Raw genomic sequence first — 130,152 nt, forward strand, 5'->3', positions numbered from 1 at the left:
CACGCTTCCACGTTTCCTTGGTAGCGCTCATCCAGTGAACAATGCCTCGTCGCTTTGTGAGGCAGGATTTAGCTAAGCAACAGTCTTTATGTTAACAGCGACGCTGATTGTAAATACACACTTCGTGATGGCGGTGAACGATAAAATGCTACACTGCGTGTTAGCTACCAGCTAGGTAGCTTACATCAATGAAATACAAGTCAGCAATACTAGTTGCTAACGAAAACAGGTTAAGGGTATAAATATAATATATAACGTCTCGTAGTGTAACATAACACATGAATGTCTCGCAGTGCCCGTCTGGTACTGTAGCGGAGCCTTTGGACCAGTCACTGATGTAATGTTTGTCCTCACTGTGAAGATGATAACATAGTTGTGTGTTGCGGATTAAAAGACAGCCTTCAAATTGTGAAACTTAAATCGGTTATGGTCCGGTGACGCGCATCATCCCGCCTGAGTAGGTGTGCACTTTATTATTCTGCAGCCGAGATGCTCAGGAGTCAGCTTGAATATTTTGTGGGAGAAGGGCAGTGTTTGAGCATGTATTATTTACATGCATTCACATACAGCCAGATAGCAGGCAGCAGCACTGGTGTGGGCTCCTTCATTTCTTGTCACCTAGCAAATTGGAATCATATATATATATTTATTCATGTGAATATCTTTTGACTGTGTCCTCATTCTATATTCATTTGTGAGTTTGCTCTGAAGTTGATTATTGGGATTATCATACCTCTCCTCTTTGCCTAGTTTTCCTCCATAGCCTGGTCTGTTCATGCTCCTATTTTCGGGCCCATTCCTCCTTATTCCTCACCCTCCCTCCCCTCCTTCCTCATGACTCAATCACCCACTCTCTCCATCTCTCCAGCTGTTTGGCACAGCCAGTCGGCGACCCAGTTAATACCATTGTTCTGTGTCTGGACTTACGCTACAAGTAACACAAACAGACAACATGTCACGTGTGTGTTACTTAGCATTGTGCTTCTGTGACCCCCCCCCCCCCCCCCCCCCCCCCCTACATTTCTGTCACCAATTTACAAAACCTATGTAAGGGTTGTAGAATATCTCTTCTTTTCACTGGCCTAGTTTTTTTTTTTTTTTTTAAACCCCATTTGCATGTAAGGATATTTCTATTATGCATTTACATTTTGTCTTAAAGTTGATGTTGGTAGAAGGAATAACTGCACCAAGAATGCAGTGGAGCTTTATAATGCTAAAGCTTTTTTTTTTTTTAAATGTAAGGAATTAGGGTTTTCTATTGGCTTAGTTGTAGTAATCTTTTTGAATCACATGTATGCTGGTAAGAATGTTTAAGTGTATCACAGTGCACTGGGTGGGCCACTAAGTTGGTCATAGTTATGTGCATAGCATAGCATTTGTCTTGTTCGATCCTTAAAGCTTTTTTTTTTTTTTTTTGTCATGCAAGTGAGTGTAAATGGTTGAGCTCCCTCAAGCTGTGCTGCACATTTGCAGAGAAGTTGTTAATCCCACGTATGTGTAAGTCGGTGCATTTCTCTTTGTACTTAGGAGCCTAAGCACCAGATATGAAGAGGCCATATAGTTTAAGAGTGAAATGTCTCCAGCTGTACAATTACCAGTCCAGTGGACAGTTCCACACATTGCTTGACATTTTACGACCCTCGTGATATATCTTAGTCTAAATATATGTTATTCACAAGTATGGTGGTGCTACCAGTTAAAAGTATATTTAAAAAATGACATATTTTATTGGCATACTGAAACTGAATAATGAATATGTATTTTATGTTTATGTATTTTGGAAATTTAATTATGGTGGTACACTATGTTTACAGCAGCACCACTCTTCCATTCTTTATGGAAAGGTTTCATATGTGTTGTTATTGTGTGCCAGTTGCTCTTTTGCTGACATGTGCAGGCCACTGATTAATTTCTTTGCTGTTGCTGAGCTTCATCCGCATGTGGGGAAAAAGGCAGAAACTGTAGTTGACCTCCCACACTCTCCACTAGTGAACCCCAGTCAGCTGGTGAACTATCAATCTTTCCTCGCTGTCATAGTTTCCATAGATACCACCCGGCACCTCACTCCCACCGGCTTACATAACCCGGTGTTTCTGCCAGGCAATCACTAGTCCACACTTAAACAGAGACATCAGTGCACATACACACATTCCTAACCATCACACTCCCTGTCTGACTTTGCCTCCGGTGGAGTTTCGTTAAATACTAATGTTTATTTAATGGGCGAACTCTTAATTTTGCTTAGAGATTAGCAGAATACTCTTTTACTTTAAATGATCTGGTAAGACTGTCTGTGCCTTATGTTGATATAATTATTGAGGGTTTGGGTAGGGAATTCATTTATATGTCTTGTTTGTTTGTAGGACTTCATAAAATTGGTCAGGGAATGTTGTTTTACTGCTGTTAGATTTGCTGGAGGTCTGAGGCTGTTTGAGGCTGATGCATTAGTCTGCACATTACAGACCCCAGAGGTGGTGTTACATAACACAACTCTGTAAATGTATGGAAAGGCCGACGGGCATACTGTACTGTGTGTGTATTTGTATGTGCACATCCATGGCTAATATGTGTCCATGACTTAATGAATGTGGTAGCGCATATTCCTTCTCCTTTGCCGAATTCACAATAACTTACAGGTTTTTAATATCTCTTTGAGTTTCTTCAACTAAGGTCCGTCATTTTATACCAACTTAGAAAAAAGCTAACAAAATTTCATCTGAAACCAGAGATGGATCTCTGAGCTGCATTTCCACCTCTCCAAATCCCGGTGAACTGTCAAGTATCAATAAGAAACACAGATTTTAAATGTCTCTGTGAGTACACCTTTTGTTATATAGCACAAAATGATCAGGCTTAGAAGCCTGGTGATTGAGAGAAAGTACACAGAGCTAAAAGCAGTTTTTGCCCATCCAGGAGCAAACACAAAAAACGAGATTCATGAAAGTGTCTTTAAAACTGACTTACTGAATCAGAAACGTGGCTATTTGTAATCAGAATTATTGTTTCTCTGATAGGCTCAAGGGGGCACCATTGTAGAGCCTGTGTGTAGGCTTGTTTACAACAGGAGAAAAAAGCAATGGTGAAGGACATTTGGCTGTTATTGTCAGACTACTGCTACTGCCAATACAACTGATTATAGTAGTTGCAGTTGCACTATGACTACAATCTGTGGTAGCATTTGTGAAGTAACTATTTCAACTTTCTTATGAGATGACATGAAAGACTTAAGATACTTTCAGTTCATTTCAGTATAGATATTGTTTTCACATCACCTGCTCCCAGATCTCTGAATTACTGCCCATGATCATCTCCTCTTTGTTCACAGATTAAAGTGAGGTTAAAAGGAGACAGCAGTTCAGTCTGATAATCAGTCTACTGCTGCCCAGGCACTTGCTAATGATAATCGCACAATCTTAGTTGACCTCTCTAAGCTTCAAAACATGTGAACAGGACTATTACTAAAAACAGTAGAGGAAATCACTGCAAGGAGAACTGAAAGAAAAGTGAAAGTTTTCTCTCACTCTGAGAAGGCGTGTGTGCAGCGCTCTCAGTATAATGCCTGTAAAAACATGCAGTAAAAATAAACATACTATATCAGTTACTGTGCCTGTTAAAACCAGTTTTAGGAATGCACCAGTGCATGTAAAATAACCCAAAAACCAGTGGTGGAAAGTAACTTCAAGTGCTTTTCTTCAGTACAGTTTTGAGATATTTGTACTTTACAGTAGTATTTCCATTTTCTACTACTTTATGTTACTACTTCTGCTATGATGTATTATTACTGTATAGGTTAAGATTAGATGGGACTTCACTGATCCCCAAAGGAAAATTCACAAGCTACCCAGTAGTATATAAAGTAGTTAAAATAAACCCATCCCTTACCATCAACAATTCAATGCACTAAGTAGTGCACACACAATATGAATGTATCAGTAATTAAAATCTAATAATATCATACGGTACATTCCTCTGAAATGGGTGGAGTACCTTTACATTTGGCACTTATCTGTATTATTGCTGCTTTTAGTTAAACAGAAGATCAGTACAGAGTCCAACACTGCCGAGATCAATAATTAATAAGGTCAGAATTGTCAATAATAATATATAACTATTTTTTTAGTTTGCTGTTTCCCCTCTACAAATCCATTGTTGCTTTAATTTGCTTTAACCAACAACGCCACAATATTTCCCTCTAAAAATAATCCTATTTTTTTTATTGCCAATGGTTTTGACAAGTACTCAAAATATGTAGCCTGCTTGATTATACGTGCTCTGAACAGATCTCAGGCTGCAACTGGGAACAAAAATGTTTGTGATGCATTGTCTGAGACAAAGACAATGATTCTTGTGGCGAGGCTCTGCTATCATCAGTTTTACCCTTCATCCCAGTGAGCCCCTGAACTGGAGTCTTGCCTCAGTGCAATAAGCCAAAAGTAAACTTGTTTATGCCCTCAGTTCTCCTGTTAGACCGGGTTGCTGAGCATCTGGGGCGGTCTGGGCAACTGTTAACATGGCAACATATTTGAGTGACAGGAGGAATAAAAGGTTTGCTGTTGTAGCAGAGGTCTTAGAGGGTGCACTTTAAATGATAAGTGGAAGGATGATAATCAGAGAAGAAGTGGTTGGTGGGGCGAGGTTGTCTCCGAGTCAGTTTTAGAGTAAGATAAAAGAAGAAGACACATAGCTGAGAAAGGTGTGTGGTACCCGCTGATAGCTCCTTGTGTAGTATGATTAAAGGAAGAGTTTGTGACAGTTCACAGACACCAAACACATAAACTGCTTTTTTTCTGTCTGTAATTGATGAGAATGGGATCAATAGAGCAAGGGTGATGAAGTAAAAAAGATGAGGAAATGCAGCAAAAGAAACTGTTAATGATTATAGTAGGTGCCAAAAAATGATTGCGACACATTCCTTGCAGCCTCCTTTTGACCTAGACCATGTCTGCATGGGACAGGAAATAGTTTTATAGTGTCAGTATGTGAGGTTAGATGGTACCACTTTCTCTTCTGCATGTGGAGACATGATAGAATGATAAGCTGATGTGATGAGAGGACAAGTTGAACAAGTAGCTAAATTAAAAGGGATAAAAATGAAGGGACGGTGAGGCAGGGGAGGAATCATATTTAAGACGTTGTTGTTTACCCTGTATTTCAAGCTAAAACAGGCCATGACCCTGTGGTTTGTGTGTCTCCTTGGGTGTGTTTGGTTGTCCCAGTCAACCAAAGCATGCCTGAACAGTGGGTGGAAGGTGATGCTTAGCTCATAATTTATGTCTGCTTACTAACTCATGAAAAAATGAAGTTAAGATGGTAAAAAAAAAAGAATGATTGTGACTCTCGGTGATATATGTGGCATTGGAATTGACCTGCAGGGATTTGTCTGTTTATTTGAATAAGAAAATGAATTTATTAGAGGGTGTAAATAAAATTTCTTGATTCAGATTAGGGTATATGTTTGAATCTTGTCAGCTGCTCTGTCTCACATCACTGTCATCAACTATGTACTCATAGACCTTTGAGCCCATGTAAAAATAATGAAAAGACTCATTTACAATACAGAGTTTTAAAAAAATCTAAGAGAACAATAGATGGGATTATTCTGTATGTATGAAGTGTGAGATTGACAGCGTTTGAGTATAAACACAACTGACTAATCAGGTCAAGCAAACAAGAGAGTGACAAACCTGAGTAGCTTGTCAGAGAAACACATTGAAGTCCATTATCATCCATCAGTGGCTGTGTGGCCACATCCAAACTGTAGATGAACATACGCAGTAGGTTGAAATGGAGAAAAATAAAGAGATAATAACTTGCAGTTTTGTTTGGCAACAAATTCCTGTGGGTGATTAGTTGACCTGCGTGTTTTCTTTGATTGGTTGGCCAGAGTTGACAGTTAATGAAAGGACAAAAACAATCTCCTGTTTGTGTCTTCATGTGTGTGTGTGTGTGTGAGAGTGAGTGTCTTAATTCTTGGCTGTTGTACTCCCCTAGGGGATGGCACGCCTCTCTAACTGACTTTGGCACCGTGCCTCCCTCTGCTTGTTTGCCACCCTTAACTATTTCCTTGCCAGATTTAAGGAAACATCATCACTGTGTTTAAACAGACTTTGCCGTTTGCCTTTCTGCTCCACCGAGAAACACTAACCAAGCGAAACAGTGACAAGCTGTGCAAAATGTCGGTTTTAACATCTCACTTAAAATTGCACCTTTCAAAAAAGCAGTGAGAAAAATATGTGCCATCAGTGTGAATTGTCATTATGGTTCTTATCTGTTTTGCTTAATGTGCGTCAAGGAATTCCTCAGTATCAGCAAATTTGTGACGTCTCAAATACGAAGAGTAAAACCATAAACTCATCATGTAATTAGAGCTGATGTCGCCTCAAGCTACTTGACATCACTTGAGGCAATTTATCAGACTTAAGGCAGCTCTCTCTGAAGCCATGAAAAGGCTTTAAACAACTTTTTTTTTTCACACACATTTAGTAGTACTCCACAAAGCCTGCAAACAAACTTTGATGTGTAAAATCGGTGGAGCTCAGTATATTTTTCTGTGCATGTACTGGAGCCCTGGTGTGCAGCCACTGTCAAACACAATTATTTTCATTGCGTTTCATTGTCTTTTCAAAGAGGATATGAAAGTTTTGTTGTTTTCACACATGAGGTCTTGGGTGAGGCACTCAATGGAGCTGTCATGACAATAGTGGCATAAACAGCAGGAAGTCACCTCGGGGTAGGTGTCTCTTGAGAGATACTAACTACCCTACCTACAGAGTAAGGGAAACTAAAATACAGGATGAACAGAGTGGCTGAGAATTGAGTGAGTGATAAAGAAAAGATAAAGATGATTAACAATTTTAAAGACATTCACCTCACATAACTAAAACTGCGTTGTTAGTCTTGTATATTTAAATTTTGGAATAAGGATATGCAGAGGATGTTACAACAGACTTTTGTAACGTTTCTGTTAAGCAATTTTTTGTTTAACAAAATAGCTTTTGCAGTGTTGAGAGAGTTGGTTAATTTTCTGATTTTCCAGCACAACAGGACCACTTATAATTAGTGCTAGAAATCAAAAATCAAAACACTTCCTGTAAGAGTTTTTTTTTTTATATAGATAAGGGGCATGGAGGTGATTTGGGTTTTGATACCCAGGTTAATTCCTGGTCCCTTTTCAGGATTGGATCTTGGAAGTTAGCAACTTACTTGAAGCAATTTATATCATGACATTGAATATGGACAGCAGTTCTGGACATGGAGTTTTTTAAACCAGCTCCTCAGGCAGACGTCAGAGTATTTAAATGTGTATTTGTTTATCTGTGGGGACAGATTTCAAACCAAAACTAACAGATAGCTTTCACAAAAACACATTTTGTCTCTCTCTGTGTTCAGGATTCTTCCTGTTTGTGTTTGGCTTTGTTTCCCCCTTCTGTAAAGGGGTGTGTCTGCCCTCAGTAATCCTACACCGTTAACACATTGAGGTTACTGTAACTGGCTAAACAGCCTCGACCAGTGAGTGCAGGGACTCAAACTCTTACTCACACCCACATGCCATGTGTTGGCTGTTTGAATCAAGCTGATGCCTGTCATTCTACCGGGCTTTACTACGATGTGAGACGGAAAGGATGAAAAGAGAAGAAGGAAACAGGTGTGCGAGAGAGGACACAAGAAAAAAATTATTTTCTCAGTCCTTAGTGGCACGAAGGAGCTAGTTAGAAAAACTCCCGGAGAAAGGAAAAAAGAGAAAAGAAGACGGTGAGAGGGAGAGGGGATAAAAGAACCACCCAAACTTCCCAAACCACCCAATCAAGCTGCTCTCTTGGAATTGGATCCCTCCCTTGTTCACCACCTGAGAGCAGAGAAACACAGCGGTGCCTCAGAGACTCAGAGGAGTGAGAAAGACACAGAAAGAACGAGACAAAGAACAGGTGAGAGCAAAAACAGGACACGTAAGGAGAAGACAGCTGAACTTTTACAGAAAATAAGGTTGCCTCTCAAACAAAAGAAGACACGGAGATCTTTTTTTTTTTTTTTTTAAGCAACAGTAAAAAAGAGACTTGAGAAAGGTGAACCTAAACTCTCAGGAGAGCCTGTGTATTTGTAACAACAAAGCAATGAGCTCACCGCCTCTGGATTGAATGAACTCGACATAAAGAGAGGAAATCCTTGTGAGAAGAAATTGGATACCAAGATGTGGACAAAAAGGTGATGAAGAAAATGAAAACAGGGATTTTAGGATTACCTGAACAGTCTGTTTAAATCTTTTTTTTCAAAGTGTGGTTCTCTGGATGTTTTTTTTCTCCTGAGCCCACTGTCGAAGCATCATGTCCTTGCTAGCTCTGAGGACGGCCAGGTTTTGAAAATAGACTACCAGGAGTGGGTTGACATAGTGGAGACATGTCTCTAGAAGATGTGAGAAGCACTGTCAGTCTCGGTGCTGAAAGTGGTGCCTCAGAGCCCTGTGATGGCCAGTCTCTGAGCCAAAGTCAGGACCCAGATCTGGAGAATCAGAGCCAAAGCCAGGATGGGATAGTTCTGGAGCGTATTGCCTCTCTATCAATGGACATGTTTGACCCTAGTGACTTCACTGGCAGGTTCACTAAGATCCAGTCTAGGTCCAGGAAGCGGACAAGGATCATCAGAGGTAGGTGCAGACAAGCTTGGAATTCTTTGTTTTTGTGTTATAAATGTGGTCATGAATTTGAAAAACCAGGAAAAAAAAATTTGGTTTGGTAATAATTCTGGTTTGTTTGAATGTGAATGGCATGACCTGAGGGTTTTCTCAGGCTGGAATTGGTGATAAGGCTGGTTGAACATCCAGCTGAAATAATGATCCTCAACTCTTAACTCCCCCACTGGAATGTGGGCTGGATTTTCACCCAACCTGGGAACTGAAAAAAAGAAAATTTAGATGACTTAACTTGGCGAGTGTCTTTGTTGAGGCTTTTGTAGAGCCAGTGAAAAGTGATACCTTCTGTGTCTTGAGAAAACAGCACGAGATTACTCCACTAATCCATATTCTACAGAATGGGAAAGAGACATGCCTCACTCTTTCTCAGCTTACCTTAACTTCTGGGAACTTCATGTCCAAACACTTCCAACTGTGCACCAAGACCTTATGTAGTCAGTCAAAGTATAATAGAGCTGAGCATATGGTTAAATTCAGTGATGATGTTGCTGATATTACATTATGTATTTGCAGCATTTTACCAGGCACAACTGTGGGGTCTGTCATTAATAAACTTAGTGTCTTTGGAAATACCATTAAATGATGCCTGCAGGCTTGTGTTTTAAAGTACTTTGAGACAGTACTGTTACAGATTTATGTTTTTTTTTTTCTGTGCCTGAACTTGTCACCTTTAGTTGTAGGATGATTTATTTTTCTGTGAGACTCCCTGTCTTTCCTACTCTGTTAAGAACAACAGATGCACAGTTTCTGTGTAGGTCAAAATCAAAAGGAGGCAGTTTTGACAGAATCATTCAGAATATTCCTTGGTCAACATCAATACAACCAGTGATAGTAGTAAGAAAGACTAAGAAGTTCATGGCTAAGTGTGTCTTTACAATAAACCTGTGACACTAACAGGATCATTTCAGAGAGACGTGTAGGGGATAAGTAAGGATAAGTCAGGAGAGGTTAATTTCAAGATAATCGCTTTTTAAAGCGAGTTGAGCAGAAAAGGTTTTGGGAGTCATTTTGTATCTGAATGTACATTTTTCAGTGGGATTTGGCTGAACTTCAAAAGAAGAGAGAGAAGTGGGCATACAGTGAACGGTGAAAGGGGAAATCTGGAGTGAGGCAGTGCCTGTGTAACAAAGTACCACCTGCACAAACATGTCTTTCAGGGAAAATTAACAGTGACTTCTCAATAAATGAGCACATAGATCACAAAGGTCAAACTGTAGACACAAGAAATGCCATTAAATTAAATATCATGGGGCTTCTATCCTGTGATAATGTGCGTGACTGAGGCTTTGATGTTGGGGAGACAGGTACGCCTGGCATGAAAACTACTGACAAACACATTCTTACGTATTTGATCACCCCAGCTGTGTCAAGGAGATACCACTGTGTGAACTGTGAACCTCAAACACTCCTGTGGTTGTGTGTGGCACCCACAACCACATGCCAGATGAACATATGAGAAAGACAGAGTGGCATGTTTAGTTGTGTGATTATGTAGTTAGGTCAGTAGGATCTATCTCATTTAGTGAATTGACAGAAATTTAATCAGCAGTTGGTGTTTTTTTTTTTTTTACATAACTGAATGATAGTTAACATAATTTTAGGCAAAAAGCATTATTGTGTGTCTCAATCCAACCTGTCCTGTGTGAAGATTTGCCTTTTTTCTTTGTCATACCTGATAGTAAACTGACTATCAAAACTCTCAATATCAGAATAAGTGCTACATGTAAACACCTTGATCTGAATAAACTGGTTCTTTATTGACCAAAGAGGTACCGCCTATCAAAGATGTTGCAGTTAGTTTGCTGTCAGTGTAGTAACTCCAGTTGTGGTACATTTGTATAAATCTGTTTGGTAAGTACAAAAAAACAAATCCTGTGACGCAGGTCCAGCCCTTATTTTACTGTTGTCTGCTTTATTTTGTCCACTTTTGACACACTTTGACACATGGGATGTAATAACCAGATGTCCGGCCAAAATAAAGCTTGGCTGTTGTGGGGTTTGTGTGTTAGAAGGCTAGATCTGTCATTTTAATGTGTCATCATGTGCCCATCTAATAAAAGCTAACAAAAGCCAGCGTTTGATCGAGAGATGCTAGATATGATGTCTTCCTCTATTTGTGTGTTTGTGTGTGAGACCGCATGTGGTCAATAAATTTGAATGCCTTCAAAAGAAAGATTATACTATACTATATTTTGAGGTTAAATTGAATGCAGTGCAGTTTATGTCTGTGTGCATATATGAATGTATCTATGCATGTGTCCATGACTGTGTGTGCTGAGTGCGTGTGTGGAGTCACATTCCAACAGCTGGCATGCTCAGGCCCCTGTGCAGAATGTGTGGAATCCTGGGAGCTCCATAAGGGTTTGTGTGTGGTTTGCGTGTGTGTGTCTTTATATCCATGATTTTTATTTATAAGCTGAATAAATGTGAGTCACTCTGTGGGAAAACATGTCCCTATTTCTATTGTAGGTCACGAATTTGACTAGATTTTCATATCTTGGACGTGAGCGGCTCTCCAACAAACAACTGAACAGCTGCTCCCTCTTCATAAAGGGAAGCAGGGTTGGATACTGGGGGCTGGATATCTTTGCTAATTTTCCGATTACATTTGATTTTGTTTTACAAAGGCCAGTATCGATTCACTTGGTTTTGTTTCAATTACACCAGCTCAGTACTAATGCTGCATAAAGCATTGCTCAGAATTAGAATTAATGAGGTACATTTCTTCTACATTCAACAAGTAAGCAACGCTGTTGTTTCGTTGAATATAAAAGGATGTGAAGTGTCTAAAACATGACACATTCACACACTATCCTGAGTCACGACAGTCCTGTAAACTGCAGCAGGTCTGCTCGGAGAAACAGTAGTACCGTTGAGTTCATCTTATTGATGCACGAGTTAAGTAATTGGAAATTATTCACAGAAATCTTACAAAGGACATTTGGACAGTTTCAGAACAGCACTTTGAAAATCATATTTGATTTACTTTTCAGTGATTGTTGGCTGGATTGGTTGAATTGTCTTGATTCAGTTAGCAGGGTAACACAAAGGCAGAAATTATTGTTTTCTGATACTGTTTGGCCCAGGACTGTAATGGAGTAAGCCAAAGTTGCAGACAGGAATAGGCCTGCAGTGGTTCTCTGCTATATTTCTCCTCCTTTGAGATTAGACTGTAATTGTCTGTTAATGTGAACCAGGCCATCCTGTGCTCGGTAGCTCTCCGGTGAGCTGCAGCTTTGCATGATACTGTATCTTATGCTCTTTCTACTCCTCCCCTCACTCATTTTCTCTCCCACTCCCTCTGTTTTCCGTCCCTCACCCATTCACATGTCCTATGGCACTTCCACAGTTCATCCTGGGATTTACATGATGGCCCTAATTATCCACTTGTACTTCCACTCTTACTCACCCAACCATAGCATCATTGTCATTATGGCCATCATACCTTTCTGCTTGGACAGACACTCGTGAGGACAGAAAAAGAACTGTGTGACTGTTTAGGATGAAGGGAGAGGATTTAGTTTGGCTCACATTTTATGGTTGTCAGGAACTGTCCTTAATCTCTTTAAATGATCTCTCAAAAATGTAACTACCACATTAGGATGGAAGATATCACCTGCAAGCAAAGTTCTGGTAAATGTTGGGTTTGACCTATTTAGGAGGGAAGTAATAAATGAAAAAAAAAAAAACAGTTGGGTAGTAAATCATTGGAAATGTTAGGTGAGGGAGCTTTCATCAAGCAAACCCAGTAACTACATGTTTTTATTCACTAAAATATCTCAAGCTAGAATAAGCTAATGACAGTGCAGCCGAGTGTTTCGCTTCAGTTGGACTTCTTAGGCAACATTTCACACCATGCTTCCTTCTACCCTGTTGCACAACTGAAAACAGCAGCAATGCAATGCTTGGACAGCAATGAATAATGCTTGTTGTAGTTCACTGAAATTAATTTGGCAGCACTGAATATAGATTGTTTGAAGACTAAATTTGCAAGATAAGCCAATGTCATGCATTATGGGATTAATCCTGAAATTAATCCAGAACATGAATTTGCTTGCCAAGCAGTGAATTTAGCTGAACGGGTTGCCAAAACATTGACCTGCAAGTAACATAAACAAGTTAATTGACTGTGCTGCACCACCCTATGCCAGTGGTATCATTTCATCACCTGGCTCATCATCAACTATTGCAGCTGATGGTGTAAAGTAAATGGTTAGAAACAGATCAATAAATTGTCCTATACTGATATTAATTGTCGGCCGATATAAGCTTATTGCAAATTCATCATCAAGTTTTTTAAATTCCCCAATATTGATATTGGAAGTGGCCTCATAAATCCATTATCAGTCTGTATGTAAAGATACATACTTGACTTTTGAAGGCCAAACAGCATGAAGTCCATGTTTTTTATACCTTTACTGACAGTGTTTCTGTTATTTTGTCTATTCCATTTATATGACTGAAAGTAGACTAAATAAAAGCAACTCTTGTCAGCAGAGTGCAATACAGTTCAACAACACCACAAACTATATCCTCTTGAAGGACCATACAGTTAACACTTCTCCAAAACAGTTTCAACAACAAATTGGTATAGTACCGTTTTTACCGACTTAACTGTTTTGTATAAAGAGGAAACGATACAAGATGTGCTTTAAATGATGCACAACAAATTTGGAAACTTTAAAAGTAAGCAAAATGTTTCTCAGCAGATTTAATACTTGGAACTGTGCTAGTGGAGTTATATCAGGGTAATCCACCGTTTGTGTTATTTTGTTCCAGCTATGAGCATGACCAAAAGCACGTGTTATACATACTACATGTGTGTAGTATGCAGGCTGGCATCTTTGAGCTAACTTAGGTTTTGTCATTGTTTCAGTGTGAACACGCACATGCTCAAAATCTGGTTAGAATATTTAACCTTTGATGCTTGATGGCTCCATTTTAGTTCCAGTTCTATGTTCAGGATATGTTCTTACACTAAGGTGATATAATCTGTTGGCATGGCATTGCCTTCCATCTTTATGCTGATGATACACTGCTGTATGTCCTGGTAAAGCCTGAAAGCTCCACTAACTTATCCACCATAAAGTTAAGACGCATCCAGTTTTTAAAGTGTAATAGACTTAAAAGACTTTCAATTTCAGTAAAACTGAGATCTTTATCATTGACCCTGACAGTCTGCATACAGATTTAAAATGCTGTCCCTTGGTCCCTTATCCAACAACACAAAGCTAACCTAGGTGACCTGTTTGATGCCAAGCTTAATTTCTTAATTTTCATGTTAGCAAGTTTGTCCAGTCTTGCTTTTATCATTTAGAAAATTGCTAAAATCTCACCATATCTTGAGTTTCATAGACGCCAACCCCACTTTCCATGTTTTCATTTCCTCACATTTGATTACTGTAATGGTCTCCTAACTGGCATAAAACAGAAAACAATTCATACATTTCAAATTGCACAAAGTGCAGCAGCCAGACTACTAACAAAAAACAAGAAAAAAGATCCTATTACTCCCTTCCTAATGTCTTTATATTGGCTGCCAGTTTATTAGAGAATCGATTTTAAGACCCATTTGCCCATTACTTTTCAAGCACTTCATGACCTGGCCCCAGACCATCTCTCTGAAGTACTGCACCCTTATCAACCTGCACACAGCCTGCAATCCTCAGGAAGGAACAAGTTGGAGGTTCCCATGTTGAGGTGAGGGCACCTCAACTATGGAACTTCCTGCCCAACAAGATCAGACTTGCAAAATTAATACTTTCTTTTAAACTACTTTTGCTTTAATATTGGTTCTAAAAAAGTATTTTAACTATATTTTATAACATTATTAGATTTTGGTTAGCTTGTGTGCATTTATGTGCATATGTACATGAATATTTTTCTGTTTGTTTCAATCTCTTTTGATAAGTGCTGTTTAAATAAACCCTGACAAAGGTGCAGTTGACCAGTTGTTATTTCTGGCTATTTGGCGGTGCAGCCTGTCTGTCACTGCCTCTCTGGGCTCTCATTGGCTGGCGTGAGCTTGTAGCATGCTCACTCAGCACTTATTGTGAGACAGAATGGGACAACACTAATCAGTAAACATTGCACTAGTGTTCTTTGACTCTTCCATCTTGATTATTCCAGTGTCCCTTCTTCTTTTGTCTCCTCATTGTCCTTCACTAAGTAGTTTTCTCCGTCCCGGAATCCCTCCCCCTTTTTTCTGTGATCCTGCTGTGCAGTACTATCTACTGTATGTTCTTCTCTCCCTCCCTCCCTCTCTCCCTCTCTCTCTCTCTTTCTCTGCCTTTCCTCTAAGAGGATTGGCTGCTCGCGTCTACCAACATCTGTGTATCACTGTCCTGAGAGAGCAAAACAGAGAGGGGATGGGGGGTGTTAGCCAACAAGATAGCAACACAGAGCGCAGGCAAGGCTGAGTGCCGCTCTGTTTTTTCTTTCTCTCTGACACACACACACAAACACACAAACACACACACACACACTCGGCAGCAGACAGCCGCAACATCCGCATCGCTGGCTGCCCACCTGCATCCGTCTGTCCTTCTCTCCCAGTCTTTCTCTCTCGGAGCGTACTCCTCTTTCTCTTGCTTGCTCTGTCCGCAACGCCTCATCCTGCCATCCTGTCCCCCCTCTGCTGTCTGTCACCGTGGCGACATAGCCTCTGCAGCCATGGCGACCAGCCAGCAGGATTCAGGCTTCTTTGACATCAGCATCAAGTCTCTGCTCAAATCCTTAGGAGGGAGTGAGTACAGCTAACACATCACAGTTGTTGTCGCTGGCATGCCAAACAAATGCATGATACCCTCTTGTAAGACAGACTAGTCATCAGTGTATCCTGCAGTGTACAGACTGCACTTATTTTATTTGCACTTTATATGTGTCTCAGAAGTGGATGAGACTGAAAATTAGGCAGCATACAGCATGATCCACACTGTCAGTATTTGGCAATGTTACGTAATGGAATAATGGAAGACAAGGGGTGGAGAGAGAGAAAGAGAGAAGTGCTCCAGGGGTTAGCTGAGGGTAAATCTGGCTCCTCAGCAGTTTTCTATATTAATTATACAGCACATTACTCAGCAAAAAAAAGTCAGTGTTTGACTTGGTTACAGTATTTGTTCCCAACTCTAAAGGAATCTTGTTTAAAAACAGAACCAAAATGTAAATAATTATAATTGAATAAGATATAAAATCTATACATTTACACATGTTATCATTCTGTCAAACCTGCTTAATGCTCTGTTTACATTTCAAAAGACTGAAATCATTGAATCAGTTCCTCCGCCAGTGAGTCAGTGTTTACCAAACAGAAGGTAAAGCTACTGTATGCCACTCTGAGGCAGTCTGGGATGAATATACAGCAGTGTCATCCCAGACTGTTGCCAACTGGACACACTGTACTTTCTCCCACTTTCAGCAGTGGGCACATAAAGCTGAGACATTACAGTAAGCAGAAAGCAATACTATCTTACTGCACCACCAGGACTCTAACGTAGTCATCGCCATGCAGCCCATAGTGTACCTTTACTGTAACATCAGTGTTTCCTTGTTGATATAGAGAGTGCAGAGATGAGCATGCAGGCTTTCCTGTTGTTGTTCTTGTGATTACACATACTGACTTGACCCTGCCTGTTCTAGCTTTCAGTTTGTGTATGTTTGCATACGTGTGGGCGCTTTTCTGTGAGTAGTTTAGGACTTATATAGAAGTCTCTGTATATTCTTTGTTCCTAAATGGGCTTCATGTTGTGTGTACCTTTCACTGGACACCAAAAAAAAACATTCTGGCGTGTGTGTGGTTAGCAGGGCAGCTGGATCGAGCTCATATATTAGGTGTGTGGTGAGGGTTACTGTCAGCAGGGGTTATGTTGGTTACAGAGGAATTGCCGGGGGTGTGTTGATGGTTCCCCATCAGCCATTTATAATGGTATAATAAAAAAAGAAATCACAGAGGCCATGATGAGGTTGTGTGTGTGTGTGTGTGTGTGTGTGTGTGTTTTCCTCATGTAAGTTCCAGCTTGTTTCAGCCATAGGACCAAATTCAGTCATGTGAAAGCTTGTCTGCTCCAAGGTCATGATAATGATGGCAGTCAGACTGCTTGAAAGCCAAGACACAGGGCTGATAAGTCTGACTTAGGTTTGTGTTTCAAGCATAAGTTATGTACCAAGTGAAATCATTAGAAAAATAGCTGACCTCATCAATTTGAACTTGCTCCATCTCATACCAGCCATACTGAAATAATCATCCGTAGCCTTATACCAGCTACATCAACACACACACACAGTTGAAACAAGCTAACTCAGATGTTAACACACAGGATTTTTTATTTCCCATTGTTTACTTTTCATTATTATATAGAATTAATGGCTAAAAGGAAAACACTGAATCCAAATGGAAGAAAGGGGTCGCCCCACAGCACAGCATGATAACCTACTAGCTGAACCTAAGTTTTAAAAAATGTTCTGTTTGTTTACATTTGTAATGTGTGTAAGCTGCTTGATGTGCCAGAAGGTGTGCGTCTGCATGCCCAATCAGCCATCCACCAAAAAAAGTGTCAAATCTACAAGGATTTGAGAAAAGGGAATGTTCACTGTTATTGTTTAAAACAGTTATCTGATTTTCTAAATAGTTGCTGATTAATTTCCTGGATTATGACTAATTGACTAATGACTAATTGATTAATCAGTTATTCTAGTAATCATTGTATGGCTACTCGCATCCTCCTCATCTCCTCTGTCTAATTGTGCATCTCGGTCTCTTCCTCAACATATTTTCTTTCTTCTGTCTTTGTCTCAGTCTTGCTTTCATGGTATATTAAGTAAACCTTTTAGGATATACAACGTGCTGTAAACCAGTGTAGGCTTGTATTGACTACACGTGACAGATGTCTGCTGATTCATCTCTTAAAATGCAGAGTCATGCAAATGTCTACAAGGGCCCCTGAAAGTGCTCCGCTGCTCTATATTGACAGTCTCTACATCTTACTACTCTCGTGTCTTCTCCCCACTGTCGTGCATAAGACTCTCACACACATATCATGTACACATTCACATACACCTTTAATTCATGACACTGAGAAGCTGTAATGGATTATCTCTGTTTGGAGTCAACCTTCACTAAATGAGATTAGTGCCATTTGCTTTGTAGTTTAACCATATTACTTAGGTTTCCTGATATATCACGTCTGCCCTGGACAACTGTGTTGCACATATGTGTATGTGTGTGTGTTTGTGTATCTCTATTTGCGTGTGTGTGTGTACTTGTGTATGAGTAGGGGTCAGTGGGAGTGGTGGGTATGTAACAGAGTGACCGCCAGTGGTCTATATATAGCTCCACCCTCCTCCCCTCGCCTCTCTCTCGGGGCAGTGTTGAAATTCCAGCCCAACTCTCCTGGTCAGATCTCCACAAGGAGCAGACTTTACTTAACTGCTACTGACAACTGAAGGACAGCCACAAAACCACTTTTAAAGAAGCACTTTATTTCACTACGACTTTCCAATGGGCTTCAAGGATTCCAAGGTCACGGGAGCTGTCATACAGAGAAGTGACGGCAGGCTGGAGGTGGAGCAGAAGTTTAAGTAGAAACTGATAGTAGGTCTGCAGGCTCATATAGCTTTAAAGCATGGGGCCCTACACAGCCTCTGATCTACCCAGGCCTCTGCTGGAGCAGCACAGTGGAATATTTCTCGATCCCTGTTGGTAGAGTTCACTCGCAACGGAATAAGTCGGTTGTCTCTTCTGTTATTTTGAGAAGACACTTTGACGCCATCTCTTTTTCTGTGATTGCAACACTTGCACCTCTGAAGTGTCAAGTCGTCCTCACTTGGGCAGTTTCACTCTGGCTATGGCTCTTCCGGTCTGTGGTTACAGCATATCTTCCTGTTTCAGTTGGATCGACTGCAGGATACAGCTGTAATGCTGCCGTCATGAGAGTTTTCTTTCTTGCCTCAGTCACGTCATTCATTTACCTGCCTGTCGTTTTCTGAAGCATGGAGCTTCACACTTTTAGCTTCGGTTAAACCCGCCCCGCGGCTAAACCAGGCATTACTGCGATGTCTGTAGTTACTGTCATGGTGGAATAGTTGGGTAATAAAGACAGACTTCTGTGCCTCTTATCTTCTGCGAGGAATTATTTGTATTTGTGAATCATGGGAGCTGTATTTTACACTGTGTAAACTACTCAGTCTCCTACCGTCTCCCAGCGTCCCCAGTCCTCCATCCCACTGGTTCTTCCTATTTCACCCACCTCTACCCACTGTATCCGTGTCTCACTGTCTGGCTGTCTGCACCATGGAAGTGCCAACTAAATGGAGCAGGGCTAGTGTCATCAGCTTCATCAAGGGCCTTGGTAAGCGTGCAGGGGTGTGTGTTCATGTGCGCGCGTGTTTGCGTCGTGTGAGTGCTCAGGTTTCACACAAACAGGTTGCTGTCTGTGAGGCCTGGGGTCCTGCCCTGCCCGGGAATCAGTATCTATGCACACCTCACCTCTCCAGTGACGTCAGGTCACCTGGTCATGGAAGTTAAGTTAGACATAACGGAGTCGTTAACTCACACACACTTGTCTCTTCTGGGAAATGCTTCAGTAAATCATTGCTTTGTTTCTCCTTGTGGGAAAAAAAAGTGTTTTGTTCAGGGAATCAAACCTGCACCAGCCTCCTCTGTGGGCTGTTGTTATACCTGTAGCTAATACTCTTCTCTAACTGTGTGTGAAGGTGTGTGTTTGGGTTTTTTTGTAAACTATCCTGGTTATGATTCACTATCAGTAACAATAGTCCACATTGCAACATACTCAGGTTTTCCTCAAAGTCTTGCTTAAGATCTTATTGTGCCTAGTCACTGAGGAAATGTGTTTCTAAATGTGATGCGTTTTGTTCTATTTTAAGGGCATGTCAATATTCTTAGAGACGCATGGCAGGAAATGCCCCTTCTCTGTCATACCCCTTCCAGACTCCAGCCGCTCCCTGTCTGTCTTCCTCTGTTTTATTTAACATTATGTCTTGCAAAAAAGTAGCGCCCAGTTTCCCTAATGATGTAATCAGACAGCAGAATTGGAAACATGGACTGCAGAGCAAGTGTGTGCCAATGTGTGTGTGTGTGTGCGTGTGTGTGTGTGTGTGTGTGTGTGTGTGTGTGTGTGTGTGTGTGTGTGTCCCTCTGTGTGCCTAGAAAGTCTACCCAGTCAAACCTGGACACTGACTCAGCATAAAATAACATGATTCAAACATGGACAATGACTGTTCCTCAAAGAATGAGGTTTAGACGAGCGCTTGAAGAGAGAGGGTAAGGCTCTGTTTCTCAGCTGTTTCTCTACAGTGCAGGGGGTTTGAAGTTAACACCATGGTCACAGCGCTAGGTGAAGAATTAATAGCTGTATGTCAGACAGGCGTAAGAGGTGTTAGTACATGACCCAGGGGCAGATGTCAGGCAAAGGGTCACGTCTATGCAGGTGTTCTGAAAACAACTGCAGGTTAGTTATTGTAGTGCAGCACACTGATTTAGCTGTTTATTAACACAGTCTTGGAGCTGCAACAGCGGTTGTGACCCATAGAGGAAATTAAGGTACTTTCCACCTCTTAGCACCTGATCGCTGGAATTTGAGTCAAGAATTGTGAAATCCTGAATCCAGAACTTCCCTGAAAATCAATGTTTTTAAGTTTTCTTCCTAACTCCTAACTTCCAACTCTCTCCAGCCTCTCCAGTGGGACTGAAGCCACCACTCCCGCCAGTCAGTGGAACCTTGGGAGAGAGGAAGGGTCCTGTCGTCATGGCGCCTGTCAACGTGGACCCTGAGAGTAAGCCGGGCGAGTTCGTCCTGAAAAGCCTGTTCGCCAACTTCACCTTGCTGTCCGAACGCAAGATCCGCATCATCATGGCCGAACCGCTGGTGAGTGACTTTGCATCGATCTCTCACCTTGTTTTGTCTCTGTTTCTCATGCCATCTCTCTCAGGTTACAACATTTTCGACATGTCATCTGATTATGTTATTCAGAGTGGCTTTTTATTACAGAGTTTGCTGAACCATTTTTTTTCTTAAATACTTTATACTGAGGATCCTAGCTTATTTGTTTCTTAAACAAGAACAGGTTTTACAAATTTCCTTATCAGCGTGTTTTTCTTCAGGGCGGAGGATGTGCCAGCATTCACTAGACAAAAGCCAAGGAAGAGACTATCTAGCAGAGCACATAGGCAAAAACAGTCATACCTGCTGGAGAGATATATTCAGATGCCACATGAAAGGACCAGGTCCACTATTTTAACCCAGGTCTTTTTTCTCTATAATACCAGAGTGCTAACCTGTGAAAGACTCTGCTGCCTCACATTTGAAAACCCATATTTTAGCAAACCTGAATGGTGAATGTTGATGCCTCTGCTTTTTTTGGATGAAACTTGCTCATTTAGTTTGCCTCTCACAGACACACTGTAACTTCTTGGCAGCCATTTGTTGCCGGTGATTCACAGTGACTCACAATGAGCAGCTACAGCCACAAAAAGTTTGTTCTTTCACACACAGACATTTTTGTTCATTAAAAAAATGTGATTTCCACAATAAAATGTGTAGGGGTGTTAAGAAGTTTGGCCTTTTATCTCAGTGTTTTTTTTAATGTTCCATGGCACTTAGGCCTGATAGGTTTCATGAAAGGAACATGAAAAGATAAATCCCTAAGAACCTAGTCTGATCTAATCTAAGGGAAGAACCCAGGTCTGGGCTTCAAACTATGCAACACCAGCATAGGTTTGAAAATCTTCAGTATGTACAGGGGATACAGGTTGAAGTCTTTGAGTAGTTTTGAGTTTTGATTTTGACAACAGCTTTGAGGCTTGTTGCTTGAATTTGAAAGAGAGTTCAGGTTCAAACATCACCATCTTAAAGGAAAGGCAAGATGAAGATTGTTATTTGTTTAGGTTTGTGTTTAAAGGTTTTTCTTCTAACTGTTCCCGTCTCTTCTGACATGAATGTTTTCTGCTCTTATGTCACAGGAGAAGCCACTTAACAAGTCTCTGCAGAGAGGAGAGGACCCACAGTTCGACCAGGTGTGCACATTTGACATGGACACATCATCACCAAGCTGCCTCTATTTTCCTCTACCATATAAATCTGGCCATAAACATGAGCTTATTTTGGGAACGGGATTAACCTCTTGCTTTCTCTTCTCTCTTTGTTCACCTTCACCTGCTCTTCCTCATTCCCTCTGTGCAGCTGATCAGCTCTATGAGTTCTCTAGCTGAGTACTGCCTGCCGTCTATCCTGAGGACTCTGTTTGACTGGTACAAGAGGCAGAACGGCCTGGAAGATGAGTCCCATGAGTATCGACCCAGGGCGAACACCAAGTCAAAAAAGTGAGCACAAAGAGCACAAACACCTGGAATAGATTTGGGAGATTAAATAGTCACATACTCAAGAAAAAAACGCATAGTAATGAAACAAATCACCACTGTATGTCATGACTTCTTCATGATGTGCCTTTAAAAGATTGTATTTATTTATTTATCCTGCTCTTAAAGTTTTTTTTGACAATCTTTAGGCATTACTATCTCTTTTACGCTCTAATGTAATGAGGTCCCTGCAAAACAGGGAAACTGGAAAACTCCAGTCAGAATAACCTGCCACACAAGCAGCAGTAAAAACTAAATATCAGAAAACTACTGTAAAACAATTCGACCATTGAAAACAAACTGCACAGACACTTCAGCTAATGGAAAACAGGAGGTGTTGTCTTCTTTGCAAAAGCTTGTTCTCAAATCTCAAACAAACGGCACATTGAGTACACATGGTTACACAACGGTGCCTACAATGGAAATTCAATAAAAGCAGATTTTCACGTGTGACATATGTGCGTGTTGAGTACATAGGCAAAAACAGGAGTGTTCTCAAACTGGATCAAACCGGATCAGCACCATTACAGCGAATGTGACAAATAACATCTCTGTTTCTCTGTGTGTGTCTGTTTCAGTGATGAGCAACAGAAGGACTACTTATTGGAGAGGAGGGATTTGGCAATAGACTTCATCTTTTCTCTAGTGCTTATAGAAGTTTTAAAGCAGGTGAGTCTCATTCTGCACTTAGCTGTAATGTACTTCTAAAAGCTGTATGTCTCCTCCTTAATGACGTGTGTGGGTTTCACTTTTAAAAGAATCTGCCCTCTGCATACCATAATGCTGTAAACAAGGTTGAAGCAATTTGACACAGGAAACAATTTGAATTTTTGACATGCTCCTTGACATCAGTCGTTCAGATGTGGTATTTCCCAGTCTATTCATGTGAAACTGTAACTGCATTAAAGCAAATACGTTTGCATATTCTTGATCAAGTCATGGATCTAAAAAAATATAATGCACATCAAACTCCCCAGACATGAGTAGAATAGGAAGAAGTAGCACATTTTATTTGGACACAGCACAGGGTTTTAATTAAATGATCATATCCATCAACTGACAGACTGAACTGAAAATAAAGAGCCAACTTCTTCCCTCTATCCAGATCCCCCTCCATCCTCTTTTGGATGGACTCATCCAAGAAGTTATAAACCTAGCCTTCAAGCACTTCAAATACAAGGAAGGGTAAGAATAATAACACCTAGAAACAGCATTGAATAAAGTGTGGTTTTGACTTACAAGTGATAAAACGGTGTGTATTGTTATCAAAGTTCTGCACAGCATTATATCAGGTTTATACTGATCTCTGTGTTTACCTCTTAGGTATCTGGGACCCAACACAGGGAACATGCACATAGTGGCTGACCTCTATGCTGAAGTAGTGGGAGTTGTAGCTCAGTCCAGGTACAGTAGACTTCCACTAACCACACAAATTAATGTTTATACTGCATGTGTGTTTGTATGTGCATGCATATTAAATGTTTGCATATCTACAGGAAGATAGTTGCACTTTCTGACATTAAGTTTTTTTCAGAATATTGTGGATTGTGTATAAATTTGTCGAGGTAATCTTCAATCCGCCACATGATACAAAATCTTTGCATCATCTGAAGTTCATTAAATATCTTAGAGGTGTTAAAGATGCAGTCAGTAAAGAAATCTACAATCTTTCAAACTGCTAAACTTGCCCTTATTTTTGTGCCTTAATGAAAGGCTGGCATGGTAATCCTTTATTTAGTTTTACAGTTTAGAATAAAATTCTTTGTGTCTTTACTCTCAGTAAAGGCAGAATTTGTAATCCAGGTCATGTTCTAGCTGTGGGCTGATTTGTCGGCGTGGAAAATTGAATGTGTAGTTACAGTAGCTACCTGTCCTCCTCTTGACCCCATTTTCGGTAGAAACACCAATTACAAATGCTGTCTGTGTTCTGTGTGCTAGTTGTCTGGTAGTGTGTGTTTGCGTGTGTTGGTAAGTACATTTCTGTGTGTGTGTGTGTGTGGGTGATGGCAACTGAGGATAATGACACTCCAGATGATGGTCCTCCGTCAGCATAATGTTGTGTGTGATGAGAGATGAGCGCTGTTCCCATTTTCCAAGAGGTTATTAGTGTGATGGAGGAGGTGTGGATTCACAGGGCAGCTCAGTCACTACTGTCACACACACACACACACACTAGCTGAACTATCACATCATTTAACACATTCATTGATTTAATAAGGGATCAAAGTCAATACTTTGAGATCTAGCTTAGCAGATGTCTCTGTACATGGTTTTCCACTTGATTAAGCTTCTTAGTTGATTTCTAGCAGCCTTTCCGTGATATTTATTCATTATTTCCACACAGGGCTATGAATATGTTGAGTGCACACACAAACAATCTGACCACATACCTTATTCTTGACATTATCTGTGTGTTTTTCCAGCACGGCGTATGGATCACAGTGTTTATGTGTATCTTATTCAGACACTCAGCACTAAACAGAAGGCTGATGACTTTGAACTTACTTAACTGCTGTGGGAACCCTGGTGAAGCACACAAAAGCATGTGCAAAAACACACAGTCGCCCTAAGAACAAGCGCACACACACACACACACACACACACACACACACACACACATACATACATACTCCCGCCACAGCACCCCCCCCCCCAGATGCCATTCTAAATATAGGCCTGCAGAGCACTGCTGGTAAAATCTATCTGGATGGTTACATACACACACACACACACACACACACATACACACACACACATACACACACACACACACAAGCAAACAAACAGGTGCATTGAGAAGTTGCACAATATTAGCAAATAAACAAATATGAAAAACATGTCGCTGCTTTGTTGTAGTAATTCCACTGACTGTGCCACCGCTCAGCTGAGATCTGGATATGACAACATTTACTAAAACTCAAGAGAATAGAGAGTGACTGTTCACATGTGGTCACCATTTTCTCGACAGGTTCCCAGCAGTGAGGAAGAAGTTTATCTCTGAGCTGAAGGAGCTCAGACAGAAGGAGCAGAGCCCCTACGTCATCCAGTCCACCATCAGCCTCATCATGGGACTCAAGTTCTTCCGCATCAAAATGTACCCGGTGGAAGACTTTGAAGCCTCCTTCCAGTTCATGCAGGTAGACTGAGCTGAGGTCATTTGGTTCCTTACCTGTTATTTACAAGTCAGCAAATTGCAAAGAGGTTTTAGAGGTTTAGGAATCACAGGCAGTACGGGACAGATGTACTCTTTCTTCCATTCATGTCTGGAAGCAGTTTAGTGCTATCATAGAGCTGTCCTGTTGGCTACTGAGAAGTTCCACTTAAGTATGAGTAATTAGGAGTTAAGTGCTATGTTTATTGGCCCTTTGATGGTAATTGCAGTGGAGAGTGTGTGTCTCATTTCCTTCCCCCCATAACAAAAACGGGATTTGAACTGGTGACCTTGCATTGTTTTGTTACATCGATTGTTTCTCTCGTTATCGCTGACTCTGTCTCTCTCTCTGTCTGTAGGAGTGTGCACAGTATTTCTTGGAAGTGAAGGATAAAGACATTAAACACTCATTAGCCGGACTCTTTGTGGAGATACTTGTACCTGTTGCTGCTGTAAGTGCATTTCACCTTGCTGCTCAGAGCACTACTCAGTGCACTTTTGCTTTTTTTTGGGACATATTTTAAGCCAAAGTCAGATCTTATTATTACTGCTTGTCTTTTAAATAAAAAGTCTATCTGTGTTTCAGCTGTACAATATGTCTTCTGCCCCAAATATAAAGTGCTATATCTTGAGAATAATGTAAATCTTAAGCTCATGTTATCTCTTGTCTGTCTGTCTGCATCAAGTAAAACAGAAAAAAGACACTGTTAAGACAGTTTTCCAAAGGAAAATGTGTATGGGTATAACTTCTGTATTGTTTGTCCTCTCTCAGACTGTGAAGAATGAGGTGAACGTGCCGTGTCTACGAAATTTCGTAGAGAGTTTGTACGATACCACACTGGATCTGTCCTCTAGGAAGAAACACTCTCTGGTAAGTTTCACCCCATATTCTGTTTCATCACTGCTCATCTCTCTTCATTTCCTCTCCATTACCAGCAATTGGTGAAAGCACTTACTGTAACTCTCCAACATGTGGGCTTTTATCTTTCCATGGGAAGGAGACAGGAGTGCAGTGTGCGGTACACAGGCTAGTTTTTGAAGCGGTGCCAGATGGGCAGTATTTGCCCACAGCATGAAAGCAAGCAGGGTAATCAGCGAATTAGATGCAGTGCATCTCCCCTGATAAGATGGCGGTCTCACATGAACAAGTTTGCAATAAAAGGGTCTCTGGTTAATTTTCAGGCCTGTTATGAAAATTCCTGTTTCCGTTGTGTAAAAGTTTTAATGATGAATGATAAGACAGTGATAGAACAGGCAACAATTTGTGACATGGGATTATCAAAGTTATCAAAGATGTTTCCTTATCAATCCTTCCCGTAAAGTCATTTTTGTCTGTAATTTAGTACCTAAAAGTCTAAACAAGTGAAAATCCTGCCATTTTAGATTTTTTGTTCAAACTTCTTTCCAGTGTAAATGGACTTGTTTCAAGTATTTTCCAAACTCATCTTGTTTTTCTCAGTTTTAGTGCTGTAACCTGTCTTAATCTCCTCAACACAGAGACACCCATCTCAAGAAAATTCTTAAAACAAGTTGATTTATATTGGTTAAAAAGAATTAGTTTTTTTGAAGGCATTGATTTGATTCCACAACCATTTCATAGACAGATTTGATAACAAAAACACGGCATGGGGCTTGCTGTTGATGTATTATTTGTGATGTGTGCACGGATTCCTCCTGCTGTGGCCTCGGGGCTACAGACACCACACTCAGCCAGTATGTTCGCTTTCTTCGATAGATTCTCCAAATACTCCAAGCAACCCATGCGTTCAAGATGTGACACACCTCTCTGCATGCATACTGAGTATTTTTTCACTTTTTCCAAACAAACAGTGCGCAGGTATGCACACAAACAATAATCTGCTGTGTCAGAACTGAATGGACGAGCATGATAGGAATGGCAGTCATGTGGTGCATTTCCGTAATTGTTATTCTTTTACATTCTGAGTCCCTGAGAGAGAGGAGACACTGAAATGAGAGAAAGACAGGTAACAAATACCGACTTTGATAAGGAGTGACAGGTAAATGATGCACTTCTCAAGCCTAGCATTTCCCAAACCATTCATGACAAGGGCGTACCTGGGTTCACACTGATCATTAGCAAGGCATTCATGTTTAAGAATGATCTGCATGCAGACTTTGATGCCCTTTCCAGATGATTGAACAGACTAGAGACCAAGTTCAAATTCCTGTGAGTGAACTTTGTGTTGAAATTTGGGGTATGTTCGTCTCTTCTATGAAGTTGTAATGGTATTTTTCACACTGCTGTTGCTTTAATTTTGTCCATGAAAAGAATGAAAAAAATCTGTCAACAATTCCAGGTAAGTAAATTAACTAAGTGTCAGACTCACCTATTCTTCTCATGAAACCTGTTTGCAGGATAAAGCACAGAGAAGTGCTTTGTTTTAGTTTTCTCATAGATGATTGAGAGGAAATAGGTAAATTAAGGATTTTTAATGGCCTGAAACAAGTGGAACGTGATTGTGAAAAAATGTTAACCTTAGTCTCAGTTAATGGGTTAGAAATGAGATTTTAGCTTGAATAAGTGATTCTCAGATTTGACTTGATTAAAAGATTGTACATCTATAAAACAGATAACCCAAAAATAAACCAAGTAGTAAGCTGTATAACTATACAGCTTACTACTTGGATGTAGAAAACTGTGAGGACGGACTTTTGAATTTTGAAACCCTGATACTTGACTGTTTGTCGTCTGAAGTGCCTGATGCGAATGGTTCCCATCTGTCTTCTCTCTCCAAACCAGGCTCTGTATCCTCTGGTAACCTGCCTGCTGTGTGTCAGTCAGAAGCAGTTCTTCCTCAGCCGCTGGCACATTTTCCTCAACAACTGCCTCTCAAACCTCAAGGTCAGCCTTTCAATGCCTTTGCAAGGATTTATTTCCAATGGTACTGCAGAGTTATTGTAGCATTGCTTATTTGTATAGATCACAAGCAGAGTTAGGCTCTCATATAAAACTATGCAATAAATTTCTGCCCATGGGGGATGATTTTAACAACCTGACAAACAGTTTATGCACACAACCCTAAACTTCACGCAAGAAACTGCTGCACGAGCGCTACCTAATACCTCTACAGCTATAAAATCAAGCATCAGTATGTATTGCCTCAAGGGAAACACTGCAGGTTAAAAACATTATGACTGACGGAGGCTCATAAACACTTCTTTACAATTTTGATTCATGATCAGACTGTAAAAGTGAAGACAGCGATATCTGTAGTGAATATAGTAAATTATGTCATATCTAGAAGGTACAGTATGTGAGGAATGCCTGTCAGAGAACTATCGCATTTCTTTCGGAAATTTTGTTGGACTTAGAGGAAACCCAGTGAAACATTTTTGTCAGGTGGAGGTATGTGAAATACTCTACTTGATGAAACAATTTATTGTTGTCTGCATGTGTGAATGCAGAATAAAGACCCGAAGATGGCACGAGTGGCTCTAGAATCTCTCTACCGCCTCCTGTGGGTGTACATGATCCGAATAAAGTGCGAGAGCAACACTGGAACACAGAGGTAACAGACACATAGTTATAGTCATAGTTATGTATCTCACCTCTAAAATGTAAGATGTAGTTTGAAACTTGTAATGTTTTGAGTGTTAACTGTTAGCTGATGTATCTTTGAAGAAATGATATTACAGAGAAAACAGGTAGAAAATTATTCTTTCTTCTTAAAATTGAGGTGGAAATGATTTGTTGTCATTGAAAAGAGAAATATCTGTGTTTCCACTTTCTTGTCTCTCCTTCTTCCCTCAGTCGCCTGACGTCCATCACCTCCACTCTGTTCCCCAAAGGGAGTCGTAGCGTTGTGCCCAGAGACATGCCCCTTAATATCTTTGTCAAGATTATCCAGTTTATTGCTCAGGTGTGTATAACACTTGCACACACTATCATGTCCAGACTTGCATGACGTAGGTTGGATATCTCTGCTTTAGGTTGAAAGGCATGCGAAATAACACTGGCAAATTCAAAATTCTCTGTTTGTACAGTTGCAGAAACTGGTCAAAAGCTTAAAAAAATAATGACAATACAGGATTACCAAGAATGTAGGCCATCAATTTTTTTTTTACATGTTACCAGAAACCTTTTTCAAAATTGATTTTATTTAATCTGATGACTGTAAGAGTGGTTGAGGTTTTGCAACTCCACCATCATAACAGTGAATGTATTCATGGCTCAAATGTAGATAAAATGAAAAATATTCCTCTGGTTTTGTCTTTTGTTTAAATTATGATTTATTAATGTAATCAGTTATGTAATAAAAATGTCCCACTGGTGACAGCAGATGTACCTGCTGCCTCACGCCACATTAACTCTGAAATCCTGTAACACCGGTATGTTTGTCCTCTAATCAGGAGAGACTGGATTTCGCCATGAAGGAGATCATATTTGACCTGCTGAGTGTTGGGAAACCTGCCAAAGCCTTCAGTCTCAACCCAGAGGTAAAAAAGAAAGCAGACACAGACATTCAATCATATCCACTCAGTCAACAGTGTATCCCCCACGGCATGTTACAGGGATGAGCAATGCAGTTTTTATTTGCAGTCTTCAGTCAGCGAGGGCGTAAGGAACAGTATGTTCTCCACTGGAGCTTTGAAATTAAATACACCACCAAAATCATTAACCACCGTCTCAGCTGTGTTAAAGAGATGCACTTAGGGTTAATCATAAACAATGTGATTACAGGTCTGTAGTCACATGAACAGAAACAAACCGTGAAAAGCACTGCAGTTTAAAGGGGAACTCCACTGACTTCACACATCAAAGTCTTTGTGGCTCCACAGGGAGCTGCACGAAATCTGATGAACTGCCTCAAGTGATGTCACTTGAATCAGCGTCAGCTGGGGCTGAAGACAACAAGTTTGAAAATGAAAAAAAATCTGGGGGGTGTGGAGTGAGCTTACCAGATCTTTGTAGCCCTCTGTTCATCAGCTTCTCCTAACATAACCCACCCAAATATTGACAATGACAGTACGACACATAGGATTGGAAGATTGCAATATATAAATAATTAATTTTATGTATGTTGTTGTAGATTGTGATTATTGAATTAGAAAAACACACCCCTTATTGAGCAGCGCTGAATTATCAAATATGGTTTCAAAATAAATATAAATAAAAATTATCATGTGGCATGTAATAAGGAGCTTTGTCTGTCTTCCAGCGAATGAACATAGGTCTACGGGCGTTCCTGGTGATAGCAGATGCCCTGCAACAAAAGGACGGAGAGCCCCCTATGCCCAACACAGGAGCCACTCTGCCCTCTGGGAACTCTCTGAAGAAGAAGAAAACTTACCTCAGCAAAACGCTTACTGAAGAGGAAGCCAAACTGATAGGTCTGTCTGTGTCTGTAAGCATTCAAGCTAGTGTAATGTAACTTTAGTCTCTAACTCCACTACTGTCTGTTTCTGTTTCCTGCAGGCATGTCCTTGTACTACTCCCAGGTGCGAAAGGCTCTGGACAACATCCTTAGACACTTGGACAAGGAGGTGGGGCGTTGCATGATGCTCACCAGCGTCCAGATGCTCAACAAAGAACCAGAGGACATGATCACGTATGTTTCTGCATTTCAGTGCTAAGGGTTATTCTATTCAGTCAAAACAATTAAGGCCTGTTTTAAAAAAGAAACACAGAATTGTGAACATAAATTATATTTATATTATGTTGTTCTACCGTCTGAGCTTTTGGTACAGTACCTGACAAATGATGATACATTTGGTTTTCACTCTGACAGTGGTGAAAGGAAGCCTAAAATCGACCTGTTCAGGACATGTGTGGCTGCTATTCCTCGCATCCTTCCTGATGGCATGTCCAAACCTGAGCTCATTGACCTGCTCTCACGGTGAGTTAGAGACAGGAAAACCTTAATGTCTTTATCTCAGGTCAGTCCTGTAGAGTTTTTAAGTGCTGTGTATAAATCACTAATAATTTTATTGATCAACTTCATCGATTTATTTCATTACTATCTTTGTCAGCAAGATCCTGTTTATTCTGCTTTGTTGATATGTGGTCATCTATCCCTCAGACTTACAGTGCACATGGACGATGAGCTGCGTCTTATTTCCCAGAACTCCCTGCAGAGCTTGTTGCTGGATTTCTCAGACTGGAGGGAAGACGTCCTGTTTGGTTACACACATTTCCTTCTGCGCGAGGTATAACGGAACTTGACAGCAACCTTGACAGTACAATAGACAGTGATTATATCTGCATTTGCCTTGTTTAGACATGTATTCTGGCTTGGTTTATCATAACTGATAAACACTATATAACAGAAGACAATAGAAAGACAGATTGACACTATAAGACCAAAGTTGCTCAAAAGAGACATTTTTCTACTCTTGTATCTTAATTGGTCGTTTTACCATTTACAGAGTGATTAGTAATGATAAATGTATATTTAATTCATTCATTCATTCCTGCTGTTAATAACACCAGAAATAATGTTTTCATAATCACACAGAATCCTAAATTCTGAAAATCCAGGTCAAATAGAGAACTAATTTAGCAATAAAAAACTCAAAGTCTCAAAGTAGGTTGCTACAACAGCACTTTTCTGTCTCTTTTTTATGTGTGCTAATTGTTTTAAACCAATACCCATGGAACATTGCCCCTAGTTATCTGTCTCCATGGTTTATGATCTAAGTAGGTTGTTGTAGCTTACCCTTGCAAAATTATCTTCTGCGCCAAAGGAGGCTAACCAGAAGCTACAGGAAAAACACAACTGGAGTGATCCAAAAAGCATTATCCTTTCTGAATTAACCAGCATATGCTAAAAATATAGACACGGGCTGCCCTTTTGTACACGTTCCTCTCTAAACTATTCCAGGTCCAAGACACCCATCAGGGTCTGCAGGATGCATCTGTGAAGCTCCTTCTCCAGCTGCTCACACAGTGGAGGTTAGCTCTGCAGCTTCAGGGGAAGATGCGAGGCGGAGTTGAGGTTTGTACAGCACAGAGCTAATGATATATCTTTCCACTCAGATGTCAATTACTGGTCAAACAATGTAACTTGAAATAGTATTTGTTTCTCTTGCTAACTTCCCCTACCTCTGTGTCTTCCCTCTCCTCTCAGGCCAGCCCCAGACTGCCTGATCGAAGCCCTCATTGCTCAGTGCTGCATGCGGTTGAGGGCCTGGCTCTTCTGCTCCTGTGCTCGTGTCAGATCAGCACAAGGAAGCTGGCGGTCGGTGTGTTAAGAGAAATACGCTGCCTCTTCACAGCTCTGGGACATGCTGAGGTACAGGACAGGACAGTGCATTTAAACGCCTGTATAAGTTGTAAGTGACTGGCAAAATAGACAAATATATCAGACAGCTGGTGGCAAATTGTCACTAAAGAAAGACAAAGGACATGGAAATAGCTGGATGGTAGGAGAGTCATCTGACTGTAGGTGTGATTAGAGATGCAGCACATGGAGCCCATGAATTCTCTCACATTGTATGACTAAGTTTTAAAAATAGCTGATTCTATAAATATCTCCCCCTTCAGGATGATGACAAACCCATGATAGAGGTCATGGACCAGCTGAGCCCAGCTGTAATGGACAGCTTTGTTCATGTGGCTGTCTCTGACTCTGTAAGTGTATTTATCTAAAGAGTGCATCAGTAACATTAGTATATCAGATCAATTATTAATATCACAACCTTTTAAATTACATCTTTTGCTGTTGTGCATCATTCTTAAATTGCTCCCCTCCCCTCCTTTAGTCCACCTTGCCACTCAGCCATCACGTTGACCTCCAGTGGCTTGTGGAGTGGACGGCTCGACTAGTGAGCAGTTCTTATGACGTGAAGAGCCCGAGCCATGTCTGGATCTTTGCTCAGTGTTTGAAGGACCCGTGGGTGCTCTGTCTGCACATCTTCTTGAGACAGGAGCACTTGCCCAAACACTGCCCCATCGCGCTGGGATACGCCTGGCCCTACGCTTTCACACGACTACAGCTGCTACTGCCACTGGTTGACCCCAAGTACTAGAACACACATTAATTACACTGCACTTTTCTGGAATTAAACCAAACCAACAACAAGTACTAAGGAGCGTCCTGCATGTCTGTGGCCATAGAATGATCACATACCTCATACAACAAGTGATATATGTTTATGAAAGATTAAGATATCTGACCGCCTACCTCTTCTTCTTCCTTTTCACCTCTTTCTATAGCAGCCCAGTGAATGCTAAGAAGACCAGCACGGCAGGCTCCAGTGACAGCTACATCTCACTGTGGCGTAACTACCTAATCCTGTGTCTGGGTGTGGCTAAGCCAAGCATCATGTCGCCCGGTCATCTCAGAGCTTCCACACCTGAGATTACTGCCACCACGCCCGACGGCAGCGTCACCTACGACAACAAGGTGTGTGTTTGTGCTAAAAAAAAACAAAAAGATAACCACGGGTCTTCAACGTGATGTCTTCAGATATCTTGTTTTGTACAAACAGCAGTCAGAAATAAAAAGATATTAATTTCAATATTAAACAGAAAAGCAACAGATCCTAACATTAGAGAAGCTGGGACCACATGTGATTGCTATTTTTAGTTGAAAAATGACTTCAATATTTATCGATTATCAAAATGGTTGCAGATTAATTTTATATCTCTTTACTTTGATCTGTGTTTGTGTATTTTATTTTATTGCTCAGGTGATAGGCACTCCCTCAGTTGCCTGGCTTTTAAAACAGCTTGTCCCGCTGATGAGAGCTGAAAGTCTGGAGATCACAGAGTCTCTGGTGCTGGGGTTTGGATGCACAAATGCCCTGGTCTTCAGGTACCGCATAAATACACACTTACAGAAACGCACACTACTTGCATCTTACATGTTTGTTCGTGTAAAACGATTTCTGATTTAATGCTCAGATGACTGTTCAAGAATAATAAAATAGCTGTTTGCTATTGCTATGCAACCCAGGCCTGTTTTTCTCTGGTGTGGGCTTTTGCTTTGACAGTCAGTAAACACACAAAGCTTGAATGCAGGACACTGGATAGATGTAGATTACAAAAGAAAATTCTAGGTATGCTAGATTAGTTTACATCGTACATAAGAATCTATTACCTTTTCCCATCTGTCTGTACATTCTCCTCATAGCTGAGATGACCTGCATACCTCACTGACATTTAGAGAACAAACATCTCTGATCTACAGGGAAATTATTAGAGGGACAGAGACGTATCACATTTTTCCAAGTACAGTGGTTCCATTGTGAAACGGAGGTATTTCATTTTAAAAGAGATCATCTATTTTTAAACTGAAATGTTTTCCAAAAGGGCGTTCATTGTTTTTAAAGAGATTAAGGTTTCCCCAGACAGATTTTTCTAACATTACTGTGTTTGAGGATTAGCAGTTTCAGGGCATGTGACATTTGGGTTGCAGAAGAAGGATATCTGTTACAAACCATTCTCTTCCCTTAAATCAGACCATCCTCTGTGTATAAGGAGGGAAGATTTAATCAGTCTCATTTAGCAACTCAGCAATGAGGCAATCAATTGATTATTGGCCCTTCTGATCCTGTGTGTCTACAGGGAGCTAGTGGAAGAACTCCATCCACTGATGAAGGAAGCACTGGAGCGTAGGCCTGAGGTAAAACACAAACATAGACATACACACAGAGTGAAACACAGACTGGAATCTCAGACTGGAAATTATGAGAATATTCTGTACATGAAGGATAACTTTAATCCAAAGTCAGTCCTCTCTGGAACAGACCAGTTACAAAGAGTGTTATACATAGCGCATGCTCATAGATATTAGAGATGTTTTCCAGAAGTAAATAATTTAGTATTTATGAAAATGGAAGTATGGATTAAAAAAACAGTGGATGTGTATTAACACACATTTTTTAAATTTCAGCTGCAGAATTGGCTTTGTTCGTTTAAGGACTTGAAGATGTGGTGTGCACTGTGTATGGTACAGTAAACTGAAAACCTGCCTGTGCTTTCAGAACAAGAAGCGCAGGGAGAGGAGGGATCTTCTCAGGCTGCAACTGCTGAGGATCTTTGAACTGTTGGCCAGTGCAGGAGTGATCAGTGACAGGTAGCACACACATTTCATCTGCTCAGCATCATTTAATTGTTTGCTTTAGTCTTCCCTTGTGCACATATAACATTCCCCATCAAACAAAATGATGGTCTCTGTGATTACCGAAATTAGATTTCCTTTTCTTCCTCTTTAGCACCAACGGAGCACTGGAGCGTGATTCCCTGGCACTGGGTGCCTTGTTCCTTGAGTATGTGGATTTAACCCGGATGCTTCTGGAGGCTGAGAATGAGAAGGAGCTGGATGTGCTTAAAGACATCAGGGCCCATTTCAGTGGAATGGTGGCCAATCTCATCCAGTGTGTTCCTGGTAAATAATTTTATTCCTCTTTAAGGATGTAATATATAAAAAAAATACATTAGTGTTTCAGTAGTAGTCGATTCAGTAGTTGTGGCTTTAGCAGTTTAAATTTGCAGATGTAAATTTAAATTTGTAGTCTGTCTCCTATTTGACCGTTTAGTGTTCTCTCTCACATCTCGTCAGTCCACCACAGGCGATTCCTCTTCCCTCAGCAGTCTCTGAGACACCATCTCTTCATCCTCTTCAGCCAGTGGGCTGGACCATTCAGTGTCATGTTCACCCCCCTCGACCGTTACAGTGACCGCAACCACCAGATCACACGCTACCAGTACTGCGCTCTCAAGGTAAGTGACTTCCAAACTCCCAAACCCTGCTACACAGCAGGAGTTATGCTGTCTTTTTCTAATCTTTCATTGTACAGTATTTTATAGAAACCTAAGCATTAACTCAACTCAACTTCTGTCACCCAGGCTATGTCAGCAGTTCTGTGTTGCGGTCCAGTGTTTGACAACGTTGGTCTCTCTACCGACGGATATCTCTACAAATGGCTTGACAACATCTTGGCCTGCCACGACCTACGGGTATTTCAGATCTTTCATCTACTCTTTAGCTCAGTTTTCCTGCATACTGTTGCTCATTTTGTGCTATGTCCTGTCTGTGGAATAGTCCCTTTACATGATAACGTGTTTGCCACAGGTGCACCGTCTGGGGTGTGAGGTGGTGATTCTGCTCTTAGAGCTGAACCCAGACCAAATCAATCTGTTCAACTGGGCCGTGGACCGCTGCTTCACTGGATCTTACCAGCTGGCTTCTGGCTGCTTCAAGGCCATCGCCACTGTCTGTGGTAACAGGTAGGGAATCATTCATAGGTTAGAATCTGCCCGGCTTTTCTCTTTCAAGGCACTGAAGATTATTTTGCCTTGTTTTTCCAGGAATTACCCATGTGACCTAGTGACCTTGCTCAATCTGGTTCTGTTCAAAGCCTCAGACACCAGCAGGGAGATATATGAGATATCCATGCAGCTGATGCAGGTACATTCACACATGCATAATACAAAAAAAACAAAGACACACATCCAATGTAAATATCAACTGCACATGAAGATACGGAAAGGAGAACAAAGCAGAAAGCCATAACCTGTCAATGCACTGTGACTGTTAAAGATCAATAAATTTGTCTGCAGGTGTTGGAGTCTAAGCTGTGTGCATACTCTAAGCGCATGGTGGAGCAGAAGCCGGGTAATATTTTGTATGGAACGCATGGCCCCCTGCCTCCCCTTTACAGCGTCAACCTGTCCCAACTGTCCATCCAGCTGGCCAGCATGTACCCAGAGCTCACTCTGCCTCTTTTCTCAGGTAAATACTATCTCTCCACACTATTATGTCTTAACAAGCATTACTTGTGTTACTGAACACCTTTAAAGAAAGCTTAGCTTCCTCAAGGCACTGCAAACATTAATTCCTCTGACATTTTTTTTTTTTGCCTGTACAGAGGTGAGTCAACGTTTCCCAACTACCCACCCAAATGGCAGACAGATCATGCTATCCTACCTGCTTCCCTGGCTTAGTAACATTGAGCTTGTGGACACTGGGCTCCTACCCCCTGCCTCAAGCCCCTGCACACCAGAGGAAGAAACTCGTGGCCAGGCACAGGGCATGGGTCTGTCCCCAAGTCTGAGAGGTAATGGCTGGGGCTCCCTGCAGGCGACCTCGCTGGTGCTCAACAACCTCATGTTCATGACTGCTAAGGTGGGAAGCCATGTTTGTGCTTGTGTGTGCATTTACTCTTTCTTTCCCTGTGACATCTCCTGCCTTTCAACTGGATGTTTTTTTTTTCTTTACATTACCAGTACGGAGACGAGGTTCCTGGCCCGGAAATTGAGAACGCCTGGAACGCACTGGTGTCCAACGAGAGGTGGAGCAACAACTTACGGATCACCCTGCAGTTCCTTATCAGCCTGTGTGGCGTCAGCAGTGACACCACACTGTTGCCTTACGTAAGTTTAGTCTGTACACGCTTGGAGTAACGTTTGAAACTCTTCAAAGTGATTTAGTGGTAAAATAATGTAAAATATAATAAAATGTAAATGATTGCCACAAAGACACTGAGTGCATTACATTTAATGATAACAAATACCTTAAGAAATATGTAGAGATAATGTGGGATAAATCAATTAAAATTGTATATTTGTATCTGCTTTAGATCAAGAAGGTGGTGATCTATTTGTGTCGCAACAACACGATCCAGACTATGGAGGAGCTCCTGTTTGAACTGCAGCAGACTGACCCTGTCAACCCTGTGGTCTTGCACTGTGACAACCCTCCTTTCTACCGTTTTGCTGCCAGCAACAAAGCCTCCACCTCACAGACAGGTGAGAGGAGAAGTTCCTGTCCTATGTCACATGATATTACCACCCCAACACTGACTGTCCATTTGAACTTGACAGCTGAAGATTATCTCCAATGTCTCCTATGTGTAGGCACTACCTCCAGCAGTAACACTGTGGTAGCTGGTCAGGAGAACTTGCCAGACACAGATGAGAACAAGCTGGTCAGAGAGGAAGAGCGGTAAGTATTAAAGCATTTTTATGAAATGGCAAAAAAAATATCTGAATGTATTGTATTATATTAGTCTTTTGGAATATGATTGTACACTGTATAAATATATAAACTCTGAATTTAACTTTTGTTTTCATTAATTTGGTTTCAGCAGGGCGAGGGCTCACAACAGACTAGAGTCTCGCTACAGCAACAGCTCTGGAGGCTCCTACGAGGATGAAAAGAGTAAGCCATCTTGGTTCGCGTGAGAATGAGTGAACAAACTTCCTGGACTTGTACAATTTGTACTTGCACACACACAGCCCAAGGGCACTCACAGTAGTCTGTTACTTGGAAAGAGCTCCAGGATAAGGATTCTTTCTGTCAGTCATTAATGTCCCCCACTGTAACCTAAGAGTTATACAAATTGTCACTAATCCCCTTCATACTTGCATAAAGGTACAGATTGACAGCAGACAGCTCACATGGTGAAACTCACAGGGTTTGTGCTAAAGTGCGAACCCACTGAAGTCAGCATCTCTTTCACTGCAGTTTAATTTTTTTTTAGTTTATACATAGCTGTATATCAGTCATTTACTCTCCCTGTGACACAGATACAACCTCAACTACTGTGCTGGTACTTAGTTAATCTTCAGCAAGCATCTGTGTTGGGATTTTTGTCTGCTGCTGTAGTCCTCATGTGACTAAGAAGGGCTGTAACCTGTGAAGAACAAGCACAGTTCTCATCTAGTGTTAACACTCGACAAGAAAGCGAATCAGGTTTTTGTCACTACCCCGTCAGCATGTGATATATGTTTTAAATATATTTTATTGACTAAATCTTATCTTCTTAGGCGACCCACTCCCACCATACGCTGGGTGGCTCCTGAGTGTTCTGGAGACCAACCATCCTCAGCCGTTACCCATGCCCGTTAACGGAGGCTGCTGGGCTCCTCTGGTTGACTACCTCCCAGAAACCATCACACCAAGAGGGCCGCTGCATAGGTATACACAAACAATCCTAACGTGAGCTCGCACTGTGCAGGCAATTTACTCTGAAAGAAACACAAAATGTGCATATAGAGAAAAGGCTTAGAGTCTGAACAGTGATGTTACTATCAGCAGCGGATCAGCAGAGTCAGCAAAGCAAGGTATTTTCTCACACAGTCGAGTCACACCTACTCACAGATGGTGTGATAAACTCCAGGACAGAATGAAACCTAGCCAGCTCGCTCTGCCTCTGCTATGTAGGGAATGAATATTACAAGGGATCTGCTCATTTATCTTCTCCGTCTCTCTCGACACCTCAGAAACCATTACTTAAAATGAGACGAAAATGAGATTCAGGCTAGATTTATGATGCATGTATTTACCATACATTACAGGAGAGCAGGCTATTATACTGCATTAATTGAGCTTCATATCCAGGCAAATACAGTGTCTGTATCTGGAGTCTGTCATGTTAATTGCCATTCATTTCTAAGATGGATTGTCATTCCTTAACCAATAACGTTTTTCTTTATTGAATTCCTTGAAGAAGGGAATTTGTTTTTTATCGCCATTTTTTATTGCCATTGCTAACTGTCACATCCCCACCCCACAGCTCATCGAAGGGGGAAATATTGTTGATTTGATTTTCTCTCACTGGATTCACGTGTGTTTCGGTCCTCAGGTGTAACATTGCAGTGATCTTTATGACTGAAATGGTGGTGGACCACAGCGTGAGAGAAGACTGGGCTTTACACCTGCCCCTGCTACTACATGCCCTCTTCTTGGGTAGGCATACACAGCACCCACATACACTCTAGATGAAAGAAGACTCACAGATGCACAGCCACAGTGTCATGCATAAACAACAGAACAATTTCCCTTAGGGGATCAGTAAACTATATCTATCTATGTATAAAATCCACACCCTGTCATGTCAGTTTTTGACCAGATGTGTTTTCAGGGTTTCAGGGTTCAGGGTTCAGTGTAATTTCCCCACGGGGATTAATAAAGTATCTCTATCTATCTATCTATCTATTTTGTGGAAAAACTGGACTAGTTGACTGACCAACTGTTTAAAGTCAGAGAAGTTCCATAGCTTGTCTTACTCTTATCTCCCTATGAGTGAATATGAGGTGGATTTAAATGGAACTTGAACTAAAAAGATCAAATCAAAAATCATCATTCACTGTCCAAACATAGTGTTTGCACACCAACACATACACACAAAAATAGCCTTGAGGTGTATGTGTTTTCTATGACGTCCAATAAGCTCATAGCGTGACAGTGTGAGGTTTTATCTCCATCCCACATGGGCATGCGTTTCAGGACAGACAGTTCACTCTTCTCGTCACCACAGACAGAGACACATTCCCCAGGGCCTGCATTTCTCACTTTATTATCTACCATGTGGATACATACCTGGCCTGTCAGATGAGCAGAAATGTGTTATTATGTACTCTGCATATTCAGCATACTAGCCTTCAAGTTCAGACTGTTCATTATCGTCCAATCTGTGTTACTGTGCGCATGAAGTTGTCTAAGAATCCATGTTGTATTGTTTCATGATGATGAACAGGAGATACTAGCGCCTTCGTTGGGAGTTGTCATCGCAACCAAAGAAGCACAACAAACCATCGTGGCCATTTAAGAAACTGTACATCAACATTTCTGGGTTTAGCAACAGCAACAGAGTTATTTTTATTCTGTTGATTATATTATAAAGTAATTAATACCTTCATTACAAATTTGTATCTACAACAAGACATAAACAGACAAATATCTGTGTATTACAATCTGCGTTCTACTTTGTGTGCATTATCCTAATCCTGTTGTGTATTTTATTGGTCAGGTCTGGACCACTACAGACCAGAGGTCTATGAACACAGCAAACGCCTCCTTCTCCACCTCCTCATTGCCCTCTCATGCAACAACAACTTCCAGGTGAGAATGGGATCCTAGTGCTTGTTATTATTTTAGCCTGAATCAACATCACACTGCACATTGTAGCAACGGAAAGGTCATCAACAGGGCGTTGGCCAAATTTCACTAGCAACTGAAGAACCGCTCTTTTTCCAGGTAATAGCCTCAGTTCTGATGCTGACCAGAGAGATCAGTGACAACAAGACTCTCACCATTAAGTCCAGCTACCACACAGAGTACCAGCAGTCACGTAAGAAGATACACACATTTATTAATCCTGTGACATTTACCAGTTTATATAAATTATTGTTCATTCAGTTTTCATGTGACAGAACTAATAGATAATGCTGCGGAGCAATATATTGATTGCACACTTAATTTCCCTTAGATGCACCTGACTTCCTGCGAGAATGGCAGGCGTCTCCAGTGGTGGACTCCGGCCTCAGTTCCACCTCCAACTCGTCCTCTGCCAGTCTAGGTGGCGGCAGCACTGCAGGCAGTGTTGGAAATTTGCCCCTTGTAACACCTGATGACCTGGAGGATCTTGAAGATACACCCAATGAGACAGATGAGAAGACTAACAAACTCATCGAGTTCCTCTCCACCAGGTACACACACCTCCACCGATGTTTTGTGTAGTCCTAGAGGCACCATTGCTGCATTGTCATATAAATGTTCGAGAGGGTGTGTTTGTAAAGTATGTGCGTGTGTGTGTACGTGTGTGGGAAAATCTCACTGTAGTGCACGTTGTGTGCACTGTGCATATATTTAAGTGCTTGTGTAACATGTATGTGGTGCTACTGGTGGTGGGTATACAGTGCCTGGAGTACTGTGTTGTTGTTGCTCAGAGCGTTTGGGCCCCTGTGGGTGCACGAGGACATCACACCAAAGAACCCCAACTCCAAGAGCACGGAGCAGCTCTCCAACTTCCTGCGCCACGTCATCTCTGTCTTCAAGGAGTCCAAGTCTGGTGAGACACCCCTCATGTTAATGCTAGATACCTTTCAGTGAGTAACAAGAAGGCTCACTTAGTACTGATTCACCATTCATCCATTTTTTATTTTCATGTGTTTATACAGACTTCCACCTGGAGCAGGAGCTGAGTGATGTGGCTTTACAGACAGCTCTGTGCAGCTCCTCACGTCACTATGCTGGGCGTTCTTTCCAGATCTTCAGGGCCCTCAAACAGCCAATCAACCACCACGCTGTTTCTGACCTGGTCTCACGACTGGTTGAGGTGGTGGGAGAACATGGAGACGAGGTGCAGGTAAGAGAGATGCAAATGAATATGTATGTGGATGCTAATGTTTGTGCTTGAGTAATTCAATAACACACGTGTTTCAGGGCTATGTGATGGAGATACTGTTGACGCTGGAGTCAGTGGTGGTGAATCTAGCAGAGTGTCTGAAAAACAGTGATTTAATGGCAGCTCTCACCAGGTAGGACTCTGCTCTTTATGAGCCTTATGAGTGAAAAATTAAGAATTGAGCCAGTCTTTACATTGCTAAAGGTGTGTTATTTTGCTAGGGATTTGATACAGGAACACATGTATATACATTTTTCCTGTCCGATGTGCAGGACGTCCTCTCCAGACTTTGTGACTAGTGACAAACTGATGAACAGAAAAAGCACAGGTCAGCTGAACTTCCCTGGCCCGGGATTTGCCGGCCTGTCATCACAACGCCACCAACGCTCCTACTCGGTCCCCAAGAAGTTTGGCGAGTGTTGCAACCAGTTGAGCGATCCCCCTCGCAGCGCCACTCTGGATCGCATACAGGCAAGAAAGGAAGATTCTTGTTTAGTCAGATACTTAACGCAGTACATCTCACTTATTCATGTTGTGTTTTGAACAGTTAAAATATACTGTCCTTGTAACCACAGTTGGTCTGTTCCATATTTTGTATGTAAGATGGAAGACTGGTGTACATCAAACTCTCTGATAATTAATGCTGATGAAACAAAGAAACTTCATACATATACATGAATCATACAGATGTGCTATAATGTCTCACTTTCTGATCCATCTGTAGAAATTGCTGATAGGAAAATACATTGACTATGAACTAAATTGAGTGATAGAGTATTGATGCTACATATAGGAAAGCTAGTCAGAGTTTATTTCTTATAAGGAAATGAAGAGGACTTGGCATCAGGCAAAATGTTTTGGAAAGAATGTATATCAGCTGGATAGAATTCAAGTGTTTAACATCTCAGGCTAACACGGTAACTTGACTACACATAAAAACAAACTGGCTTGGGTTGTAAAAGCAGTTAGGGAAATTGTTGGTCACTAGCAAAGATCATTAGATGCTCTGTGTAATACTGCTGCACATAAGGACGTGCCCTAGATTCTTAATTTAATTTAATTTGAATTTGAATTAAAATTTCATTTATTTTCAATCTACAGGCCTGCAACAGTCACGGTCTGACTCGATCAGGAAGAATCCCTGGCTCCTGCACGTCATCAACCAATCGTATCGATCCCAATGTTCTGTCAGATCCTGCTCATGTTTCCCATCCGTCATCAATACTGGCCACAGTCTTCTGGGTGGCGGTGTCACTCATGGAGTCAGACTTTGAGTTTGAATATCAAATGTCACTTCGCCTTGTCCACAAGCTGCTGTCAAAGGTAGATAAGATGAAACTTACTGATCTTACGGAGAAAGTTATGTAGCTGTAGAAGCAAAAGTTATGGCAAAGATAAAACTAGAAGCAGAAGAGTTTAAACACTTCCTGAAGGTTATGCTGCTCCCTACTGGACCAAGACATCAGACCAACCAATTCATCATAAGATCCTTACACTGTTCCTAGAAATTTTACAATTTATTATATTTTAAAATTAAAGCTTCCTTTAATGTAAACACAAGGGAATGACAAGAACAGCTATCAGCACTCTTGTACCAGCAACGGGCTCCATGCTATTTCACTTGAGCTTACTCAAGTTTAAAATACAAATGCCGCGTAATACATTTCATTCAGACACTAAATGCTGTTACCTGCTTCAGGTAAACCAATAAACTCTTGTTCCCCAGGTGCCCTTAGACCGAGCAGAGAACCGTGAGCGCCTAGAGAAGCTGCAGGCTCAGCTGAGGTGGAGCGGCTTCTCTGGGATTCAGCAGCTTTTGTTGAAGGGTTTTACCTCCCAGGCCACTTCTGACCTCACGTTACAGCTCTTCTGCCAGCTCACACCAGTTTCCCGCGTGCCTGTCGTCGACAGCTCACAGTCTATAGGTAGATGGTGGAGATCATGGTCATTTTCAGCCAGTTTTATTTTCGAATCCTTCAGAGCTTTCTTAGCTGATCAGTGACAAAATCTGTGTTGAAGGTAAACTTCTTCTCTCTGTGCAGGTTTCCCTCTAAATGTGCTGTGTCTGCTGCCTCACCTGGTGCAGCATTTTGGCCACCCAACTCAGTTTTGTAAGGAGAGCGCTGAGAGGATCGCACAGGTACCATGCAATTCTTCACTTCAGCTTAGTCAAGTTTATTTTAGTTTCTTTTTGGTTGCCTCGGTTTATTTTCGGTTTTATTATGGATTAAAGTAGGGTTAAATAAAAAAAAGCGTGAGAAATAAACAAGCACAGAAAAGAAAGATGAAAAGCCTGAGTAGCGCTCTTCCTCTCTCTCTCATGCTCTCTGTCTTTGTCTCTTTCAGGTGTGTTTAGAGGAGAAGAACACAAAGCTGTCCCATTTGGCCCATGTGATGACTCTCTATAAGACACGGTCCTACACACGGGACCCTTTCTCCTGGGTCAGTGTTGTTTGCCGCTACCTCCATGAGGCTTTCTCCGACATCACGCTCAACATGGTCACCTATATGGCGGAGGCAAGTGCTGATAAATGTGCACTGTATACCTTATTTCTTGGTAAAAGATTTCGACACTAGCTAAATGTCTCTCTTCATCTCTTAGCTGTTGGATAAGGGCCTTCCCAGCATGCAGCAGTCTCTCCTCCAGATCATCTACTGTCTGCTCAGCCACATGGACCTGACTGCTGTACAAGTCAAACAGTTCAATGCTGATGTCATGAAGACTATTGAGAAGTTTGTTCAGGTAAGTGTCCCACAGTACTTGTGCTGGCTCCTCTGTGTGTTATTGTGTGCTAAAAAAAACATGCCCTGCTGTCTCTCTTATATTGTGTGTGTTTGACATGCAATTCCACAGACGATACACTGGAAGGATGCTTTGAACATCTTAAAGCTGGTGGTATCGCGCTCTGCCAGCCTTGTTCATCCGGTCTATGGCCATACGCAGGGTGACCTTTCCAACCTAGAGGTCAGCAGGGTGTGGGACGGTTCAGCCAAGGCTCTGCCTGGGAAAACACTGGACTTCACCTTTGACATCTCTGAGGTGAGGAAGAAACAAAGTAGTTGTACATGTACAGCTAAACCCAAAATGTACATGTAAATGTACACTTAATAGTATGCTGCTTTTTTAAACAATTTCTGAGATAAAAGAGGATCACATGCCACCAAATACTTCATACATAAATACTTCATTGTGTTCTTTACAGACTCCGGTGATTGGGCGTCGGTTCGATGAACTCCAGGGTTCAGGGGGCAGAGAGGGGAAGGCCAGAGCCATGGCCGTAACCCGAAGTACCTCCTCCACTTCCTCTGGATCAAACTCCAACACCATCCTAGTGCCCGTCAGCTGGAGGCGACCACAGTCATCTCAGGTAAAGTTAGACTCTACCATTAATATGTTAGCGTGTCCGTTGTAGTTCTGTAATAATTTATGTACATTTCTTTATGTAGCTCTAACTGTCAGTCTTTGGCGTGGCTTCTCAGTGCTGCTTGGTATTTTAACCTTGGTAACACATAGTTAAATTGTAATATTGTGACCAGCATAAATATCAATAGCTACCACTGCTTGATATATCCAGAAACACACTTTTCTCTGCAGGTACTTGCCTTTGTTAATTAGCACAAGAACAAAATATGCTCTGTGTACATGTAAATGCTAATTCATGCAACAAATGAGCTCAACTGATTTATTGGTTATTTAAATATTTGAAGCACATCAAAATGAACAAATCAAGAATGTTCGCTCCATCTTTCTCCTACATCCAGAAAAGAACCAGAGAGAAGCTGGTGAACGTTTTGTCCCTTTGTGGACAGGAAGTTGGACTCACCAAGAACCCATCTGTAAGCTACATCCCATCTCTTGTTTACAATTTTCTACCTGTGCTGCCCACTTGTTTACAGACAACAACAAAAATCTACAAAAGAGAAGTGTCTTTTGTTTTGGGCGAACTGTGTTCACTCTGTTTTTTTTGCAGTTGTTGTTATGAGTGTCTGGTGTCCGTGATGAGTTTAAATACCTTTCTTGCTCCTTCTCGTCAGGTGATCTTCTCATCTTGTGGTGACTTGGACATGATGGAGGTGCGGGAGAGCGGCGTGTCGTCAGAGGAGGGTGGAACCAGAGAGGACACGCTAGACGACACCGCCAGTGAGCAGCAGTTCAGGGTTTTCCGAGACTTTGACTTCCTGGACGTGGAACTGGAGGATGGAGAGGTGAGATTCATATATTACGGTATATCACCCATTGTCACTTGATTTACTGTGGATATAGTGAAATGTCTGTCTCTTTCCTTCCCTTTTACCTTGATTGTGTGTTTCAGTTTTTCTGCCTCTTGCTTTACCATGAATATATTTGAAATGTATTTCTCTGCCCCTCCTCCTTGTCTCTCTCTCTGTCTAACTCTGTGTCTCTCTCTCTTCCCCTCGCTGCCTAGGAGCTCCAGGTAAGGTGTCTCACATTGAGCACTTACATTAGCTTTTATCAGCGCTTTGGTGTTGCTGGCTCCTTTGTTTCCCACTGTAAAAAAAAAACTTGTTGATCGTGCTTCATTTTGCTCTCACAGCTTGGTTGCAAAATTACATTTCTGACAATACTGCTATTTGTCATGATGGAGATAAATGTTATTGTGACGTCTTTCCAGCATATGTTCATGCCATGAATAACAGTTCATTTTGCATCGTGTGCTTGTCATCAGACGCTCTTAGACAGCAACCATTCATTATCCTGAAAGTTAACATGAAAATGTTCCTCCCACTGCAGTGAAAATGACTGCTACCATTGCCTCCGCCCTTGTCTTCCAATGTAAATGTGTGTGTGTTTTATCTAGGGCGAGACGGTCGATAACTTTAATTGGGGCGTGCGTCGGCGATCGCTGGACAGTACAGAGCTGGGTGACCTGTTAGAGGAGAGCCAGCACTCAGGCAGCACCCCCAGCCTGGGTCACGAGGACCCCCATGATTCAGATGAGTCATCAGAGGAAGAGGAGTCTTCAACTAGCCAGAGCCTCTCTCACTCTCAGCTTGTGCGTAGCTTTAACTGTTAAATCCACACGACATAAACATCCGCTGAAACCTGATAAACTTACTTGTCTGTTATTGTAGTGACCCAGTTTGACAGAATGCCTCAAAATGATAGATATTCCTGGTTTGCCTCCCTGTTTCAGACTAACCCTTCTCCATCAGAGGAGACCAATCACACTGATTCTTTATCTACGTCTTACGACACATCTGCCGACCCCCAATCCCTCAATGCCACCACACCGGGCCAAGGAGCCCTCCATGATGACCACAGTGGCCTACATGTGAGGAATAATACACATTAGTAAAATTATGTACCCATTTGTTTTCACAGATACATTTGTTATCCTTAGGAAAATGTAACATCTGTGTTTCCACAGGTGAGGGTGTGTGGTGAGGACGAGGACACTCAGGCCCACGATGACGAACTGTCACTCAGCGCCAATGAGCTCCCTCATGGCTCAGACTGCGGTGAGAGCTTCACCCTGGAGTTGCCGGGGCAGCCTCAGGATCAGCTGCCCAATCTGGACCACCGCCTCAACCCAGACTACTGCCAACCACCCCTGGACTTTCTAGACCCCAACTGTCTGCCCAGGTGAACATGACAGACAGGAGTAACACTCACTGGAATTTTTTAATCAACTAGCAGATTGATGGACATTCGGACTAAACCTCAGTTTAACAGCCATAATGTATGAGTAAACAGCACTGGGACAGATCAGGTCTTTATTCATAATTTATCATTTATAATGAAGTCTGCTGTAAGTACTTTTCTGAGACATCCAATTTTCTGGAACTTTTCTTGTGCATTCTTCATGTATACATTTGCATTTACATTTGCTTCATGAAAATAGCCTTTAAACCTTGTGTATCTAAGTCACATTCACAAGTATCTAAATCACACATAGAATCATTCAACCATGCGGTGTATGATGTTATATCTCAGACATTTTCTCTTGATATATTAAATAATTCTTATTTAATTACTCCTTTTAACCCTGGTCCGTGAGGTGTGTGCATTATATTTTCTGCCCATTTTCCAGAAATCCAATTATTCAGCTCATATAATCCCATGAGAGAGCTGGGTACCTGATTTTGATATAAAACCTTTTTTGGGGTTAAAGGTATCAAAACTTTTTTTTCTTTTTGCCCCCATTTCTTTCCCATTTCCATGGTGGCAGCTTACGTGATGATGTAGATGACTTGGAAGACCTTGGTTTTCCTCCTCCCCCCTCTCCATTTTTCTCCGCCATCTTGGCAGCCTTCCAACCCATAGTGTGTGACGACGCTGAGGAGGCGTGGCGTTGTCATGTCAACCAGCTTGTGACAGACTCAGATGGGTCTTGTGCGGTCTACACTTTTCAAGTCTTCTCATCTCTCTTTAAGGTAAATCACAGGAACTATTAGTTGAAAACATTCGTAACACTGACTTTTTCACTTTATTCATTATTTAAGCACCAAACAAATACTCAGATACAGGAGGATTTATGTGTATGTATGTGCAGACGTACAATAATTCGTCTGTCTTCCTCCCATTCTCAGAACATCCAGGGTAAATTCTGCACGCTGACAACTGATGTTGCCACTTACCTTGGAGAGGGCTTAAGAGGCATTGGATCAAAGTTCCTCAGGTCCTCACAGATGCTAACCACATGCTCGGATTGTCCCACAATCTACATTGATGCCGACACGGTGAGCACTGCTGGCAGACGTAATTGACTCTGCGATGATTACAGCGTGTTGTTTGGACCGGCTCATGGTTGCCTGCAAACAGTGAGAAAGGGGATTTGTGTTGAATTTGTCAGGCAAGTCTAATGCACTCAGCTCATTTTTTATTGGTACTTTCCAGATCATGTCCTATGGTCTCCTTGAAAAGATGAAGTTCAGTGCACTGGAGCTGCAGGAATACCTGGATACCTACAACACCAAAGAGGAGGCTGCTGTATCGGTAACTCAACCTCTACACATTATTGATACATTCGTTTTTTCTTCATGTAAAAGTGTGACTAACAAAATATTCACCAAACCTTCTCTTTCCCACTCCCTTCTGCCATTTTTATTATCTTATATTTTTTTTCCTTCAGTGGCTGAGGAACTGCAAGGACACATTTCCCAGGTGTCCTGGTGACAGTGTGGTTACCTGCCAGCCTGGAGACTCGGAAGAGAAGGTACAGGCAACTTATTTCCATGTTATTTACTGTAACAAGCATATCTAGAGTTTACAGACAGTCTTCCTAGCATATAGGTAACTTCTTCATCTGTGCTTTGTGTTTCTGTTTCTCTTTGCCTCTTTGCTCCTCTGTGATTTTGGCTCTCTGAGATGTTTGCCCTCTTTTCGTGTTTGCCGTGTTATCTTTCTTATCCGCCCAATCTTTTCCCCAAGCCACCAAGAACTAATTGAAATTAAAAGTTGCTGGGTTTTATACACTGTTGACTAATTCTCACTAGCTCGACCGTGAATAGTGGCGGTTTATACTGTGCTGTGCATGTGTTTGATTGACGCTTTGTCTTCCTCTCACCTCACTCTGATGCCCTAACATGCTCTCTCGCTGTGTAGCAAATGGAGTCTCTTGCAGTAAGTTCTCTTACACGTTTCTTCACTTCACTATCTTAGATTTCTCTTAAACAAACTACTTAATTCACTTTGCACAGGACAATCAGCTCATGTTACTGTGTGTGTGTGTGTGTGTGTGTATTCCTTTGCATGTGCGTGCACGTGTGATGTGTGCTCTTGAGAACGTGCAGCTGTGTTATTGTGTCTGAGTGTTCTCTGCTACTGATGAATCTGACTCGTTTCTTCTTTTAATGTCTTTTAGCAACTGGAGCTTTGTCAGAGGCTCTACAAGCTGCACTTCCAGCTTCTCCTACTCTTCCAGTCCTACTGCTCGCTCATTGGTCAAGTCCATGCCATCAGCTCTGTGCCTGAGGTGAGGTGATGAGCCAAACCATAATTCATAGAGATATCACTCAGTCTTAACACAGCAGGCTCTTTTATTGAATGTGAATCTGGAGAATTGAATCAAATGATACAGTTGTCCTTCTGCACACAAACTTAACACACACTTAACCATCATCTGTTTCCCTCCCACCTCGTAGCTACTGAACATGTCTCGAGAGCTCACTGATCTGAGGACCAGCCTGCAGGCAGCAGAGGCGGCTGTGGCCAGTGACCTGGAGCACAAACACTTGGCCCACACCCATGCACACGCCACCCAGCTGGCTGCCTTGGTTGTGCCCAGCTTCCCCACCTCAGAAGCAGCCGTGCAGGCCATACTGGAGTGCCTTAAGAACCATGAGTTCACCAAAGCAGTGCGCTACATCCAGGAGTGCAGGTGAGTAACAAAACATCTATTAGACTGTTTTATATCAAACCTGATTTGAAACTACTCGTCCTTTTTTTTTCTTCTACACATAATGCTTGCTCTCTTTATATCACACCTTCCTTTTTATCTCATTTTCAGGAGGCAGTGGCCCAGTGGAGTGTTTGGTGGCGGCTCAGAGAGCGAGGTCCAGACACTGCTCAATATCTACTTTCGCCACCAGACACTGGGCCAGACGGGCACCATTGCCCTGGTTGGTTCCCGCCAGGATCTCAGCCTGATCTGCTCCAAGCTGTTGGAACTCAACGGGGAGATCCGCGACATGATCCGCCGCGCCCAGGGTTACCGGGTCGTCACAACCTACCTCCCCGACTCCAGCGTCTCCGGGACCAGCCTCTGACAGGACCTCAGGAGCCCCCCACCCCCTCCTTCCCCTCCCTTACCTCCACCATCACTGCAGCCATTGACCCTTCCAAAACCACCGCCACATCCATCGCTGCCATCTCAGCCTGCTCTTACAGAGGAGGCCCAGCACCCACATACCTGGCCATTGCCTCCTCCTGTGTGTCTGCTGCCCCGGCTGCACAGCTCCAGACAAATACCTGCCTACCACCCTGCCCAGCACTAAAACCAGAACCACATTTAGACTGTGACCCGAACCTTTCTCTGCCCTCCTCATCCTCCACTGTAGACACTGATACCTCTTGGCTTGATTTTCCCAAACCCCCAGACCTGTTCTCATCGCCCAGCTGCTCAGACACACCAGGCCGATCAGATTTTACACTGCCGCACACACAAGAGCCAAGAAGGAGTTACCTTGATGAGAACACTAATCTTTATTATCCTTTCAGAGGACATTCATCACACAGTTCGCCTCTGTCACATTCACACAGCAACAAACGGATATCATCTCTTACATCTAACACACTACCGACTGTAGCCTCAGAACCCACGTTGCTTACACACTGTGAAAAGAACACATCACCCACCCCCCCTCGAGGCTCCCATCTCCCCCATTTCCCCCGCTCTCCATACAAACACTCAAGCCCATCCCCAGTTCTACACCCAGGCCATGACACAGTCTTAACCCGTGGCCCTGCCCCGTCTTCATCCCTTCACCCTCCCCCACCTCCCCCTCCCTGTCCCACCGGTCCAGGAGAGGCTGCAGCATGGGGTTGTTGTTGCTCCCTCGGTGGAGCTACAACACCCTTATCTCGCTACCTGGGGAAGGTGGGGCACGCTGCCCTGCCCCTATTGAAAGTAGGGGGGCTCCTGAATGCTGAACCGTCAGACGTCCAGACCTGAGACATCAAACCCACTATGACAGAGGACCTTCAGAGCTTAGATCTCTGTGGATCCGAACACCTGAAACTAACTATTCCTGACCAACCCTCAGATCTTTGCATCTGAAGAGAAGATGACATGACAGAGATACCTGGAGATTTTACACTTTTAAGAACACTGAGACATGTCCCAGACATAATGGGATGTATCATGGAACCCACTGGATACTGTAAATTGCTGTATGCTGATAAAGATGACCTGATGTGATTCTATCTGAGCACGAGCTTCGCTTTGCAGCCACATGTTGTAAAATTGATGTGCTCCTAGTTTAAGTCCTGCTTGATGGTCATCCTTCAGCATTTGATGTGTTCTGCACCTGAGGACCTGTGAAGGCACTTAGCTCAGATTTCTAACTTGCTTCCCAGAGGAACTCAAGACCTGATTGAACTTGATTGACTGTTACTGCCTCCTTCAGGAAGGACTTAGCTTGCCGGTAGTATCGTCAGAGACAGTGAGGAAACTACCTGTGGCACTACGTTATATCACTGGTAGAGTTTTCACTATTGCACTAAATGGAGTTTGGTATTAGTTTTTTAAAAAATTACAGAAAGGCAGTTATGTTACTGTTTGTTTTGCTACTGTGAGAGACGAGGCTGTCACTTCTACTGAGAAGGAAAACCGAAAATCTGGAGTAACTTTTCTCTCCTGTTGTGTCTACTGTTCTGAGGCCTCCCCCTGGAGGAAATTGTGCAATGCATGACCCAGTTGAATGCTTTCTACTGTACACTAGCCTCCCTCTTGCTCCCTGAAAGTCTAACCTCTCCAGACTGACTGAAAAGACTGATTGAGAAAGAGCAGATGCAGAATATTCAAGCGTAATTCCTCATGCTGCCCTTGCTCTGTTTATATTCTGTATCAGTGAACCAGCTCGTCCTCTGACTACTGTTGTAAACATTGGTAGACTAATCATGCCATTATCTGTGCACGGCGCACACTCCTCTGTGGCTAGTTGTAGCATCATTAGTGAGTGTGCACACTGTATATTTCCCACTGTCCTACAATGTAACACTCTGACCTTATGTGTTCACATGCCAAGAGGATGGTGCATGTATACACTCAAATATTTTGTCTTTCTGTCTGTATACTGTTAATAGTTATGGGCACACGGCCATAGTAGCATATGTTTGTGTGTGGTTCGTAGTTACCTTACACGTAAGGGAATGCTGACATTCAGCACTCATTGTTGACGTTCAAAGCAAAACTTGCGCTACTACTGAAGTCGAACACTTCCTGTCGTCAGCCTTTTTTTTTTGTGACTCTCCCTCGTTTCCCCTCTAGCAGTCACTCGCCCCTTTTGCTGTACAAATGTCGTTTTCTTATTTATATCTGTTCAGCTATGATCGACACTCATTTGACTTAGGTTTTATATTGATGTTTGTTCTCTCAAATCAAACTGCCATGCATGCATCTTCTGTGTACTGTATGAAGTGTTGGAAATATTTATTAACAAAAATCATATTTTATCTGAAAGATATGTTTGTATGAGGTACAAAAGGGAGCTTTAAGCTCATGCGGGTATGTTTTTTTTTTCTCTGTGTGTGGGAGAACGTGTGTGTGCATGCCAAACAAGAAATTGCACATTTTTAAAAGCTTTTTAGATGAAGACTGTAGTTGTTTTTTTCACCTTGTAAATACTTTTACAGCCTTTGTGAAGTTGTTTTGAGTTGATGCTCTGTACAAGTCAGTGTCAAAGTAAAGACATATCAGTTATTTCTTTTGTGTTCTACTTAAAACCCTCACATCACACATTTTCAATTTTTTGGTCATATAATGCGGTTTAATGTTTCTTTTTAAGCCATGCTGTGTACTTAAAATTTAGGACCATTCATTTGTTATATCAAGTGTTCAGCATTTGTTTTTTAATTGACATAGCAATGAACAAATATTTCTAGGTAGTGATCAGTGTGTTTTGTTGACTTGGATAATGTGCTAAAAGGTGCATGTGTAAAAGCAGCATGAGTCAAACCAAACTCAGCTGCTAGCAACACATCAAGACCTTAAATTAATGAGTGCAAATTCAATAATCTGCAAGAATTTAACATTTGAGGTGCGATATGTTTATTTCATAAACTTTATTTCTTCTTGCAAAAATTGTTTTCATGTTTAGTTGAGCTCCAGGATTAATGGAGGGAAACAAAGACAGCCCCTTCTGAGATGTTTTCCTCAAACTGCCAGAGATTCAGCTTCTCGCTGGTTGGAGAATAAGTGAATCTTTTCAAGTCCGTTACTGGAGGCAACTTTCATTCATGACATGTACAGGCACTACATGTCGGCCGACACAGTGACGTGGCCTCAACCTTGGTAACAAATGCCATCAGATCTACACAACCAGACGAAAACGAGCACCGCAGGGAGCTCAGACAATGTATTTGAAGCTGTAGGTGGCGTCGCAGGACAGCCTCATGCCCTTGCAGCGACAACACAGGTCCTGACGGTGAGGCCTCTTCATGTTAATGTGCCTCTGCTTCTTCTCACAGGTACAGCAGGTCTGAGAGCAACCCTGAGACACAAGGGAGGAGACAGGAATGTGAATGGAAGAGGCAAGAGAAGAGAAAACAGAATGAGTCAGTCGTGGAATATTTTAAAACTTTAAGAGACTGAAAAAGCCTCAGAAACCTGATGTTGCAACATTTCTTCTCTGAGCAAGAAAAGTAAATGCACCTTGCACAGGATTGGCTCCACTCTGTAGGGGTTAAATCCCACCTGACACTTTCGGCAGAGCTGCTTGTAGTACACCTGTCAAGACAGAAATGACTGAATTAGTATTACGGATGTAAACATGAGGTAGTTTGTCTTAATCATACATTGTGGTAAATAATGGAGGGACCACTTACCTTACTGGTTCCAGAGATGCACCACACGTAAGCACTCTCCCACCGGATGTTGCACTTTTTGCAGTGGAAAAAACCATATCTCTGCTCCAGGAACTGAAATTAACACCAAGAACTGAAATTTTCTGCCAACATTTGTGCAGAGACATAGCACAAGATTATGTTGTGATGAGGGTAGGTCTATCTTTATGGCATAGTTTCTGAAACATTCATACAGGGAACACACAATGGGCCTGAAAGGCAAAAACTTTCATGGTCATAAACAAGACTGGATTACAAAGAATCTCAAAAGCTCCAGGCTTAATGTGTGTTGCAAGATCAATTTTGTATGTATCCATTAATTTTAATTAATTTTCAGTTTTATTCTCTTCAGCTTATTTTGATCATGTCTGTATGACTCCAGATTTAAGACTTTAATTAGTTTTCAGTTTTGTGCTTCTGTATTGCTAAAATAATGTCTTAATCAAATTAGCTCCCAACATCCATATACTGTAATTTTCCAATATATGTAGAGAGAGTGTGAGGAAAGTGGAACTCTATAGGGGCCTAAAGGCTAAGTTTTGCAGGGTAATCATGACTAAGGGCCCAATAAAGATTCACTTTGGGCCAAGCTTTGGTCTTTATTAGGTTTCTAACTGGGAGAGAGAGCTGGTTATCATAGTGCTGCCAGGCAGAGCTTGTTTCTCTATGGGTGGGGGCGGTGATACAGAAACTCACCTGAAAGTTGGAGCCCCTTGAACACTGGCGGAAAGTTGTCTTAAAGTCCTTTACTGTGTCCTCGCTGCTCTGATCCGCCTCAGCATCTTTCTCAGCTTGCGCAGCTTCTCCTTCACTTCCCCCGTCGTCGTCGTCGAGTTGTCTCAGGAAGATCCTGCGGTCAAACACCGGTGAGTAGATGGAGACGGGCCTCAGGAAGCGCAGGTTGCTCAGCGGCGGTGTGTTGTACAGCGGCTTCCCGCCCGGCCTGAACAGATCCGGGCTTTGGGGGGGGACAGGACGGTCGCTTTCCAGGCCGAACAGCGTCTTGGGACCCAGCGAGCACTGGACGATTTTATCCACTTTGGCGTTCACCTGCACGCCATAGTCTCTCGTGTTAGCTTTCTTGAGTGGAGGGGGTAAACTGGGGTTGACTTGGGACAGGATGGCCTTGCAGAGCTCCAGGTAGTTGAGGCCTTGGGGGGTCATGAAGCGGCCTTCTCGCTTTCCCCAGCTGCTGCCCTGAGCCGGGGGAGCGCAGACCGGGTTTCCGCAGACGTTGTATGGTGGAAACGTGGACAGGAACCCCTCCATCCTGGAGCCATGAAACCAGTCCAAGTGCTTCCTGCTGAGATTTATTCACTTGCCTTCTTGCAGCACTAATTGGTTAATTGAGAACAGGGGGTGTGAAGACTCTAATTGAGCTGCCATATACAAAAATACTAAGTATTATTCAGCTACAACAGGTTCAAAATGGTAAGGTCTATGCCCATATAAAATACTGTATGATCATTAAATTTGCTGCAGACCCACAGAGACACAAAGAGCTCCTTCAGGAATAATGAGAAGCATAGAGCCTGTGTATGAAGTGCAATTCACTGTATAACACGGACTATGCTGGGTTTAGTTGTACCATAGCTTTTGGGGGTCATTTTAAAAAAGAAAGATTCCTATTAAATGTTAAATTGTAGTTATATTTAATCACAATTTCATGTAGCCTAACTTTTAATTTAAAATGTTTTTCGTCATTTCCTTTTTATCTTCTTTCTTTCCCCATAAAATATGATTAATCTGAAAATAATTCCTTTAGCAATAAAAGTTCACTGTTGAAACCAGAGCCAATGTGCCCACACATTCCAGCAGCTTTAATAAAATGTGCTTTAACGCTAATCTGTCAAACATGTCACTCTCAGAATGTGCTAAATATGTATGTCTTATTTTTATGCAGTACAGCATACTGTGCGAATCTGAAACATTATATTGGAGCTCCCCCTATAGCTCATGTTGATGAGGGACCCATCATAAAAAGACAAAGCAAGCAGCTAATCTTTGAGGCATCTTTCCCTTTTAGTTTGGGGCTCTATGAACCAGTTTGGCAAGAGGATCTTTTTCTTTAGTTTGTCATGTGGCTTTTTCGGGAAAATCAGTGAAAGCGGAAAAAATAAATGCCCTGATAACATTAAAGAGGAACAGATGTTCTTGCATGGGAAAGTGCCATGTAAATGAATAGGTTGGCAAGGGAAGGAAGGGGAAAATGAATGGCTCCATAGTAGCCTAAAACGTGTCTGAGAAAAAGCTGCATGAATAGAGGCAAAATGACTTGATAAAACATCATTATACCTTTAAAAAATATGAATAGCGCCATTGAGAAGCAGCTAATGGATTGTAAATATAGTTCACACAGAGGAAACATGAATGTCATCCTAATGAGAACATTATGTTTTTGTGACCCTATTTCATTTATGAGATCATTTTCGCACAAAAAAGACCTCATTTCAAACGGCCTCCTGCTGCGTTCATGTGCTGTCGGATTGTTATCTCGGTTTTAGAGCGAAAGCGTAGAACCCAAGAAGGCAGCAGAAGCAAGTGTCAGAATGGCACTTATTAATGCAGTGTGTATTTGTGTTGCTTTTTTGTAAGCACTATTACATATTTAATTCCGTGTCAGCTTAACCCACAGGCCATAGTGTTTACTTGCACATTTTTGTATGAATATGTGTTACTTGAGTCATTTCTTCTCCTTATTTTGCACCACAAGGATTGGACGGCGTTGCTCACTTTACGTAATACAAAGAAACTAATGTTTTAATAGTTTTTTGTTTATTTGTTTTTATTTTTAAGATAGCCTACCAAACCAGTCATAAGTGAAAACATACCTATTATAATCCACATTCTGAGCAGCTCTGGGAAAACAAAATGCGATCGAAATGCTATGGACAACTTTATTTATAGAGTAGGTTAATAACACAATTTTTTTTTACACATAAATATCAGTTCCAGAGTCAAATTATAATCTAAGGACAATATTACAAAATAGATCACATTAGTAAAAATGCCAATAAATTTTAAATTAAATAAAATATGACAGAACAAATCAAAATTTCAATGATATTTTTAAAAAAAAGATGAATTTGTAACTATTAACATGAAGTCCTAGGATGTTACGAGCATCACCTGAAGGCCTCAGTAGACCTACATGTACTCGCTCTATAGGTGGCGCTGTGCCCTCATTGATGATTCGTACCCATGGGCACTGGATCTACACATATTGGCGCCATTTTGGAGCTAGGAGGGGGAAGAGAGCTGCAGAGGAGGACACGATTGATCACAATTCACCGTAACAGGTAAGGAAATGCACAAATAAGCAACTCGTTTTGATTGAAATGTAGCAGTATTTTCAGTCGCGGCTGCGAAAAACAAGGTACAACCCAGGATGTGTCCGCAGAGTAGCCAGGTTTCCAGCGCTAAGACGTGAAGCGCAGCCCGCCTTGCTCGCCTGTGTTCTCGGCAGCCGTGTCCCGATTCTCGGCGCTGGTTGACCTGGTCCTGCGGCGCAAAATGGTTAGCTAGACAAATACGAACCCACTCGCTAGATCCAGCGCCCCAGCAGCATGAGCAAACACTGGCTCGACTCGGTTGTATGGCTGCGATCGGCATATCGACACGTTAACGGCGGTTAACCGGGGTGTTTTGTTCAGTGTAACGTTACTATCCGTCCGCCCTCTGTCACTGAGATTGCTACTGCTGCTGCTGCTGCTAACGTTAGCTCCGTTACGCTAGCGAGACGTGCATACTAGCTAGCTGGCTGGCTAACTGCAGCTAACTAGATTAGCCACGGTCAACATTACAGCAACAAGGAGCCCGGCTACGGCACAGTCCCTGGCCTTGACATGCTGCTGTACCATAACAATAAGACCCCCCATTCATACAGTGTTTTTCTCTGGGGGCTAAACTCACATTAACTCACATAAATTAATCCGCAAACTAATTGTAATCCGGCGGCTGTTCGGGTGCGAAATTATTTCCCTGTGACTCTTAGCGTTGCATTTTTTTTTAATTGCGGAGACATCGTCTCGTAGCGTAAATGGTTTATTTAGTGGTTGATCGGCTGCGTAACTGATGCATTTGCTAGATAGCAGAGGGGTATTTACTCTTTCTAATTAGGGCACTATATTATTGAAAGCAGCACACCTGGTGCCGTGTACAGTTGTTGCTTTATTGTTATTATAACGTTTGCAAACAACAATAGGACTTGAGCGAGGGAGTAGCGCCGGTAGAAACCACAAAGACAGGAGGAGGAATTGCTCGGGCACCGCATGGTATTTTATAGACTGAGTCAGGAGTCAGTGTGTTTGTTTTGACAGCTATCAGTCTGTGATTATTGTGAAATGGTCAGTGGCAAAACAGACTCTAAGAAGTCTCTGAAACATCTGATTTATTTGCTGTGTAATATGGATTTTGGTTATTGTTTGAAATTATTGTGTTTCAGCCTTTTCTTGTCATTTTTTAAATAGCTGTGCACAAAACCACGTCAGGGACTAGTGTTTCATCGGGAACCACTTTGTAGCAGTTCTGTTTGGAGTTAATTTTTTTATTTGGGTAATTTGTTTCTGTCCCTTTGCTTTATGTATAATGCAGTCTGCCGCTCTTGCACTCTTTCCAGTTGAAATAAAACTTAAACTAAAACAAATTTATGTTTGCTCATATTCTTGCTCTGCAAAGCCACACAGAGTTTTTTTTTATGTTTTTTTTTTTCTCTGTGATGGTTTGTTTGTGCTGAATGAATACAGAGGAGAAAATATGTCTGCACACCCTAATAAGCTTAGACATGTGATTCAGCAGTGTTGTCTGTTTGTAGATGACATGTCATATGGCTTTCCTTGCAGTGCAGCTCCTTTGGCGGTTTACTCCAACCTCAGACGGTCATTCTCATAACCTTTGGACTTGTTTCAGTTCCTCATTCCCTGCTTCATTGCCGTTTCTGGCTGGTCTTCAGTGGTTCAGATTTGGCGGAGACATATTCTGTTCAGTAAATTTTGTCTATTTCATTTCATCTGGGGAAAACTGAACTCTTTGCCAGTGCTTCCCTGTTCTGTGGGCTTCCCTCACTTTGTGTTTGTGCGAGTGCCTACATAGAGGTCGTTGAGTTCACCTTTACAACCAGCTGGTGTCCAGTCCTCCCTCTGTTTGCTGCCAGTCTCACTGTTCCCCTCTATCAAGGTTCAGGCTGGGTTAGAAGAACTGCTTCATATTTCTGTTGGCAGCTGTGTTAAAGGGCTGAAGTGGGGAAGCAGTGGACAGATAGAAAACCCTTGCTGAGCTGGAGGGGGGATAAATGTGTTTGACTGTGATAAACCTGTAATGAGTTGAAGGTAGCCCATGTTCAAGAGATTTAGTGTAGTTTAAAGCTTGCCTGTGCGTGTGATTATTTACTGCTTCTTCTTATTCAAAGTGAAAATTTCCCCGATGGATGGTTCCCGGTTAGACCCCCTAAGTCGAGAAATTCTCTGTTCTGATTGGCTTCCAGGGCTCTCTGTGTGTCAGTGTGGTATATGGAGAGAGAGATGGACTCAAATTTGGCAGCAGCTGTGGGGTGGAACAGAAGGTCAGAATCAAGCAATCTGGCAGCCCGCCAGTGTCCAGTGTGTGCATTTGCCCCCTCTTGCATGTGTGTGTGTTTTTTAGAAAAGCTCAAGTACAGCTGCAGAAAATTGTTGGGTTGTGATTAAAAGCTCAGTGTTGCGGTCTAGCCTCTAAATCAAATCCAGAAAGCTCTTTTGACAGACGGCAGACCTACTGACCCAGACTGCTTCACGATAATCAGTTCTCCTTCAGTGATAAGGCAACATGAATTATGAGATGTCACAAATAAAATGGTAGTTACGGAAGCTGAGTCCATCTGTTCATTCATTTAAAGCATTTAGTGTATATGTAAAAATATATTTTTTTGAGAAGTAATATAACCTTGTTTCGATGCGGCCCCTGGGAGAGGTGGATTTTGTGGAGTGTGATATTGGAGCAGGACAGAAAACACCCATTTTTTTGTGCGGCTGCCGCAAATGCTGATGCATTCCACATTTCAGACAGTTTTGGTACTTTACCAGTGAAAGAGGGTAGAGTACCAAAGTTGTCGTGCATAGCAGACAGAGAGAAAATGTGAGAGAATTTGCCTTGGGGCAATTGCTGCGTTTGCCGCATGGTTCTAAAGTTCATACAGAAATCTGGGAAAGGGCTGTGGATCAGTTTAAGTAAAATGTCTTTTCATTTTTCTTAACTGTCACGCAGGGTATGTCAGATGCCACAGACAGATTCCTGAATGTGCTTGCTTGAATAAAATGAGGTGCAGTTTTTTAATTCAGATACTGAGCATGACTGTGTTACAGTAAGATAACAAAAAAAAAGAAATGAAGCAATGCAGGGCTGCAATTAATAATTATTGTCATTATTGATTCATCTGCCAGCTCTTTTCTCAGGTTAATTTTGTCTGTAAAATGTAAGAAAGTTATGAAAGGAAGAAAACTGCTTCTGCATAAGCTGACATCCTAAGGTGTCTTGTTTTTTATGTAACAAACAGTCCAGAACGCAAACATTGTTAATTTACTATCATGCGCGACAAAGAAAACCAGCAAATGCTTTTGTTTTTGCTTAAAATGACCAAAAAAGGTTCTGTTACCAGAGTGGTTGCAGAATAACTTGTCAGTAGAGTAACAGATCAGTCATCAAAGTCTTGCAGATCTAAGGAAAGTTGTATGATGTTTGACAGGTCTGCGCATTGTCTTATGTTTTTTAAGAGAAGAAAACTGGAACTCTAAGATTTGTTTTACAATCTGGAAAAAAGAAAGGCAAGAAATGCAATATCTGTGTTTTTTTTTTTTAACCTACAACCTAATAAAGTCCAGAAATTGGAATTTCTGGACCCACCAAAAGTCATAAATGCATTTCAACACATTCTTTCCACATGTTCACCCAAGAAGAAGTATCCAAATCCGTTATTGTAGACAACACACACTCAGACAGATTTTCTTTGTGCTTCACATTCATCAGCCCCGCAAAGACAAACTAACCATGCAAGCTCAGTTTGGACGAGGTAAACGCCTAACACCTCCGCTAACCAATATGCTGTGTGAAATCTTTGTAGTTCATGTCACATTACGGTTGCTTAGTGCTGACACTTTAATTGTGTGGTTTCAGTGTATGACTCATAAAACATCTTGATGTGCAAAATGATTATTTTATCAGTCATCTGAATTCACCACAGATGATGTGGGGTTCCTGGTGATTTATTTGTTAATTTTTTAAATAATCTGAAAAATGAGAGCACGGTAGAAATTTAATCACACACAATCTTTGGCTAAGTACAGATGTAATGGTCAGACATTAGCTATAATTCCCAAAGGTCTCTTTGTCATAGCTTTAAAGATTTGAGACAAACTACTTGTGTAATATCTTAAAAATCAGACATGCTTCCAATGCACCGACACAATGCGATGATTGTAAGTGTACTGACATTGGATTCACAGATATATTTACCATTACCTCGTTTAGGCCAAATGAGTATAATGCTACATGTTAACGGCTCATTAGCTGCCTGCTACTGACAAGCTATGACGTTAGCTTGCTTTGTGGCTAACTAATTTAGGAAAAGATAAACTGCAAGCATGTGTTTTATAGCCGCTGCTTTCGCTATACCGATAAGGGAGAAAATGATAGAGCCGAACTCTTGCATATTGTTTCACAAATAAACGTAAAATGAAGTTTGTCATCAGGCCGTAGCCCACATGGCTGATACGACTCCTGTCAGGCTTATTTATGTTACACAAAATGGAAAAATGAGGGGGCTGTGGTTTATCATCATTCAGTGTTTTGTACTTGAAAATGAGCATCTGAGCACGAAGACACACATCCAGAAACGTCGACTCTGTTCTGCTCTGCACAGCTGAGCTGTGACACGTTTGCTGACCTCAGTGACTAATTGTTGTCGACGTATCGGCCGGTCGGGCTCTAGTACAAGATAACTGGCAACATCATCAAATCTGACTCGCAACAGTCCTGTGAACTGTGATGTGAATAGTCAAGGAAATTAGCATGAAAGCAGAGCAAGACGGGCACTATATCTGAGGCATGTTTTTAGATTGTAGTCTTCTAATTTATCACGTGCAAAACACCAGACTCTGCTCAGCGAGCTAACTTCCCTCTGTTATACTCAAAACACCTGGGAGAAGCCTGTTGCTGTAATTAAGGCATAGCTGTATTGAATGCTTTAGATATTTTTTTGAAGCCCCACTGCAAGTATCAGATAATGTTTTTATTTTTCATATTACACGCCAGCTTACCATTGCAGGCTCTTCTATATTCACGAACTATGAGTCAGACTTTAGTTTGTCTGACAAAGTGGGATGTAGGTAAGACGTAGGAGGAAAATGAAGTCATATTCCTGGGTGGACATATTTTGTTGTATATTAAGTTGTTCCTTTTTTTAATATTTTTAATGGATAAAAAACAGTGGCAGCATGAGACAGGTCAGTTTAGCCATTGCCAAAGAGCAATGTAAAGTGCATCATAACTTATCTACTCAGGAGCAGTGTACTAAATTGAAAGTCAGAGCACATTTTGCATCATGTGAATGCCCCAAACATGAATTGGGTGTAATCCTTGACGGGCTGCTGGCTGCAGTAATGAAATGTGGAACGTAATAGTAGCAGCAGCTCGCAATTAAAAAGTCAGCCTGCTTTCCGAATACAGCAATTCCATCCTACATTCAGCTTGTAGAAAGCTATTACTGTGCTGTGAATACCTTGCTGAATATTTCAGAGGTTGCTCTATTGCTGACTTCTTCTGAAGTATTTAAGATCTGCCTTGGGTTCCAAGTACTTAACAATGTGCCTTTTCTTGCTTTTTTTTTTTTGTTTGTTTGAGGTTCAGCAGTTCTTCCAAGGTTTTAGGCTTTTAGTCTCTGTTTCTGTTCTGTCTCTCCTTCTTTTCTTGCTGTTAGGTAGTTAATTAGAAACATTATACTCTCTCTCTCCTCAGGCAGTGAAGAGCTAAAGAGGATGGCTCACTCTAAAGCTCGAGCCGCAGACGGGAAGGTGACCTACCCTCCGGGGGTCAAGGAGATCTCTGACAAAATCTCAAAGGAGGAAATGGTCCGCAGGCTCAAGGTCAGTGTCCTTCTCCCATTCTGCTGCATTTATTCGTAGTGATATCGAAGTTTTATTTTGAAATGTTTTTTTTGTTCTGATTGCTCACCAGAGTTGATTATTATTGCTGCATCGTTGAAGAATTTATTATTTAAAGTTTGATTGTTAGCTATTCAGCTAACCCAGCCACTAACCTCTACTCTCACCATTTAATGTCCCTCACCCCTCATCCAGATGGTTGTGAAGACCTTCATGGACATGGACCAGGACTCTGAGGAAGAGAAGGAGCTATACCTGAACCTAGCCCTCCACTTAGCATCAGACTTCTTCCTCAAACACCCAGACAAGGATGTGCGTCTGCTGGTGGCTTGCTGTCTAGCAGACATATTCAGGATTTACGCCCCGGAGGCGCCCTACACCTCCCCAGATAAGCTCAAGGTACAGTGAAGAAGCTTTTGCTCGAGCACATGAAAATAAATACTGCAAAATGACATCACTCCTCTCCATCAGAGTTGCTCACGGTTTTAATTAGATAACCCTGTTGCATATTCTCTGCAGCGTTCACTTAACGCTAACTGATACACTGATTGTATTGTATTTTCATTTGCCAACTTTTGTATGTTGGCCTGAATTTTGAGCAGCATTTGGCTGGGAACCTGTCATGACTCACACCTTTATAGAGCTTCTAAACACAAGCTGTTTGTTAGACAGACACAAATCAGAATTCAGTAACGAGTCCCGCATGCATAATTTCTTCTCTTGGTGTGTTTAAAGTTTCAGCGTTTGTGATGGGATTGGAAGCCCTCTCTTGATAATCATTCTGAATGTTCTGTCTATAAACATTTTTCGGTTTGTGATCTAGCTGTGAACTGTTGTGCTCTTTTTTGTTTTTGTGTAACTTTGTTGTGCTGCCCAAATCACACCTGACTTTGGCTAATGACGACAGTGGTGTTTGTGGAGCATTCACTGTGTTTGTTTGTTTCTTGTCTCCAGGACATTTTCATGTTTATCACCAGACAGCTCAAAGGACTGGAGGACACCAAAAGCGCTCAGTTCAACAGATACTTCTACCTGCTTGAGGTGTGTAACTATGTGTGTGTGGATCAGCGTAGAGCTGAAGTTTGATCGAATTTAATCGAATCAAATCCTGTATTAAATCTGCTTATTGAGTCTGAATCCTTTAGAATCCCTGATCTAATATTTTTAACTGTCAAGTATCAACAGTTGTAAGGGACTAAAACTCAAAGATCTCTATTCACCCTTCGTTGGCTGAGAAGGAAGAAACGTTTTAGGTGGCAGCCTCATTAATGCTCGCAACCTGTAGCCACAGGTTGAAGGCACAAGTGAAAACGAGATGAGAAGCAGAAGGTTTAAAGTGTTGATTAATTGTATCTGACACACTGAAATAACAGTTTGTACACTGCATTTTTCACAAGTGACTAGATCTCAGAGTACTGGAGTTCCTGATTTAGAACTATTGCGTGGATGAGATTTAAATATTGATATGACATTCATTAAAGTTTAACGGAGAGATTTTCCTGAAAATGCTGTGATGTGATCTGATTTCTCTAGAGGAGAGAATTTCACAAACAGCCCACTGATTCTAGCAGAACAATCCTTGGCGAAGTACTCACACCAGCTTGCAGAGGGCACATTAAGTTTCATTTTATCTATTACAGAGTTAGCAGTAATAAATGAAAGCTAACACAGTCTGCCGCCAGTGATATTTGCCATTATACCTGGTGAAACAGTCCGCTGGGTAAAATGAGAAGCCTCCTCAGCTGGAGAGGGAACGTCTGCCTGACTTCCCTTAAATCTAACTTAAGATACGTAGGAGCTGAACTTTGTGACACTGGTCCGATGTGCAACACGCACAGATGTGATTTGAAAACCTTAAGCCTTCAGTGCATACACGCTAAGAAAAAATATAAACCTTTTAGTGCAATAGGACTTGTGTCCAGAAGTTACACTTTTAAAACAAACACTGAGTATTCACTGATTGAAAATAAGGGGGCTGGAATAAATGTAATAAAAAATTTAAATGGAGAGTTGAAATTTACTGTGGGAAAAAAAATATATGAGACACAAACTATATCTCCAAGCAGAGTAATATTCTCTGTCTTAGAACATGTCTCTAGGGGATTTTTAAGCATGAGCTGGTGGTAAGTAAAAATTAAGCATAAGTTCCATGGTAACTTAGGCCAGACTTATTTAAACCTCCTTTTATGAAACAGAATTTCCTGATAAGTAAGCCTAGCTTGACTGCTAATCTTTATGAAATACTCCTGTGGTTGAAGCCACCTGGTTTTGGGGTGAATGCAGTTTGTAACGGTTTTATTTTGGCAAGTAAACACTTCTCAACTTTTGCTTTTCACTGTCTGTACGAAGTCCAACTTGTGCAGTACACCTGGCACTATTGATGAAAATTTTTTTTGGTGGTCTTGAATAATATTGGTCCCCCAGTAGGGTGTTAAAAGTAATCCACTGTACATCAACCAGGAAGGAGAAACCAGTGGTTTCTCCTTTTTGTTTTTTTTTTAATTGATGGACTGATATTTAATACTTTAGAAACAACAGGGGCAGGCAACAGGGTTAATGTGAACAACTTCAGTTGGTGTACGGTTTGTTGTTCTAACGGCTCATTCTGGTCATATAAGCAGCTCTGTCAGTTGTTCTGTTTTATTCCTGTGAATTTTTCATAGTATTTGACCTCTGCGTATTCAAGATCTTATGTAACCATATCGTATTAAATAAATCATGTGGAAGGCGAGTGTAGAGACACACAGGAGGAAACCGTGGTGACAGAGTGACATGCGCTTTCTCTCCTTCTGTGCAACAGAAGCTTATAGGAAACGTGTTTATATCTGCAGTGATCTGGCAGTTTTGTTTTTCATCTCCTTCAGGCTGCAGCAGACTCTCGGCCTGCAAAAAGTCAAAGTCAAAAGTCAAAACAGATCATAAAAAATGTTGCTTGCCTTCAAACATTATTAGCCTAAATCCCTTTTTTGTGTTTTTAGAATCCTTTTTAATAATATATCAGTCTGATGATCGTCATTAATTTGATTTGTTTTTCAGTGTGGTTTAGTTTGCTTGAATCTAGGTACTTTCCACTCATTTGTGGAAAATTTCAAGTTATTTCCTGATGAAATCAAAGGGCAATTTTAGTCTAATTGGAAGTAAATATCTTTTGTTTGCAAGACAATTATTATTAAGATTGTAATTAAAAAGCCAGTGTTATTAACGGGGCATAATTTGAACAATCCGAAGCAATTATGAGATGGAGGAAATCTAACATGCAATTTTAATGATGTTAATTGCTTTACACTCCAGATTATTAACTGTGGTGGGAATGAAGAGGTATATAAGATAAAGTTCTTTCATTTAACATGGAATAGAAACTTCAGTTAACCTCAAATAAAACCAGGCAAACAGTTTTACATCTGTCTGAAACCAGACAGTGCAGTGAATCCAAACGAAGCTTGTTTACTCTACTAATGATATTTTTTTTAAATAACAATGAATCAAATGAATGTCTGTAGTCATTTGATCTCTACCAACTCAACTCATGAGTTGGTAGAGACCAAAGACAATGCTAAAAAGAGGGTGGATATTGGACTTACGTTTTCCAGGTGACTAGAAATATGACTCTGATGAGTCTGAATGATAGTGTTGCTTTGTGACTATTGGATGTGTAAATAAGCCGCTGTTTGCCAACAAGCTCTCCATATCAACTTAAAAGGTGAAATGTCAGTGTTGTGTACTCAGCTTGTCTCTGCTGCCCCCAAGTGGTTAAAAAAAATCAGGTATCGCAGGTTTAAATGGAGATGAGTTTGATTTGGTTTTTGGAAGATTGTTATTGAAAGTCTACCACTAAGACAACATGTCTGCATCTGCATTGTAAATTGTATTGTCACTAACGTCCTGCCTCCTCTCTCATTGTTCAGAACATAGCATGGGTGAAGTCCTACAATATTTGCTTTGAGCTTGAAGACAGCAATGAGATATTCACCCAGCTTTACAGAACACTCTTCCAGGTCATCAAGTAAGTTTGTTTTTGTTTTTTTTTTTAATCAAAGCTCCCCTGTGTGATTGCAAATGTTTGTCTGTCCATATTCACCATGTTGTGTTCAGTGGGCCCAGCTTATATTTTTCCACAGAAATGAGCCCCTCGTCACCCTCTCTTAACACCTCAGTCTGTCTCTGCTGCTACATCATGAAACAGCAGAGTAGCAGTCTGGTTGTTTTGTCTTTGATTGCCCTCCCTCCTTTCCACTTCCCCCCCCCTCTCAAGTTCACTCTGCTCAACACAACCTTGAGGGCTGAATTCTGCAGTACAGCGGTTGGCTTTTTGCCATTGGAACAAAATTGTGGTTGTGTGTGTGTCAAGGTTTTGCCAACACAATGCTTTTTTTATATAGGAAGAATCTGAGGCGCTCTGCTCCCCATTTGAAATGTTGGCAGTGAGCTCGAAGGTGTAGGGGAATGCAGCCCTCGCATTTGTGTGTGCGCAAGTGACACATTCAGTGAATGGGAGGTAATGAGACTAGTAATGCCTGGCAGCATTGAGGACAGCAGTTGCTGAGATACAAATCTAGGTAATAAGCTTTACCTCCCACTGTAGTGCAGATCATTATGTGCAAGTACAGCCCCCCCCCTCTGTGTGTTCAGTGCATCGCAGTCTCGTGGACAGTTTGTGTGCGGCCAGTTTGTTTTCAAAATGGGAAGTCCAGTGAGCGAACAACATGTATCCCTACAAAGCATAGACCGTAAAAGTAAATCTCAGCCACGGAGCACAAATTGCAGATTCTTGTCTCAGAATGGGTGATGTGCACACACACAAATATCTAGGAATGTTTGCCTGAATGGAACCAGTGTTGAATATGACATTTTAAATTATGCAGTGATACCTCAATTGACTTTTGACCCTTCTTGCTTTGTTTCCCATTTCCCTAGCAACGGCCACAACCAGAAGGTGCACATGCATATGGTGGACCTGATGAGCTCCATCATCTGCGAGGGAGACACTGTATCGCAGGAGCTGTTGGACACAGTGTTGGTCAACCTGGTGCCAGCGCACAAGGTATGTGAACAACTTGTGGATGCATGTCCACCCGTGTCCACACAGACACAATCACACAATCAACATTGATGGTGGGACAATGTGTAAGTAGAAGTTTCTCAGTAGGGACCATCTTAAATGAGTTGATATCACCAGTAGACTGAAGCCAATATCATTTTCCATACCCTGTAATTCAATGAGACCCCTGCAGGTGATAAGAGGTAAAGCAGTTTTTGCCTTAACGTCTGTGTCTGCTCCAATCCTGCTAATGAGATTCTTCTGAGTGAAATGATGGACTGCACCCTTATTTTTCACATCAGATGCAGTTTTTATAACCCAGACATCTGTCTGAACATGTTCTCTGACCTGCTGTTTTATTCACCAGTTGTTTTTCTCTGTCTGTCTAGAATTTGAATAAACAAGCTTATGACCTGGCCAAAGCTCTGCTGAAGAGGACCGCTCAGGCTATTGAACCTTACATCACCAATGTAAGATTGAATCTTTGACACACTCCTGTTTATTTTATGTCTTTAGACTTTTCTGTTTATGATTGGATTGAGATTTTTTTTTCCCCCCTGCATTGAACATGTGATACCTTGCAGTTGTGTATATCCTGTGCTGGCTGTAAAATTCAGAAGTGATACTTTTCACAGCTGTAACAGTTATTGATGAAAAGGTGCAAGCTGTAGCCTCGGAGTTGTCTCATGTATCCAAAGTGGAAGAGCGTGAAACTAACTCTGCCGGAGTATTTGAACCGGGGCCAGCCATGCTGGAAATGTCTTGGCACTGCAAGAGGCTCATATCTGAGCAAACGGTGAAGCTAAGTGATACGTAGGACATTAAAATTAGCTGTCGACCGTAAAACTTTTGATGCATCCAAATATTTATGCTCAGGCTCACATTGTATACACGCAACTTCAGTGTCGTAAATTCAGATTTAATCGAGGCTGTGGGAATAGGCTGTAATAGTCCCACAACTGGATGACTCAGGTTCATGCAGAGCAGAGAGGTCTGCTTGAGGAAAACACTGGATCCCGACCAGCTCCAGAGATGCTGTTCTGTATCTGACCTTTGAACTCACCATAAATGAAGTCTGCACCTGTCTCTAAATCTGTTTCCTGCTGAGACATATGCAGGTTCTCACAAAAAAAAGTCACAATTTGACTTGCAAGGCCATATAGGAAATCTTTTCGGATGTGTTATTAATTATTCCTCCTTCTCTGTCTTCTTCATCAGTTCTTCAACCAGGTGCTGATGCTGGGAAAGACCTCAGTCAGTGATCTGTCTGAACACGTTTTTGACCTCATCTTGGAACTTTACAACATCGACAGTCACCTGCTTCTCTCTGTGCTGCCGCAGCTGGAGTTTAAACTCAAGGTAGAATAACACTTTTTTTTTTTTTTTTTTTTTTAGTTAAACAATGAAGCCAAACAGTTGATGTGGAATTTTTTTTTTAGAGCTGTTTGTTTTCTTGCTGAGTATGGAGCCTTTAGCATCTTACACTAGTCAAACCATGTTGTTAGTACAGCTGTTTTGTGTGTCACACCTTACTGCACTCTGTCAGGACATTTGCTAGATTAATGACATTATCATTAATTTTATTGTGTTTTATTGTAATAATAATACAATTTAAAGAAATGGGAGCAGCCGCAGTGCTTGCGGTAATATTTGTATTATGAGTTTATCCACACACAAGAATAAAGACCCAAATTCTCTGACCCATTACACACAGAACTGCACATTTTCTGTTTCTCTGCAGGTTTGTTGATTCATATTAGAAAGATAAAGCAGCCAGCCAGTCAGCATAATGTTGCCTCTGCAGTGTCTCATAAAGGCATCCTGCTGATGGATAACGCTCATTAACTGTTCAGAGGGAGTGTAGATCACTGCTGTCTCCTCAAAATAATAGCTGCGATAAAAATCTCTCCCCCACAGACTACACAATCTCTCCGTCTCTCACCCTCGCTCTTTTCACCTTTATCTCTCCTCACTCCTTTTCCCTCCCTGCTGCTTTTTCTTCCTTTCATCCTCTCTCCTTCCCTCGTCCCGACTCTTGTCCTCCTTTGTCTTTACTTCTCATTGTCTGTTCTGTTTCCTCTTGTGCGTGACTCGTTCTGAAAACACAGATTGATACCAAAGAAACCGCTGCCTTTGTGTGTTATGAAAACAGTTCCAGTGTTTCCAATGAAGTTAATGTAAACGACTTGGCGCGCCTGTCCAGTCGACACAGGCAGTTTCTGTGCATCATTTCTCTCTCTGTCTCTCTCCCTCCCTCTGTCTCTGCAGAGTAATGATAATGATGAGAGGCTGCAGGTGGTGAAGCTGCTGGCTAAGATGTTTGGAGCCAAGGACTCTGAGTTGGCAGCGCAGAACAAACCACTCTGGCAGTGTTACCTGGGCAGGTGGGTTTCAGTGTTTTGGCCGTGGCATCTGCAGATCCACAAAAAAAAAAACCTATTTGCTACTCTCAGAAGGGTGAAAATGTGTACAGATTTTGAACATGCAGTTATTGTTTCTAATTGTTGGGGTTTCGCTGTTACATAATACATTACAGTGTTTGTTGCACAATACCGTGCTTGTTGTAGTCTCACACCATAATCACATTTTCTCTGCTTAATTAATTAGTTTTTGTTCATACTCTTCAACAGTCAATTCCCTTGTTGTAACTTGTCAAACACACACTTCTTGGTAGTTTGAGAAATTATTTTTGTTTAGATTACTTTGGAGTAAGCCTGTTTTTTGAGACTGTCTCTTGTGTTATGATGTTGTTGGATTCCAAAGTCTTAAATTTGGCCTCCTGAGAAGCTGTATATGTATGCAGCAAGTTATTTATGTTTTTTGCCTGGATGATTGTGTGTGTATGCCACCTTTTAGAGCTGCTGACTGTAACATTCATTTCTTTTCCCAAAAGGTTCAATGACATCCATGTGCCTATCAGACTGGAGTGTGTGAAGTTCGCCAGTCACTGTCTCATGAACCACCCAGACCTGGCCAAAGACCTCACAGGTGAATCAGCTGAAATGAACTTGGGAAAACCTGCTCTTGCGTGACGAGAAGTTAATCACTGTAAAACTGCAGCCACTGTTGAGTCTGAGTGTGTAATTTAGATGAAATGAGAAGAAGTTGCTGGGTATTTTCTCTGTTTTAGAGGTGCCAGTTTCTCTCACATCCCACTCAATTGTTCCTGTTTTCTCTCCCAGAATACTTGAGGGTCAGATCACATGACCCAGAGGAAGCCATCCGCCATGATGTCATTGTTTCTATAGTAACTGCTGCCAAGAAAGACTTGTCGCTAGTCAATGATGCATTGCTCAATTTTGTAAAGGAGAGGACCTTGGACAAGAGAGTAAGTGGGCAAATTTTTTTTGTATGGGTTGCAGTGTCAGTATGTTCTCATACAGTTTTCAGTCTACTGTAACTGGGCCTGGGTGGTATGAAAAGAAAAGTTTTCATATCAGTTTATACTGATAATAAAGATTTCCTGGTACATTAAGAACCAAAGAACTGACCAGCAATTGTGTGGGCTGCAAACAGAAAACAAATACCAGTATGTCTGCTGTGTGAAATGTTAAAATCATTCATTTTTGATAATAACTGACAGCACACTATATTTTTCAATTTAAAAAAAAAAAACATCAGAAAGTGTGAGATGTGTGTTTATGGGGAGGAAGCACAGAGTTATATTGCTGGGATGCCTCTCTAAGAACCTCGCCTCTCGTTAAAGAAGGTGGTTCTAATTACAGGCCAATGTAAGTGCTTGCAATCTGCCTTCTTTATAAGATGGTGATGCTTCAAGTGATGCATGTAGGTTGTGGTATTTCCCATTATTGCTGGCACATGTTTTTGGCTTAGAGTACATTATACATCACCACCAATCTGTTTCCCGTGGTACTTAATGTAGCATTAGCCTAGCCGCGTATGGGACTGTTTTATCCACTTTGTGGCCAAATGGGGCTCCATGTAGCCAGAGTATCTCCACACCACCGATGCGTTGTTTCCTCGTTATACATAACAACTCTTGATGTTTTAGGTTGCTGTTGCTTCCTGTGCCAACACATGATGTTTTGTTTAAGGGAGCATTCTGTCTTGTTTATTTATCCAACTTTTGATAACAAAACAACAGCATTTTGTGTGTTTAGCTAAATCAAGCCAACCACACTGTGCTTATCTGGCAAGGACAGCAAGAAACAGCTTTGTTTCTGTGACGTGATAAATTTATAGTACCATGTCAGGCAATGTATCTTATCGACAGTGTTTTGAAATGTCTTTAACTGTCAGTGCCTGTATCGTTTCTCTCATTTCTATTGCCCTGCCCTAGCTGCATGACAGTTTCTCTTTTGGGAACTGCAGCCACTGTATCATCTCAAGTCTCATTTAACCAGTTGTCATGATTGGCAGTGTATCTCCCTTTATCTTTTCCTGTCCTCCTCCATCAGTGGCGTGTACGTAAGGAAGCCATGATGGGCCTGGCATCGATCTACAGGAAGTACTCACTGCAGGGAGAGGGAGGGAGGGAGGCCTCTAAACAGATTTCCTGGATCAAAGACAAGCTGCTCCATATCTACTACCAGAACAGCATTGATGACAGGTTGGTGTGCATGCTTTCCTGTGTCTTATATTAAACATATAGGAAAATCAAAACACCCTCATGAATTTTAATAGTGTTTAATACCTGGGGGCAAATGTTTAAAAGGTAGAGCATTCCAATCTGTTTCTTAAAAGATGATGTGTTGTTGTTTTTCTGTCTACATATGCACAATATGGAGAGTCAGCAGTTCCTCTCTGGGGTTTGTTCAAAGTCATTGTGTGAGACGTCAAGTAGATGAGCTTCAGCGAGGCAAAGTGGGCACCTCTGCAAAAATCCTGCAAAACACACAACAAATCCACGAAGCATGATCGTTGCAGATCCAAATGCAGAAAAGAATTTGAGGGTGTAGTTAATCTTTGAAGCACTCTGCTCCAGGGGAGCTTCACAGCTGCCAACAGGAAAAGTCTGTATTGTAACAAGCAGTTCCTGAGTATGTGAATGTGTGTAACTGTATGAAAGTGAGCCTGGGCCACAGTTGTGCATGCTCAGCAAATTCTCCCTTAAAACTTCTGAAATGTAATGGTTGGTTATTGACTGTCAGGACCCACCAGCTTGGCTAGTTTCTGAGGATATTCTTCGTTTTAATCTGAATTTGTCCTTGTTTTTTTTTCCTTCCGTGTGCACAGGTTGCTGGTAGAGCGAGTCTTTGCCCAGTACATGGTTCCTCACAACCTGGAAACCGCTGAGAGGATGAAGTGTCTTTATTACCTGTATGCCACCTTAGACACAAATGCTGTCAAGTGAGTTTTTCTCCCTCACACACTCATACACTTCACGACAGTGGGAAAATGGAACTTGTCACTTTCAGCCCTGTTTGTTTTGTAAAAATGTGAAGATTTTGAAAAGAAAATGATGGTTTGAGGATCAACTTGTTGGAATTTAATGTTTAGATAACTGTAGGGTAATAATAATCAAAGGAAGGCCTTTATTTCCTGCTGCTACTGTACTGCAACCATACCTCCTCCACATTTGTTTATTTCCATTTCTTCCTGCGACTCTCAGAGCTCTAAATGAGATGTGGAAGTGCCAGAATCTGCTAAGACACCATGTCAAAGACCTGCTGGACTTGGTCAAAAAACCCAAGGTAACAAAGCACATGACAAAAATTTATTTTAAACCAAGCTGATAAGTTAATATACCCTCTCTTCATGTTTCTAAACTTTTGTTGTTGTGTATGTGTTTATTCTAGTCTGAAGCATCCAGCAAAGCTGTGTTTGCCAAAGTCATGGTGATCACAAGTAAGGGATCTCACACACGAAATAAGTTCAACAAGTTGCTTTTGTTTCAGAAAACTTTTATCTAGTAGTTTGAATTACTAATTTTATTACTAATTACTAATCTTCTAATGATCATAGTTTAACCTTACCCTACCAGCCTTTCAAATCTTTTCCTTGTCTATGTGGCTATAGGGAACTTGCCAGACCCGGGCAAAGCACAGGACTTTGTGAAGAAGCTGGCCCAGGTCCTGGATGATGACGAGCGGATCAGGGATCAGTTGGAAACCTTAGTCAGCCCCACCTGCTCCTGCAAGCAAGCTGAAGTCTGTGTGGTGAGTACTGACGTTTCAGTTTGAGATCAGAGTTTAGTGCCCTGTAATTGAAGCGCAGTCATCCATCCACTGGCTTCGCTTTTTATTTCAATTACCCTTAAAGTTTTAGTAGCCTAAAATTTGTTGGAGTCATAAATGGTTTCAGTCTCAAATGGGCATATTGTCCTAAAGCACTAGTATAAAATGGCTCTGAACTTAAATTCCTCCTGTTTCTTTGTAGTAGTTCTGTTTTCATTAGCAGTGCTGAGCATTAGATTAGTATTTTGAGTTAAAAAGAGGTTTTATAGACTACTTTTTTAGTTTCATTGTTCACAAAGCATGGTGTTGGCATGGATTCATGTTGGCCACAGAGGAGTAACTAGTTCTTGATGTGGTGGAAAGTATGAAAACATTAAAATAAACTTTTCAAACCACTTTTGCAGTATATTTAATTCCTCCATTTTCTATTTCTTAGCTCAGTATGTTCCTAGTACTCACATTTTAGGTAAAGCAGGGTATCACTATTAGTGCTTATGGTTCTACATTACTAGTAAAGCCCTCAGTACTTTACCAGGTCTGAAAATTACAAAATAAAACTAAAAAAAAAAAAAAACAGAAAATCTTAATGATGACTTTTTTTTTTTTTTTTTCTTCTTCTTTATCTATTTGTTCATCACCCCTCCAGAGAGACATCACTAAAAAGCTCGGCAGTCCCAAACAGCCCAGCAATCCTTTCCTGGAAATGGTCAAGTTCCTGCTGGAGAGAATTGCTCCTGTACACATCGACACAGAGTCCATCAGGTGCTCGTCACATTAATACAAAGACTGCAAATGCCAGAGACGTTTGATTCGATTGTGCAGTATTTGACCTTTTTCTCTCTCTCATCTCTTCTATCATCCGTCAGTGCTTTGATAAAACAGGTGAACAAATCTATAGATGGAACAGCTGATGATGAGGAGGAAGGCGTTCCCACTGAAGAGGCCATCAGAGCAGGACTGGAACTGCTGAAGGTAAAAGCCAGTGAAAAGCCCAAGTGACAGCTGTATTTATCTCTGTATCTGTGTTACCTATATACAAATTGTGATGATGGATACCAGGTTGTAAGTCACTTTATTATCTCATGTCGGTGCTCCGTTTAACAAAACACTTTAAATTGTAGGCTCCGTGCTCCTATAAGTTCTGCTGCTGAGGTGTCTGTGTGAATTGAGGCGTTCATATATTGTTTTGCTTCGTTCGTGATGAGTGAAATGATTATGAAATGAAAAACAGGGAGAAAAATGAACATTCAGTGATGGATAATGCCCCTCTTGAGGTTTTGCCCTGGAGGTGGGGCTGGCAGCAGCAGTCATTATAGTGAGGCAAATACATTTGTCACATAATGATAGCGTGAAAACTTATCACATCTTTTCAGTGGGTTTGTGTTTCACCACTTTTTAAGATGATTCAATAAAAAGCATTGCCTACATTACATTAGTACATATTATAACATTATTAGATGTTATCCAACTGTTTGACCCTTCATTGTTCGCTCCACACAGGTGCTGTCGTTCACACATCCGGTGTCGTTCCACTCTGCAGAGACGTTTGAGTCTCTGTTGGGATGTCTGAAGATGGATGACGAGAAGGTGGCCGAGGCTGCGCTGCAGATCTTCAAGAACACTGGCAGCAAAATGGAAGAGAGTTTCCCTCACATCAAATCGTACGTTTCATCGCCCGATTGATGCTTTCATTCGTTCTCTATCTTACAGCTGGACGGATGTAGTCACACTCAAGTTTTTTATCATACGTAGAAATCTGTGTGGTTCTTTGTATATCTAGCAGAAACACTTGCCCAGATCATGCTGTGCTCTTTGTAAGTGGCGACAGTACTTTCTGCTGGTTTTTAATCTTGCTCTCCTGCCTGCTCCCCCAAGAGTTTTACTGCCGGTACTGCAGGCCAAAGCCAAGAGAGGCCCCCCTCGTCAGGCCAAGTATGCCATTCACTGCATCAACGCCATGTTCAGCAACAGAGACACACACTTTGCCCAGATCTTCGAGGTCAGTCAGTCCCATCTTTTTGGCTTTATACTGTTATCATATTACAGAAAATATAAAAAGAATCCACCCTGAGGTGAACCCACTTCAGAGCATCAAGTGTATCAGGAAAAAGAACTGATGCAGATCTAATGGTGGACCTTGACCAGTCAGTGAAATGTTATGTGTTTTTATGTTTCTCCAGCCTCTGCACAAAGGCCTGGACCCTGCTAACCTGGAGCAGCTCATCACTCCTTTGACCACCCTGGGTCACCTGGCTCAGCTAGCTCCAGAACAGTTTGCTGCACCGCTCAAATCTCTCGTCGCCAACTTCATTGTGAAGGATCTGCTCATGAATGACAGGGTACACACATCGTCTATAGAAAACAACGATTGTTTATTTATTCGATCAACACTTAACATATTCACTAATAAACATTGTTGGGAAAGCCTAAAACAGTACTGCTCTGAGCTCCCTGTATTTCACAGGTCTAGGATCAGTGTTGTTGCTGTGTGCTTATATCATGTGAAGTAACGTTTTTACATTATTATTTGTGGGTTTTTTTGGTAGATCCCAGGAAAGAAGACAACCAAACTTTGGGTTCCTGATGATGAAGTGTCCCCAGAGACTCTGGCGAAGGTCAGCAGTGAACTCCCTTGTATCTCTTTAAAACTCTGTCCACCTGTTCAGTCTGCAGCTGTGTCTTTTGATCTTTATTTTTTTGTTTTTAATGCAGACAGTGCTCTCAAAGACAGACTTGTCATGTCAATTATCACATCGTCAGTCTCGCTTCCTTTATAACTCCAGTGATGCCACAAAAAATGGTTTCTGATCCTCCCCCCTCCTCTGTTCAGATCCAAGGCATAAAGCTGATGGTGAGGTGGTTACTGGGAGTGAAGAACAACCAGAGCAAATCGGGGAACTCCACCCTGAGGATGCTGACTGCTATTCTACACAGTGATGGAGACCTAACTGAGCAAGGCAGGATGGGGTAAATAAAAAAGCCTACTTTTCTTTATTAGACAACCCTGAGATCCTGTGTGTGTGTGTGTGTGTGTGTGTGTGTGTGTGTGTGTGTGTGTGTGTGTGTGTGTGTGTGTGTGTGTGTGTGTGTGTGTGTGTGTGTGTGTGTGTGTGTGTGTGTGTGTGTCAGCTTCTTGGGCAGCTCAGAGAAAGCTTTGTCTTCAGATTGTAATCATGTCATTTCCAGTGAAGCAGTGGATTTTCATGGGTATTGTGGAGCCTTAGGGATGCCAGGCTTTAATCATAAAAAAACATTGTCGGATATATAAAGAAGTCCTTGTTTACTCTTGTCTCCTCTTCCCCCTTTTCTTCATCCCCCAGTAAACCAGACATGTCAAGGCTGCGGCTGGCAGCGGCATGTGCCCTGCTGAAGTTGGCACAGGAGCCCTGCTATCACGAAATAATCACGCTGGAGCAGTATCAGCTGTGTGCTCTCGTCATCAATGTAAGACCTGCCACATGTCCTGTTTCTATGCTAAACGTGCTCATCTTAAGGTTCTGTATCTTATGTTTTTTTTTGTTTGTTTGTTTTTTTTATTGTTTTGATTTTATGTTATTTTGAAATTATGCACCATCAGGTATACTTTTCTCTCTGACACCCAGCTCTTTTCCTCCTCTTTGTTACATCCTCGTACTTCTCTAAACCATTTAATCGTCTGTCTCCTCCTTCTAGTCTTTGTCAGTGTTTTCTGAGCATCTTTCTCTTTGCTCTGTAGGATGAGTGCTACCAGGTGCGGCAGTGTTTTTCACAGAAGCTCCATCGTGGCCTGTGCCGCCTCCGTCTGCCACTGGAATACATGGCAGTGTTCGCTTTGTGTGCCAAGGACCCCGTTAAGGAGAGGAGGGCTCACGCTCGCCAGTGCCTGGTGAAAAATGTCAACATACGGCGAGAGTACCTCAAACAGCACGCGGCCATCAGCGGTAAATAAATTGAACAAAATCAGAAATTTTTTTTAATGAGACAATTGTTTGTATTTGTAATTTTTTTTTCTGTGAAAGCAGCTGCAAAAAAAAGTATGTGGCATGAAATTTGTAACTTGATGTATGTATGTGCCGTGTATACTCAGGAGTAAACACAGCAAAGTACAGATGTTTTAGGCGGTCTCAGTGTCTTCTGTCTCGTTGTGTAATCCCAGCCGGACTCGATAATGTTAAGATCAGGGCTCTGTGGGGGCCATACCATCTGTTGCAGGATGGGGTAACAGATAGGAATCTTAACATGTAACATGCCTAAAGCTTTTGCACTGTACTGTATCTGAAGTCAGAATATTTGAAAGGTGGGTATAAAAAATAAGACTGTAAAGAGGAAATTAAAAAGAAATTGGTCTGGGGAAAAGGATTTAATAAGATCTTTTGTTTTCCTTGTCATGCAGCTCAGTGCATATGGCAGTAATCATTAGCACTGTTGAGATGAGGTAACGTTGTAATATTCCCCTTGTCTGCATCAACAGACAAGCTGTTCTCTCTGCTGCCGGAGTATGTGGTGCCCTACACCATTCACCTGCTGGCACATGACCCAGACTACGTCAAAGTACAGGACATCGAGCAGCTCAAAGAAATTAAAGAGTAAGTAGTGTATGGGAAAAAGCCGTACACAAGATATATTTTAAAATGCGAAATCTTATGTCTTCTTATCTTATGTAATTTAAAGTCCTGTATGCTGATGTCAAACCTCTCCTCCTTGTCAGGGCTCTGTGGTTTGTTCTTGAGATTATCATGGCCAAGAATGAGAACAACAGCCATGCCTTCATAAGGAAAATGGTGGAAAATATCAAACAGACAAAAGATGCCCAGGCCCCCACCGATCCCAAAACCAACGAGGTACAAATTACACCTGCAAGTTCATGAACACTGAATATGTGTAATAAATGGGCAGTATACATTCATTCACTGCTCTAACTGCCATCCCGAGTACCATCCTTCTCACCAGACTTTTGTGTCTTCCCCGTACAGAAACTCTACACAGTGTGTGATGTGGCCATGCACATTATCATGTCAAAGAGCACCACCTACAGCCTGGAGTCCCCAAAAGACCCCGTGCTGCCTTCACGCTTCTTCACCAAACCCGACAAGGTTGCACACCGAAGCATCTTTTTGTGAAAACAAGGCCTTGTTTCAAGAGGAATTGTCAACATTAGCTGCCACACTTTCTGACAGATCTATCCAAACCAGCTCTCTGACATAAAAATGCTCTCTGTTTCAGAATTTCAGCAATACAAAAAATTATCTCCCGCCAGAGATGAAGGCGTTCTTCACCCCAGGAAAGGTAAGCTTAGTCAAACCTCTGAAATATTATCAGGACTTCTGTGTTTTGTTGGATGGAACATATATCCAACTCAGCTCTCGTCATCTCTCGCTCCTCCCTCCTCAAGCCTAAGTCAGCCAACGTTTTGGGTGCAGTAAACAAGCCACTGTCATCGGCGGGGAAACAGCTTCAAAGCAAAGCTTCTCGTATGGAGACTGCCAGCAACGATGACTCCTCGTCCAACCCAGGCTCCCCACAACGCAGCAAGACCAGGTACAGAACATGAACCGGTCATACACAGTCGTCTGAAGACTCACCAACCAGCAGGCTGGACCAGCAACAAGCCTTTACCATATTGCAGTGCTCTCAAGATGGACACTAAATCCAGTTCTAGGTTTTCAGGTGTTCTGATCTTCAAATCTACACAGAAAGTTCGAGTAATAATTAATAAATTGTTATGTTGCAGGCATGACAGCACAGAAATGGATCACAGTGAAAATGAAGACATCAGCCTAAAGAGAGCAGACAGCACTGACAAGGTATTAAAACCTGTTAATGTACTAATATACAATCGACTGTGATGTGATGCTGGTTATTACAATGCTTCAACACTTTCTTTTCATGGTCCTAAGCTGCATTATCATTAGAAAGTCATTTGAGGGAAAATGAACGCGTGTTGTCGTCACAGCTAAATTTCTAATGAGAGTTTCTTAGACTGGCGTATGTGTAAATATCTTCCAGCAGGCATCCTGAAAATATCCCACTGCGTTATTTGTTCCAAACTACTGGGCTATCACAGGTTGTTAGAGAATCTCCCAGGCATAGTTGTGTTGAAAATGTTCCTACGTAACAGTTAGAAGGATCGCTGGGATTGTTATTGTTATTGTTTTTGCATAACCTTGTTTTTAGGGAGTGAAGCTTGATTTTCTTCTTATTACTGTAATTTACATTTGTTAAAAGTACCCATGACACCAAGAGGAGGAAAAGGCAAAAATAAAATAAACAAAGCTTAAATAAAATGTACAAAAATGACTTTTGTATACAATCTGATCTTAGTGGCTGAAACGAAACACTAGCTCAGGACGAGTAGAAATGGGTGTGTTGCTATGATGCAGTGAAGAGTTGCTGGTCATAAACCGTTGTGTGTCTGTATTCTGATTCTACTGTGCAAACACCAGCTGGATTTTAGTCAAGATGTGATTTGCATGTACGCATTGTGGAAACTGTCATTAATAACAACCTCCAGACCTACTGTATCACCTTTTGTCTGTTTGTTCTGCATCAGTATATTTTAACAATTCTTTCTTGTTCATAAATTTAACAATAAAGGTACTTTATATCTAAAAATATAAATTGTACATACAGAACATTTCAGTTCTGTATGTACAGGAATGTAGTTGTGAGTAAAACAGTTGTTCTGACTTAATAATGAAAAATCAGTCTCACGGGCTGCGGCAGGAAGCTTCTCTGCCCCCACTGACCATTTGTTCTCTCTCTTACAGGATATTGAAAAGCCCCGCGGTCGCAAACGGGGCGTGACCTCCAGCGACGACCAGGACAGCAAGCCAAAGCGTGGACGCAAGAAGGCGGCAGCTAACACGACCGCAGCGACCGAGTCCGAGGACCAGTGGGACGAAGACAATCGGCCAGAGGATGAACAGAACAGCCCGCCGAAAAAAGGACGCAGGGGCCGGCCTCCGAAATCCACTACTGCCGGTCAGGACACACCTTCCAAGGGAAAGAGGGGACGAAAGAAGGCAGCTCCTCCACCAGAAGACGAGGATGAGGAAGAAGAGGAGGAAGAGGACAGGGGCGAGGAGGAAGCAGAGGATGAGGAGGAAGAGGATGACAGGAGCAGTGAAAATATGGAGGTGAAGACTAAGGGAGGAAGGCAAGCCAGGACACCGCGGCGATCACAAGGGTAAGAAACAGGAAATGCCTCCCTGTGTGACGTTGCAGTGCATACAGAGAAGCTTGATCAGCTTTGCTAATAACATTTGCGGTTGGTTGGTGCTGATGACTTCTGTCAGCAAGATTCATATTTGCCTCTGATGTTTGGTTTGCACTTTGCCGTCATTCAACAGCTCAGAGTCAGCAGAATCCACACCACAGAAGAGGAGAGGACGTCCTCCCAAATCAGCTCAGCCACCTGCCAAGAAACCAACGTAAGATGCTCAGTAGCTCTGTGATCTTCGAGGCTTTTTACATAAACTCCAGCACACGTTTCTGCATCACAGTGACGGTTTTAAAAAAAACTGTTTATGTGTCAAGAAATTTACAGTTTTGCTCACCTGCCCCTGTATAGAAAAGTAATTACAGTAGACCAGTCTGGTTTTCTTCTTAGCACAAGGCCCACTTGCTGGAAATTTTCCAGATTAGAAAGCTCCAGAAAATTTTTACTGGAGTGGAGCTTGTGCCAAGATTTCTTTCTCAAAATCACAATTTCATTAGACCAGAGATAAACTTTAAGCCGCATTTTTTTTTTTTTCTTACTCAAAAGACATTTTTTCATGTGCAGCGTATTCTCATGGTGGCTTTCAAGTCGTATTGTAATGACACTGCTGTTGGTCAAATAACTAGAGTAAAGTTAAGGATATAGTTTGTAAGTCTGCACAGTCTAGATCTCTTTTTATATTTATATTTTAGAAGTTATAAACTTCTCCTATCGTGCAAATGATGACAGGTTTGTTGTGATATCTAGCTCAAATATATGTTGCCATACCTGCACAGAATGTAATTGTGTGATAGACGACACTGATGGATTTGGTTCATCACAAAGTGCAACAGAATCTAGATTACAGGTTTAAAAGCACTAATGCATCTTGCTAACCAGTGTGGTGTTTGTGTGACTTACTGTTTTATGTGTTGAAGATGCTTCTTACAAGCACTTGCCACCTGGTGGGGGATATTATGAGACACTTTAAGCCAAAAAAAAAAAAAAAAAATTTAAATAAGTCTGAGAAAATCTGTGTTGAGGCTGCAGCTGTGTGCCCATGTGTTGTTGTCATGTTTCCACATTTTACATTTGCTGATGTGTCTGTGTTAAATGTGGTATCCAGCCGTGGTGGGCGATCGAAGGCAGCTGCTGCTAAAGATGACTCTGAGGAAGAAGATGAAGAAGAGGAGGAGGAGCAGGAGGACGAGCCAACACCGAAGGTACAGTAAAGGGTTACATGAATGACTTCTGGGCCGTAGACTGATTTAAGTAGTAGAGAGCAGCTTAGAAGCTCGGTTTTCACTCTGTTTTTGTTTTTGTTTTGTTTTTTCTGCTTTTTTTTTGGACTGTTTTCTCCTTAGGGTCGTAAGAAGGCAGCAGGGAGAAGAAGATGAGCTCAGAAAAAAAACAATGGAGGACAAAAGAAGACACCATGTCTGCTCTAAAGTCGTGGAGGAATGACGTAGGAAAGAAAATATGGACATTGAACTTTTTAAACTTTTCATACGCCAACGCTCCCTACTGTTACACAAATTCACACACTTGCATATACCACATGCACACTACATCAATACATCCGTATCATCAGCTGTGGTTTGTTGCATTGTGTTGCATTGTGATGATGTTCGCCACATTAAGTAGAAATAATTTTAACAGAAAAACAAAAAAAAAAGGATCACTCTTGTAAATAGTCTCTTATGTCTGTTTCATGTTCTGTTGTTGTGTTTGATGCTGACTGGGGGGATGCTGTGAAGCCTTTACCCACCAATATTATTATTATTATTAAAGTCCTCCTATAAAGCAGTGTTTGCTTATCAATCTTCCCTCTGTGTCCCACTTTTAAAAAAACTTTTGAGATTAACCATTTTCTCTTTTTGTGGCGTTAATCGTGTCATTTTACTTTAAAAAACAACATGCATTTTTGTTTACAGCTCTGTATATTAATACCCCCCCTCTTTTTTTTTTCCTTTTTTTACCATGTATTGAAAAATTTAAAAAAATGTCAGAAACCTGTCCAAACGTAGAGTTACCTCTCGAAAAGATTGTAGTGTGTGCGCCTCATTTTTAGGTTTGTATTTACTGGTAGACAGATGTCATGAGCAGCTGTGGTTGTAGTGTTTGTCACTGCTGATTAACTTGGCTTCACATCCACCCAGTCAGACCCTCAGTTGTATCAATATAATTCTCTATAAAACCTGACATGCTTTTTTTCTCTTTATTTCACGCTGAAGTCTTGGATGAAGCTGTTCACTTTTCCTTGGCAGCATGATCAGCTGGGAGTCCTTCAGGTGTAACGCAAATCAAGCAGAAGATTGCGTCAAGCGCTGTCGCGAAATCGGCTCGTTAGACACAATTTGGTGTTTCAAGTCAGATGAGATTAGTTTTGAGTCTGTTTGTGATTGAATCCCTCGGGAAAGTTACCATTATTTCTCTCAAAATGTCTATAATTGAGTCTATTTTGTAAAGCATCGCCTTCATTCACCGCCACCCACAATTAGTTTAAATTTTTCCCAGCTGTGAGCAGCTTCTCTCTTGCTTAAATTAAACTGTGGGAAAACAGAGTACATCAACAGCACACTCGGTAATCCATCAGCATGTCCGAAAACTCACTGAACAAGAGCAATTAATTTGATGTATCTTTTATCTGTTGTCAGGCCAAAGACAGATAAAAAGCAAAGGGACATGACGGCTTCTAAAGGTTTTGGAGCCTTGCAGCCTACCAGAAGGAATTCATTCATGCTATCAAGGTATTGCTGTACGCAACACACAACAGTTTGTGCTCTCTGGCCTCTTTATGGTGTTCTTCCCGTGTTATAAATGGAGACTAGCAGTGCTTTACATTGTTTATGCATGTACTACTGAGATCTGAACTTTCCGGTGCAGCGCAGCTCAGTGGAAAAACACGCGCACACCACGTTCTGGCCCGGGTTATGACCCATGACTGGCCGTAATCAAACGCTGCTCAGCTGCCAGGTGACTCTGTTTTCCTACATCTGATAAACCACCTGCCTTCCACAGGCAAATTCAATGAGTGACGACTGTCTTGTGTCACTTGCTGAACTGACTGTGCATCACTGAGAAGAAGTGGCAAGACTGTATGTAACGCTCCTGTTTGACATTTTAATTACTCATTTGATTTGTCTAATAATGATTTAACATCATAATTCCACGAAGAGCTTGTTTGTTGAAGAAATTCAGGCTTCCCCTAAGGCCATCAGTCAACTGGGTTTAAGCTACAGAAGTTTAAGCTTTTCCAAACTGTTAACTCCGAGAAACTGAATCGTTTAAATGTTTAACCTTTTGGCAAATACTGTCTGACGCTTGAGATTAAAAATGTTGATACAGGTTTCAGTTCTAGCCATTTATGCAAAAACAAAAATTACCCTGACAATTAAGCGATTAGTTTATGTGAAGCAATTAATCGACTAGTTGTTTCAGGTCTACGCAATTTAATAGTTTTTGCCGTCTAAGATTATTGATTTATTTCGGTTTATTCCAAAATTTAAATGTATGAAAGTTCGCCTGTCCAGAAAATTTACATTTTGACCCCAGGTGTCACATTCAAGCTTGCAAGTTGACAACTTCTTGCAACACACACTCACTCCGGCCAACAGGTTCACACCTCCTCAGACATTTATGCAGGTGCTATATGGAGCAGGATGTCCAGCAGTAAGAGGGCTGAGTTTCTAAGCAACCGAGCTGAAAGCAGGAAGATAAGGAAGTGATGTGACCGTGGTGCAGCAGGGTACACTGACTCTGCTGTTTGCATATCTTCTCCTCACCCCCTACCCCCACCCACCCATCATCTTCTGCCTGCGTGCCCTCCCGGCTCAACTTGATCCAGTGAAAAATGCAGATTTTTGGTGAGTTTGACATGTGACATTTAAAAGGGGGGTTATGAAATTATCTGCCAGCTGAGGATGTATGATAATGGCGCTGTTACTGAGATCATATGAAGGCTTTTGCACCTGGGTCACTCTCCTGTTCTCTGAATGACATATTACAAAATTCAGGTAAAGCTGTTCTTCTTAGAGGAAAACCAAAACTGAGGCCAGGCTGAAAAAGAAGAACACGGGCACTCCTCATTTCTCCCCTTGGTCAGGATTGAAAGTAATGTGTCCCTGCTTTGCATTTGATTGATCATTTGGGGCTCTTAACATCGTGTTGTGCCCGGAGACCTTCGTGCGTCAGGTGCTTTGGCTAATAATTGATAGATTTGGAGAGGCGGCGTGTGGTGGGTTCACAGCTGGCTGGCTGCACTCCACAGTCCGCTGTTTAATCACTGAAAGCCTCCAAGCATGGTTAAGTGAAGTTTAGAGTCAAGAGCTGGACGTCGGAGGCCCGTATAGACTGGCGCCATGAGAGCTTTGCTCGCCCTTTTGACATTTCTCGCCCTCGGCTCTGTGGCTGCAAAGCCCAACGCCGGTCTAAAAACGTGGGGGCGTTTCAGTAAACTGCCCTATCCCGGTGACAAGGCTTTCCTCTACGACACCTTCCCCGAGGACTTCATATGGGCGGTGGGCACGGCGGCCTACCAGGTGGAGGGCGCGTTTGAGAAAGACGGCAAGGGGCTCTCCATTTGGGACACTTTTACGCGCGGTGGGAACCGGATGGCTACCGGGGACGTGGGCAGCGACAGCTATCACAACATCCACGCCGACATCCGAGCCATCCGGCAGCTCGGGGTCAGCCACTACAGGTTCTCCCTGTCCTGGTCCAGGATATTTTCTAACGGCACCCGCGGCAGCTACAACGAAATCGGCACCAACTACTACCGGACGCTCATCAAGAGGCTGAAGGAGATCCGCGTGCAGCCGGTGGTCACGCTCTACCACTGGGACCTGCCCGATCACCTCCAGCAGACCCTCGGCGGCTGGAGCAACCCGGAGCTTGTGGGGATTTTCAAGGACTACGCCGATTTCTGCTTCCAGACTTTCGGGGATGATGTGAAGTATTGGATCACCATTGATAACCCGTTTGTGGTGGCGCGGCACGGATATGGCACCGGAGTGGTCGCTCCCGGGATAAAGAACGACCCAGATCTCCCGTTCCGGGTTGGACACAATCTGCTCAAGGTGCGCGCCCGGTAAAGGTTTGACAAGATCAGAATAAATGTTTAAATTTGACTCAGAAATATCTATAACTTTTATTTAGTGCCTATTTTAAGTGTTTTCAAAGGTCAAGTAAGTTACAAAAAGTAAATTACTAATGCAGAATGTCCCTTTATTATATATATATATATATACTATGTTTTTAATTTAATATAATTTTGATTTTAATCTCTCTACTTGCCCCTCTCTTTCTTTCAGGCTCATGCAGCTGCATGGCATCTCTACAACAAGCACTACCGACCCCGTCAGCAGGGAAAGCTGTCCATGGCGCTGGCCTCGCACTGGATCAAGCCCAGTCGCACCCGCCTGGAAAGCCTGCGAGAATGCCAGTGCTCACTGGACCACGTCCTGGGCTGGTTCGCGCGGCCGCTGTTCACAGACGGCGACTACCCTCCCTGCATGAAGGCGAGACTAGGCTCACGGCTGCCCACCTTCACACAGGAGGAGAGGGAGCAGGTGAAGGGAACGGCAGACTTCTTCGCCCTCTCTCACGGAGCGGCCCTGAGCTTCCAGCTCATCAACGACAGCCTGAAGTTTGGGCAACAGGAGGATCTGGACCTGAGGATGCTGCTCTACTGGGTCAACGCTGAGTATGACAGGCCACCCATCTTTGTGGTGCAGAGTGGCTGGTAGGTTTAGATGTTGCCTTGGTCTGTGATTTTCATTGTTTTGAAGTGTACTAGAACATCTCGTTTTCACTGCTGTTCAACACAGGTATGTTCTCGGCAATACAAAGACAGAAGATCCAAAACACATGTACTACCTCAAGAGGTTCATCGCAGAGGCACTAAAATGTGAGTAATGACACAGCACACCACAACAGCATGTAGATCCAGATCTACCCCTTTTCAGATAAGGGTATGAATCACTTTACAATCCCTTTTAAATCTGAGCCGTCCGTCTGTCTGTGTTTGCCATGCAGCAATTGTCATAGATGGAGTGAATGTTATTGGATACACAGCCTGGTCTCTGATCGATGGCTTCGAGTGGCACAGAGAATACGGGATACGACGGGGACTTTACTACGTTGACTTCAACACTCCTGACATGAAGAGAGAACCAAAGACATCTGCCACCTTTTACAGGTAAATGTTATGAGTGAGTGGTGACAACTAGTTCTTAAATTTGGACTGTATGGCATGGAACTACTACAGTTATAGTTTTATTTTAGTTTAGTTTATTTAAAGGCGTTTTTGATAAACGTTTCCTTACAGCTCTCAGCACAGCTCCTCCTAAAGTGATGATTACTTGTTATTCCCAAAGGAACGTCATCCAGAGGAATGGTTTCCCAGAACTTCCAGAGAACAGACCAGCACAGGGAGACTTCCCGTGTGACTTCGCCTGGGGGGTATCTGCTAACTCCATACAGGTATACTGTATGTGTTTGTTGTATTTAAACTGAGGATGGGAGGGAGGAGTGTGTGTTTGTGGAAGGACAGGAGAGTCGTTGAGGGTCAGTTGTAACATACAGGGCAAAGATCTGAAACATTAACCTTTATCAAAGTGGGAACTCAGTTTCTATCTAACCCTAACCCGCTTCACCTTCTTTTTCTCCTCCAACAACAGGGCTCTTATTTTTAGCCGAGTACGGAAAGTTACAGATAGCTACCCGAGAAAACAAAAGTGCTGTCCTCTTCCTTTGTGCCAGAAATGTTAGGATTGGTTAATTCCTTGGCGAAGTCGCCTCATGTTCATCACATTATTTTGAACTTGCAGTTTTCAAGGTGAAAGTCCAGCTCAAGAACAGCTACAATAATGATTCATCTCTTAATCATAAACCACATAACCTCCCAGCATCTGCCCGCTGAGCTTAACCGCACGGAACCAACTGTTACTATCGATTTGCCCCATTTGGCCTTTATTTGCATTTGTGGGTAGTTGGTAAACGCAATGTTTGAGGCTTAGTAAGTTCAAATTTACATTGGTGTGTTTTTTCTGTTTCTCCTCATGTCATAGGTGGAGACCATGCCCAGCCAGTTTGCAGACCCCAGTGTTTACCTTTGGAATATCTCCAGCAACGGAGCGCTGATGAGGCTGGAGGGCTACAGTGCGCCGCCGTTACGCCGAACCACACACTGCGCTGATTACACCTCCATCCGACAACAAGTCCGTACCAGTCAAACAGTTATCATTTGTGAAGCTTTTATAACATCTCAAGCACATTATGCACCCCCACATGTGTAGGTAGTCTCTGATAGTTAAATCCAAATTTATTCCTAATGACCCTGAACTAAAGGTTAAGTGACTAAAGTCAGTTAAGGTACTACATTGATATGGACATATCTGCCAAACACATTTGGCAGTGTTTGTGTGTGGGAAGTCAGTGAGGGATCATGGCCTTATAAATCCAATAAATAAATAAATCTTAAACAAAAATTACAATGAAAAAATCTTTGCAGCACTTTGATTTTCTCAGTGTTGGCTCAGTGTTTAAACAAACGTTTTTGTCATACTAAAAAAAAGTACAGTTTTGAAAAACGTTCATAGATTTGTATGTGTGCAGGTTGTGTAGGTATTGCCTCTCTTTCTTCAGGTGGATGAAATCCAGCAGGTGGGGGTGAACCACTTCCATTTCTCTCTGAACTGGTCGGCTCTGGTGCCCACAGGTGATGTGGCTCACCCTAACACTACTCTGCTGGGTTACTACCGCTGCTTCACCCGCCAGCTGCTGAAGGCCAACGTCACGCCCGTGGTCACTCTGTGGCACCACACGCGCCAGCGCAGCAGCCTGCCTGCCCCGCTGGATACCGTCAACAAGTGGCTGAACAGGTCAGACACGGTGATGATCTGAAGCTCTTTTATCTCCAACAGGTTTTATGGTAGTTGATACCTGAAGGAGGAGAAAACCTCATGGGGCAGAGGCCGGGAGGAGAAATGGTCAAGGATGAAGCTCAAGGATGCTTTAACAGGGCCAAGGGGTTGATCCAGAAGGGCGTGAGCCTTCTTTGTTAAATCAAATAACACTATCTGTCTCACTACCGTTTCTCAAGGGCCTGTTTCTCATTTAAATTTAAATGTTAAATTATTTACATGAATATTTGTTTTTTTTGTGTAAATAAAATTTATACACTTGATTTTTCTCTCAGGGAGACTCCACAGGCGTTCGCAGACTATGCCAGACTTTGTTACAGAGAACTAGGTGCCCATGTGAAGATGTGGATCACCCTGAACGAGCCCAACGATGAAATGGTGAGCTACCAGGAAGGTCATCAGATGTTGCGGGCACATGCTCTGGCCTGGCACGCTTACGACCGCGAGTTTAGGCGCACCCAGGGAGGACAGGTCAGTAGAACTGCAGTGTTGATGTTTTTTTTCCCTTTAGCTTTATTAAATATTTACATTGATTTTTTTTCATTATTTAAAGTTAATGGGTTTGTAAATGTTTGCCCAAATGTTACACAAGTAATCTACAAAATCCCAGTTTAACCTCAGAAACATTTGTTGCATTAAGCTGTCTTTGCCGTCCTGTTCTTTCCTGTCAGTTTCCATAGATCCTTTCACATCCAGTCAGCCAGTACAGGTTTGATTCACTGAAGTCCACAGGAGAATGAAAATGTCAGAGATGATCACCTAAGCTATTTTCGGTGTTGTGTCTCAGGTGTCTCTGGCTCTGCACATGGACTGGGTGGAACCAGCCTTTTCATTCAGCCGTGAAGACGTGGAACCAGCTAAAAGGGTTTTAGACTTCCGCGTTGGCTGGTTTGCAGAGCCGATCTTTGGCAGCGGGGACTATCCTCTGGGCATGAGGAGCTGGCTGCGTCAGCTCAACTCACTTGAGTATAAAGATTTTATTATGTAAAGCAGTTTTATGTGATGGGACTGTTGGAAAATCCATTGTTTTTGTTGGTTAGCATTTTTAGCCATACTAGCAGCGTGAATCCACCACATTCACTATGGTAGAATATTGGTGATCCTAGTCTTGATTTGCAACCCAGCACTAAGAGTACACAGTTAACAGTAAATGGAGCAAACCCAAAGCTGCTAACTTGTACGTCTGTTCTGTGTGTTTCCACAGCCTGCCAGTCTTCAATGAGGAGGACAGACAGCTGGTTAAAGGGACATATGACTTCTTTGCCATTAGTCACTTCAGTACCAAGTTGGTGACACATGCCAAGGAAGACTCGTAAGATTAATTCACATTTTTTTTTGCCTTTATTTTGAGAGTGACACAAAAGAAGACAAGACACCGTTTTATAGCTTTATTGGAATTCTTAACAAATATGTTTCCCTGATGTAGTGATACATTCAGCATTTTAAAGACATAAGATTACAGCCCACGATGAGCTTCTGTGTCATCTCCATGTCTGCAGGTACACCTACACAGCAATACTAGAGGTCCAACACATGATCGACACCACGTGGATCATGTCCCCGAGGCCCGTTGTGCCCTGGGGCCTAAGGAAAGCCCTCAACTGGGTGAGAGTGGAGGGGTCTGAGTCGCATTTTGTTTGGTGGCTGGTTGTTATAGGCTTGACTGTTGACCGTTCTTGTACAGTCACAGTGTGAAGAGTTAAAAAGTTGAATGTTGGATCCATTTTCCATATTAAAGCCAGTGGTAGGAAAGCTGACAGGGACACAGTGCAGGTGAGGCCTGTTTGCCCTTCACTGTGCAGAATGACGTATTTGCAGAATGTGTAAATTCTTAGTGCACAAATGCTGAGAATGGATTTTTCGGTGAAGTAGGAGAAATTTTTGCAGTGAACAATATTTACATATTCGTAGATTCTGGAGAGAGAAGAGATAGATGTAACTATTTTTAATGGAAAAATCACACTGGACACAAAATATCTGTCAGAGCAGATTATTTTTAGAAATGTCTTCAATCATTTCTGGAGGTGATGTGATAAAAGTGACATTGCTGCTGTTGTGCTGTGTAAGGTCAAGGAGCACTACTGTGACGTACCTGTCTATGTGATGGCTAATGGGGTCCAGGAAGACCCAGCCCGCTTCAAAGACAGCCTAAGAGTCTACTACCTGTACAACTACATAAATGAGGCGCTGAAAGGTGAGAATACAAACACACACATTTATACAATCAACTCAGGAGCCGTGTATTGTTATTACTGCATTTGTGTACTGAGTGATCAATCCTTCAGAGGTTACTGATGTTTTCCCCCTTTACTGGTCAACAGCTTTCATGACACGGCCTCTGCAGAGTTTAAATATTAGACAAGTATTTAGGTCACTGACCGCTGAACAGTCAGCTGACTCAGAACACACACATATGCACACAAAAATATAAACAGAGACACACACTCTACACTGAATTGTTGAGTCGAGGTTACTCACTATCTAGTTACCTGTCCTTGTAAAGTTTATTTGGTTTCACGCAGTGAGGGGCCTGGCTAGCAGTCTGAAACATTGCAGTGTCACATTATGTTGTGCTCACAGTGTCATGTCATTACATGTTGTAGTGTGCTCTGTCACCACTAAGAGGCAACCATCTACAGAGTTGTAATCCAATGAAATGGGGAAAAAAATTTAGTCATTTTTGTGTATTTATGGTGGAGTACTAATATGAAGGCCGAGAAAAAAATATGTTTGTAATGTAAATATGTTTTAATACATCAAATAATTGTGAAATAGTGAGTCAAACATATGACTTTGTGTATCATAATTTTGGGTCATTTTTCATAAACAGCAATGTCTGAAAATCATGTTAAATTCCTAAATGTCATGATCTCACATGCTCAGTCTTTCCTCCTCCCTCCTCAGCGTACACTCTGGACGGCGTAAACCTGAAGGGTTACTTTGCTTACGCCCTGAGCGACCAAAGGGACCCAGGGTTTGGCTTGTACGGCCAAGTCCACGAAGAAGTCATCGTGAAGGCCTCACTCTCGAACTATCGCAACATCATCCAGCACAACGGTTTCCCCATTCAGGGAGCTGCGCCCCAGCAGTGTCCCAGCTTCCCTCAACCCTGCCTGGGCTGCCATGTGCTGGTGAAGAGGCCTGTGGTAGGTTTCCTGAGTCTTGTGGGTTCAGGGGTGCTAATCACTCTGGGCCTCATCATCTACTACACAGCCAAGAGACACAAGGAGTGTTACTGATGACTGTGGCTGTAGGGTTTGTTTTATTTCTTTTTATAAATGACTCTCCAGAAAAGAAATTGAGCTCATTGTTCAGCAGTGCAGAGTTCATGTCAGCTTTGAATTAATAGTGCTTCTTTTAACTTAATGAAGTCTGGAGGAGGACTAAGTGGTGAAATCATCTTCACATTCTGGGTGTTCAGCTTTTATTAAATGTTCTGTAAAGGTTTGTGTAAATTTGTTACAAAGCTTGCTCCGCTTCTATAACAGCTGATGAACCCATAAATTTTACAAGACTGATATTTTTTTTAGATCATCTGTTTAAAACTCAATTGCTTCTCCGTTTGTTTTTAGAATATTGTGTAATAACTGCAGTTGAATAGCAAATTTGCATTTGATTTAATATCCAGGCTTAACCCTTCTTCCACCCCAGCTCTGAGACAGAATTAGGTAAGTACAACAAGAAAAGGACTATGAGGTTTGTTGAATTACAAAAGAAGCTCCACAGATCACTTACATTTACCAAACTGTCTTAATTTCAGTTATAGTCAAAGTTCAGGTGCAATACATCTGTCACATATACATTTAATATAATGAGAGAAACAAAAGCTGCACATTCTGAGTTCCAGATGATGGCGTATAATCACAGGAAGGACTTTTCAAAACTGCTTGTTTGAGGGTTTATGCTGTTGAGATTCATTCATGAGGGGCTCCTGTTTTTTGAGACCCTTTGGACTCTGCCATGTTGCCAGGATCATTTTCCAATAGAATCCAAAGGAGAAGTTATCCAGAGGAAGAAACCTCTGGATGGTACGTTTTAAAGCTGAAATCCTGATGTTAGTAGTACCTGCTTTTATAGGCTGACAGAACATCTCAAAAGAATATATTTTTTTGTCTACCAATGTGTTTCTCAGACTAGTTTGTGCAGTTTTGTGACTGTAATTTGTATTTGTTTCTGTTGTTACTGCTCAGTAAATTTGTTTAAACAAGAATGTGAAGAAAACTAACACTAGCACTACAGTTCTTTTGTGTATTACATCCCAAAAGTAAATATTTAGGAAGACCCCTAGTTTGTTTCAGGCTGGGAACCTTTGTTGCATTAAGAAAACCGATGTATGGTTATATCCATAGAGCAGCAATAGTTTTTATGTGTTGTAAACAAAGCAATTTATTGTAATCTTCTGATGTAGATTTTTTAGGAAAACCTCTCTTGTCCTTGCAGTGTATTTTTTTTTTTTACCTGCAACAGACATTATCAGAGCTGCTCTGTTTGAATTACATATTTTACACCACTAGAGTGACAGTTCAAGTTTCTACTGTGCACAGTGCTGAAGTTTAGGGCAAAAGTCCATGGCATAAAGCCACCAAGTGTAACACTATTGATTTATTATTTATGCAGTCCTCTGATAGTCTGTTGGGGCAAAAAGGAAAGATATCAAGAAAAACAAGAAATTAATGAGGGCTGCTGAACTCCTGCCAGGAAAAGTATCAGTCCATTCAGAGTCAAAACATCATGGCATCCAGACCATCTTCCATGAACTTCTTGTAGATGGCCATGAACTTGGCAACGAAGGCCTCAAGGTGGTAGATAGCTTTGCTGCCCAGCTGCAGCCTGTGTTCGTAGTAAGCAGCCATGTGGGCCACCTCTGTCTTCAGCTGGCCATCGCAGTTATTCAGCAACTCTGTCACCAGTCCCTGTTAGAGGATAGGACAAGGAGGATTAGTACTCATTACCTTAGACCTTACTGCAAACTGTTTCAGCTCTTCGATGGGAGAGGATGTTTGGTAAATGGTACCTTCATAATGATCTCAGGAGGAATGCAGTGAGTGAGCAGCTCGTACAGCCTGGCTCGAACCTCCAACAACCTAGAATAAAGACACAGAGATGTAAGTTTTACTAACTTTCTTTAGTGTAACAGGACCACCTAACCTTCTCCTCTCTGGCTCTTTGCCTCGCCTACCTCTGAGGGGTCTGCTGGCTGACAATGGCATTAGCTGTTTCTCTGAGGTACACCTCCCAGTCCGTCTCTGGGACTTCTTGGTCTGCTGAGAATGGATACCTGGAAAAGATTAACACAGGCTAAATATGAGCATACTTTTCGCTTACATTCCATACTAATCCACGGATAATGCTGCTGAAGAATGATAATAAGTTTTGTAACAACTTACTGCTGCACTCTGCAGGCCTCGCACATCAAAAGAGCTTTGCGGAGGTTACGACCAGACTTCTCACTGATTCGCTTGGCCAGCTCAGGCGGGAGGAGCAAACCTTCCTTTTTACAGACTGATGTCAGAACGGTACAGACCTGGAAAACAGAGATGAGCAGGAAAAATGATGAATATGTCCCAATCACTTAGCTTGTGCAGAGATCTACTGTCAGATGATTGTTGATTACAATCTAAGCCCCATCGTCACCATCTTACCTCTTCCGTGCTCGGCAGAGGAACTCTGATAGCCAGACAACGGCTCCGAATTGGCCCAATGACTTTGGAGGTGGAGGTGGAGCAGAGGATGAGGCGGCAGGTGGACATGTATTTTTCCATTGTCCGGCGCAAAGCATGCTGGGCGTCCTTCGTGAGTCTGTCCACCTCTGTTAGCAACACCACTGAGAACAAGTGCACCAATTAGTACCAAAAGAGTGACAGTGTGATATTACGGCTCCACAGAGCCCGAGGGTGGGATCAGGGAAAGCTAGCTGTGTCTTTCCTACCTTTGAAATCTCTCTGGGTGCTTGACTGGATCTGCTGAGACTGAGCCACAGTTTTAATCAGCTCTTGAATCACTACACGGTCCTGGTTTCCTGCATCACTGTACAACACGGAAAGGAAATACTTCTTAGGTCTGATTATGCAGTAGTTGTTGTCAAATGTAGTAAAAAGTACAATAATTCTCTGAACATACATAAGTTCAAAGTAGTGCAAGTAAGCTTATTTTTGCATTTCTATGGTACCTCGGATTGACTTCCAAGTGATAGTTGCTGGCTATTGTGTTGATCTCAATTTTCTTCTTTGAAGGAGCCTGCAGTCAAAAAACCCACAAGACAGTAATGCAACTAAACCTTCATGAGAAAACTGAATTGAGAGTCATGTACAGCGAGTGCAGAGACACTGCATGAGTTGTGTACTGTAAGGGGGGGTGTTCAGTGACCGTATTTCATTATTTCCCCTCTCACCACTATGGTCTGGTGCTCTATGCGAAGCTTCTCCACACCAGCTCCATACAGTTCCCTCAGCAGACACATGATGCGGGTCTTCTTTCCTGCGCCTGACGGTCCGTACACCAGCAGGTGTGGGAAGTCACCACACTGAACCTGAAACAGACATTTACAAAGAGGTTTGCTTAGATATTATACTTATAACATTAAAACATGAGTCCTCCAAACTCTGTATGTAAAAGTCTGGCCACCCATGGACACTGCTTAGCTCGGTGCCAATTACATTTACATGCAAATGACAGATTTTAACTTTTAACTTCTCAAAGACAGCTCAGCACAAGAAATGATTTCTGAATTAAACCTGTTGGTTTCGGCCTGTGAAGCTATGATGCTAGCGCTCGCCTGAATTCACGGTGCACACACAGCACAACACTTCGTTTCTCTCCTCACCAGGTTTTTCAGCTGAGCCGCCTGCTCTTTGTGGTAGTCGAGCTTCCCGAGGGAAGTCGGTCGATATTTGTCCACCCACAAACTCATCGTGTTGTGAATTTAGCCACCGTAATCGTCCGTGTTGACAGCAGAGAGCCCGTCGCGAGCTGCTACTCTCCCGCGAAATATTATTCAGGCACAAATCGCGCCGCTGTTTGCTTCCGAGCTACGGAGAGTAGAAGGGGTCAAAACGGCTGAAGGCGATTGGTAAATACACGAACTTGTCAGCGCTGGGCAAAGATTTTTGTAATTAAGCTTGTCAGAGTATTCCAAAATACCCTTAATTGTTTGGTAAATAAAAAGACTGATATTACTGAAACAATCGATCAACTGTTACAGATTAACTGCGGTCGAATGACTTTACTCTAAACTGTTTGCTCAGTGCTGTATATGTATTTATACATTACACAAACAGATGATAAGAATAAAGGCTAAGGAGCAGGCTGATCTGGCAGGATCCTATATGGAACTGGAAGGATAACATCTTTTCTTTATTGCCTCAGATTTGCTGGTGTTTACACTGAAGACACTGAGGCTGCAACGAAACCGTCTGATGCCACCAAGGAATGTGAGACAGTTAATCCCATGCAACAGAAACAAAAGCTCACAATGTCACCGGGCTGTCAAGGTATGAACTGGTGGTGGTAAATCTGCTGCTTTTTGTACAGGGGTCTTATTAAATACCTTTATTCTACTGTCCCCATCTGGTCAACATATTTGATTATCCAACAATCTGATTTGGGCAAATATACAATTATTTGGTTCAGTCATTATTTATTTATTTATTTATTTATTGTCATTTCAGCTTTTCTGTCCTGCAGTGATAGAGTTGTAAAGTAAATTTTTCTTTCCTTATCTGCCAACACGCACATGAATTTGTTTGTTGTCAAAATGAGATTGTCTTTCATATTTCTCATAGTATCTACAGTACACATTGCCAAGATAACACAGATTACATAATTCACTGTGGATGTATGACTGTGTTTTTCTGCAGCTAGTCTTCCTAAATCTTTAATGTGCTTTCTCTCTGATTTGAAGATTAAAAAAAGACTCAAGCTGTTATAGATGCTTATTATCTTCCTCTTTCTTTTCTATAACTGTTTTGCTGTGTGTTTTCTGTATCTACCTGTCGAATCCCACCTTGTTTTCCTTCCTCTCCTTTTTCTTTGCCCTGCTTTTCTTCAACCTGGCCCAGGTAACTATACCTCTCCATGACAGGAATGTTATATATGGAGGAGCGTGTCTCAGCGGGTTGGCGTTGCTTGTATTGAAATTTTTGAGTTAAATTATTATGCATCCATCATCACAGTACAGTCGGCCAGTGTAACGTGTGAAGAGGTCGAGGGGTGGTGGGTGAAGTTTATTTCTAGATACATTACATTAGGAAAAAAGTTTTGAAAAAGTTTGTGGGTGAAGAGACATCACAGAAAGAAATTCATATTAGAAACTTATATTCTTAACTCTTATTACACTGCCACCTTGACCAGATCTCTTTTCGCCCAAGACCTTGCAGGTCAAGCATGCCTCAACAAGCAGAATCATCCTCAAAGTTAACGTACAAATAACAGGTCTTTAGTTCTGACCAAAGGCTTTCCCTCCAAAACATGAAATTCAATGTTTGCTGGCAAACGTGAGGAATTCCACAGTCTGTCGACATCTTTTAAAGGACCATAAGTCCTTTCGTGTCGATTAAAGCTCACAAACAGCTTTGCTGTAGTTAGAAAACCCATGAAATGAGAGAGATTTAAGAAGGATAAGAACATGTTTGAAGCATTACCTCATGTGTTGTCAAGGAATGTGCTTCTGAGGTGAAAAATCTTTTGCCTTGAGCCATATTATACAGCAAAGAGCGAAAAGGAGGTATGGGGAGGGCGCTCAGCGCGCCACAGACCCCAGGCCTTTTAATCAAAGTCTGTTTGCCTAAGACTAACATATACGTGCAGTTATTTAATGTTGATCAATTCCACAACAGAACTTATTTCCTTTGCTTTGAGCACATAATTTGTATTTTTTTCTCTCTTACACATGCTTGAATTCTTATGAACATTAACAGTCACTCCATGCACATGCACACACACACACACACACACACACACACACACACACACACACACACACACACACACAGTTGCACAAATAGTACAAACACCTGCCTGTGGAGCTCCCCGTCTTCTCGCTGAGGTAATGTAGGAGGGAAAAGCATTCCTCAGCCCTTTCTTTTTCTCTCCTCCCCTCACAGCATTTCACATCTTTTCAGACATATAGTCACTCTTTCTGTATTATCTGTGTCATGCAGCGTACAAGCGCTGAGTTGCCTCGACTGGATACTTGTGTTACCTCCCGGTTCTTCAGACTGCTGCGTTGGATGACACAACTTCTGTACAAAAAAATCTGGTATGTTGAAATATGAATTATGTGTTTCTTTAAAGCTTCCTATAGTTCCCAGGATATTTTTGCCAAGAAACTGGTCAAAGTTAAAAATGTGTATTGTTGAATATTTTTTGGCATTAACTGAGAAGAAGTTATTAAGTTACTGTACAGTAATACGTTTCACAGAACAGCAGACACATGGCCTGGGAACAAATGACTCTTTGTTAGCAAGTGTTCTATGAAACACTTGTAGGAAAGGACTTGTGTGTTTTACATACATACACATGAGTTTTAGTGTGATAGGGTTTCAGGATTTTATCCTAATTTTAAGACCCACCACTGCATGTTGGAAAGACAAAGACAACATGTGAGGCAAGGGAAGGGTGTGTTGTTGGCTGCAGCCAAAAATATCCACCAGGAAAAAACAATGTGTTTGAAATGCATTTCGTCGTCGTCAAAAAAAAAAAAGAAAGTCAGACAGCTGCATGCAGAGTGGTGCGCTGTGGGGTTGTTATGAAGACGGAGTTTGTTGACTTTGGCAAAGTTTCAGAGTTTAGAAATAAAGGGAAAAAAAATCACATTGTTTAAAATAATGTTATCATGTACAATAAATTTACGATGTGAAACGTAAATAAAATAGCTCATTCGGTATAATGAGCTGATTTTTTTTTTTAAACCTTACAGTATCTGATGCCAGTAGAGTTTGAATCCTGCAGTAGATTGTTAAACTGGAGTACAGAGCCATGTCTCACGGCCCAAACAAATATGATTGATTGGCCATGATTGAATGGACCAATAAATCTGTCTAAGCAGCAATTTCATCCTTCTTAAGCAACTTAAATCCAGACATGTAAATCCACTCAGAGAAATAAATGACACTGGATTATACATGCAAATATTCTTTAGTGTGCATGTTTGAACACAAATCAATTTTTTTCTCTCTTTTTCTCTCCAGCTCATGTGTCAAGGCCAAGGTGTAAAATATCATCCACTCATAGCTTAATTTAGCAGCTTTACCTGATCTGTCCATTCATCACTCTCTGTCTGAATGAGGCAACATTGTGCTCACCAGAAAAGAACTTACAGTTGAGGACCGGTTCCCTAGTAATGCATGAAGGTCCAGTAGCTGCATTGCCTGTTCAGCAGCAGCCTAACAGGTATATTTACCCCGAGGCTGTGGGTGTCCCTCTGGATGACCTGCAAGGTCAAGATCCCCTCCTGACTCAAAGCTCCAACAGCCAACTGAGAGCCATGTCTGAACCTGTCCCTCTTCTAAGCTGTGCAGCCAGTCACACTCAAAGATGGAAGGAGCCGCAGAGGGACAGCGGCTCCTCTTGTGATACAACCAAGCCTGACTTACAGCAGAATGGACGCTGTGGAAGCAGCCAGAGTTTAGACAGCGCCCCTGGAACAGGTCAGGACATGGAGGCGTCAGACCTGGAGTACAGTGCTGATGTTCACAGTAATTCTCAGATGGAAGCACACTGTGGAACCACAGTGCCTCAGCAACAAGAAGGGAGCCCCACAGAGACCTCCTCTCCTGATGAGCCGCTTTCTGTCTTGTCACCAGCTCAGGATAAAAGTAGCTGTGACCATCTGCCAGCATCTGTGAACACGTCAGAGGACTGTTCAGTGGACCTGCTCAGAATAATAAAGCACCATCCGAGCGCCATTGTGTTCTGCGATTATGATTGTAGCGCTGACAACCAGGTGATCTTTGCCAATGGGAGCTCTGATGTTGGGGAGTCCTCCTCATCCCACACTGAAGAAGGAGAGGGTGACAATGATGAGGATGATGATTTTCCTGAAACATTACAATATAAGGAATTCCTGATCAGTCGTCGCCGTAGAAACTTGAGCAGGAACAGGAAGTGCTTGAGGAAGAGACAGGATGCCCAGCCTAACAGCACTGCATCTGGCTGGCAAAAGCCCACCAACAAGGGCAAACCCGAGTTCACAGGTAGCCAGGAGGAAGAGGAGAACAATGGAAAACAGGTAAGAAAAACAAGACAGGAGCAGCGTGATAACAAAGACAAAGAAGTCTTATTCACTGGGTAGAACTGCCAGAGAACGCATTTCAGAGACTGCATGCCTGTGTTACACTGCACTGCAGATATTTTTTACTTATATTACTTATTATTTTATACTTTTTCACAGTCAGATATTTGTTTTTTCACGGCAGGAAAAGCTCAGGTTTCATTAACAATGTTAACAATTCAAGTTTCTCAGAAAGCGCTGAACAGTGTCAGCATGCGCATTATCATTAACTTTATTATTTGCACCTGTGCTCTTCCAACTCCCACATGCCAAAATGCCTTCAGTGTAAAAGCCAATATTGTGAACCCTACTTGCACCACCAGAGGGCAGCAGTGTCTAATTGTTTCAGGTGGTTCGGCATGAGTTTCTTATGAAATATATATTTTTCTTTCTGCCATCTCGGTGGCAGCAGAGAGTCACACTCAATCACAGCTCTAACAACTTTGTTAAAGTGTTTTTACCTGACTTATCAGGATGTATTTCCTTTTTCGGGCTTGGACAAAGATGCAAAGATTCAGAAACACAGACATGTGGTCACAATGTCCCTGGTTCTAGACAGGCATCTTTGTTATAATTATCCTGTTCTCACTTTCTCTTCATGTTTCCAATATGTCTCTACTGTTGATTGTCAATAAAGGCAAAAACTAAATGAATAAGATGGTCTGTTAGTCTAATGCAGTTGCAGGAGCTGTAATCTGGTGAGGAGATACCCATTTGTTTCTTAATATCCTACTAAATGTGGATTTCTTCACTATAAGAGATTTGAGTTTTTGAAGTGAAAGAGAAAACTGTGTTTATATGTTGAAAAAAAGGGGGAACTTGAATAAAGAGAAATATTTTGGCAGGTATACCGACAATCATGAATTCCTCTCGTTTTTCTCCTAGCCTGTGCTGGCATCTCCACCTCCCAGAATGCACTTTACCAGCAGGCATCCTTTAGTGTGAGTGTGCCCCTGACCGTGTTCTCACACCTGTCAGAGCAGCCCTCGGCCGCTGGCACGTTCCCATCACGGCCCTCTGGCACACTGCGCACTGTTCTCCCCTCTTGGCCTGAAATGAAAGGATCTGTTCTCCCCGCGCTCCTTTTGTGATGTCGTTCTCAGAGTTTGACCAAGTAGCTTTTAAAGTCACTTATCGACAGGCTTAGGCCAGTGCTCATTTGAATACCTGTTAAGTCAAAGAGGCCCCATTGTGCTTCCACATTCTTGGAATATCTTGGCTCAGGCAGTTTCGTCACACTCCTCAGTGTGGGCAACAACTTTGCCAAATGAAATAATTTGTGGAATTTAGAGTAAAGGACAAGTTATTAAACTGCATTTAAAGTGAAATGAGGCTGAAACGGAGTTGCTGTAATATTCAAGTCCAATCTCATGACAGTTTTTCTGTGAGTTCTTTGACTCATATAATTATAATTAAGCCTTGGTCTCTGGGCACTCGGGCACATAACTGTCTTCTTTCTTGCTTGAGTACATAATACTATGATTGATGACCCTTTTGGACTTGGTCTTCAACGTGTCTTGAGCTGGGCTCAAATGGCACTGGCAATGGCTCTGCTTGCAAGATAACAGTGAGGTGCATCAGATAGAAAAATATTAAACTCAAAATACATAATAGATTATTTCACCCGGATTTAACTGAAGGAAAAACTCTGTAATGAATTGATGGTAAATTTACTTTTAAGTGTTTCCTCTCTTCTAATTATGTAGTTTCACTTCACACTGATAGACTAAGTATACACTTCTTTAGATATTTATACTGAGGTGGATCAAGAAAATCTGTGCCCCAGCTTGACAAAGACAGTTCAGACAAGTAATGAAATGGTCTTGTAGCAGAGGTACAGTGATGCATTAAGCACTCTCTCCTCTGTAAATACTTTAGACAGAAGCATATTAACATTTCATGAACTTTGAGAGCACTGTGCTGTGAAAAGGCAGCGTGTGTAAATGTGTGTCTGTGCGTATGGAGTGGTATGCGTTTGAGTTCACATTAGCACACTTCCGTGCCACTCTATGTGTGTGCGTGTGTTCATGTTTGCAGACACTCGTGCCACTGAAAAGCTTCCACTCCCCGTGTTCTCCCCTTGCCCTGGCTCTGTCCCCCATAGTGAGGGTAAAAATAGCACCCTGGTGCACATAGACAGCCTTCTGTGTTCCTGTGTGTAGGAATCTGGAGATGTGGGGGCTGTAACACACAGGAAATGGCTTTACTGCCAAAGCCGTTACTGCAGATATTTTTTAAACTGGTCAACATGATGGGTTTGGGAATAGGAGTGGACAGAAGGGTGTGTTTGTGTGTGTGAGTGGGTGGGTGAGGGCATGCTTGTGTGTATGCATGTATGTTTGTGTGTGTGTGTGTGAGTGAGGGGGCTGTTTTTGGACTTCAAGCTCCTCAAAGGGGCCCTATGTGCTGCTATCAGCCTCTGGGACTCTGGGATTGGCAGCAGAGCTTAGAAACAAAGCAGTTTGTTCATTTCCTGGAAGGCGAGTGAACAAGTATCTCAGTCAGAGTCCACAACCAATGGGTGAAGAGCGAAAGAGAGGGAAAGCGAGGGTGTAGGTATGTTCATAGCTACAACATGCACAGATACAACACATTTACATGACATGATTTGGGTTTGTTGCTGTCTTGACATCTAGCGAAAGGCAGCTTATTCCTCACTAGCTATCTTTATCTATATATTTTTTTCTCTTCTGTCATCCTTGCTCCACAAAAACCTCACTGAGAAGGTGTCAGCTCCTCCACAGTGCAGGGTACAGTGTGTACCCCTGGGCAGGCTGAAAAAAGCACAATGTTCATCCGCATGGACTCTTGGAGGCAATGAAGGGTGGAGTAGGTGGATGAGGAAGAGGAGTGTATGTGGAGTTAGGTTCAGCAAATCTCTCTGAGGCAAACATACATGAAAGACCTCATTGCAAGGTTGACCCCAGAGTTTATTTACCTGCGTCTATGTCTTTTGACCCGTATGCTCAGACTGCTGCATGTGACTCCATGATCCTGCTGATGAACAAGTTGGATCAGCTCAGTGAGGGGATCCAAGACGTCCAAAGTGCTGATTCCTCCCACCAAGATGTGACCAATACAGATGAGGAGGAGACCACCATGGTAGGTCAAGTCAAGTCCAATTTATTTATATGACTGACCCAAAGTGTTTTGGCAGAAATAAAGGATATGAATAGTGCTGAAATATGAATTAACAAAAGACTGGGGGAAAAAAACAGCAAAAGGAACAATTACCAGATCAAACATTTTTTGATGTGAGTGTTTTTTCATATACACATAGATGTAGTTGATATAGTTTGAACCAATTAGACATATGAGTTATACAGAATGTTTTTTTTTTGTGGATATCCTGTACAAGGCTTTTCAGGTTATATATCATTTTCTGAAAGGAAGACAACATAAAATGGAAAGTTTCTGAATGGAGCCTGGAGACAAATGTTGTTTTTGAAGTTTGCAACTCTTTTTCAGTTCACATTCAGTTCACATTTAGACTTTCACACATTGGCATTACAGTTTTTTTTCCTTACGAGGTGATAGAAAATTTAAATCTTGTATTTCCACCAGTCGATCATTCAGAAAGTCAGAGCTTCTGCCTGATGTGCTGCTGTCACTGAGTTTTAACATAGGGTACTTTAAGTATATAAATCACATAAAGTTTTGCTTTAAATTTGAATTTAAATAAAAAATATATGACACTCATAATATAGTTTTGATTAGACTTCAGAATAGCCAAATCAAAAGACCAGGGAGTTATTGCTTTCAGTAATATCTCGTTAAATTTTTTGTCAAAGTCCATAACTACAGCTATACTTTACACTATACCATCTGTGGCCACACACACTCACACACAATTTACCATTAAGTCATACAGCTTACCACACACATGCTGGACAGAGAGCCTACTCAGGGGAATGGGTTGCCAGGCTTGCAGTCTCTCCCACTATATAATGTGGGGTAGATTCATTAAGAATAACAGTTTGGATGGTTTCCAGGCCTGTTGTTTTTCTGCCATTAAAGACTTTCATAAATCAGGTAGTTTCTGATTTGTCTGGCATCCATCTGGAAACTGCATCAATTCCCCAGAAACCACAGATAATAAGCGCTAAGCTTATTCGAGCACGCTGCTATTTTAAAGGTGCATTTAACGAAATTTCTGGAAGATTCTGTGGATGGCTGCTGTGCTCCTCTGTTCTTCTCTCGCAGGGCATTCCAGCTGCCTCATTATGCTTACCAAGTGTAAATCTGGTAACCTCAAATAGCTCTTAAACCAACAGCACAGAAGTTTAGGAATTCTTATAAAAAGGCTGTATTTAATCAAGCTAATCTTAATCAAACTGTCTGGCAAGCCAGAAAAACAGCCATAAAACATGTTTAGCTTTGTGTTTCACATGCTCTGTCAAGTATTTTTATGTAACACTAAAGTAAATGTTGTTTGCAGTGAGGACACCCATCAAAGTAAAATGCACAATACAACACAATATGACGATCAATAAAAAGAAAAATCAATATAAATGTTCAGAGGAGGAGAGGGACAAGAGGAGCGCAGAGACCATTTATCCAAAAAATGTTAAATATTTATGGGGTAATTAAGACTAAATGATCTCAGCCCAGAACAGTAATGTGTGGCTTTTTCTTCTTTGGCAGTAGAAGGCATTCAAGGCAAAGGAATTAAGATTTTTCTGAATTAAATAAAACAAATTAATTCAATAGTGAAATATCAGAACATCCTCTCAAATACCCTCAAGATAATCTATTTATCTGCCATGTCATCCCAACAATGAATACAGATTAATATAAAACTGAAATAACTGTGGTTACTCCAAACTATGTTCTCTGGTTATCTTTTAATTCTTTCTTCTCTCACTGTTCTCTGATCAGATAATACCCTTTAACCACCCTCTCTCCTTTGTGCTAACTACATTTAAAGGAGCCAGTCAGTTTCTCTATCTTAGAATTTCTTAATGGATTTTTTTAATCATCTGTGCTAAATGTCGTAGCTCGAGGGATGCAATGTCAGTCTGCCAGTTTTCCACATTGGTCTAGACTAAAATATCTCCACAACTTTTGGGTGGATTGCCATGACATTTTGTACAGACAGACATGGCTCCCAGACAATGAATCCCACTGATATGAGCATCAGATTTTTCCACTAGTGCCACAATGATGTTCACATTTGGGTTTTGTTTTGATTTTTTTTTTTGGTATGAAATATCCCAATATCTCAACAAGTAATGGATGGGTTACCGTTTTGATGCACACATTCATGGTTAGCTCAGGGTGAATTGAAATAACTTTAGTCATCCCTTAACTTTTCATTTACGGGCCAAAGCAAACACCACTTTAATTAAGCATGACAAATTTGGAAATACATTTTAGTGAGACATTTACTAACTTTGAGTTCAAGCTGTATTTTGTTTTGGGGACACAGTGTCCTTGATGTTGTTATCTAACTGTGACAAACTAGCAACAACATCATGCCATCTCTATGATGGAAATGCTCCACAGGGTCAAAAAGGGACTTTTCTACACAGGCAAGTACTGTATGTTGAGATGAAGGGAAAGTGTGTCTCTCTATGCAGGCGTTTGTGGATTGGATTCTTTGTCAAAAAAAAAAAAAAAAGAACGTTGCTTACGGAAATCAATGCCATTCCTCCTTTCAGTCACACACACGCGCACATACACACACACACATTTGCACACACATCCATGTTATCAGCTCAGTGCTGGACGGGAGGGGAAAGCGGGAAACACAGCACTGAAGTGGGTACAGTAGTTGAGTTATGAGGTCAAGCTGGGATGGACTTTCCAGTGTTGTCACTGAGCAGAGACACAGAGGGGGATGAGGATGGTTTTGGAAAAGGGGGGATTTTTCAGACACATCGTCAGCAGTGTCTTATATCTTCAAACACTCCCCACCTACACCAGCTCCACTAAATACTCCACAGAAACCACACAGAGACACAGAGGGCTGCTGAAGAGACAGGTGACATGAAGACTGGGAGTGGGGTAAGAGACTGAAGGAGACACAGATATAAAGAGGCTGATTTTAAAGACACTACGGGATGTGTTGGATTTTAGCATAAACACATTCATTTTGAGACACAACTGCAATTAATATAATCAAACAAGACAACGAAAGAGACTTACAATGTTCTATAGTGGAAATAAATAATGAAAAAAAGTCATGTTCTCTTTATATTTTCAAGACCACTTTTCTGAGCCTTCTTCTTCTCCGTCTTCCTAGGGTGCTCCTGCTGTGGGCAGGATGGCGAGCCGAACCCTGAGTCAGGATCAGGGAACCTGCAGAGCTCCAGACAAACCTGAGCCACCCACCAGACGGCGCTTGCGACCTTTGACTCGCAGCAAACCGCTCACCCGCTCGTCCCTCTCGTCACCAACACATCTCCAAGCTCGACGGGCCAGGGTGAGCCAAGCTGTTACTGTCTGTGACAAAGACTCAGAGCTCAATGGCAACATCTCGTTTAGCTGTATGTTTGTTGTGACGTTTGTGGTGAATCCTACAGGAAAAAAATGAGTAAGTTCGGCAGATGTGAGAGCTGTTTGGGAGGAAACAGTTGTGTATCCATTTGTCACAGAACTTATTTGCTTTGTCCTGATTTCTTTCTTTAATCTCAAATGTAACTGGGCTACAGTCTGCAGCAGCTTCTCCTGTGGGAACCCACAGTGACCCAGAGTTTGCCTGATAATAACATCAGGTTACCACTCACAAGCAGACTATGATGTCTGTGATTTACCTCAGTTCAAACCTGCAGTCTTCCCTGCTGTCAACTTGTACCTCACTAAGTCTCTAGAAACAGCATGTTGGCTGGTTGGGAGCTAAACAGTATCTAACACTTTGCAGCTGACCCTGAAAGGCAGGAGCTTCAGAGGCATGTGTGACTGATATAAGTTGATTAGCTAATCATCGTCTGGAGAAATGTTTTGATGTCTACCAAACTCACTTTGAAACATCTCTGAGTTGAACCTGGAGGCTCAGACCGGTTTTGTGCCGTGTAATTGTGGTCAGTGCGTTGCTATTTTTCGAGGCAGCCTATCCTGAAACAAACTGCTTGAGAATGAATATTTTATTTTTTTCATTGTCATAGCTGCTCTCCTCCTAAACTGCCTCGTTATATTTAAGTCTTAGACTGGCAATTTCTACCCAAAGCTCTTTACAGGAAAACAAGTCTCTCCTTTGACTCTTTCTTTAAAAACCTCAGTTTACTCCCTCCCTTTCTTCTGTCATCCTCCTCCCTCTCTCTCTGGGCTTCTGTCCAGTCTGCATGTTTCCTGCTGTTGTGTAAATAAGGTGAAAGTAAAAAGATGAGACAGCTCTGTTCCATCCAGTAGTGTCCAAGGTCACCTTTTTCTGTGTCAGCACTGCGGCAAACAACAGAAACTACCACAAATAAACCACCACTCAACAGGTACAACAGTCAGACAGGTGAAGGTGGGCAAAGAACAAAAAATAGGTTTAACTGCCAACACCAACCATGTTTTATCAAGAATGAATGAAAAAAAAAATTGAGCTTGGAAATAGTTGTTTGACATATCAACAGTATGATATATCAACAGCATTTAACTGTTTACTCAGTGAAATACTTTCATTTTAATGTATAATCTAAAAAAATCTCTTACCTTTCCACCTAATACAGTTTGTCCCAGTTTTACCTAGATCTCCTCACTTTTCATCCTCAAAGCAAAAAGAAAACGAAGAGAAGAAATTTGACTTGGTTTTGATCTGCAAGTCGCCAAACAAGCACAGATGTTCTCAGAGATGCTCAGTGGATATGACATTTGGTGTCTGTGGAGGGAAACCTGTGGAAGCCGGCTCTCTTTGCTTCTCTTTGCTCCTCAGTAGTTGTAGTGCAGTTGTTCTGCTTCCACAGGAGATGGCATGCCTCTGCAGAATGTAGTGGAACATGCCTTTGGTCAGTGTGTAGTCGATCCTTAAGTGTTAGAACTATTAGTTGTGTGTGGGCGCGTGTGTGTGAGAGTGTGTGGATGTGTAGGTAGGTAGAGAGAGCAGCAGGGGCCGTGGGATCAGACTGATGCTAAGGAGTGGGTTTATTTTCGCCTAACCGTGACTGATAAAGTACAGCTGTCCAAACCGACATGGACGCGCACACACACACACACACAAAGATACGTAGCTGATTCTCAGCTCAAAGTTTAGAGCATGTTTTGTATCAAAGGTATTTGTAGAAGAACTGGAGTAATTCACCAGTTTTTGAATTTAATGTTGTCCTTGTGTTTTTTGTTTCTCTTAAAAAGAAGCAAAGGTATGCATTAAATTTTTTACTGTTCAGTTTCAAATCACAGATCAAACTGAAATTTATTCAGTATTAGGAAATGACAGATGGGGTGGGTGGCATCTACAAACTTTACCTGATGTCGGAAACTTTTGTAGGATGTCACCTTCACTTTTTTTTACCTTTATTTTTGTTTACATCAGGTGGGATGTTTTCTGTTTCATAGCTACTGTTTGCTGAGACTGAACCAATGTTTTTCACACTCAGAATCAGTCAGCACTGGTGCAGTAGTTACCTTTAGTTGACTGCTATTAGCTGAGACCGGTGACTGAACCCACTCAACATGGCAGATAAGAGATTGTTTTTTGTGTGGTAATTTTAGGGTTTTGTCTTGTTAAATATTTACGAGAAATGAAAAATGAATGAAAGTTATATTTCTTGTCATTTCCTGCTATTTAAAAAAAATGGCGTTAAGTTCCCAGTGGCAGTTTCAAACTTGTGAAATAAAATAGAAATCACTGCTTTCACGTGATATTCGACCTCTAGTGTGCCTTTTTAAAACTGGAAATGACAGGTGATTGTTTGTTTAGTAATTTACAGTGTGCGGTGTGACCTCAGGGTTCAGGAAAACCCAGGGGAATCATGCAGAGCTTCCTGTGCAATTGCAAAACTGCAGGTGGATCATTTGGTAAATCCCAGCTTCTTTGTAGGGATGTGGGGTTTTCCTGTAACAGTGGCGGCATTCATGTTACCATATCTGTGTTGAGATCATGTTTCATACGCTGGACAGCAAATTAATCTGGGATTTTTGTCAATTCCTGTGGATTCTGGGACTTTTTAAGCCTATGTGTATGTTTGTTCTCCTCATGATCAGAGTCTAAGCTTTAATTTCCTGTGTTAATATTCCAGCACCTGCAGTTTGAAGTCATGTGTTGTCACTGGTGGAGTTTACTGTTTCTGGTCTTAACTTGATTGTCGTCCTTCATCCTTTTTTCTACCCTTGTTATTTTATTCATCAGGTACCATCATCTATTGTGATTACCCCTCCTCCACCACCAAACACATACACGCAACATCCTCTCCAATTTCCTCTAATTACTGGAACACATTTTTTTTTCATACATCTGGTTAATAAATGAATAAGCTGTTAGGGCTTGATAGATTTTCATGTGATCGTATTACATAAACAATCTGTTTCTGTTGGTTGAACCAGATTTAGAATTTGGGTCATTTTCCCAGTGTAGCAGAGTAGCAGGGAGTCATTGTCTTTGGCTAATACTGAGTTTACATTCTCTGAATCTTGAGAGTGTCCATGTTCACGTGAAGTGTTTGTATATTTAATTGCTTAAATTGTTTTTGTACTCATTGTGTATTTCTTTCTTTCTTTCTCCCTTTTTTTTCCCATTTCAGGCTGCTGCAAGAATCACCAGTGGATCAGCAGGTATGACAACCCTTAAGCGAAAGTTTGTGTGTTCTTGTTCGTGTGTTTGTGAGTGTGTGTGTGTGTGTGTGTATTTGTGTGTCAGGTGGTCTTGTGTTCATTCAGTATCCTTTCTGTTGGATTGTTTGCATTCCCGCTTTGGGATAAAACCGGACTTCTGGGAATGTCTCCCACAGGATTCTTAGCCTGTATGTCAAACCTCAACCACCCAGAAGTAATGATATACTGTAGAGTCTCTACTATAACACACACAGATGTACGAACACACACGCAGCCTTGCCTGTACATATCACAACATGTGCATATTCAAGAGCATAAACACAGATATTTGCTTTGAAGTTATGGTTTGGTGGAATTTGTTGTGTGATAAGGCACAGAAGCTCTTCTCCCTCACCACAGCAAAATCAAAGGTTTTCTAATTCAATATATCTGTTGTGCTAAAAGGAACATTAACACAAATTTTCTCTTTGGTCCTGAATTTTTGTCTTTTCTCTCTTTTCCCCTCTGGAACTCAAGTTTCCTGAGATGGAGATATAAGAGTCTGAGAAGATGATTAATGAGTCCAACTCTGACCCCTGTCCATATCTCTTATCCTCAGAGTGTGTCCCTTTTGATTGACATGCACAGGCGTCATGGCGACTGTAGTTAAGAGCAGCCCAGGGAGATGCCTTGGCGACAGGGTTGCATGCACTGCACTGCGGGATTGTTTATTTTTGTGTTTTGTCTGTGTATGTGTGTGAGCTTGCACATCCATGTGCGTGTGTGTGTGTGTGTGTACATGCTGTAATCGTTGGGGTGTCTCCGATGTTGCACCACCATCAGCAAGGGTCACATTACTGTCAATGAGAGTCCATGCAGCAGAGGTGCAGTGGGGGTAATGAGGCCCCAGAGGCTGCAGGCGGGTCAGAGGTGATGCCGTCAGTGGCCTACGATGAGAGTGAGAGTGTGTGTGTGTGTGTTTGTGTGCATGTGCACAAAGAGTAAAAAAACATTTCATCCAAACATGACAGCGCTGAGGGAGGAGTGTAGGTTAGTTTCATTGTTTGGACTTTCATGCTTCAGGTTTGTTTTCTCACTTGACCGTGTTTATTTTCTCCTCTGATATGAGGAAACACTTTGGCTGTTTGACAGAAGTTCTGTCTAATCAGTCAGTGTTTGTCAGCCTGTGTGGTCTGGGTCTTAGCTGCAAAGCGACAGGGTATGATATGCACATATCTCTGCTCACATAGCTGGCATTCACTCTGCTCTCTGTCAGATAAACTGAAAAATTCCTCCTAGAACAACTGGTGTTCATACCTGTTCTGTGCTGCGGTCTTCTTATTCTTATCTGACTTCATTTTTCGAATCCTCCTCTTTGATGTTTTTCTTTAATGTGCCTCTTTTCTGTGGGTGTGGGTGTGTGTGTGTGAAAGGGGATACATGCCATACATGTATTTGGTTTAAATCAAACCTGCCCTCAAGCCACTGAAGAAAATGTTTTAATTCCTACAGAGATGGAAAGGATTTATTTTCAATACGTTTATTTCTGGAAAATTCAAATATAATAACAGAGGAGTATTCTCGTATAGATGCTGAAGCGCTTTACTTGATCTCAAGTTTGTTTGCATTTCAATAATCTCTTAATCTCGGAGGTCTCCTCTGTGCTTTTTAACTCAGTCGTATTGCACATTGCACAGAAAGCATTATGACAGTTTAGTTTGCCGGCTTGATTTGACTGCTTCTTATGTGACCTGTCAAATATCTTGTGCCTAATTAAGTCTACATTCAGTCCTCACCTGAACTCAAGGTTAAGTTATAATTGTCCAACAGCGATAAAGGAAAAATGGCATTTCTTAGCAAATCAGCTAAGGTATATTTATAAATTTTATTTTGTCCCACTTTTCATCAATAGTAATAACTCCAGTGTGTGACTTCCCAGTGCATTACTGTATGTCAATAATTATAGTTTCATCACAGAATTATTTACATTCGTTATTGCTGTCTGAAATTCATCTGGCAAAATCCAAACAAGCATGAACAGTCCTGTTGTTTGACTTTGTGTGAATAAAATTCAGTTTGCCCTACGTGCGTTATTTGTAGTCGAAACTTTGCTGCATTTCATTATTGGGCATTTGAATCCAGCATATGAATGTAGTTGTATTCCAGCTGTTCATTCCAGCTCTGCGTGGTTTCAGACAAGCTGGATGAGTGCTCTGCAGCACTACTGCTCTGGTAAACATTACCACTCAAAGACATTTTACATGTGTGCTGCTATTTTACAGCAGCTGTTGAGCTACAAATGACCTTAGCCTGAACCAAACTCACATTGACACACATTCTCTACATTTTCACTGAAGTCCAGGATTATAAAAAACACATAATCCATCAGAATTTACACGTTATTGGAAAGTGTTCGGGAAGGCTGTGGGTAATCTTGACCCATGGCCCATGAATCCTTTTAGTGTGTCCCTTGCATGGCTGTAATATGTTTTTAATATGCCTGACTGGAGGGATTCAGCTGATTTATGGTTCCAGCAGATTTCTACCACACATTTTCCTAGAGGCAGTGTCATGCTGACATTTAACCCAAATGTTTTTCTCTCACTTTAGTTGTTTAGTAAAATCACACGCTTCCTTGACATTTTCTTGTGATAAAACTGTCAGAGGTTTCAATCTGTCCATGTGTGACTATGAATGTGGAATGTGTGTACATAAGTGTGTGTGTGTGTATAAAACCTCTTCTGTTGCCACTGTGTGTTATGCATAAGATACCTCACACAGAAAAGCAGTTGGCTCAGCAATTAACTAGCAATAAATCTTTATAACTCAGTGACTGTAACTTGCGTGCGTTAGTAGCTGTCATGTGTAGACCCACCCGACTGCATACATTAAAGGTTTGTGATGCACGGAGGTCCCTTATTAACTCAGTGCTTAGTAAGTGAGCGTGTGTGCGTGTGTGTGTGTGGTAAATATTGCTGCAGTGTGCAGCAGTGCTTTAACAAGTCTGGAAGTGGATTTGGCTGCAGTCCCAGTCTCTCCCTCTGTTTCTTCCCTCACCTCTCCCTTTTCATTTTGCCCCTATCTTTCTATCATCCTCTATCTCTCCTGACTATTCAAACTGTAACTCGACCCCTCACTGTGTTTTGGTTTTTCTTCTCTGTGTCTATTTTCCGTCTTGATTTGTTTTATTGTAACTGTTTGCTGTGTTTCAGTGTGCATGATACTACTTAGTCTCATCATTTATTATTCTTAGTCCGATTATTGGTATTATTATCATTATTAGTTTTGTTATTGTTAATGCTAGTCTTATTAGTTCTATCATTGTCTTATTATTATACTTTTCTTCTCTCTCAATCAGAACAATAGTCAGGTGCCCATATTTAATTCCTCTTGTTCATTCTGGCCGTTAAAATATCCCTTCCTGACGTATTTATGTAGCTGTGTGCAAACAGTTTAAGGTGTGCTAGCTATTTTTTTTTTCTTTTTTTGTTTGTTTTTTTTACCTGTCTATGCCCCTGTTTCTTACCCAGTCTGACTTTCCTGCAGGATGACCATGTACATACAGTGTAAACATGCACTAATTCATCTCTGAGTGTAGCAGAATATTGGCCAAAAGATGCTGTGAGTTCCACTTTACTGCAATAACTACTCTTCAATCTTAATGCTTCACTGTAATTACACACTCATGATGTTTGTGATAATGGGCTCCATGTTCAGTTAACCAGTATATGAGAGCAAAATAATGATAGTTTGATTGTAACAGAAATACCATTATGTTTGGCAGCTTTTAAGCACCACTCACATGCACAGGAGATTCTACTGCTACTTGTGTATGTGTGTGTGCGTGTGTTGGCATGTGTGTTTGGCGATGTAAGCATGAGTGGATATTTGTGTATTGCCTGTACGCACGTGTTTTTGTGTGTGGTCCTGCAACCCTATACTAGCACAGAGAGGAGGCTTGAGGAAGGAAGTTGGTATTTGAGGATTTTTGGACTAAAATGCTTATTTGAACGGTTAAAAACCTCACTATATGTGTATCGCTCCTAAGTGCCTTTAAAATGAGACACTCAGCAATAAGGCATCCTATCAGCATGTGATCTGCACTCCCATGACCTGTGGGGTTTCCTCCTCGTCCATTAGCTATTGTTTCCCCTCCCGGTCCTGCCCCAGGTCCTCCTACTTCCATACCACAGTCTGCACCCCGTAGCCCTCTGCACTCGGCTTTCAAACCCCCACTTCTGTCTCCAAATACGAGGTCTCCCCTTCCCCATTCTGTTCCACAGTTTATACCTCAGACTGTGTCTGCTGTGCTCTGCCTTGCTTTCTTCTGTTTCCCATCTGGATCATCTCTCCTCTTTGGTCCTCAGGCTGAGACCTTTGCTTTGTGTCCTCTGGCCTCAGGCAGACCACAGTGATAGCCATCTCCTGCTGTAGGTGATCCAGTCTCCTGAATGGGAGGTGGACGATGTCAACGGGCTTATCTTCACAGGCTGGACAAGGAAAGTTGTTGTTGTTGTTATTGGAAAGTGTGGAGGACAGACACTCTGAATTAGCTCCTGACCCACTTTACTCCTGGCCCATTTTTCTTCAGGAATTGTCAAGAGCAGCATTCCTCGACGACTAGTGCAGAAATATTGACAGAGACACTGACACAGTTAATTCAAGCTCATGTGAACAGATGGGTATAATCTTGGCTTTCTGTGATGTTTCCGTTTTAGTTTATTCCCTTTTGTGATGACACATGAGAAGCATATGGATCCTAAAATAATAGAAATATGCATTATTTCTTCATTCTATTTTACAGTTACTTAAGTGAAGCCGTCTGCTAATAAAACTCAGGCGGGAAAATCTGAATGGTTTCAGACATTCTCCTCTTCTCCTTTCTCCACTGGAAAATCAAATGTGCTCAAGCTTTGAACAAAAATGTCTTCACAACTTTATTACATTATTTTTTGTCTTAATTTGCGTCGTCACATTGTCTCTCTGATGTTTCAAAGTCAAGGGTCAATTTAACGATTTCACCTCTGAATGTTAAAGCAACAGTTTTCTTCCATGTTTAAAACACAGGCATTTTCTTTGTGCAATGAAGATCATTTTAATCAAGACTTTTAGCAGCCTTTACTTATTTTAGCTTTAATTTACCTCATCATAAAAGTTCATTATCATATGGAAGCAATTTGTTTTTGTTAAATATACAGTTTTCAGTTCATGTTAGGTTGCTGCATGTAAAGCACATGATCTTGGGTGAACTCATAAACTGAATTGTGATCTGAATCCTGCAGCGTTCGTCTTCCAAAATGCAGTGAGCAACATATGGAATTACTATGTGGTACATAGTAAGATGATTAAAAGCGTGCGCATGGATGTGTGTGCGTGTGTGTGTGTGTGCTATCAGGGATCACTAAAAACAGATAGTATGAGCTAGGAATTTAGGTCAAGTTCACACAGTGCCATCTGTTCAATGGTTTTAATCTGGATGTTTTCCACTTTAAGCAGACTGGTGGTGCTCACTGCAGGTAACAAGCTGCTGGCAATTTATTTTACAGCATGAGAAATGCTTCTGGATTCTTCTGTTGTAGAGGATTCGCCGTCTGGATTCCTCATTTGTTTAGTTTTGTTTGCAGTGCACCTAAAGACTCGAAGTGAGCAGTTGTTGAGTTGACACACGGTAAAAGTATGGGGGGCTGGGGGAGTATGTATGCGTGTGTCTTTCAGGCTCAAACAGCAGAGTCAAGTGAGCCGAGCAGCTTGGCCTGAATGACTGAGTGTTGCTGAAAATAGAAGATAGAGACCAGGGAGACAGTGATGAAGGAATGAAGAGGAGATGAAATGAGCAAGAGGAGGAGGAAGAGGAAGGGAGGAGATGTGGTAGCTGAGCAGACATGAATTTAAGGAAGCTGGGAGAAAGGAGAGGGTGATCACGTTATCTGTTAAATCATTGATTAGCCTGAATTGCTAATCCAGGCTCTGCGTGCATATGCAGCTATAGACTAGAAACTGGATTTTTTTTTTCTTCTTTTTCAATAGAAAATGTTCAAAACAGTCAAATGTATTCCACATTCAACGACAAATGTCCGGAAAAGTATCTGTGAATGTTTTCAGATTTAATTTGTCTTTAGTTCCACAGAGGTAAGAGTGATGTTAGATCTTAGTGGACGAAAATATAACAGGATTATTTGTAAAATCATTTCTGGCCACTGGATCTTTGTGACTATCACACGCAGTTTGTGCCATATTTGTGACTCTGGCTCATCATTCTGCTTATTTGACACAATTTCCTAACCTCAGATGAACTGGCGCTGGAGACAGGAAGAAGACTGGACGCCTGCTCCAGCTTCTCCTCCTCCTGAAAAGGAGGAGGACAGCAGACTGCAACCTTGTCCAAACTAGCACTGTTCATTTCTGTAACCACTGAAAGATCTGATTGCTCTCCCTGTGGAGACGCCCATGTTCTGTTGTGTATTTGTTCTGAAAATCAGATCCCGGGTCTGTCCAGAGCATGTCCATTGTGCTGCTTTGATTGGCTGTTTGAGCACTGAAATGTGTTAGGTTGTTGTTTTGATTGGCCGCTACTGCTGCTAGACAGTGTTCCTGTGGTGTTCTCTCTCTCTTTCTCTGCCCAGAGGAGAGGTTGACCTCGAGGACCAGCTTACTATCCACACATCATAGCCTTTAACGTCACAGAGGAGAAACGTAAAACTGAGCCTGGATCAAAGTCACTGGGAGTTTTGTAATTTTCCCACAGAAGCGTTTCATTTCTGACCTGTGGCCTCTTTCTTTTACACTTCTGTTCTCTTTCTCAACCTCCACTCAATCTCCTTTAAGAGGAAAATAAAACTTTCAGCCTCCACCACTATCGGTGCAAGTAGACATTGTTCTCTCAAGCTAATGTTTCCGGGCTCTTTGCTGTCGCGTATTCATTTTCCCCAGTAAATTTCCCTGAAAACCACAAATCAGTAGTAAAAGTTAAAAAGGATTTAAGAAAACACAGAAAATATCGGTGGTACTTAATCCTCTGCTCCTCAGAGCTATGTCAGAGTGTTCTGATTATGAGCCAGTGGTGGTTGTGTTAATGTGTTAAAATCCCTTAATCCCAAGGCCCACACACAGGATGGCATTTACACAGAGAGCACAGGTCACCAGGTTATGTGTGTGTATATATACAAACTGAATACATATGCACTCACTTATACATATATACATTAGTTTATGCATGCTTTGTGTTTATGTCTTTTGTGCTTTATGTTAAATGAATGGTACGCTTTGGTATTTATGTTCTGTTCGTCTCTACCACACACATGCAATTGTACAAACCACATCTCACACATTCTAGAAAGCGCACATGCAAACTGGGTTGAGATTCGGTGATGGTTGAATATGGTTTACATCATTTTCACACCCTTCAAACTATTCAGTCACCACTTGTGTATGAAATACATCTGCACTTGCTGTTTTTTTTTTTCATTTTATGCTGTCCTTTTATTTGTCACTTGTCTGTATGGGACAGACAGATATGTGTGCAGGAAGTGGTGCACCGTTTTTTTGTCTTCTCCCCGAGTATCACCAGGGAAATGTCAGCATTTTTTTTGTTTGTTTTGCTGCAGTCTGTAGGCCGTAATTTATTTAGGAACAGAAGGAGTTTAAATGCTTGCATAAACATAAATCTCCTGCATGGTTCTGAGAGATTTTTCTTGCCTTCTTATAGTGTGGGAATGTTCATTTGCAGGAGGCTCACAGACATTACAAGAGACCTTAGACATTTCTACCGAAATAAGCACGTTGTTTGTGTCTTCCATGACTCCCTTCAGGACCGTTGGCAGCTCATCTTTCACCCATTTTAAAAGCACATTCATGCTTCAGTCCCACCGTGTCTTATTCTCTCTTTTCTATCTTGGGTTCCCTGTGAGGTTCACCGCCTCCTGTCTGCTTTTTCCATCCTCTCCTCAACAAGATGAGAACTCACCCACTCAAAATCGAAGCCTACGCACAAGCATCCGGTGCCTACATCTTCTTTTAAGTGATTGTTGGCATCATTGCTCACAAATCAATGCCATGTGCCCACACATGTCGTGGTCTCTTGCCAGCTTGAGATCCAAACTCACAAATCGGGCTGATTCGACCGTTTCAGATGATTGCATCTGTTGTCATCCTGCAGTCAGTAGTTAGGTTATAAAGGAGAAGCTTTTCACAATGTGACTCTGTCAAACACCAAAAATACTGCCCTGTTGTTCCCCATGTTCTCCTTTTTTTACTGTTTGAGTTCAGTGTGAAAGATGCATCTGAAACATGGACTTTGAAATTTGCCTCATCCCCCAACCAATTTCGTACCATAACATGCAAATGTCCTGGTATGACAATAAAGTTCCTTGAAAATGCTGCTTCATTAGAAACAATCCAAGACTTTCTCCAAACAAAAAAAGGACACTCAATCAGTCGTTTTATTCCACAATTTGTGTCATTTACGGTGTTTTCTTGCTTCCTCTCACACCCTACATGACTGCTGATTACCAGTGCCACCCTTAACAACCTTCCCCTTCTACATGTGTGCTGTATGTTTAATGAGGAATAACTCCAACTGCAGAAGTCACATTTTGGGTGACGCGATTATTCATGGCCCCATTTCTGACAGCCAGCCACGCCAGTAAAGCGGTATTCGGTGTCCAGATCACCCCAGGATTCTGCTGACTACTCGGGATGTCAAACGTGTTTCCACAGGCTGAAATGTTGAATCAGGTCTCTGCCCATGGATCCGTGCTGACCTGGAACTCAACACCACAAACAGGACATCCGATGGTGTCAAGCAGACGGCAGCTGAGGAGTGTCCTGGCCGGTCTGATCACTCTGTCTGGCATTCCTGGGATAACACGGGAGTAACTCAGGGCTCCGAACGAAATTCCCGAAACTCTTGACGTGTCAGAGAGGTGAATGCGACTCACAAAGACAGGCACCTCAGATGGCTGATGTTTGTGCACTTTCACTGTAGGTTGTCAGGCTGACTGATGCCCGTCTGTTGTGTGTGTACTCTCACTCTTTGTCTCAGTCACTCAAGCAACAGTTACTCATACTGTGATGCAGTCACCTAAAAAGACCACTGAAACACTTGGATTCCCTGATCCATGAACTTAGATAACGTAACAGCAAGAGATTTCCAATGCTGTCACAATTTAAAATTCCCAAATATTTACTGCATCCAGCTTCTTAAATGTGAGGATTTGCAGCTGTTCTCTGTTTCCTGTCATTGTATACTGCATACCCTTTGGTTTCTGGCAGCTGATAAAACAAAATTAACTATTTTGTGACATCAGATTTTTGGTCACTTGCAGCGACCAGCATGATTTCTTTAAGAAAGGAAAGGAAGTAATGGGGAAGATAAGGAAATTTATTAAATCAGTCACGAACGAAGCTGCTCACTGAATGACCAGAGATGCTATGGAAAGCCTTTTTTCCTGGCAACACACACTCAGTTGCAAGTTGTGTGCATAAGTGTGTGGCATGACTGTGTGTTGTTAGTGTGTGTCAAGGGACTGAAAGAGATCCTTGTTTGGGTGAGTGGGTGGGTTTGGGTCGTGGAGAACATGTAGGTTCACTGTGTGTGTGTGTGTGTGTGTGTGTGTGTGAGTGAGAGAGAGATGGGGGAAGAGAGAGTCTGGCATATGGGGAGTGGGCAAACCGTCTCTCACATCTGGCTCGCCCTGTCAGAGGTCCAGCCTCACATGCAGAAGTTGTGTTGAAACATTTCTGCACCTTGGCCCTATAAACAGATGAGTCGGGCACCGGGGGGGACGAGGAGGGCAGAAATGCTGCATCGATTAAACCGCTATATCTTTAGCGGGTCCAAATCCTGCCAGTAGGACCTCATCCGCCTCCGCTGGTGCAGGAAGGTGACGCAGCGCCGAAGGAACTCGCAGCCTACCAGGTGAAGCGGTGACGACCATTGCGGCAGCCGGACGCAGCAGCCGGGGCGCACTGTCCCAGCCGGTGCTGCCCGCGTTGGAATAAAGACACAGATGAATAACGGGGGTTGACGGAGCGCTGGTTTTTAGGGAATATGCGCCCGGTTGCACCGCAATGACAACCCAGCGAAAGTCTGCCAAGCTACAGCTGCGGCGGTCGATCAGCGAGCAGCTCAGGGACTCCACGTCCAAGGCTTGGGATCTACTGTGGAGGAATGTCCGGGAGAGACGGCTGGCAGGTTAGAGACCAGTGGAAGCGAAACTTATATCAATGTCGGGAATACAGTTTATTCTCATTTTGATTGACATGAGTCTGTCAGACAGATCCAGTAGTCTACACACTGTTAACAGCAGCATGAGACGTGATCTGTTATCATAAGGCGCCGCAGAGGGTCGTAAAAATTAAACACAAATACACCTTGGTCTGAAAATTGATTACTGACCACACGAGTAGGCTGTTTGTCTCTCTCTTGTCACTGTTGGAGATCATAATTTCCCCCATTTTTTATTTACCACGACAAAGAAATACATAGCTTTTAGACAACTCTGCTGATTAATATTAGAAGGACATCGAAGACAAAAGTTTATCTTGGTCTGGGCTGCATAGCGGCATGCGCAGCGCGCTCCCTGATATTTTGGGAAGGTCATTGTCAAATTTAGTGCTCAAAACAGCACAGGCATGTACAATGGACAAGAGTCCAGGCAGGGTTTCAGATGCCAGCCGTTCAGCATTTGTTGTTCTAGTCCGGAGAATGGCTTCATTCGCTTATTGAATTGTCCAGAGGACGAAGGGGATTTAATAATTTTTGGGTTCCATATATATCTGCAGGGAGTCAAATATTCTTCTGTACGCGCCAATGCACCAAGTTTGGAGGGTCAGTCAGTTTGCTCTATATTTACTGTGGCCTGGATGCGCAGAGTTAGATGTCTGTCTCTCAGCTGTGCGTCAGAGAGGGAGGAGAGGGAGGAAAGTGAGGGAAGGCGAGGAGGGATAGAGAGAGAGAGAGAGGGAGAGATGCAGAGAGCTGCAGCTGTCTCCTCGGTTTAATATAATTACCGAAATACCCGCCTTAATGCAAATTAAGGGACGAACATTCCCACATTCAAAACGCCACAAACCACCGCGGGCCACGATATCGGCCAAAGCCACTGTGACTGTTCGACGTTTTCAAGTGCATAGCAGTGATAAATCACATGTGTGACCCGCGAAATGCTACTTAGACATTGTTATAGATCATTTTAAGTGCTGGGTGATGGATAATTACTAACTATGATGAATATTGCTTCAGTGGTGCTTTTCACACAGTGAATGAGAGAGGAATATCGGTCAAATGGAGCATCTGAGAACACCTGCTGCCCCAGTAATCCTCTTTCCCCTTATTTCTCACCCCTTTATCCCGTCCTCAAGCCAGATCCCCAAACCCCCTTAAACCCACAGCCCCTCCCCCACCACCCCCCCCCCCCCCCCCCCCCCCCCCCCCCACACTGCTTAACCCATCAAGCTCGCAAGGCACAGTTCACATCTGTCTGGATCAGATTTGGAGATGAGGGGATCCTTAAAATGTGCACATCTGGCCTTAACGTTATGCTGGTATCCAGCAGTAAATATTCCACTCTGTGAATTAGTCAAGGGAAAAATCCTATCAGGAGGTCCAAGTTTAGAGTGAGTCAAATATTTTTTTATTTTTGAAGCAGTTTAATATATATTTTTATTCATTTGACATTTCTGTTTTTGTTGTTTAAATGATGACCTTTTCAACAACAGAGGAAAAAAAACCTAGAAGTGAGCTGGAGTTTCCCCACAAAGCTAATTTGTTTTGTGCAACATCATAAAAATAAGCATAAAATAAAAGATATATGAACAACAGAAGTGAAGTCACAGATACAACAGTCACATTTGCAGCTTTAAATCATAATTGATTTGATATGTTAATGAGCAAATGGACAGACCAGATTCCTAAAGACAAGTGCTGAAACTGACTCAGTGGTGAAATTTATTCGATTGCATTCAAGCTTCCATTCACTCATCTGTATGTTTTTTGTTCGTGTGTGAAAAATGAGAGTTCATAATAGCACCTGGATTTAGTTGTAATCCCATAGATTTTTAGATTAGTGGTGGGGGTTGGATCTCCCTTTGCGTGTGGGATTTGTGGGTCTTAGTTGCTTTGGGTGTGAGTGTTGGTGTGTGTGTGTCTCTGTGTGTGGGTTTGTTTGAAAACAGAGATGCAGGTAAAGGAATTTACACAGATCTAAACCTTTACCTTGAATCATCTCTCTCCAGCAAATCATTTTTCTCTTTACATAGCTGTCAGTTTGCCACCACACCTGCCTGCAACTGTCTTTAACTACTGTACTGAAAATACTCGAGCGGCGAGTAAAACCCAGTGTTTACATAGTTGAATTATGGTCAGTGCAACAATTCAAAAAGGTCAATCTTCTCATATTCTCCAAATTAGTCCTATTTAAGAGGAGAGGACATACTTTAACATGTCAGTTTTATGATTAATTTCAAAGCTTCTTTTTTTTTTTTTTTTTAAACTCGCACAGCCTAAGATGCTCCAGCATGGGGTCGCCTTGACTTTAAGTCTGAGGCTAAAGATTAGACATTGGAAATAAGCTGACTGTGGAGCTCAGATTGGTTACATCAGTGTTATGTTTGTGTGAGTGGTATCACTAAACTAAATCTGCTGTATTGCAAAGGCTTTTAGTCTCATAACTGTAGCTGCTTTTTCAGTCTACACTTTAGTTTGGCTGTTTAGTTTCTGCCCTGTCTTGGCCAGCTGTAACCGAGACAGAGTTGTGGTTATTATATTACCGACTGCTCTTACTACAGCCCTGGCTTGTGCCAATCCACTTACACACATCTATTTCACTCACTATCACTTTACTGTGTCAGCCTGCTGTGCTCTGCACCAGTGGTAATGTTTGCTCAGTGCTCTGCATAGTGTTTTTATCTTATTTTCTTCGGTCGGTTTATCGAGGGTGATTTTCTTTTGCCTCAAGAGGGCAGTCTAATCAAATCAAATCAAAGTACAGATTTAATATTTCACAACTTCACTGACTTTTTTTGACTGAGCATAACCTGGGATCTGTGGTTGATGCGCATTTCTGGGATTTCAGACTGTTCATTCACACCTTTCTGACAGCGAATGACCTGCAGACTAAAAAGCTTCTCTGTAATGCTGCTCTACCGTGAGATCAGGTGTTCGTGTGTGACAGCTGACCTGAAATTGACTTTGCTCTGACCTACTTTTCACGTGCACCCCCATCCCGCTCTTACCCCCTGCCTATTCCCTCCCTAAAATGAATTAAAATGACCCCTTATATCCTTCTGGTCCTGGCAAATCACTATTCTGCCAAACTAGGTCAAAGTACGACTTGCCTCCTCCTCTCACTGCATTCCATACATTTATCCGCTAACTCGCTTACTGTATGGCAACATTCAGTCGCACATTTCAGACATTAGCATTGCTTGTTACAGCCGCTGTACAACATATTTTTGTTGGATCTATTGCTATCTGAGGCCCAAGCATGGGATGCGAGTGGTGTATGTGCTGGACTGGTTGTGTTAAACATCATGCGGTATGAACTTGATGGTGTGGAGTTAGAGAACATTTCTCAGTGGCATTACAATCCTGCTCAGCATTAGTAACAATAGCTTTGGTCCTACATACATTCCTCAGCGCAGTCTCACACACCCACACACTCTCCATTGTTCTGCCCTTTCCCTTTTCACACTGGGATGTGCCCGTTGGGATAGTGTTTTTCTTTAGGCCTATCCCCTCTCTGATCACGTCTCCCATCCCAGACATGCCCTTCTCACACACACACACATACACACACACGCACATTTGCTTAAGGCATGTACCAAACTGTGTCTTTGGCACTGCTTCAGGAAGCAGTGCAGTATTTCCTGAGATCTCACACCATTGGCTGCAGGTCATATGACCAAAGGAAAGACTTTGTGGAAGCAAGAGTTTGTGAGTCATCCTCCCATCTCAGCTGAGAAGTCAGCGTGTGTGTGCGCGCGGAAGGAGAACAAGTTCTGTCATCTGAGTCAGGTGGTGTGATGAAGCTTGTGTGTTTGTTTGACTGTGTTGAGCTGAAGGGAGGAGGCAGGCGGGTGGGGAGCTGATTCGGCTTCCAGCGAGGGCATGTTAGAGGCAGGAATTCACAAGGAGTGCTCACACAACAACTCATCAGGGTGAGAGGGAGGAAGGTTTGTAGGTTAGTAAGGATTAGATCTTGTCATCTTATGGAGGTTGTGGACAGCAGTATGACCGTTATGGATGGTGCAGGCTCAGCAGTAAATATGGACAGTGTGACTGCCTCAGCACACTGTGGAGGTGCAGACCTAGCAAATGCTGCAGAGAGTGGAGAGACGGTAAATAACAATCTGGACAGTGTGGACAATGCAAACGCAATAGGAACTGCCAAAGATGAAGATATTACTGGTACTGTGGTTACTGAAAGAATTAAACACCCTACAACTGCAGCCATCGCTGACAGCGTGGACAGCGCGGGGGACGATGCACAGAGTGCTGACACTGTGGGTACTGAGGATAGCTCGGACAGTGCTGATGTTACAGACAGCAGGAGTATGGAAGTTGATGACACTGTGGACAGTATGGATCAAAGTGCCAAGGACGACGGTAATGACTACGAGAGTGACAGTGACAGCACCAATGAGGGAACTTGTCTGGAGGCCATGACACCAGACGGACAGGACTACTACCTGAGGCTGGGCGATACCCCTCAACGGCGCTCTGCCCTGCGCCTCTCACGCATCATAGCCCGGCAGCAGCTGCTACGGAGGCTGGCACAAGGTAGAAAGAGAGAGAGAGAGTTATGGCAAAGTTATGATGTGTCCGTCAGTTATTGTTGGAATATCACTGTGATTAGATTTTACAATCTCTGTGACCCTAATATGACTTGATTGATTAGTGGGATGTTCTCTCAAGAAAAAAAAGGAGGAAATTATATAATCAACTGATGTAATTTGTTTTTCTGTTTTTACAAGAGGGAGATGGAACATGATTAGGTCTGACACTGCTATCACATTTTTAACCTTAATATTTACTTCTTATGAATTTCCCTTTAGTTTTCTTTTCTTCGGTGGATGAACTGAAGATTCTCCTTATCTCCTTGTCCATTCGGAGATAGAGAAGAGATATGGGTGCAGCCTAGAACAGTGTAAACGTTGATAAGGAAAAAAAAGGTGTGTCAGGCTTAAAGCATAGGAAAGAAGGAAGATTCTGATTGGAGCCTTTTGATGTGAGATTCTGTTGTCCTCATTGCGGATTTTTTTCAGTCTTTTACCCATTCCACAGATGTTTTCACAACACCAGGAATGAACAGACATGACTTTAAAAAGTAACTCATCTATCATCTGTTTCAACACGCTTTTTAAGTACATTTTAATGGAAATAGCTTACAAACTTTGCAGGTACTCTTCCTTCTCTCTGGTTTTACTCAGACATAAGGAGCATTTCCCCTCCAAAGATGTTTTTCATAAATCTGAAAGAAGTCATAACAAACCCTGAAGGACTGTAGTGTTATTGTTTTTGTCTATGTCTCCCCTACCAAACTTGTCCGGTTTTGTATTCCATGGTTACTTCCTCAACTTCCTGTCACATGACTCACGCTTCCCGGGGAGTAAACAGAACATCCCGGTGTTCGTGAAGTTGTCACAGCAGACGCCCTGAGCTGCTCCACTGGCAGCTGTTACTCCTCTGTACGCTGAGGTTTTTCAGGTGCGATGTTAGTACACATAAAACACACCAGGTAGTGTGTGTCTTTTAGGTGATGACTCTGGACTGATGAAGCAGCACGTCAACATGTCAAGTCAAGTAGTGTTTTCCCCCCCCCCCCTGCTTATAAATTTGAGCATGAGAGATATGACAGTTATAGCAGATGAGGAATGTAGATGGAGGAGCAAGTTTATGCCTGTGCTGGGTCTGAGTGATGGTGTGACTTATTTAACTTTCACTCCTTGACTCTTTTCTACACACCTACACATTTTTTCTCCTCTTCTTCTGCAATCATACTCTCTCACGTAGTCACTCACACACACACACACACACACACGCGCACATACTCCCCAGCTGCATACTTCTCAGCAGCTGGTAGACTGTCAGATAGACTAAAAAAGAGCTCAGTGACCTAACCTGCATCTGATTCTTCTTAAAAACAGTAGTTTTTGATTGATATCTTGTAGTACATGTAGTACCCCTCTCACCATTTAGATTTATATATGCACATGGTCTATGTACAGATGGGTGTCAAATTAAAGTAGCTATTGTTCATATATTTTTAATCACAATGGAACAAAGGACCATAGCAATTCACTGTGTGCTTCCTGCCCAACAAAATGATACATTCAACAACCAGCTAGTGAACAAAGTGAAGCATTAGTCAACTGAAAAGTCAAATAGTTCCCTCAAGAGTTGATGGAGACCAAAAAGAGAGCTAAAAGGATTGTGAGCATTGGACTTAGATTCAACAGCTGGCCAGAGACAAGTCAAAAAATTAATGCTTATGTTAGTCTGTTCCTGCTGGATGTGTATATAGGCAACAAACCACTACAAAGTTCACCATACACTCTCCAACTTAAGAATTGTCATTTTTAAAAACTCACAACTACAAACACTTTGTGTTATTTGTAGTTTATGACCAAGGGACTGACAACACAATATGTGCTTTGTTGTCCATTTTCTCTTTATATGCCATCATCATGCTGTACTGTTGCATGTACAAACGCTAATGCAAATCTACCCGTGGCTTTGGCCCTACTGTGGAAACACAAATCACAGTGTGCTGGAGGAACTTTTACCCATTGGAAAGTTCCTGGACGTTACGCTGTTGGAAAAAATAAAGTTCCTGGAACTTTTGGTGGAAATTAATCTATAGTTGCTGTGTCCCAAATCCATAATAAATACTAAATCTAAGCAGGTTTTCAGTGCATAGTCTGTTCACACAGGAAAAGTAGGAAAAACTATATAAGCTCAGCACATTCGCTAGAAAAACTAATTCTCAAGTGTGCTCTTGATGGTCACTGTTGTCCCACAATGCAAAGCAGAAAGGACATTGAGGAACTGCTCTCAGTTTCATATAATTAAAACAAATAAGCCATTACCATAGCAGGCATTTTGACTTTACGTCGCAGGAAGAGCACACGATACAAATTTCATTACCAATGCCCCACTAAGCCATGCCAGGGAGCCAACATGCACAGTGCCAAGACCCTGGAACCTGCTCACCTGTAAGTATACAAAGCTTCAGTGCTTCTTGCCATACATTCTCCAAAACCTCTTGTTGAAAAACAAACAAGAGACTTGTTTATCCTAAAGATATTTCCTTATTTTTCTTTTAATGGGAGCTGTTTTTTTGTGACTCTCACCGAATGTATTTGTCACAGTGAAACTTCTCTATCACTCACTGCCATACTCACCACTACTGCTGGTACTCTGCCAAACCACAAGGCTGTGCTGACTGCTGCTTCAAGCTAAGCACTAAACGTTTTCCATTCGGCCGACTTGAAATAAATGCTCAAGTCACTTAATGGCAAAAGAAATAAGATGTGGCACGTACAAACAGTTGAGCCCTTTCTGTAACCATAGCCTGAGGCCAGATTTTAATTTGCCAGAAATGTAAATGCAATGCCGTCACACATGGCTTTAACACCCTCTGCTGGAGAAAAAGTGGCATAATCAAACACACAATTTGATCACATCCAGTGTTTTCTCATCCTATTTTGCTGCTAACGTACAGCAGCCCTGCCAGGACCTGTCATATCATGTCCCGGGCAGTGCAGTCCTCAGTTAGTGATGTACAAGAGACCTTATGCATGAACATGTTCTGATTTCATGCCAGTGTTGGTTCTGTTTAACAGTACATTCCTAAGGACTCAACATCATCACAGATGAACCATGCAGGACAGGACAGTCATATTCCTCTTTAACGTCCCTCCCTTCCTTCCTCCCTCTCTCCCATCTCTCCTCCTCTGCCTTCTTCACTTTTTTTTTCTTTGTGACCTTTAAACATGAAGGACTAAGTACTTTAGCTTATGTGGGAATATGGCTGCTTTCCAGGCATCCTGTGTATGTGTGTGTGTATGTAGTCTTAAGGAAGGACTATGACCCCTGATTTCATGCCTATACTGTCTTTACAAACAAAAAGTTATGTCTTCTCTGTCTCTTATCTGTGCTGTGTATTATGTGTAGTGTTATATATATAAATATTATATAGGTAAAATTAGGTACATACTCTCTGGCTCTAATCTCTGTAACTGCTCATTATCCATTAGTGTACCTCAGTACAATTGTCCCATCTGAAGTCCCACTGACATGTTCAGTCCAGGGACTTCCTGTTGCTGTTCTTAGCTCTGGACACATGGGAAATTCAGAGCAGGAACTGATGTCATGCACAGCACTTCAGGGTCCTTGAGACCCAGTACTAGACAGACATAACACTGAGAAAAAGCTGTCAGAAAGTCAAGGTGACTGCTTTTAGATAAAAGGGAGAAAATGAAAGCCGGAGGAAAGACAGGCGAATGAACCCTTTCAGGAAAAAAAGGGCTGTTTGGGCATCGGGGTGCTTGTATTATGTGTATTATGTAACATAGCTGGCACCCTGTTACGTAAGGAATTACCTTTCAGCCCCTTTCTGTCATACACAGACGTCCGTAATCACACTCCAACACTCATGCAGACACACACACACACACACACACACACACACACACACACACACACACACACACACACACACACACACACACACACACACACACACATACACACACACACACACACACCATCTGTCTACCTCCCCTGCTTTGTTCTGGTGGCCTGCTGCCCGCTGTCATATATTCTACACAGCAGGAATGCAGCGACATGGAATAGACTGAGGCAAAAGCACGGTAGGCAGCTTGGATTAGCTCTGTCTGACTGTGCGCATTTGTGTGTTTTGTGGACCCCTAATAACATGTTTGTGTACTAATTAATCTCTTGATTAAAT

General features: G+C 41.9%; 6 protein-coding genes across 13 annotated transcripts in view; 4 read left to right on the forward strand and 2 right to left on the reverse strand.

Moving 5' to 3' along the window:
- The first annotated feature begins 7,563 nt into the window (after positions 1-7,563).
- Positions 7,564-53,991, forward strand: fryb (furry homolog b (Drosophila)). Of its 7 annotated transcripts, none has more exons than XM_041052508.1 (66): positions 7,564-8,641; positions 20,375-20,568; positions 21,663-21,716; positions 21,883-22,022; positions 22,637-22,727; positions 23,164-23,243; positions 23,382-23,462; positions 25,027-25,195; positions 25,569-25,661; positions 25,982-26,080; positions 27,971-28,072; positions 28,636-28,739; positions 28,982-29,090; positions 29,581-29,667; positions 30,390-30,561; positions 30,647-30,779; positions 30,960-31,067; positions 31,251-31,377; positions 32,052-32,165; positions 32,298-32,462; positions 32,714-32,800; positions 32,932-33,191; positions 33,386-33,575; positions 33,862-33,986; positions 34,739-34,796; positions 35,158-35,249; positions 35,389-35,561; positions 35,736-35,896; positions 36,023-36,133; positions 36,249-36,403; positions 36,485-36,584; positions 36,737-36,908; positions 37,045-37,301; positions 37,403-37,549; positions 37,756-37,924; positions 38,033-38,120; positions 38,263-38,336; positions 38,945-39,095; positions 39,763-39,866; positions 40,930-41,021; positions 41,157-41,250; positions 41,389-41,608; positions 41,819-41,970; positions 42,080-42,267; positions 42,345-42,439; positions 42,579-42,777; positions 43,408-43,629; positions 44,033-44,231; positions 44,349-44,446; positions 44,653-44,823; positions 44,909-45,049; positions 45,161-45,346; positions 45,510-45,674; positions 46,069-46,143; positions 46,342-46,512; positions 46,734-46,742; positions 47,127-47,321; positions 47,463-47,600; positions 47,697-47,911; positions 48,498-48,702; positions 48,859-49,008; positions 49,166-49,264; positions 49,401-49,484; positions 50,133-50,243; positions 50,413-50,648; positions 50,778-53,991. In XM_041052508.1, exons 1-66 carry the CDS (start codon positions 8,395-8,397, stop codon positions 51,034-51,036), a joined length of 9,312 nt encoding a protein of 3,103 aa, XP_040908442.1. In that variant the 5' UTR covers positions 7,564-8,394; the 3' UTR covers positions 51,037-53,991. The 7 variants fall into 7 exon arrangements, with proteins under 7 accessions (XP_040908442.1, XP_040908446.1, XP_040908444.1 ...); XM_041052512.1 differs by having other exon boundaries at positions 41,849-41,970; XM_041052510.1 differs by having other exon boundaries at positions 38,266-38,336.
- A 73-nt stretch (positions 53,992-54,064) lies between these two features.
- zar1l (zygote arrest 1-like) lies at positions 54,065-56,119 on the reverse strand. The gene is made up of 4 exons (XM_041051906.1): positions 55,529-56,119; positions 54,815-54,907; positions 54,642-54,716; positions 54,065-54,480 (listed from the first exon to the last, which is right to left on the reverse strand). Exons 1-4 carry the CDS (start codon positions 56,099-56,101, stop codon positions 54,337-54,339), a joined length of 885 nt encoding a protein of 294 aa, XP_040907840.1. The 5' UTR covers positions 56,102-56,119; the 3' UTR covers positions 54,065-54,336.
- A 1,952-nt stretch (positions 56,120-58,071) lies between these two features.
- On the forward strand, positions 58,072-84,517 carry pds5b (PDS5 cohesin associated factor B). The gene is made up of 35 exons (XM_041051894.1): positions 58,072-58,131; positions 63,818-63,945; positions 64,159-64,362; positions 64,918-65,004; positions 67,869-67,966; positions 68,878-69,004; positions 69,391-69,471; positions 70,220-70,360; positions 71,270-71,385; positions 71,895-71,989; positions 72,184-72,329; positions 73,420-73,571; positions 74,198-74,311; positions 74,574-74,655; positions 74,761-74,809; positions 74,981-75,120; positions 75,785-75,900; positions 76,005-76,110; positions 76,639-76,799; positions 77,014-77,137; positions 77,319-77,477; positions 77,685-77,753; positions 77,969-78,105; positions 78,459-78,582; positions 78,854-79,058; positions 79,589-79,703; positions 79,826-79,958; positions 80,091-80,210; positions 80,341-80,403; positions 80,510-80,655; positions 80,849-80,921; positions 81,885-82,303; positions 82,467-82,547; positions 83,442-83,538; positions 83,680-84,517. The coding sequence occupies exons 2-35, from the start codon at positions 63,838-63,840 to the stop codon at positions 83,710-83,712; spliced, it is 4,221 nt and encodes a 1,406-aa protein (XP_040907828.1). The 5' UTR covers positions 58,072-58,131; positions 63,818-63,837; the 3' UTR covers positions 83,713-84,517.
- A 2,043-nt stretch (positions 84,518-86,560) lies between these two features.
- Positions 86,561-94,053, forward strand: kl (klotho). Its single transcript, XM_041051897.1, has 13 exons — positions 86,561-87,393; positions 87,628-88,058; positions 88,144-88,223; positions 88,352-88,514; positions 88,693-88,798; positions 89,386-89,535; positions 89,963-90,198; positions 90,516-90,711; positions 91,028-91,206; positions 91,445-91,552; positions 91,740-91,845; positions 92,308-92,434; positions 93,145-94,053. Exons 1-13 carry the CDS (start codon positions 86,677-86,679, stop codon positions 93,477-93,479), a joined length of 2,934 nt encoding a protein of 977 aa, XP_040907831.1. The 5' UTR covers positions 86,561-86,676; the 3' UTR covers positions 93,480-94,053.
- A 584-nt stretch (positions 94,054-94,637) lies between these two features.
- rfc3 (replication factor C (activator 1) 3) lies at positions 94,638-97,248 on the reverse strand. The gene is made up of 9 exons (XM_041051898.1): positions 97,064-97,248; positions 96,632-96,769; positions 96,410-96,477; positions 96,170-96,267; positions 95,883-96,064; positions 95,628-95,764; positions 95,420-95,518; positions 95,255-95,324; positions 94,638-95,153 (listed from the first exon to the last, which is right to left on the reverse strand). The coding sequence occupies exons 1-9, from the start codon at positions 97,148-97,150 to the stop codon at positions 94,962-94,964; spliced, it is 1,071 nt and encodes a 356-aa protein (XP_040907832.1). The 5' UTR covers positions 97,151-97,248; the 3' UTR covers positions 94,638-94,961.
- Positions 97,249-120,897: 23,649 nt separating this feature from the next.
- The window catches only part of stard13a (StAR-related lipid transfer (START) domain containing 13a), a 24,402-nt gene continuing 15,147 nt past the window's right edge, over positions 120,898-130,152 (forward strand). The window contains exon 1 of one of the 2 annotated variants that reach the window (XM_041051473.1): positions 120,898-121,373. In XM_041051473.1, coding sequence (XP_040907407.1) covers positions 121,250-121,373 — 124 coding nt within the window. In that variant the 5' untranslated portion in view covers positions 120,898-121,249. Of the gene's footprint in view, positions 121,374-125,168; positions 125,961-130,152 lie in introns of those variants that run through there. The other variant, XM_041051472.1, reaches the window with a different exon arrangement.

This window comes from Toxotes jaculatrix, chromosome 12 (assembly GCF_017976425.1).
Source record: "Toxotes jaculatrix isolate fToxJac2 chromosome 12, fToxJac2.pri, whole genome shotgun sequence".
In the NCBI taxonomy this organism is placed as follows: domain Eukaryota; kingdom Metazoa; phylum Chordata; class Actinopteri; family Toxotidae; genus Toxotes; species Toxotes jaculatrix.

What these genes read in the sequence shown, in the direction of transcription:
- fryb (XM_041052508.1), top strand. Translation starts at nt 8,395, where the DNA reads ATGTCTCTAGAAGATGTGAGAAGCACTGTCAGTCTCGGTGCTGAAAGT. An exon ending in TATCCATGCAGCTGATGCAG is followed by an intron (nt 36,585 to 36,736) that starts GTACATTCACAC and finishes ATTTGTCTGCAG; the next exon opens with GTGTTGGAGTCTAAGCTGTG. An exon ending in GGCGACCACAGTCATCTCAG is followed by an intron (nt 45,675 to 46,068) that starts GTAAAGTTAGAC and finishes TCCTACATCCAG; the next exon opens with AAAAGAACCAGAGAGAAGCT.
- zar1l (XM_041051906.1), bottom strand. Translation starts at nt 56,101, where the DNA reads ATGGAGGGGTTCCTGTCCACGTTTCCACCATACAACGTCTGCGGAAAC. An exon ending in CAAGGGGCTCCAACTTTCAG is followed by an intron (nt 54,908 to 55,528) that starts GTGAGTTTCTGT and finishes TGTTAATTTCAG; the next exon opens with TTCCTGGAGCAGAGATATGG. An exon ending in TGGAGCCAATCCTGTGCAAG is followed by an intron (nt 54,481 to 54,641) that starts GTGCATTTACTT and finishes CTTGTGTCTCAG; the next exon opens with GGTTGCTCTCAGACCTGCTG.
- pds5b (XM_041051894.1), top strand. Translation starts at nt 63,838, where the DNA reads ATGGCTCACTCTAAAGCTCGAGCCGCAGACGGGAAGGTGACCTACCCT. An exon ending in ACCTGGTGCCAGCGCACAAG is followed by an intron (nt 69,005 to 69,390) that starts GTATGTGAACAA and finishes CTGTCTGTCTAG; the next exon opens with AATTTGAATAAACAAGCTTA. An exon ending in AGGACGAGCCAACACCGAAG is followed by an intron (nt 83,539 to 83,679) that starts GTACAGTAAAGG and finishes TTTTCTCCTTAG; the next exon opens with GGTCGTAAGAAGGCAGCAGG.
- kl (XM_041051897.1), top strand. Translation starts at nt 86,677, where the DNA reads ATGAGAGCTTTGCTCGCCCTTTTGACATTTCTCGCCCTCGGCTCTGTG. An exon ending in TTTGTGGTGCAGAGTGGCTG is followed by an intron (nt 88,059 to 88,143) that starts GTAGGTTTAGAT and finishes TGTTCAACACAG; the next exon opens with GTATGTTCTCGGCAATACAA. An exon ending in GTCAACAAGTGGCTGAACAG is followed by an intron (nt 90,199 to 90,515) that starts GTCAGACACGGT and finishes TTTTTCTCTCAG; the next exon opens with GGAGACTCCACAGGCGTTCG.
- rfc3 (XM_041051898.1), bottom strand. Translation starts at nt 97,150, where the DNA reads ATGAGTTTGTGGGTGGACAAATATCGACCGACTTCCCTCGGGAAGCTC. An exon ending in CACCCAGAGAGATTTCAAAG is followed by an intron (nt 96,065 to 96,169) that starts GTAGGAAAGACA and finishes ACTTGTTCTCAG; the next exon opens with TGGTGTTGCTAACAGAGGTG. An exon ending in CTCCTGAGATCATTATGAAG is followed by an intron (nt 95,154 to 95,254) that starts GTACCATTTACC and finishes ATCCTCTAACAG; the next exon opens with GGACTGGTGACAGAGTTGCT.